The sequence below is a fragment of the Orbicella franksi genome, chromosome 10 (genome assembly GCF_964199315.1).
Source record: "Orbicella franksi chromosome 10, jaOrbFran1.1, whole genome shotgun sequence".
In the NCBI taxonomy this organism is placed as follows: Eukaryota; Metazoa; Cnidaria; class Anthozoa; order Scleractinia; family Merulinidae; genus Orbicella; species Orbicella franksi.
The window spans coordinates 26,543,850-26,653,876 of NC_138154.1; the positions used below are offsets into that span (position 1 = coordinate 26,543,850).

At 39.1% G+C, this 110,027-nt stretch overlaps 8 protein-coding genes and 2 pseudogenes across 11 annotated transcripts; 7 read left to right on the forward strand and 3 right to left on the reverse strand.

Moving 5' to 3' along the window:
- The first annotated feature begins 1,995 nt into the window (after nt 1–1,995).
- Nucleotides 1,996–5,337, forward strand: LOC145499495 (contactin-associated protein-like 2; annotated as a pseudogene).
- Nucleotides 5,338–5,795: 458 nt separating this feature from the next.
- LOC145499494 (neurexin-4-like) lies at nt 5,796–6,301 on the forward strand (annotated as a pseudogene).
- A 1,582-nt stretch (nt 6,302–7,883) lies between these two features.
- Nucleotides 7,884–10,621, forward strand: LOC145501905 (contactin-associated protein 1-like). The gene is made up of 3 exons (XM_081481296.1): nt 7,884–8,228; nt 8,420–8,537; nt 8,919–10,621. Exons 1-3 carry the CDS (start codon nt 7,884–7,886, stop codon nt 9,539–9,541), a joined length of 1,086 nt encoding a protein of 361 aa, XP_081337422.1. The 3' UTR covers nt 9,542–10,621.
- Nucleotide 10,622: 1 nt separating this feature from the next.
- On the reverse strand, nt 10,623–28,342 carry LOC145501904 (uncharacterized). The gene is made up of 15 exons (XM_081481295.1): nt 28,182–28,342; nt 23,838–23,939; nt 23,014–23,152; nt 21,811–22,098; nt 20,941–21,248; nt 19,733–19,896; nt 18,789–19,108; nt 17,348–17,488; nt 15,879–16,102; nt 14,884–15,010; nt 14,336–14,449; nt 13,540–13,697; nt 12,797–12,949; nt 12,082–12,190; nt 10,623–11,707 (listed from the first exon to the last, which is right to left on the reverse strand). The coding sequence occupies exons 1-15, from the start codon at nt 28,190–28,192 to the stop codon at nt 11,513–11,515; spliced, it is 2,553 nt and encodes an 850-aa protein (XP_081337421.1). The 5' UTR covers nt 28,193–28,342; the 3' UTR covers nt 10,623–11,512.
- A 14-nt stretch (nt 28,343–28,356) lies between these two features.
- On the forward strand, nt 28,357–32,386 carry LOC145501906 (microtubule-associated protein 1 light chain 3 alpha-like). Of its 2 annotated transcripts, XM_081481298.1 has the most exons (5): nt 28,357–28,554; nt 28,723–28,792; nt 28,968–29,023; nt 29,226–29,332; nt 30,521–32,386. In XM_081481298.1, exons 2-5 carry the CDS (start codon nt 28,747–28,749, stop codon nt 30,690–30,692), a joined length of 381 nt encoding a protein of 126 aa, XP_081337424.1. In that variant the 5' UTR covers nt 28,357–28,554; nt 28,723–28,746; the 3' UTR covers nt 30,693–32,386. The 2 variants fall into 2 exon arrangements, with proteins under 2 accessions (XP_081337424.1, XP_081337423.1); XM_081481297.1 differs by lacking the exon at nt 28,357–28,554 and having other exon boundaries at nt 28,591–28,792.
- Nucleotides 32,387–40,471: 8,085 nt separating this feature from the next.
- Nucleotides 40,472–42,323, forward strand: LOC145501884 (adenosine receptor A3-like). Its single transcript, XM_081481274.1, has one exon. It carries the CDS (start codon nt 40,969–40,971, stop codon nt 41,884–41,886), a length of 918 nt encoding a protein of 305 aa, XP_081337400.1. The 5' UTR covers nt 40,472–40,968; the 3' UTR covers nt 41,887–42,323.
- A 785-nt stretch (nt 42,324–43,108) lies between these two features.
- Nucleotides 43,109–61,796, reverse strand: LOC145501784 (uncharacterized). Its single transcript, XM_081481177.1, has 12 exons — nt 61,108–61,796; nt 59,823–60,049; nt 59,282–59,489; nt 58,613–58,776; nt 58,118–58,319; nt 57,204–57,310; nt 52,862–53,426; nt 49,829–50,055; nt 47,810–48,017; nt 46,651–46,808; nt 46,334–46,553; nt 43,109–45,103 (listed from the first exon to the last, which is right to left on the reverse strand). The coding sequence occupies exons 1-12, from the start codon at nt 61,352–61,354 to the stop codon at nt 44,931–44,933; spliced, it is 2,706 nt and encodes a 901-aa protein (XP_081337303.1). The 5' UTR covers nt 61,355–61,796; the 3' UTR covers nt 43,109–44,930.
- Nucleotides 61,797–61,806: 10 nt separating this feature from the next.
- LOC145501872 (arrestin domain-containing protein 4-like) lies at nt 61,807–75,442 on the reverse strand. The gene is made up of 6 exons (XM_081481259.1): nt 74,970–75,442; nt 69,155–69,387; nt 68,177–68,381; nt 67,830–67,990; nt 65,934–66,105; nt 61,807–65,485 (listed from the first exon to the last, which is right to left on the reverse strand). Exons 1-6 carry the CDS (start codon nt 75,205–75,207, stop codon nt 65,304–65,306), a joined length of 1,191 nt encoding a protein of 396 aa, XP_081337385.1. The 5' UTR covers nt 75,208–75,442; the 3' UTR covers nt 61,807–65,303.
- A 2,779-nt stretch (nt 75,443–78,221) lies between these two features.
- On the forward strand, nt 78,222–92,581 carry LOC145499842 (creatinase-like). 3 transcript variants are annotated; one of them, XM_081479369.1, is made up of 7 exons: nt 78,222–80,878; nt 87,600–87,731; nt 88,512–88,710; nt 89,059–89,156; nt 89,294–89,603; nt 90,683–90,797; nt 91,111–92,581. In XM_081479369.1, the coding sequence occupies exons 2-7, from the start codon at nt 87,600–87,602 to the stop codon at nt 91,556–91,558; spliced, it is 1,302 nt and encodes a 433-aa protein (XP_081335495.1). In that variant the 5' UTR covers nt 78,222–80,878; the 3' UTR covers nt 91,559–92,581. The 3 variants fall into 3 exon arrangements, with proteins under 3 accessions (XP_081335495.1, XP_081335494.1, XP_081335496.1); XM_081479368.1 differs by having other exon boundaries at nt 78,222–78,823; XM_081479370.1 differs by lacking the exon at nt 78,222–80,878 and adding an exon at nt 86,930–86,949.
- Nucleotides 92,582–98,631: 6,050 nt separating this feature from the next.
- Nucleotides 98,632–105,747, forward strand: LOC145499747 (creatinase-like). The gene is made up of 6 exons (XM_081479272.1): nt 98,632–100,013; nt 101,283–101,481; nt 102,519–102,616; nt 102,993–103,302; nt 104,286–104,400; nt 105,133–105,747. The coding sequence occupies exons 1-6, from the start codon at nt 99,882–99,884 to the stop codon at nt 105,614–105,616; spliced, it is 1,338 nt and encodes a 445-aa protein (XP_081335398.1). The 5' UTR covers nt 98,632–99,881; the 3' UTR covers nt 105,617–105,747.
- The last annotated feature ends 4,280 nt before the right edge of the window (nt 105,748–110,027 follow it).

Below are 110,027 nucleotides of genomic sequence, written 5' to 3' on the forward strand. Positions count from 1 at the left end.
CTGCACTGCATGAGTTTACTGACTTTATAAATTCCCTATATCCTACCATTAGATTTGAATTAGTTTTTTCTGAACGCGAGCTTCACGTGCTAGATTTAACTTTACATCTCATCGGGGGTTTCATCCAGACAGACGTTTATTCAAAGCCAACTGATAGCCACTTGTATCTTCCACCATCAAGTGCTCACCCCAAACACGTTTTCAAGGCTATCCCTTATGGCATAGCAACTAGGTTACAGAGAAACTGCTCTGAACAAGTATTTCTTGCCGAGAGAACAACTGAATACAAGGGTTATCTAGTCAATCAGGGTTATCCCACAAAACTAGTGGAAGATCAATTTTCTAAAGCCTTAACTACATCTAGAACTGACTTACTTAGAACTCGTGCCAAAGCTGAGAAGAAATTGTTTCCATTTGTAACAACATTTAATCCAAATTTACCTGATGTTGGTCGCATCATCAGAAAACACCTAGGTATTTTGGAATCCAACCCCAAATTAAAAGAATTTTTTCCGCCAAATTCCATCATAGCCTCTTTTCGAAGATCTAAAAACCTTAAGGAGTTGTTAGCGCCATCTCGTCATGGCTCTAACACTAAGGTTGAAGAGGTTGTTGAGGTTAAGGGTTGCTTTAAATGCAAAAGAACAAGATGTGATCTCTGTCGCAACTATTTTGTTGAATCAAATTCTTTCCAAAGTTTTCAAACAGGCAAGAGCTATAAGATACGATTGAAACTTTCCTGTGATTCAAAAAATGTCATTTATTTGGCTTCGTGTAAGAAATGTAACTTACAATACATTGGCTCTACAACAACAGATTTTAGAGTTAGATTTCGCAACCACAAGTCTGCTATGCTGACCAAGAAAAAGACTTGTGAGGTAGCGGTGCATTTCAACAGAACACCGCACGACTTAAACGACTTTTCTTTCCAGTGTATTGATCAAGTGCAGATAAATGCAAACAATACAAGTAACATCGAAAAGCTTTTAATCACTAAAGAGGCATATTGGAGTGCACAGTTGTTCTCTCTGGCACCTTTTGGCTTGAATAAACGTCAGGAATTCCACTCGAAAAAAAGAATAAACTACAATTAGCGCAAAAATAACTTGCAAATTTGGCGGTTATCTTAGTTCAGGTGTTCAAAGGCCCTGACCTTGGATCTTGTTAGCTTTGTTAGCGCTAGGTTTTCTCAGGGGCCCCCATCGGGGAATTTATTACATTATTGTTGTTTAAGGGCCCTGTTTAGGGCGCCTGTTGTGCCTTGCCGCGGCATAGTTTCAAGGGCTTTGTTTGGGGATTTTGGGACCGCCTTTTTTGAACATTGAATATTTTACACGCGGGTCCCTTCACACTTTCGGCTGACTCGACGAATCGCGTTACTTTTTTGATATTAATCTTATTTGTATTATATTCGATTATTTATTCTTATTTGGTTTGTGTCTTTTGAGTTTTGTACCGCATTGTCATAGTATCTCGCTTAGTAATCACCGATTGTTTATCATTGGTTAATTTTTTCGTTTTCATGTGTTACCACGCCCTGTTATGTAATCATCTTTGTAATATTATGTCATTTTTTATACTGTAAACTTATTTAAGGTTATTGTAATTTATTATTCACTTGCACTGCAACTGATGAAGGTCTTTGACCGAAACGTTTATTTTTATTAAAGTTTTAAACTTTTTTTTAGATTTCTTAGACTTTTTACTGTATATATATATTTTTTTCGCTCGAAGTTGTCCGTCCTCGTTTTCCACAATTGCCTACAAATTTCATTACTCGAGGTTTGGACTACGAATCCTTTTGGATCCTTCTGTCGCGTGGCATCCCTGTTGGCTCGAAGCATCTTAACTTTATATATATATATATATATATATATATATATATATATATATATATATATATATAACTGAAGATTGTATTTACAATTTTAGGGAAAAAGTCGCAGTTTCCCAAACAGCGTGAGTACGAAACTAAAAGTTTTTGAAGTTGTTGTAAGTAAAGCAAGTAACTTTATTTCACCTCGGGTTGATGAGGCTGATTAGGCTCCTAGCAATACAGTCATGCTAATATGCCGGGAAAAATATAAAAAATATATAAAAAAAAAAACATACTTGATCAATTAATGACTAACATTCTAACTATATCAATAAATAAACAATAAACAGTCCTAAATCTTAAAATTATTACAGTGAATCATAGAAAACTGTACACTACAAATTTAGCTCTCTTATATACAGCATTCATCAATTGTCATCGAACGTAAATCATCCGGTAAAGAATTCCACACTTTGGCACCAATAAAAGTTGTCCATCGACTGTATTGAACAAGTACAGTTTGTAAGCCCGAGAGTGCTATTCACTTTGCAGGAATTTTTGTTCTCCACTTCTCCTTTGCACCATTTTTTTTTTTTTTCAGTCACCTTTCCTGGCACGAATTTTTTGTTTCTTCCCTTCCACCCCCATCACTTTTCAAGTGGTCTGCATGTCCCTAAAGTAAACTTACTCTGCTCTTAATATTTCACAATTCCTCTTGAAACTTATTAATTTTTTAAGAGATAGTATTAGCACAGTAGCACGTTTAATTACCAGTGACCGTATAATTAGCTATCATTAACGTTGGCTGTTCTGGCTGAAGACACAAACTCAAGTAGATTACTCGTCTTTACATAAACGTCATACCAACAGTAAAGATGAGAATAATTTGCAAAATTATTAATTATTAATTATTAATTATTTTCGTAATTCCGCATGGACATATCAATTTACCTTGAGTTCTACACATCATCGCCAAATAACAGACATCACTAGAACAGGAGAGATTCCATTTGTTTTGTTTTTTCTAGTTTATTACGGCAAAAGTGATGAACTTCTATTAAAAAAGAGGAGGAATTCATAAATTGTTAACGCTTTAATCAAGTATAAAGGAAATATGGGATGCATAAATCAATTGTTTTCGTTATTATAAGAACACTATTGAGCTCACAAACCATTATTGAGACCAAAAAAAAAGAAAAGAAAAGGAAAAAAAAAACAGAAGAAGAGAAAGGTCCAAAATTCACACGGACAAGATAAAATCGAAATGTGTCCAAAACACCCCAGGCAATAGTAAGCTATATTCCTCTTGTTTTTGTTATCGACTTCGTTAATTTCTTATTTCCGGCCTTTCTCAGTAATGTGGTTGTTTGAAGGTTAGGTATGTAAGCTGCTTAGGGTGCAACAATATCCTTAATAAAAAAAAGGTGTTCTTTTCTACGTTGAATATAAAGCGACATAATTCAGTTCTCAGGAATTTACATCGTACGAATAAGTAAAAAAACCATAAGTTTTACTAAGGAAAATTAGCCCGGCACTGAACCAGCCCCCTAATTAGACCGTGCAATCAATTATTCATTCATTCATCACAGCTGCCATATTCATATATATTTTAAATTAAAGGAGAGCTGTCTCACTTTTCAAAAAACACATTGTTGTCAGCAGCCCCGCACCATGATACTCTTGCCATTACCGTTGTTTCTGTCCTCCCAGTTAATGATGATGTACACTATGTAAAACAGTGCCCTTTATCGAAATCCAGCAGGCGACTTTTCCGCTGGCGATTTTAAGCCTAATCCTTTCCATTACCTATGGGCAGAGAAAATAACATCGTCCATGGTGGAAGATCAGTTTGATTGCACTTTTCTTTGTGTTGCTGAACCAAAGTGTTATTCGTTCAACGTGGCGGCGTATCCTGACTCGAAAGGTCTTTATCTGTGTGAGTTGTTGGCCACTGACAAGTACAGAGAAACTAAAACGTTTCACTCTAATGCTACCTTTCATCATTGCAGCCCATGGGTAGGTGACAAACGTATTTATTTTATACTCTCTTCAGTTACACTAAAACGTTTTACCCTAATGTTACCTTCCATCATAACAGCCCATGGGTACGATTTTTACATCAGGCCTACAATTTGTCTGCTTTCTTATCAATACAGGCCCTGAAAAGTTGTATATTATGACTAATGTTCTCTTTGTTTAGTATTTTCTGTCTCCATGTGAAAGCAGTCCTTGCAAGAACGGTGCTGAGTGTGTTCCTGAATATGAGTTGAACTCCTATCGCTGTCACTGTAAGCCAGGATTCTGTGGAACAAACTGTGAACATGGAGGTATAAGTTTACATATATTTGTTTTTACTATTTTATTTTATTATTTTAGTTTTCTTATATATAGCAACAATAAAAGACTGAATTTATAAAGCCCCAGGAAGGCTAATTGCAGTTTCAAGCTAATTGCAGTGTCTTGGGTGTGTGTGTGTTGAATGAAGGGGGTGATTGTAAGATAAAAAAAAAAACATGGAAGCTTAAAAATAGATGTAAGAGAGCCTACCCGCATAAAAAAGAAACTTTTTGTGGGGAGGGAGGCGGGGGGTGGGGGGAAGCTTTCGGGTTACAGCTCAAAGGATGTAGCAACCTCAAACTATGTGTTTTTTTATAATCTTATAAGAGGTGAAAATGGCGCTTGTTAGAGAGAAGTCCTAAAAGTCAGGGAACTTAGTAGAGTAGAACGGTATAAGAGGAGGTAGAGGGAGGTTCCAGAACTAATGTGGAAAATGGCGCAAAACGGTTCAAAACGCATTAACAAACAATAATTTTGCCCAAAGTCGACACAGGAAGCGGGAATTCTGAGCCAGCCGGTAAACACCAAACCTAACTTGGACATTTCAACATTTCTTTACAGAAAATAAAAGTTGTAGCGAGATTAAGTTGCGCGATCCCAACACTCCAAGTGGATCTTACGTCATCGATCCTGATGGAGAAGGAGGCGTGATAGCTTTCACTGTTGACTGTGACATGACAGACAAGAACAACGTTGGCGTGACAGTCATCAGTCACGACAGCGAAGACAGAACGCTGGTGCAAGGATGTGAGCCTCCAGGCTGCTACAAACGTGACATTCACTACACTGGAATAAATCTTCTTCAGCTGGGAAAACTAACGGTCATACCCACCCACTGTGAGCAGTTTATCAAGTACGAATGTCAAAGCGCATTGGTCTTAAACAACGGTAACATGTTTGGCCGGTGGGTGTCACGTGATGGAGACAAGATGGCTTATTGGGGAGGAGCGAACTCCATTCCTTTATTCAAGTGCGCATGTGGGGTAACTGGCACTTGTGCAAATTCTGCATATGGATGCAACTGTGACAAGAATGACAGAGTGTGGCGCTAAGACAGCAGTTTGTTGACAAACAAATCCCATCTTCCCGTCATGCAGCTGAGGTTTGGAGATATCAGCCCCCCTAACGAGCTTGGGTATCACACCCTGGGAAAACTGAGGTGCTATGGAATATCCACCAAATAAACACCTGCTTGACTTGTCAATGTATCAAGTATCTTAATGATAACGACCTTAATGTAGCCAAATAGCAGATATAGATAACAGTTACGTTTAACTTAAGATTCTCTTACGAAAGCTACAATAGATAGCTATTGCATTAATCAAAGGGTCCTAAAGTAGTTTGACTCTTATCTAAGTGCTCTTCAAGAGAATGTCTCCTAAATGTTGAGCGGCTTAACTTCTCTAGATAAATTGTGTGCCAGAATCTCGGGAAGTGGGAGGAAAGAATACTAAAACAGGATTTTGAAATTCAGGCGGATCCTGTCTGTAAATATCATCATAACTCGAGCATTCCAATATTTTGTTGTAGTGAATGAAAGCCGTAGTGATGTTAAGTTGAGCGATCGCAACGCTCTAAATGATTCTTACGTCATCAATCCTGATAGAAAGAAGGCGTCACCCCTCTCACTGTTGACTGTGACATGACTGACAAGAACAACATTAGCGTGACGGTCATCAGTCACGAAGGCGAAGACAGAACTCTGGTGCAAGGATGGTTGCCTGCAGGATGTTACAAGCGCGATATCCACCACACTGGGGCAAATCATCTCCAGCTAAGAAACCTAACGACCATGTCCGCCCACTGTAAGCAGTTTAACAAGTACGAATGATTTGGCTCAACGATCTTCCGTTTCAAGTATAGCTGGTGGGTTTCACGTGATGGAGATCAGATGACGTACTGGAGAGAAGTAACTCCACTTATCCTTACAAGTGCGCATGCGGAGTAACTGGCACGTGCGCAAACATCACATATAAATGTAACGGCGATGCGAATGATTATGTGTGGCGCGAGGACAGCGGTTTGTTGACAAACAAATCCCACCTTCCCATCATGCAGCTGAGGTTTAGAGACAACAGTGGTTCGAGCGGGGAGAAAGGCTATCACACTTTGGGAAAACTGAGGTGTTATGGAAGCACAAGCAAATAAATTACTTTGACTTGACTTTATTAACTTATTTTATCATTGGATTTGATTGTCATCTCACCAGGCACTCTGCAACGGTACGATCATTGATTTACATTAACCAATTATAAAGAGTTGTAAGTAGTTTAATAGTTGTGATAACAAACAGTAGCAAAACCAGTCAAGAAAGCTCGGTGACTATTCGCGTAGGAAAACCGGAGATAATTTACCGAATTAATCCGTTTGGTTTCCTTGACGTTTTTGTTTAATACATCGTCCTAATCCTCGCTGGATTAATTTGCTTATAAACTGTTGTGTTATTACAAATGTCTACCCCCAGCCCATGTCAACTTATTTTTATAACTTACTATGTTCAGTTTCGTTCTCTAATTTGCGCTAACATAGCCGTCATTCCCATTCTACGCATAAATATGACCTTAATTCATTTCAAGAATTTGTTGTTCTGAAGTTTGGTAAACTTGAAAAATAATAATCATCATCATCATCATCATGAAGATTTCAAGTAAAACCGGCAGCTAGCAGCCACGAATCTGATTAATATTTACAGTTGAACTATTTCTAGTACTTCTGCTTAAATTCTCCTGCTATATACAGCCATTAAAATGTTTTATCGCGTCCCAGCTTGCTGTAGCTAGTTCAGTTAGCCCACATGGAATTGATACCTTCTATTAGCGAGGAGTTTGGCTCTAAATTATTAAGCTTAAACATGATAACGCTTTCACCAGAAATATTCAGCTAATCGAGTGGAAATAATTCAATAATTTTCAAACGGTTTTCCCAGTAATAAACTCACTTATATGCAGCCATCAAAATGTTTTATTATTTTTATCGTTTCCCAGCTTGCTGTAGTTCAGTTAGCCTTAATGGAATTGATATTTTCGATACCCTCTATTAGTGAGGAGTTCGGTTCTAAATTATTAAGCTTTAATATGATAACACTTCACCAGAAATAATTCAGATAATTGAGTCAGAAATAATTCATGAATTTTCAAATGCTTTTCCTAGTAATAAACTCACTTAGGGAAAAAGAGAGCTTCTGCTTGAATTCTTCTGCTATATTCAGCCATTTTATGCAGCCATCAAAATGTTTTATCCTTTTTATCGCTTCCCAGCTTGCTGTAGTTCAGTTAGCCCACATGGAATTAATACCTTCTCTATTAGCGAAGAGTTCGGTTCTAAATTATTAAGCTTAAACATGATAACGCTTCACCAGGAATAATTCAGCTAATTAAGTTGAGTGGAAATAATTCATGAATTTTCAAATGCTTTTTCTGGTAATAAACTCATTTAGCTAAGGAAAAGAGCTCTTAAAAACAGAAATCTATTAATTGAATATTCCATAAATAAGAAAAAAGCAAAGGTATTCAAACCTAAAGGGAATCATGAAATTGTTCTCAGTTTTTTTTCCTTAAAACTTCTACTTTTCTCCTTTATTATTTTTGCAGGTGTGAAAATATAGGTTTCACCAAATGATTTATTCATTGCCTAGCTTATATCGAAACATAAAAGGCAATTTACAGGTTCTTACGAAGCCGAAGAGCTATCTCACTTCAATCGACACATTGCTCTCGTTGGAGGCGTCACCATGATACTCTTGCCATTACTGTTGTTTCTGTCCTCCCAGTTAATGATGATGTACACTATGGAAAACAGTGCTCGTTATCGAAATCCAGCAGGCGACTTTTCCGCTGGCGATTTTAAGCCTAATCCTTTCCATTACCTCTGGGCAGAGAAAATAACATCGTCCATGGTAGAAGATCAGTTTGATTGCACTTTCCTTTGTGTTGCTGAACCAAAGTGTTATTCGTTCAACATGGCGGCGTATCCTGACTCGAAAGGTCTTTATCTGTGTGAGTTGTTGGCCACTGACAAGTACAGAGAAACTAAAAAGTTTCACTCTAATGCTACCTTCCATCATTACAGCCCATGGGTAAGTGACAAACGTATTTATTTTACACTCTCTTCAGTTCGACTAAGACGTTTTACGCTAATGTTACCTTCCATTATAACAGCCCATGGGTACGATGTTTGTATCAGGCCTAAAATTTGTCTACTTTCTTATCAATACAGGCCCTGAAAAGTTGTATCATGACTAATGTTCTCTTTGTTTAATATTTTCAGTCTCCATGTGAAAGCGATCCTTGCAAGAACGGTGCCGAGTGTGTTCCTGAATATGAGTTGAATTCCTATCGCTGTCATTGTAAGCCAGGATTCTGTGGAACAAACTGTGAACATGGAGGTATAAGTTTACAAACATTTGTTTTTACTATTTTATTTTTATTATTTTAGTTTTCTTTGGGGGGTGGGGGAGGGGGGAAGCTTTCGGGTTACAGCTTAAAGGATGTAGCAACCTCAAACTATGTGTTTTTTTATAATCTTATAAGAGGTGAAAATGGCGCTTGTTAGAGAGAAGTCTTAAAAGAGAGGGAACTTAGTTGAGGAGAAGGGTATACAAGGAGTTAGGGGTAGGTTGCAGTGACCTGAAATGGGAAAAGGCGCAAAACGGTTAAAAATGCATTAACAAAAAATTAGTTTGCCCAAAGTCGACACAGTAAGCGGAACTTCTGAGCCAGCCGGTGAACACCGAACATAAATCGGACGTTTCAACATTTCTTTGCAGAAAATAAAAGCTGTAGCGAGATTAAGTTGGGCGATCCCAACACTCCAAGTGGATCTTACGTCATCGATCCTGATGGAGAGGGTGGCGTGATAGCTTTCACTGTTGACTGTGACATGACAGACAAGAACAATGTTGGCGTGACAGTCATCAGTCACGACAGCGAAGACAGAACGCTGGTGCAAGGATGCGGGCCTGCAGGATGTTACAAGCGTGATATCCACTACATTGGGGCAAATCATCTCCAGCTGGGAAACCTAACGACCATATCCGCCCACTGCGAGCAGTTTATCAAGTACGAATGTCATGACTCAGTGCTCCTGCGGAACGGTAACATGTATGGCTGGTGGGTTTCACGTGATGGAGATCAGATGACGTACTGGGGAGGAAGTAACTCCACTTATCCTTACAAGTGCGCATGCGGAGTAACTGGCACGTGCGCAAACATCGCATATGGATGCAACTGCGATGTGAATGATTATGTGTGGCGCGAGGACAGCGGTTTGTTGACAGACAAATCCCACCTTCCCGTCATGCAGCTGAGGTTTGGAGACAATGGTTCGGGCGGCCAGAGAGGCTATCACACTCTGGGAAAATTGAGATGTTATGGAAGCACTAGCAAATAAATCACAAGCTTTGACTGTTAAATTTATTAACCTATTATAGCATTGCATTTGATTGTCAGCTCACTGAGCAATCTGTAACTGTACGATCATTGATTTTCATGAAAGAGTTATTAAGAGTTGTAAGTAGTTTTCAATAGTTGTGATATTATATCATACGTAAAAACCAGTCAGTTTGTAGATTAAGTGGCCAACGTGACGGAGTTTAGTTTTTGGTCTTGTTTTAAAGGGACAATTTCATGGTTAAGCGTGTGAAGAAGCTATGGCGAGATGAGCACAAAGTTCCATTTCACTTCCTTGCTAACCACGCGCGAGAGGGCCAGCCATAAAAAGACCTTGTATTTTGAGCAAGTGTAATTACCGATGTCCAACATTCACTGAAGATGCCGACGGATTTACACAGGAGATGTCGAATTAAATCTTGAGCTTTAAATTTAACCCAGGCCGAATGATCTATTCTGTATATTCTGGACACACGAACAAGATATCTACTCGCATCTGATTGGTTCATAAATAATGAAATTGTGTAGCGCACGGGAGTCGAAATATAATTCTTATGAGAAATATCAGAAATGTTGCCGAGAAATTTAAAACAAGACTTCAAATTTCCGCAAGGGTCTTTAGCACGCTTTTTAATCGTTTCGTAACAGTCAGAATCGAAGAGGCTAACTTTATAGCTTGCGTATAGTTTGAATTCACAACTGCGATCTTATTTGCATGATACCCTTTTTCGCTTCGTTAGCTACAGCTTGTTACTTTTTATCTCGCTTAAATAAACGCTATTTATATCGTTATGATTTTGCCTGTGACATCTTATAGACAAATTTTATAATTACCGCAAGGGAATATTAATCGCAGGTAAACTTAGATATTGCGTCTGTATCAATACTTTCAAACAGCTTTATTACACATTTTTATTATCTACCAAACAAGTTGAAAGACCTGAATAGTCAGCGAAGGAGCTGTCCCTACTAACACTGAAGCTTCATTTCATGTTCTCTACTGACACTAGGTAGTTATAACCTCTGAGTAGAGATTACCATTGGCGGATCCAGACCTTGAGCTAAAGGAGGGGGGTGGGAGGGGGGGAGTTTTTTTTGCTTGCCCTGCCCGCTTCCTTCTGCGATTTTTCTCTTTTTTTTTTACCCAAAACAGGGGGGGGGGGGGGGGGGGCTGTTCCCCTAGATTCGCCACTGATTACGCAGGCCCATTTCAGTCCTCTCGCCATGTGAGCGTACGGTTTACCGTCATCGCACTAACTTGTCAGTATAGATGGCTTAAAGCTCGGTTGACATGAAGAGTTCGAGTTAATGACCTGGCCCGCAGTAGTTGACCAGTACAAATGCAAAGAGAACTATAACATTTAGCTTGGCAGTGTTTTTTTTTTGTGCAAATACAGTTTTTATTATTTTTAGCCGAGAACCGAAATGATTTTTTTTTTTTTTTTTTGCAATTGCCTACTAAGTTGGTCAATTAAGTCCATGAACTAAGCTTAGATTTTTGTCAGAATTTCGAAAAAAAAACACACTCCTTTCCCGTTCGCCGGAAAAAAGAACGTCTAATCGCAGGCTAAATTAGTTCGCGCATACTGAGCAAAGACACCCTGTAAACTCCCTTATCAACCAGCCACCACAATTTCTACAACATCTGGAGCTTTATTCATATGTACAATGTTTCGTTCACCTTTTATCGCAGGCATTTCTGCTATTGCCCCAGCCCTTTCCCGAACAACAACAGGAACCTCACAAACGTCACGATAAAACCGTCTCGACGCACCGAAAGGAATGCAAAGTTGGTGTCAATAATGTTCCGTAATTACTTGCATTCGATCCGGCAGAAGCAAGTAACTTCGCTTAACCAGCCTGAAAATAGAGGTTACTCCTCTCTCACTGAATTGAAATCGTTCTTTTCAGAATTACGGTTCGTTCTTATCGTTACTGTTGTTGTTGAAGTGGTCGCTAACACGTTTGTTTGTCAGCGAACGCCTTCCATAAACGATGTATCCAGGCTTCGTAACAGAGTTCTCATAAAAGTCATTTCTCTCCGCGTGTTCTCAAAGATTTCCTTAGGATCATCTGAGGGACAGCGAAGGCAATTGGGCGCCCACACCATCGACAAGTTATTCACATCCATTTTTGTCACAGCGCACATGTCGGGAAGGGAAAATATCTGCAAACAACAAAAACGATAAACGTTGAACGATAAACGTTACAAAAAAAGCTGAACTAAAATTATGCAAGATGGCGCTATCTTGCCCTTAACGTTCATATAATCACGTGAAACAGAGTTCTGTCTGGGCGCGCGAAAATCTTTCCGCGCTGAAGACACGCCCGAGAACCTCCGAAAAATCCCATACTGATGACGTAGCTCTACAGTGCCCTCTGATTGGTCGATAAAAGCGTGCGAAAATTCAAAACCGAAAAACAGCCAATCACAGACACTGCTCGGAACCCTGCAGGGGTGACGTCAACAGCACAGAATTTTTGGTGTCTAGTCTCAGACGTGAGCTGAGCGCGTGAAGTTCACACAAGCGATTTCCATACCTGTAAAAACCTAATAAGATACGAAAGTACAAGTCTGTTGACTTCAGGAAGAGCCATCGCAAGTGCCACGGCAACTGTAGGATCGTCACAGTTGTTGACACATTTTTCAGTAGGAAAGAGTCAAGGAAACAAGGCTTTGTACAGGTACTAAATTAAAAGAATACATTTCTACCGTTGCGCAGCAATAGTATCCTAACACATGTAAATGGACTTTACTCCAGAGTTTGAAAATAATACGGGCCGTAAACAGTCCCTATATTTTGTGTGTTCTCTTGATCTTCCATGGTGGAGTAGTTGAATGATAATTAACAATTAGACCCGTAGTCCGCAAGGGCTACGGGTCAATACCCCATGAGGCGAAGCCGAATGGGCTATTGACCCGTGGCCCTTCAGGGCGAAGGGTCTAATTGTTTTAGTATCACCCAACTAGTCGGACAGAAAAGGTAATAATAAAGTCAGCAAATGCAAGTTGAAGAAATATTTATTTGGGAATAAAACGAAAGAAAGCGTCACGCTCGATGGCGCCAATTTCGCTACTCGATGACTATTACTAATAGTCCCCTAGTAACGTAGCCAATCAAAATGCAGGATTTGCATTAGTCCACTAGTTGGGTGATACTAATAACAATTATACTGTGGGCCCGAAGAACGCCTCCTTCTTGATCTAGCCATCTATAATCTCCCGGAGTCTTTTTTTTTTCTTTCAAAAGGATATTAGTATTGTTCCGGTATGAGAGGTTCGTGAAGTTCCCTGAACCAAAGCTTGAGTAGTGATGCTGGTACATGGGGGTCCGTGATACCCGTGGGAACTTCCCATCTGTCCAGTTTGACCTTTTGAGAGTTCACTTCGTCGATATCCCCGGGGACCCTGGAATAAACAGAAAAAAGTGACAAAAAGGAAAATGAATTCTTGTGTTGGTTTATTCAAACTAAATACACGAAGCGCATCTGCTTAATGGACAAAAATTAACGCAAATTCGAGATCCACTGCGAGATTAACCCACTTATTAAACGACTGATCAGTACGATCTGGCTTCCAATTCAGTGCCTTTCACCGCTAGCTAGGAAGTACGTTGTCAGGAACGATCACTGAAGGAAGGATAGTATGGACTTGCGCACGGTGATGATAAATGCCGTATTACCCGTTACGTTCATTTGGACATCAACAAGAAAACTATTGAAGCAAGGCCAAGAAATGTACAGAGAAGAATGATGGAAAAAACATTGGAAGAAAAATACTCACGAAGCAAATTTGGAATGGAGTGGAATGGCGTTTACTTGTGAACGCCCCACGTTCCTTGAGGTAAGTCACGCAACGTTCCTTGGGGAAGTCACGCAACGCTCCTTGCGTGACAACAGCTTTGAAGGATTGATAAGCTCTCTTTCAAGGATCACAGTCTTTTGCTGCAGGTTTCATAAAATACCGACCATGATCTGGCTGTGTTTTTATTTTCTTACCTGAAGATACCTTCTGTTGAGGCGCCTTGGTGTTGCAGCACGGACTCGGCAAGAGTGGGTAAAATCCACGGCAGCTTAAGTGAAGGGAATCGCTTGGCTTGTGCCTCCATGATGTCATCCAGAGTAGCACCAAACATGGACGGGTGAAAAACAGACGACTGGGGTAGAAACGCACAGGGTTATTAAATTCTTACCTCTTATCAATCGAACTGATAGCCCATAATGTAGATGCGGAAGTATTCAACTGTAAACACGAAGCGCGCAGGGCATCAGTAGTCGGGGAAAACGAGGAGACTCGCAATCTTACATTAAAGGAGCTACGTCACTGCTTGCATATCTTGAAAAGCTTACCCTATATTTTTCAAGTTCGTCGTTTATAATCCGTGTTAATCTCGTCCATCCTTAACCATCTTTGTTCCTTTATGGTTTATAATCATCTCTTTGGTGTTTTTCTATTTAAGTAAACTACTATTTTCAGGTTTCCTATTATTAAAAGATAATTTCGTAAGTGGCCAAAAGAATTTAAAATGCCGTGACTGAGCTCTTTAAGGGACCAAGAAATTGAGTTTAATTGGTTGTTTGATATTTCTCGACCAGGAGAAAGGAAAACATCTCAATCTAAGCTCTTGGGAAACGAACCTTGCTCTAGAATACTTAAATTGACCAATTACAACGTGCGTAAGGTCAAGGAAAAGTAGACCTGGGTAATGTGACTAAGAACATTTTCATCCTTGTTTGGAACAGATCAAAAACCCAGAAAATATCTACGCTTCTTCATATCTGCCAAGCTACTTACTTTAGCCTGTTGAATTTCCTCAATACTGGGTTTTCTCAGACCTCTCTTAGCACCAGTTCTAGAGATTCTCTTGAGTCTCACAGAACAATGTCGGGCATATTGAGTCACGGGAATCTAGAATTAATTGCAATTTAAAATAAATAAAATACTTAAATGCCCATTCCACATCCAGAAACTCTCACTTATTAGATATTTCAACATTTTTTTTCACTAAAAATACTCTTAATATAATAATCATAGTTTTAAATGGACCTGTTGCGGAACGGAAATTTTCGAAATTTTGGGTATTCCTCGCGAGGTTGCCCTCTTTTCCGGAAATTCAAGGAAAATGCTGTTCCATTCGCCACAGGAAATTTCGGGAAATTCAAATCAGTTCAGAAGTTTTGGTCAAATGGAAAGCGCCGCACGTTAACCGAATTTAGCTTGTCGACGGCATCTTTAGGCTTGAAAGTTCAAGCAGAGAACAGTATAAAAAAAAACTACAGGCAAACAGCACTGGCTGTCCGTACAGTTAATAAGGTAACAATTTCTGTGAGAAGGTGACTTACCTCCTTCCAATCAGCATCTTGGAAGTGTTTGTTGATATAACCATCCAAGTACGAGTAGAACTTAGTCGAGGGAGGAAACAGAGCGAGGCAGATAGCCATGAGCTCCCAACCACATCGTAAACTCTCTCTGAAAGTGATCAAATGTTTCAAGTCAAACGTTTCTGTTCACTGAAATCAGTCTAAGGTAAGGTTAAGTCTGCATACGAGCCAAGTGGCCCATCAGGTCAGGGCCGTAGCATGAAGCCACTAGGAGTATTTATAAGGGATGCTAGTCCATCGCAGGGTTACCCCCAGCATTAAATTCGCCGGTACCCATTTATACACCTGGGAAGAGAGAGGCACTGTGAGAGTAAAGTGTCTTATTCAAGTACACAACACAATGCCCCCGGCCAGGACTCGAACCCGGACCGGTAGGTCCGGAGTCTAGCGCACTAACCGTGAGGTTACCACCCCTCCACAAACTACTGAAAAGAGTATGCCGGTACAGGGTTCCTACTCTTTGAAACTTTTAAAATTCCACGACTTTCCATGACCTTTACCATGACCTTTCTGAGTTTCAGTGACCAAAGTTAAGCAGTTGTTCTCACAACAGTATCAAAACAATCATTTATTTAACATATTTTCCAGCATTATGATGCATAAAATGTCTGCTTGTGTATATTTCTACTGAAATTAAAGCCTGTTTCTGACTCGCCTGTTATTTTTTTCAATTTTTAAAATATCTTTTTGCCAAGCATATCGCTTTTCTATGACTTTCCATGACCTTCACTTAAATTCCAGGACTTTCCAGGCCTGGAGATTGAAATAACAAATTCCACGATTTTCCAGGTTTTCCATGACCTGTACGAACCCTACCGTATGATATGTACAGAAAAGCTTTCATGTAATCCTTGAGCTCGCTCACTAACATCGTCACCTTAAATTTATATTATCTAACCTTATGGCGAAAGAGGAGCGACACATCCCTTTTCTCGTACTTTTAATACATTACTTACGGTCGAAAATTATCCGTGGTCTGTTTGCACAGCTGTAGATAAATCTCGTCTCTCAGAACTGGCGTGTTCCAGCCCTTGGTAGTAAGTTCCAAAGCCAACTTTTCAGGAGACCTGCCTTTGATAGTTCGGTCGCCCATGTAACCAAGAATGAGTTTAAAAATATCGATGGCATCCTTCTTCAATTGCCTGTCCTGTATCAGGATTAGGGGCTTCTTGATTGGCACCTGTCAATCAAAAGAATAGCACATTTTCATTGGTGATTACAATGTCCACTTTGGTTCATTTTTTGTTTTTGATTTTCAATCGAATTCTTGTAGATCACAGAGGCCCCTTGAAATTGATATTTTTAGGCCGTTTCCCGCGCCGTTGTCAGGTAATCACGTGATGACGATTTTGCTCCCTTCGAATTCTTCGTTGTAGAAGCAAACATGAATTGAAGGGAGATAACTACAAAAAAACGCAAAAAAAAAAAAAAAAGAAAAAAAAACATCCTGCGACTTTTAGGAAGAATTTTCCCAGACAAGAATTGCTGGAAATCGTGGGGTACCGAATTCCTTGAGCTTTCATCGAACATATAGCATCAAATTCATCACCACCTCAGATCAGTTTTTTTTTTTCTTTTTCTTTTTTTTCGTTTTTCTGTAACCGCGACCAGATCATTCCGAAAAAAGTGTGGGATCAATAGCCACGACTCGTCCCCAGATCCCTTCATACCTCACAAGCTTCCAATTTCATCTCAAGCTTCACATCTTTGTACGCCGCATAAGCATCGGGAATTTAATAATCGTTTCAGTTCAACCTAGTTTCTCGACTCGTACTTTGATTAACCATTTCCCATTATATAACGTTCTCACAAAAGCTTGGCACATTTCTTCTCTAAACAATGCAACTTCGAGGTCATAAAATGCAGAAGTGGATTGTTTTGCGTTCGTCATCGTTATGAACCTCAAAAGCATGTTGTCAACCGAGTACTGAGGCCTCGTCCACTCTACGCCGGAGAAATTTGAAAACGCAGCTTTATTTCTACGGTTGTCTACCGTCCACACTAATCCGTCACAAAACGGAGCTTTTCGAAAACGCTCTTCAAACCGAAGGAATTTGAAAACGCTGTTAGTGTGGACGGAAAACATTTTGAAAACAGAGCTTTAAAAGCAGCTTTTTGAAAACGATGAGTTGACGATAATCATGAGATTTCGCTGGGTACCCGAGTTTTCCTCAAACACAAATCCAAAATGACCAGTGAAACTGATCGTTGCGTTTTTAAATTTCTCGGGTGTAGGGTGGACGGAAAACATTAGATGCGTTTTTAGAGTGAAAACGCCGTTTTCAAATTTTTCCGGCATATTGTGGACGGCGACTGGGACTACGAAATAACTCAAAATGTCGTGTGTCAGTAGCAGAATGACAACTTTTACACAAATACCACTGACACACTAGTTGTTGTATTGCTTTTATGAAGATCGACATACCTTTGACCAGGACAGCATGCTTGCTAAAGAAATTCTTTTCCGTCTAAAGACACCTTTCTTGTGATGACTAAAATACTCTTCATATGCACCAAGAGCTCGTATCAACGGAGGCTTGGAACCAGGGATGGAATGTGAACGTTCCTGCAAATAGAGCACGACTATTGGTTATTAATTTGGAGAAGTAATTCTACTAACAAGTTAACGCAGGGAGTCTCGGAGCAGTTTTCACCTGCCTGTCGAGAGTAATTCGCATTTACTTTCAATTGGTTTTACATTTGCACGCTACACGACTGACAGAGAACCCGTCCTCACTGCGCCAGAGAAATTTAAAAAGGCAGCTTTGTTTCTACGGTTAGTCCTACCGTCCACACTAATCCGTCATGAAAACAGAGCTTTTCGAAAACACTCTTCCAACCGGAGGAATCTGAAAACACCGGCCTCGGCGTTTTACTGTGGACGGAAATTTCAAAACATTTTACATGGAGCATTTCGAAAACGATGGCGTGACAATAATCACGTGATTTCCCTCACCGAGTTTTCTCAAAAACAAATCCAAAATGACCGGTGTTTGTTGCTTTTTCTAATTCTTCCGGCGCAGTGCGAAGGGAAAACATTTGATGCGTTTTCCGAGTGAAATCTCCGTTTTCAAATTCCTCCGGCATAGTGTGGAGTAGACGAGGCCTTAAAACTCGCGCCTCTTTGTCAACCAATCAAAACTACATTGTAAACCGATCGCACACGTTTTCCCGCGCTTTGCATCGGCCTGTATATGCATGGATACTAAAGAGACTGTCTTCTACTATCCATGGTATATGTGTTTGCTTTAAGTTTTGGTTGGTTCACTGGATTTTCTGTGTCCTTTGTGACTGGCTAGAGTGATTATTTTGGTTTTGGTTTTGGTTTTGGTTTTGGTTTTGCGTCACTGAGTTGAAAACTGCTCTATGAAAATATAAACCTGGTTAACCTATCTGGAAACAAATCATAGACATGAAACCAATTTTTTTGTCAAATGTAGTTATAAAGCTGTTGTATTACCCAACATAGAGAATCTTTGGGTTTGTTATGCAATTATATTCCTCTTCACGTAATAAATTGGCTTGTCATGTAATTTTTTGAGTTGAAACAACGTCTTGTTCACAGTCTTTGATTAATAGTCATGCATGGCAAACTAAAGAAATATGTTGGGTGAGAGCAAAAGTCGTTTACACGATTGGAAATCCTGTTATTTTACCTCAATCATTTTAATCAATATTTGAATGGTTGCATGAAAAAAGACCCTAAGTGACATCTGATAGACTGCGAGATTCTCTTAGCAAACTGCTTTCCGCTTCCTTCTACGAAAACAGGAGAATTTAATATTACATCAAGAGTCATTAAGGCCTTTTTCCTATTCACCCCTTCATTTTGAAAGGGGAATTCAAATGGATACCGATAAGCTTACCAAGGTACTGTGTTTAGATGGTCCTGTAGCTGGTGAAGCAGTAGAAGATGGTCGACTAAGCCGTGGCAAAGTACTTGGTGTTCCCACTGACTTTGTCTCCTGCGCTTCGTCATCGTCATCATCATCTTCGTCGTCGTCACGTCTCAGGTCCTTGAGTACACTGTCGCTCACTTGTCGATGATGCCTGAGTGATCGAATACTCAGTTGGCTCTCATTAAGGGAGGGTGGAGCACATGCCTCCACTAGCCTTGCTGTAGTGGCTGGCATGCCTCCTGCTCTCAGTTTTATACTCAGAGAGTCGTCCAGACTATCTTGGAGTCCTGTGGACGTCAGAGAAATTGCAAAGTGTTCAAAACCTGGTAATTTTTCTTTCGTAAAGGTATGAAGAATTTAAAAAGATAAGCCTGTGACTGAAAAGGGTTAAAGTTTGTCCACGAAAAATGTCAAAAGCTTAACAATTATAGTTACTCCGCCAACACTTAACCCCGTAGCATTGTGGGCTTGTCTATTGCTTGTGTGTGAAATTCAAATTTGAAAACACACCCAGTGTTAGACACCACACTGACATCTCTCTCCCTTTTATCCCCCTCTTTTTCCTACAACAATGACTTTATTTTCGAAATTTAGATCATAGTCCTTAATAGCCCGCAATTAGCAAAGCTATCCCAAACGAGCTACATCTAAACAAGAGACCTAAACTGTTTTATTAATTGAAGGGGTGCATAGAGTGAGTCTTGATCTCATGTCAAATTCTCCTGTTTTCGGAGAAGGAAGCAGAAAGCAATTTGCTAGGAGAATCTCGCAGTCTGTCAGAAGTCACTTAGGGTCTTTTTCCATGCAACCCCTCAATTAGCTATGAGTAGACTGTTAGTAACGTTTCAGATCAAATGCATCATAAGACATTTCTCAAACATAGCAACACCTTACTCCGGTTATACATGTACCTTGTTTGTTAGTGGCAATCGATTTTCCACTCTCAACGAAAACAGAGTCATCTTCTCTCTTCTGCGCTGCAGCTCTGTTGGCTAAAATGCACCTGGATGCACTTTCCACTGCTTGTCTTGCTCTCTCGATGGTCCCTGATGGACTGAGGTGGTCCTCACAGGTGCTAAGTGCATTTAAAAATCGAGGTCAATATATATGCGTTATTGACCAAGCATGACGTCAAGATGGCTGGATATTGGTCTAGTTCTTTTTTTGCGTGTTTATGGACCGAGACAGAGTCTTGATCCATAAACAAGCAGATCGAAGAAGAACGAGGCCAATATTGAGCCATCTTGACTGAACAAGCTTGGTCATAAAAGATTTACTATATGGAAAAAGAACACTTTGTCTATTTTCTTGCAGGACACAGCCAGTAATCCTGGGCAGACATGAAAGTGCCATCTTGCCTGTTTTGGTACCCAATCACATTGCGGGATTTGGTTCAACTTACCCGCTCATGGAGCTAACCATGTTATAATTTATTATCAACTAACAACTTGTCTAACAAATTATGATTTCATGAAAGAAAAAAAAATTGTAATTACAATTTATAATTTATCACTACCAAGAATAATTATTGCAATTTAATATTATTCACTTGGTTGAGATCTGTTGCCAACATCAGACTCAAGTAACCTGGCAGGGCAGCTGTACACAGACTACACTGAAGGTGTGTGATTTCAAATGCAATTGGGTTGAAGTTAAGGGCAGGATTGGGCCTAAAATTTCATAGTAGGGTACAGTATACAGGTACTTACATGTAACAACCATAAATAATTTATTATTAAGGAAGGCATTAAGGTGATCTCAAGTAGCGGGACACAGCAATCTACAGAAGTTTTAAAAATTAAAATTATTAACACCATTGCAGGATGGTAACACTCCTTGAGAATAAGAGGGTAGATCATTCTTGCTTGCAATATGTGCAGCAGACTAAAATATCAATTAATGTCAAGATGAAGTTCATTTCTTATCCATATTGTTATAGTTTACCAAGCAAGGAGCTGACATTTTAATACATCAACGTCATCATTCTTCCCCACTGACACACTCAAACACCCGACTGCAAGTTGAGATGTCAAAACAAAATTGATGTTTCAACCCTATTATAGCCTTCTTCTCCATTTAAATCACAGTTAACTGAAGATGTTTTCCCTACGCCACTTACTCATCTGGATTGCCATGTCGTGATAAAGTCCCTGATGGTGTGGACTGTCCCTCGTCATCTGTTCCAATCTCTTTTTTGTCTTCATCATCAGGTAAGGGTATGTCCTGCATGTCTGGAAGCTCTGGTATTGGAAGTTCAGGTGACTTACGCTTATCTAAGTCATTCTCAGCAGCACATGCTGCATCTTCGCCGGCTTCCTGAGAAACTCTGTCAACAGCCTCAGTTGTATTGTCGTCAGCAGGCTTACTCTCTGTTCCATTTTCTACTGGCGCAGCATCCTCCAGGGTAGTTTCATTAGCACGGCTTGGCTAATGGTAATCAAAATAAATGTTACTAAACATAATTCAGCAAATTAAATCATAAACTATCAAAGACCTTTAGTTATAACTAAGTCTTTATCCAGTCCTCTTAGAACAGTGGCTGGCTGGATCTTATGTAAATTTTGCAGCTGAAGCAACTAAAAACATTTCCTGGATGAAACATATTTGGCTCATTGCATATCAACCAGCCCCCCACCCTAAGTAATAACCCAAGGACTGAAGGAATGCATTAGACAAAAGAAAACAAGAAAACTGAGAAACAATTGCTTATTCTAATAACAGCAATAATTGGGGACCTTGTAAGAGAATCACCATGCATAATGTAATTTCATACAATATTGAAGAAAAAAGTAGTATTTATTAATTAAGAATTACTCTTCTGTGCGTAATAAATTTGATATGTCTCCAATAGCCATGACAATTATTTCTGGGCTCCATTTCACCCTACATTACAGCAAACTATAACATTATGTTCACACCACGTAACATTATAGAACTTTAATACATTATTTTGCAATCAATCTGTACTCTAAATTTTAGCACAACACACCTGTGCAGTAGCCTCAGCACCATGTCTCCTATGTTCTCTTGAGCTTGTTCTTTCTCTCTTTTCTCTGCTCCCGTGCCGCCGTGACGATGAACCTTCTCTTGTCACTCCATCCTTTCTCCCACTGCTTTCTCTTCTCAGTAATGAACCATCACCATGGTTACTTGCACCATCTTTTCTAAGACTTCCATCCCTTTTCCTTCTGTCAGAACCTTCACGTCTAGATGAACCTTCCCTCCTCTCCAATTCTTTGGCTTTGGCAGCTCTGCGCTTTTCCCTTGCTTTCAGTGTCTTCATTGAACAAGATGGAAATCAGTAAATTGCTACGCTGCTGCCCTTAACCCTCCAATCTGCCTTAGTGAGATTCTTATTGCGCCATAACATCAATGCGTAAGTCAGCATTAGCCAGGTACTCAAATTACAAATTGAACCAGTGGCCATCAGATTAATGAATTTTGGACTGATAACAGTGATATCAAATTCTCTAATCAGTACTTGTAGGAAATATCTGGAATATAGTCTGAAGAATTTGCAAGTCAATTCCCTGGTGAAAGAGTATTTGGTTCAATTCACAACACAAGATCATATTAAATTAAAATTTTTGTACCTATTTTAAAAGAGTTTTGATGGACGATAGTTAAATTTATTAATTCAAATTACAATTAATTTCCCCAATGTATGTTAAATAATTATCTGTCCCTTGTTTCTTTTTGTTGAGTTAAATTTTTGTTGCTGTTGTTGATGCTGTTTGTGCAGTGTTTTTTTCTCACAATGAACCTTTCCCAACAGTTAGTCAAGAACTTTCCAATGTTTGCCCCAAGCCTTCAAATGTATAAGCAATCATCTTAAATTGGATTCTGTTAGCTAAATAGAAAACTTACAAATAGGTTAATAACTGGTAACCGAATGAAGTCCGTTGTCAAAAAGAGTAAACCTGGCTCAAAGAAATGCCAAGTAAACCTAAAAAAAGTCGAAATCTGGGAGATCACCAATTTTACCTTTTTGACCCCCAAAAACTGTTGTTGATTCAGCCAAAAAAAGCATCAAATGTTCATGAATAACATATTAAAACAGTCCCAAAAAAACAGCCAAAATAAGTGCTTTCCTTCCAATCTGGGAGATATGGTGACCCATACTGGAGACTGCGAGACTCCCTCTGTATCCGGGAGACTCCCTGACAATCTGGGATGGTTGGGTTCAGCCTACCTGTAGTCTGGCAAGAGGGATGATCTCTGAATCTTTTGGTTTACGCCAAACTGTAGTCTGCGTCCCAGCACAGTAGTAATAGTAACGGCGTGTTTTCTGGTCGTACAATTCCCACCACTGGCTGTCATTAGCCTTCTTACTGCAATTTTTACAAATAAAGTTGTTACAACTTTTAAAATAACTTGAGAAAAATGTGATTCAAAACATTTATCCGGTATATAAATAATTAAAATACATTTGTAACAAAGATTGTATCAAGTTTCTGGCCACAAGTACGTAACAGCTGTGTGTTTAACAACAAAGTAAACTATGGCGACAGCAGAAGGTGGGTGTTAATTAACAAGGTGGTCTTAAGACACGAGGGTTAGGTCTGTTTACAGTACGACTACTTAAATGAAGGCCACCCAACAAAATTTTCTACAAATTTAATGAATAAAAATTGTGGAGGTAAACAATTTATAGTTTTCCAACAAATTATCCAAAATGACTACAAATCTGTTGCCTTTGAAATGTACAGCTTGATTACAAGGATAATTTGTTGGAAAACAGTCACTAATTGTTAAATTCCACGATTTTACTGCATTAAATTTGTGGAAAATTTTGTCAGGTGACCTTGGTTGGAGTACTCGAACTGTAAAACTTAAAATTAGTCTCAACTCTCACCAATACCAAAAAGTCTGCTTAAGACCTCAAGGAGTAGAGTGTGATCTGTATATCCCTGGTCAATAATTTCATTGTACAGTATTAATTTCCACAGGATTAATGGTGAATCCTAATACATTATTTTATCAATACATTGCAAGTTCAAAGCAAAATTCACTCACACTCGGACACCAACTGGAGGTTCCCATAAACACTGGCCACTTTTGAGATTAGCATACATGGGTTCCCCGGTCCGGGGCTCAATTATCTCAACCCAGTCTACCCTAAAAAGGAAAATTTAAAATGATTTGTAGATCAAATTAATTTAATTAAAAAATTAAATTATAAAATTTCATAACTAATGCTTACAAGTCTCTTAGAACTGCACTTACTTAGCAATACATAAATTTATATTTTCTTTTTGTTTTTGCAATACAAACCAGTTTTTTAATACTTGCCTTTGTTGAAAATTGATTAAATAATATTTGTCTTAGAAGTTGCACAAAAGCATATGTACACGTGCAAGCTTTAAAATGCTCCTTTTGAATGTATATTGGTACAGCTTTATGCTGAAGGTGAATTAATCAACATGACACGAGCGTGGGACAAAGAAAAATTCTGAGTCCCCGACAGGAATCGAACCCATGACCTCCCGAACACCGGGCGGGCGTTCTATCCACATTTCACATTTCATTTCATCACATTTCATTACCGAGCTTAAAATTCACCATCTTTATTAACTTATCAGCTTTTATGCTATATGACACTTCTAGCATTTGACATAATTATTAACTAAAGACGAGTTAGAAAAAGTACACAAAGCCAAAGGAGAAGAACAAACTATTCATTTTTTTTGAAACCAAAAGCCCAGGCAACTTTGAACTTTTAAATTACAATATTTATTATTAATAGCTATATTAGGTGATGTAGTTTTCTCTTTTGGAAAGAGCAATCTCACAAATTATGCTGGTGGCTTAAGGTTACCGTATACCTTCAGGGGTGTCTCACGTCCAAGCGATGTAGTGCGTCCGGTTTAAGCTGTAGATACCTAAACCCTTATATCAAATTAAAGCTTATAGAGCTGGCCATCAAACCATACCAAAAATTTTGAAATAAAATGAATTGCCGATTTTTTCACGGCGACTAAATGAAAGCGTCCTAATTACCTTTTGGAAGCTACAAGTCAAAGCGAATTTTGTTTTTCGCCAATTTATTTTTTTCTTCGGTTTCAGGACAAAAAGCGCTAAAAAAGCGTGTCTGCATTTTGCCATATTCAATTGCAGTAAAAAGTTACAGAACATTTTCGAAATAGGATTTGAAAAATGAGAAGTGATCGTACAAAAATCGCTCTCGGAGAAAAAATATTTCGAAATAAACAATTCGCAGACACGTTTTTGTTTTTTATATGTTAATCTAGCTACTGTACAAATCTGAGGGCAATCAAAGAAATTCCCTTTGGGTTGTAACTCTTTAAAATGTCTGCTTCAAGCAAAAAAATTTATTCGAGAAAACAGCGCTAAGAAAAATCTCTTGCTTTGCAAACAAACTCCGCCCACAAACGCCTTCAACTGGGTTCTCAGATCACTGAGCCAATCAGCGCTTGGAAAATTTACTACAATTAACTCGCGGTGAAATTTACGCGTGAATCTCCAAAAAATCCTTGTGTTTCGCAATGCCCTCAAGGCGGAGAGATAATTTTTCTGCAGCTGGGTTTTTCTTGAGGTTGGTCTGGCAAAATGGGGAAGATGAAAAAGGATACGAAAGCCAGAGCAGCTGGGCGACGAGAACAAACAAAAGAAAGCGCGGCGGAGTAAATGTGCATGGATAATATTCCAATGGATCTCAATGAGTTGGACGATTCATCGGTATCGGACTCAACAAAAGAGTCACTGTAAACATCGCTGTTATCGCTGTCGAGTTCTCAAATTTTAACGGAACCTTTCTCCTCTCTTGACTCGATCTTTTTGCCCGCTTGATATGATGGCTATAGTTTCATCCACGAGGTCAACTTTCTCTTCTTCACTCACTGATGTATTTTCATTCGTTCTTCGCTTTTCGAACTGGTAAACGGAGTTTTCCGTGGTTCATGTTTACTTATAACTTAATAGAATTACCCCTAATACGAAAAAGCTTGGATTAACAATGCTGATTAACTGAGTAGCCAGCCAATTCGTGGTATCCATGTAGGTAATATTCCCGCGAAAGTAGTCTCGGTTGATTACCTACACGTTATAGGGCTGTCAATCAAGAGGGAACTTTTACTTCCGGCCATAACGTAAAACCTCCATTTCTCCGCCAATATTGGGTTTTTTTCAATTTTGTTTTCAGAAATTAGAGATTACTCTTTGACCATTACTTTGAACCAAAAATCCAAATTTGAAGAAAATTGCCGATCTGAAGGTATACTGTAACCTTAATAACCCTGAAGATGCCAATAAATCATAAAATCTGCTTGGCTTTGAGAGAAAAAAGTCTTAAAGACCAATTTTGATCTTTTTATGCCACATTTAGATTATGTTACAGATTTAAGTTCTCCAAGCCTCACTCCAGTTAGTCCATCAGACTATCAGCTAAACATAAAGCAGAAGTTTTCTGTTTTATTTTAACCTTTTTTTATCCTTTTACAAAATTGGAATATCAGTTGTCATAACTGAAATTCCCTCCCATAGAAATCTAGGATAAATATAAGTGTGAAACATAAGTTTAAGGGTTAAGTTAAAGAACATTACATTTGATCTTGAACTTTGATGTGCTTCCTACGAAAGAAATCTTTCAAGTTTTATTTATTGATGATCATCTTCTCAGAAGTCTGTTCCAATAAAAGCCCTCTCAAGAAAAGTGAATTTGGGAGGAATTTATTAATAAACTCACTTTTATGTTCCAAATCAATATCATTGTCTGAACGTGTTAAATATATTCATCAATGATGGTAGCAGATAACAAACTAAGGATAATAACATCACACCAGTCTCATGTGCCAAAAAAATGCATCAAAAAGTCTTAAAAAAAAAACATGCTTTTTTACCGGTAGCTGAAGAGAGGGTATAATCTACAGATAAATGGAGAATTAAGGATTAAATATAATTGAGCATACAATATCCTGAACATACAGGTAGAACTCTGAACAACAGATAGATGAAAGTTCATCCATTACATTAAGTTAGCACTAAAACATTAACAAGAACAATTCATATTAAAATAAAATGGAGCAATTAAAATTGCATGCAATTACGTTGAAAAACACTAAAACAATTCAATTAACACAATATCAGTGGGAATCAAGTTTGAACTAGCTTAAGGCTCAGGGTTTATTCAAAGTTCTCACACAGTTACAATTATCCAGTTCAACCAAACTAGCAATTAAAAACAGGAATCGTTTTCCTGTCTTCAAAAGCAGATGACCACCGCAGCTTCCTTTGTTGTGTTATGAACTTGAGAATAAGATTTGAACATTTTATTACCTGTTTTTCATTGAAAATTAAAAACCTGACGTCCCACTGATGGATAATTTATAAGATAGACAAACTATAAACACAACAACATAACTTAAATTAGCGGTACATTCGATTCATACAAGTTGAAAAGTCTTCACCTGAACCGCAATTGAGTTAGTAGTTACATATCGTGACAGGTCGTTAGGAGGTAAAATACAAAATGTAAGCTTAATTAATTGTCCCTGAACAAATAAACTCACAGGTACTTCCGAAACAACAATTTGTGCAGAGACCTAGATAACTTTACGAGTCAAAAGCCGGATTAGTGTGCTAAAAGAAGCCGAATTTGATCTCGCTGACGTTATGAACAAAACCGATTAAAAAAACTTAATATTTTCGCGTACCTAGTAAACTATAGAACGAGTGGACTAAACGTCTAATTAGTTGAGCATCATTTATTTTTATTTACGCCATCATATATATAGTAAAATAAGCCTAATTTCAGCAATAAAAGGATTTGATTCGATCGACACTCGCTAGAAGTAATGGAAAGTTCTTGTAAAATGTTCCAAAACAGTGCTAATTGCGTTTTTTGTCTTCAATTGAGTACGTTAACAACAATTCACACTCCAGTGGACAAGATTGGAAGAATCGATCTATCAGAGGAATAAAACCGAATTCGATTTCTTTAAAAAAAGAGGGTAAAGTTCTAAGAAATGCTCCGTAAAAGATGGATTCCAAAATAAACAATATATTATAAACAATGCTCCTTCATACATTACAGTTTTATAATTTCGTCGGTCGATTGTTCACCTCCCCCATCGAGACGTGTATGACTAAAAACACTTCATTGACTTCGATCCAGATTGATCAGACAGTCATATCCGTTGTGATCCTAATAAAAGCAACCAGCCAAGGGAAAATATACCTTGATAGCATCGTAAGTTCTCGGATAGGCGTATTTATTATAGTACACGAAAATGCCCTCGCTAGGCTATCACCCCCTAGCGATACGAACTTCACCACGGACAAACAACCCACTAAAACTTGAAATGTAAAACGAAAACGGACGACTGATTATGTTAAACTTACTTCTCAGCCATCGGAGGTTTCACTGGTGGCGAAAGTCCTACAGAAATCTCAGCTGTGTTGCCATAAATTTGGTGTAAAATCCTGAAATTTATCGCCCATACTCCCTGTGATTACCTTACTGCGGTCTTCAGTTTACAAGGCGCGCCTTCAACAGAGAAGACTGGAATCGACTGCTGCCCAGTCTTGCTGAGAGACACGTCAAAATCTGTATGGGATCGGAGGGCAACTAGAACAATATCGGAATTATTTGTTATGGTTCTATTCCCATCTATTTTGGTCTGCATTTTCTTTTAAAGGATACTTAATATTTATTTAATCAAAGTGGTTCTGTTCAAAATACGATTATAGCAATTCTGTACAAGTCAAAAATGAGGTACAAGTTTGATCTCCACCAGTCCCTCGTTAAAATGATTAATGTTCTCGCCGCCATGTTTTTTCATGACGCAATCAGATTGAACAAGCAAAGCAAAACAAAACAAAGCCAGTCTGGAAATTTCGGTTTGGGTTGTTTTCACTGTTTTGCTTTGTTAATTACTTTCAGAGCTCTTTTAAACGCCATTTGGACATGAATGGACAAACAAGCAAGCCGTTCAAACAACGAAAAAGCTTTTGTAAGTATCGTGGCTCGCATAATTCTGTCGAAAACGGGCGAAACAGTGAGTGACTCGTCATCGCTGAGAAAATCGTCGCTCTGTATCTAGATCTGTTCCATTTAGCGCTGTTTTATATAAGCTCATTGCTATCGCTTTAGTTTACTGATCCTTTCTCTTTTCTGGCAAACCTCAGCTGCAAGGAAAAGAGATTCGGAGTCGATCATTCGGCAGTATCCCGACAAAGTTCCGGTAAGGCAGAAATCATATCTAATAGCACTTATTTATAATTCCACGAAATTGCCAAACTTTATGCCGGTTATGTTAATTTAGGCTGACCAGTGTGGTTGTCGAAAATAACCGAAATGTATTCATAATAAGCGAGTTGTAACTACGGTAGCAATAGTTTCATTTCTTGGTGGCTAAGCTTTTGCTCTTTTCTTTGCCGGTACAGGTAATTGTAGAAAGATTGAAAACGGAGAAACACTTACCCATTCTAGACAAAATCAAGTATTTAGTTCCGTCAGATCTCACCATGAGTAGCCTGTCAAGCATCATACGGTAAGCTTAGCATAACTTGAGTTACTACAGTTTAAAACGGTTGCTTAGAAAAGAGGCAAATACCCCATCACCTTGCAGGACAAATATAGAATTTATACTTATATTATGAAACTTACTGTCAAACTTAAGGGGCCTTGCAAGGGCTCTTTACTTGGGCTCTGAAAAACGCAATATTGTGCTTCCTAGGCTTAAAACTTGAGTTGTTTACCATTTTTAACAGATAATCTTAAACATTTCGTTTTGAAAACAAGTGGAATGTTCGGTACTTTATATAAGAAATAGTAAACATGTGCCATGTTTCTATCGAGTTTTGGTATAAATCTACTAGCTTTCTATCACAAATGTTGTTCTGTGTTTGGCTACGCTACTCACTATCTGTTCTGTTATAACGTGTGTTGTAGACAGTGAGGAGCATAGCGTGCACTTGTTAACAAACTGGAGGCCGCTTCTTGGGGTTTTCGAGGCATCTGTGAAGAGGATTTAGACAAAGTTTTGAATGACTAGTGGATTTATACCAGAACAAATTTTAGATTATTCACTCTCAATTTCTACGCATGATAGTGGACTCGGTCTGTGCCCTCATCAACTATCACAAGATAAAAATCGCGAGTTCGTAATCTAATTCTTTGATAGAAACACAAGTCAAAGTTTGGGAGAATGGGAAATGTTGTTGGAACACAAGCCAACATGCAAGTTTTTCCACAGCTTTTGTGAGTTCTCCCAAACTTCCAAAACTTCGTCTTCTTTACCACTTCCCCTTTGAATTGGATGCTAGTCCATGACAGGGTTATCCCCAGCATTAAATTCCTTAGTTCTGATTTTATACTGCTGTGTGGAGAGAGGCAGTATGAGATTTAAATGTCTTAAGATTTACATGATTTAAATGGCTTTTTCTATTGCAAGAACAAGAATTCAAAGTGTTTAGAATGCAAGTGCAAGACGTTCAGACTCAAAGAAGTTTAGCAGTCATTTATAAAAAGGAAACAAACAGTTGAGACTTGCGAGACAAAAATTTTGCAAGACCCATGTTTTTTTAAGGACCATTCATCGCGCACCTCTTTTTTTCTTTGTTTATTTGTTTATGTGAGCATCTACTAACTTAGTATTTTTTTTGGTTTAAATGGATATTTTATCAATTTAAACATTCATTTATTTCATTCATTTTTTACAATTTATTTGCACATGTAGGAAAAGACTTCAGTTAACTCCAACCCAAGCATTCTTCCTTATTGTGAATGAAAAAAACCTGGTCAGCATATCCATAACTGTTGGAGAAGTTTACAAAGACGAGAAAGATGAGGATGGATTCATCTACATGGTGTATGCCTCGCAAGAAACCTTTGGTTTTTCAGACGTATAGTTTTCCTTTACTTATTTTATGTTGTGGTACAAACACTTTGTAAATGTACAGTCATGTAAATTAGTTAACTTTAAGAGTGGGTTAATAAATTTATCTACTATAGAAGTTATATCTAGACAGTTCTAAACTGGACTTGTGAATGTGTATCATAGACTTTTCAGAGGCTCAATACTACACGTACATGTACATCTGTAGCTTTGTTTAATGACGGCATAATGTACTTTGAATTATGTATAAAAGTTCTGTGATCAGATAGATAGGGATTTTGAACAGGATATAGAACATGCATATATGGTACTCTTTAGACTTTTGGGAAGTATATATACGCTACAATTTGCTATTTTCACTTAAAAAATAACCAAAACAAGTATTGTCTTTTAACCTTTTTTTTTCTTCACAATTCTCCAAAGAAGATTTAATTCTGATCTGGGATAGGATGGGTAGAGACTGGGAATTATTTGCAAGAAGTAAGTGGGTTAAGAGTTTTTAAACTTGTGGATCTTCAAAGCTGTTATTACTTTTAATTAACATGCATGCATAAATTTACAACATGACTTATTAATATTGCAAATCTGATTCAAAGACCATGCTTCTTTTGAAGTCAGCGGTATGTAATTGCTAATTAAATTAGTGAAAGTAATTAGATGAAACAGTACACTGGCTTCCTGGGAAAATTATTTGACAACTGATGGACCGAATGACACAATAATTTCTGTAATTGGCCCTTTTCCAATCTATAATAAATAACTATAATAAATGACAACATTAAATCAGAGTACCTAAATTAATGATATTAAATTCCCAGTGAAAGGTGTAATTTGCAGACATTAAAGGAAACACTTAAATTGAACAAAAGCCTGTTATATTGGGTAAGCTTTCAATGCAGGGACACAAGGTTTGGAATGAAAATGCTTTCAGAGACAAGACTTGCCTCTCAGAATTCGCTGTGAACTAGAAATTTTGTTCCTGACCTTCAAAGAAAATGGGTGACAATTTACTAAAGGAGGTTACCACTGCAATTGGCTCTCTTTGGTGGAAACTTACAATATATTTCAGTAAAATGGCAGTTTAGTGAATCTGAGAAACCTTTCATAGTAAATTCTCGATTTCATTCGCCAAGAACATGCATTTTGAACAAAATTGATGTTTTCAAAGTACTGTTGTGTTGGGTAAGCCTTCATTGCTGGGTCTTCAAGTTTATGGAAGGAAAAAGGTTTCCTTGGGTGCTGTACTTCCACTCAACCAGAAATTCCAGAACTCTTGAAACGGAGGCAAATGGTACAGAAATTTCTTTGGAAAGTTTCCAGAAAATCCGATACTTGTTACATTTCCGAAATGCAAACCATTCAAACAGAAAATTCTGGGAGGAAAATTCCCGGGGGTGAAGGGAACTCCCCTATAAAAAGAACGGGGGCGCTCGTCATAGCTTTTAAGGGTTAAAAAGGCAGTTTTGGTATATCTTAGGGTGTTCAGCCTAAAAAGGCCCACACTGGCCATGGGAGCTTTCGCGGTACCGTTCAGGGTATTGAGCCGAAAAAAGTCAGTGTCGGTGACAGTCAGTGTTTTAAATATTTTGTCTTAGAATTGGTACCTCTTAGGGGTGAAAAAAATTTCAAGCCACGCCCACAAAACAGGATCTTGGTACCTATTAGGGGCTCTTTTCAAAATTTCCGATGAGCACCTCCGTACTTTTTACATGGGAGTACTTTCTCCCCCGGAGGGGGGGGGGGCGGGGATCAAATGAAACGGATAATCTCGGTAAGAAGAGGGTGGCAAAGGGTTTTTGCGTGACGTGTGATCGTCCCAAAATTAGCAGCGTGATGCGCGATCGAGACCAAATTAGCCGTCTCATGGTACTATAGGTCCAAACAATTGTGGTACAAATTATGGGAATAAGTCAGTTGAAAATAGTTAAACTTTGCAGAAGGACTATGAGCTTCAGTGTTATTTTTGTCCATTTTGTCGACCGATCATTTTTGGCGGTGCATCAGACCAAGAGAATATGACATACCATATCCGAATCCGGCTATCGTATAAAAGGTCTGAACGAATTTCGTCCAAAAGAGCTGAAACGATATCACACGTTAGAGTTTGGTGTCATTTCATGCGACTCGAGAAGACAGTTGTGTAAGCAAAGAGAGACTACACAAGGGAAACAACGTTTGTGTGCCACTTAATGAGGGTCGTCGTAAAGACCTAACTGAATTCAAAGGGCACGTTATATCCGTTAGACATAAAAACATTGCCGCACAGAAAAGGATTTGCAGGTGTAAAGCTTTGACACAAATATTGCCTGTATATTAGAGCCTGGCAAAGGTGGAGTTGACGTATTCTCAATTCGTAAACAAGATCTCTGCCAACTTAGCCTGTGAACAAGCTCCCGATTGTGTTATAGGAGAATAATAAAAATGTTTCCTGAACAAAACGAGTGGCTTGTCGTTACACAAATTAGATCTGGATGTCACGAACTTCCTTTTAGGTATGCGAATCACAGACCCTGGTATTTCCAAGATCTGGAAGTCATGAATTTCCGTTTGGGTATGTGAATCTCACACAGATGGTCTCTTACTATACTAATGAATAACTAGAGTTCTTTTTAAATGTGTTCCAGGTTTCTTCTGATAGATCCGACAGTAAAAGTAAGTAAAGTTGTGACTGCTGCCAGTCCAGTCCGCGCCCAGTTATGTTTCGCGCCATTTAGGGTCACGTGACCAGTGTGTTTTTGACTAGCGTGGTCGTAAGGATTTGACCCAAGTCTTAGTGGATTTACGCTCGTTTAACGTGCCTTTTTTGTGCCTTTCGCGGTCCTGAGGCTGGACAAGATAACAAAGTGTATATTTTTGTCCTAAGTTTATTAAGTCTCTGTTTTTTGAACTTTCTTTCCAGTTTTATTTTCATGTATGTCATGTGGCGTTGTTCGACAAACATTCGCATCGAGTCATAAGTGTAATTTTTGCATTTATTTTAGTTTCACGGCTTCCGTTTGAGGTCAGTTAAGTCTACCAACCATAACTACAGTGGTTCGTTTAATCTATGTAGTTACAAAAGTAAAACTTTATTTAGCCACCTGGTCATGATCATCCTTCGTGATAACGGCTAGTAACATATAACGAATATTAAACTGATTAAACTTGATCGAGGTCCTTAAAAAATTCCACTCTTAATTAAATATTTATCTTGTTTGCGGTGTGTATTTATGGTGCATTTCTCCTTTGCGCAGGACCTCCTGCGATTTTTTTCTCTTTGTACTCACTGAAGAACGCCGCCTGATTATTGACTTCAATAGGAGTCTAGGCCCGGTCGTGCACACTACACCGGAGGAATTCAAAAACGCAACAATCACCGGTCGTTTTCTATTTCTGTTTCAGGAAATCTTGGCCAGGGAAATCACGTGGTTCTCCTGATCCTATCGTGTTCGAAAAGGTCCGTTTTAAACATAATGTTTTCCTTCCTCACGGAAACTCAAAGCGGGCGTTTTCAAATTCCTCCGGTTTGAAGAGGGTTTTCGAAAAGTTCCGTTTTCGTGACGGATTACTCTGGACCGTAGGCCTAACCGTAGAAATAAAGCTGGATGCGTTTTTAAATCCCTCCGGCGTAGTGTGGGCGGAGTCTGGAGTAAACCACGACGTCAATGAGCGCCACCAACCAAAAGGAGCAAAACAAGGGTGTACAAGTGTGTTCAGTAAACCTTTGTACATTTCATAGCCGTCCTCTGCAAAATAACAGGGAGTTTAAGTAACCACGACGGTGACGCTTAGGACAACGTCGATGGAAAAATAACTTTATATTTTACCTATGAATCTCGCGATACTCTGAAGTCATTTAATTTGTTTATCACTGTCAAAACTATCGCAAAACTAAATTTAAACCACAGTGATAAATTTGAAACAAAAATTTAAAAAAATTAGCCGTCGTGGTTCACGTTCTCCAGACAACGCAGAATTTGGTCATTTCACGTTGCTGTTTTGCAGAGGACGGCAAAGAAATGTACCAAGAATTATAACACACGTACACAGCCATTGTTCTGCTCATTAAATCTTTTGTTTAACGACGTTCCCGTTGCCTTTGCCGTCGTGGTTTTCTTAAACTCCCTGGAACGCAAAATGACCGCGAACGCGAACGATGAGTCGAACTGCTGATTGTTCGTATTTCCATTTAGAATTGAACGCTGTCATTACATATTAAGCCTGAAAGAGGTTTTAGAGCCATTGGCATCCTGGACAAATTCAATTTTACAAGGCGTTGTTCTCGGCGTCGCCGTCGTCATTGTTAAGATCCCTATATTTGCATCTCGGATGCTGGAAGGTCGATACACTTGTTTAACGACTGCGGTCTGTCATCCTAAGTGGCTGCTTTGTGCTTTGCTCGTGTTTTATCCGTTTGTTTGTTTGCCAAATTAGCATATTATAGTCTTAAATCTGAAGGTATGTCCGCCATTTTGAATAATCAAATCCAGCCTGTGTCAGAAACTCATTTGTCCGGTTTGGCTATGACGTCAGTGCTTTCTCATTGGCTCACAGCGAAGCCTTTTGTTCTTTCGCTTTATAAGTGCGACACCACCCGGATGGTTGGGCGGCTAGTTAATTCCACCGCAATATACACATCTCTCTTATATACACATCTCTCAACCACCCCCCCCCCCCAAAATATCCCCCCAATATCCCCTCACAGCCTGCATTTCATTAATCCCCTACATATAACTACACAGCCTACATCTCACCTATCCCCCACGTATACCTACACAGCTTTCGGCTTTCATCGTATTAATTCTAAAAATATATATACCTACACAGCCCACGTCTCATGAATCCCTCACATTTACCTTCACAGTTTGCATTTCATTAAATCGTTATATTCAAACTTTATATCACATACGTTATATTAAACTCATTATATTCTATGGTTATCAACTCATGTAGAGCCAAGAAGTCTTAAGATATCTTGGAATCTTGCCGTGCGTTCAGCCTTCTGAACGGATACCGTAAGGAACGTTTTCCCGTGAGGTCACATATTTGCCGATGCATTTTTGTGGTTGAATCGTGAAAGTTCGACGCTTTTCGGGTCGAGAAAGTAAAATTTGCGATGTACTTACTTCCTTTTACATGACGAGTGATTGGTGAAAAAAAATTCTCTGTAATGCGTGATTTAATAGAAAAGTTCAGCGTGCATGATGCGTGATTGGTACCCCACCTTTGCCACCCTCAATTTAGTGCGGACTAGCCAAGTGTGGTCTAGGACGAGCGGGCAGAGCCGAGAGCGGAATGGTGACGAGGGGGAGCGGAATTCGCGGAATTTTTTTTTCGCGCTTAACGGCTCGCTTCGCTCGCCGGAATGTTTTTTTCCACCCCCGCCGGATTTTTTTCCGCCGTCGCTGTGAGCTAGGGAGTCGAGAAAGTAAAATTGGTGATGTACTTACTTCTTTTTACGTGACGCATGATCACGCATGCATGATCCGTGATGCGTGATTTAGTAGCAAAATTCAGCGTGATGCGCGCGTGATTGGTACCCCACTTTTGCCACCCTCTAAGAAATTTTTTAAAATAAGGAAATACCTGCCGAGGTTATCCCAATTTTCCCAAATACCGGAAAGAGCTGTTCCAGTTCCATCCGCCACTGATAATTTCTGGAAATGCAAAAGGGAATTTTTGGTTGAATGAAAAGTAACATGGACACGAATCGCTGCTATTTGGAATTCACTGTTAACCACGACCCTGCTGTAACTACCCGGGAACATTATAGAGTCTTTGTTTCTCTGTCATCTCACCGAAAGTAATTATTGACCAATGCACTTGCGTGCAAGAATAGCAATAGCCAATTCAAATTTGTTTAACGAGTAAGATGTTCCAGCCTTGGTTGAAAGTCACTATAAAGAAGAGCTTCAAACGACACAGCCGTAAGGACCATAAGCCAGGTATAAGTTGCCATGCCAACTGCTTCAGTCCATGGCTGCAATGAACGACTCGACCAGCTGTGATAGCTGTGACGCGTATCCGGATGCGATTCTGTGTACGTAACTAGTTCTATGTGCCATGAAATGCGTAAATTAGTAAATGACCGTCAAACGTAGTGTAGCTAATGTTATATAGCAACATGATTTTATGGCTTATGGGAAAAATCAAGAGTACGTTTTCCTTTTATAGGCGATGCGCGTGCGTGCGATCGTGTTCTGTCAGCTATCAAAGAACACTTGAGTATTGAATCAATCAAGGTTGAAGGTTATCATGTATTTAAACTTCCATTTGTACCTTTTATTTGAGCTGAAAGCTCGTTCAAAATATACGTAGATGTTAACTGGCTATGAAATATCAGTAACCGCAACATCGTGCCCGACAAAAAAATAAAAATAAAAAAAATAAAATAAAAAAAACAAGCATGGTCGACAATAATCGATCTCCGTTCCTTTTTGTACAAAATAAAATGAGTAAGTTTCCTTTGAAGTTTATTTTATGATTATTTTGAACCCAAAAAAATCAATGCGCTTGTGTCTCCCGGATCAGTGAGATGGTAAGCCATCGCGGCGCACAGAGCTAAAAAGTGAATACATTCCGTCTTTTCGTCGATTGTGGTTGCAGAAATGCTGTATTTCAACCCTTCAGATCAAAGGACCATTTCAGTTGCTGAGAGAAAAATGGTAAGGAACTCAGTATCGTCATTCAGAAACTGTAATTAATTAAATTGGTCAATTGTTTTAAAAAAGAAACGTTTTGGCAATAAAAGTTGCAAAATTTGTCTTTCATTTTCATGCAATCTTATTGGTCTCTTTAAGCTACCCTTGAAATCTGATTGATTGTTTTGTTTTTCTGTCCCATTCTCATTGGCTGGTCGAGGAAAAGATGCGATAATAATTCGATTCGTGAATAAATTGCACGCTGAGAGCCAATCAGATTGAAAGGACAACCAGTGATTTCAAAGTGAATATATTAAGTTTTAGTCGACTTTGGCTGGGGAAAAGCTCAATTTGCACACTTCAGACCAAAGCAGTGTTTCAACCGAGCATAAAATAGGAAAAGTTGATCAGAAACAGTCGAATTCAGCGTTTTCTCTTTTATGAATAGCACAGCAGTGGGGCGAATCAAGACTGATGTTATATTTAGGGCTTCCACAGACTAGACACTTAGCGACAACTATTTGTTATCAACAACTTATTGTGTTCGATGCGAGCGTTACACACATTGGAGTGTTAGTTGTTGACAAGAGATTATCAAGGTGAGCACCTTGATAATCTCTTGTTGTTGATAACTAAGTCAGGCCAGCGAGAGCTTGGGAACTAACGTTCATTGCGCATGCTCAAAACACAATACGCATGCTCAAATGTGTGTCATGTTTCGATCATTTTTTTCACAATGACTGTCTAATTTCTCACGCGCTGATTGGCTCATTTTTATCATCAATAAGAGTACAGACGCATAAAATTTTAATTTATGCAAGCTTTCAAGTTCAAATTTCAGCTGTCAACTGTCAATATTTTAACCAATGAGATTTTATGGACTTTTTTAAGTAGCCAATCAAAAAGCGAGAAAAGCTATTGACAATGTTCGCGTGTTTTGAATAAAATTCACTTATCCGTTGTTTACGGCAAGTTTCCGCGTCTTTTCCCCTCATTTATTCCCGGCATTTGACCAGTTTGGGATCTTGTTATTGTAAAAAACAAATTGACATCAGTTTTTTATGCGTCTGTCCTCTTATTGATGATAAATTGCGGTATAACATTGTCAAAGTGGCTGTGCAACCACGAGCCGCTGAAAGGAAGTCGTAACTAAATTAGCATTTTTCAACAGACTGATGGAGCAAAAATGTCAGAAAGCAGCAAATATTAGGCACGAAATTCGTGGTGACTATAGTTAATTCCTAAGACCGATTATAAAATCGGTTATCTTTATAATTCTTCGAAATGTTGTACCTGGAAGTGATTTTCCAATCAGTTAAAAAGGTCTTACACTACTTGGGCAAAATTTGTGCTTACTGAAATGCAAATCACTTGCTTTTTTAATGTTCTCGAAGTACTGAAGCAAAGTCGAGTATGAATGCAAAATGAGAACTATTTTAAACGTTATTAACAATAATAGTTATAATAATCTTCACTTATAAAGGATAATTGTTTAAAGCATAGAGAAAAGAACGCAGGTTAAAGAGTGTCCAGAATATCTCCTAATAGTTGTTACCACAGATCATACATCGGCTTCTTGGATAGCCGAAACGCACACTACGCGGAACTGCAGACAGCTGAAAATCGCAGCGGAAAATGTTCAACTAGTTATTTCTTAACATTTTGACATATACTGACATATTGGTTACATTAAATGCAAATTTTTCTACTTAAGCAACAGGAAATTTATCTTTGCAGTCAGCTGCATATTGTTCATTAGCGCTGAGACCTTTCTTCTACTGACAAGGTAGGTGAAGTGACTTTCTGATCTAAACTTCTTTACTGATTCTTTTTAATTCATTACTGTAAGCTTGTCCTCTCCTTAGAAAAGAACATTGTTTTACCGGTTAGTCAAACCTTCCTTTTGCCCAGTGCTGGGAGGGGTGCCGTTCGAGAGCATCGTATTTAAATTCAAAGCCATGCAGTTAAACATTTAAAATTGAAATGAAAGTTTTGCTCTCAATGCTGAGTCAAACCCGTTTCCACGTTACGTGTCACATATTAAAGGAGATAAAGTACTTCAGTATTACGTAGACATGCAGTAGTAATATATGAGTAGAACTGAACAAGGAAGAACGAATCAGTTCTTTTAGTAAGCTGTTAACGATGGTTCTAGATCGAGGAGCCGAATTAAAGAATGTGATCAAACTGCTGTTGAATAATTAAACGCATTATGCTACATTTTTTTTGGAATATTTAGACAAAGAACTATAGATATCCTTAAGCGTTCTTTTGGTCTACAAAAAGAGGTACAAAAGAACAAGTAATTTCATAATATATTTTACTGCAAGCATCAGCTATCATGAAACGAATAAAGGCTCACTTTCAGGTCAGAATAATGCTGCTGTGAAACCGATGATAAAATGTATCTGCCCTTTAACCTTTGATCAATTATGAATATTTTAGCACGAAGAGAATCAGACTGCACATTCAGTGCTGGTTTAAGATCTTGAATACACATCGTTTCATTATATTTCTATCTTGAATACACAGCATTTCATTTTTTTCATTAGATTTTTATCAATGATATTTCTTGTCTCATGTATTTCCAAATCGTTTCTTCTAAAATATTCATTACTTCAGTTAAATACTATTAATTATCATTCGATGCTTAACAAATCTTTTGTGCGACCAAACTTGGAATATGCGGTTCCTGTGTGGTCTTGAGAATGTGCAGCGAAGAGCATCAAGACTAGCATTAATCAACGCAAAGGTGAGATGTCATACGAATACCGATGCTAACTGCAAAAGAAATGGCCTACTCTGTCCGACGTTGCACTTACTTATCTTTAGTTGAGTGTTATAAGATACGTTTTGGTTTTGACCATTTGAAATTTGAAGACGTTTTATATTTCGCCATAACTTGGTCTACGAGAGTTAAACTTTATACCAAACCCGCAGGATATTAGGATTATTAAATTATGGAATAAATTACCAAGAGATGTAGTGGAAGCTAAATATTTAATTGCAATCAAGGATCTTAATTTCAATTTTGATTTTATTGTATTTTTTTTAAGGGAGTTTTCACATAAGGATAACCTCTAAACTAATTCCTTTTCTAGATGTATCTCTCTTTTCTCTTAATTCCAGATTCTTTTTCTTAGTTTTTATTTGTATATCTTGATTGAATCTGGAATAAGATAGAAGCTGACTAGCTTTTCAGAAATGATCGAGCAATACAACAAAAATCTCAAGACGTAAACCATAAAGTAGCTCTTTTTCGAATATTTCAATTTACTGAGAACGTTTTAGTTGTTACACAATCCCGGGAGAAATGTATACAAAGTGCCATTTCCCAGTCTTTGAAAACGTCCCAGCCAGCAAGCAGCAACATGTAGTTGAGCATTTGTTTACTTTCTAAGCCCTTCCCACAATTGAGACCTTGAGTAGAGGGGTGGGGGATAAGGAGCGAGGGGAGTTAAAGAGGATCGAGGACGTGCGTTTACAGTCTAGGTATCAAGCTCCCAATTAATGAGGTACTGAGGTAGAGATGTACTGCCTGATTATTTTTGCATGTTGTATGCACCTTTCCTGTAATCAATTTAGCAGTACTAGCTAAATTACATTCGATTTTTTTTCTTCACAGAGGGTGCAAACTAGAAGAATCACCAGGAACCATTGCCTTCAGTGATGGATTTTAATTCATGGAACATCGTGTGGAGTTTGTGTTTTGGATTATTAGCAACATTGATCGTTGTTGGAAATCTCTTTACCATCTGTATATTTCTCAAGCAGAGACTTCGTAAACGGGCTCATTTTCCTTTGATTAGTTTGGCTGTTGCTGATTTACTGGTTGGGCTGCTAAGTGTTCCTATGTACATAGCTATTAATACAATACCATACTGGGGTATGCCGCTTCCCCGGCTGTGGATCGACTTGTACCAATTCTCCGACAGTTTTACTGGCATTTCCTCCATGTTCACGCTTACCGCTATTTCCTTGGAGAGAATGTACGCCATAGGTTGGCCTTTTCGTCATAGAACTCTAACCTGTCGTGTTTACATATTTACTATTGCCATACCATGGATCACCACAGCAATATTCACTTCTATAAGGTTACTGCTTTACCTCTCTATCATAACATTAGAAAGCTTCGTGTACTCTCTTATCGTGTTCTTGAGTACGCCTCTGCTAGTGATGTGCATAGCGTATCTTGTTGTATGGAAGAAACAAACAACAATGATGGGTAACCAGAATTATGTGGTGAGAGAGACAAGATTAGCGAGAACGCTGTTTATTGTTACAGGAGCTTCTCTTTTGACCTGGCTGCCATTTCAGATTCAGACTCTGTTGCTATACTTTGCTGTAATTAGAGATTTCCTTTACATTAACGTAACTGCTCATACGATAAAGTTTTTACAAAACAGCAACTCCCTTGTAAACGTAATAATATATCCATTCAGAATATCAGAATTTAAGAACGCCCTTCTTCAGATGTTACATTGTTGTGTGGGTCCTCGTGATGGAACTAATGAAACTGAATCCATCCGTCAATTAAGAGCGGGCCAGTTCCATCAAAGCCAAGAATTACAGGTTGCTAATCATTAGCATACGGCCTCAAGGCTGGAAAAAGACAGTTTTCGAATTCTTCCACCACCTGCAGCAGCCGCGACTACAGTGCTGGGAAGAAGGGACTGTGCCCCAGGAGATGTGCGACGCCAACGCCAATCTATACAAGAACGAGGGGGATCGTGATGACTGCAACATCTCACTCCTCTGTATTGTTGGGAAAGCCTACGCGCGCGTAGTCCTGAACAGACTACTGTCACTTGCTGAACGTGTATGCTCTGAAGCAAAGCACGGATTAGGAGCTGGAAGATCCACAATTGCCATGGTCTTCACCTCGCGGCAGCTGCAGGAAAAATGCCGGGAGCAGAGACCGCCGTTATATATACGTCGTATTCATTGACCTGACCAAGGCCTTTGACCTAATCAGCAGGAAAGGCCTCTTCACTTTGCTACAAAGTGCCCCAAGCTCCTGAGGATGATCGCGTCCTTTCATGAAGACGTGCAGGGCACCGTCCAGTCCATCTTCATCGGGCCCTTTCCCAATCAAGAGCGGGGAGTAGCGAGGCTTCGTGGTTCTAGACTTGAATAGCACCCTAAGCATTTCCATCGGTGACTTCATACTCGAAGTCGTCGAGGACTTCACGTACCTCGACTCTACTATCTCCAGCAACCTCTACCTGGATGTCGAACCCAACAAGCGGATCAGCAAAGCAGAGACGGCCCTGGCCCGCCCGGCAATGAGGGTCTGGCACAACCGCATGCCGACCATCAACACCACGATGCTGGTGTACCAAGCCCGTGTGCTCAGTGCTCTGCTCTATGGCAGCGAGTCATGGACTCTATAATCCCGCCAAGAACGCAGGCTCAACACCTTTCCCTTGCGCAACCTCAGGCGAATTATGGGTATCACGTGGCAAGATCGTGTACCAAACAAGAATGTTCTCGACCAAGCAAGGCATCCCAAGCATTTTTGCACTCCTGACCCAGCGCCGCCTGCGGTGGCTTGGCCACAGGCAAACGAGACTGCGAACAAGACATAAGGGCAAGGAACGTTTTTGATTTTACTGCGATTTGAGCGCGTTTGAACAATACTCACCCTTTCGGGCATTGTGTATTTTTTTCGGGTAATAAGGTCGCCATCCAGTCCTCCAAGTCCGAACGTGCCCGTACGCTTATGATGGCGATACTAGCTTATACACTTGGGACACGTGACGAACGAACTTATGAATAAAAACCTTTCAAAGGCATTGTACCTTACTGATAACATTAATTTAACGGTCTAGATTGTTATCTCAGGCGTAAAGGAATATTGCCCGCCTCGCGTTTGCTAGTGGAAGAGTCTACTGCAGTCTCAGTCAACTCGTATCCTCGGTTCTAGCTTGCAATCGAGGCTCATGCGGGGGACTATCAAGACTCCCCGCATTAGCCTCAGTTGCAAGCTAGTTCCAGTCTAATACCGGGAGTACGAATATGGTCTATTTAGGACCGCTAGCCGAACCGTGCAAATAAGTTTCATTGATAGCACAGTATAAATTAAAAACCTGGATTTTAGCTCTACAGATCCATAGGTTTGGCTCGTTAAGACTATACGCTTGTGCGCAAACAGACCGCGAGCGAACAGTGAGCGTATAACTCCCAGCCTGAATTTTCGTATCAGTAGAACTCATGCTTCGCGTTCGAATTCGTCCTATAATGAGTTAAAATCATCGATCTAAGGCAAGTCTATTAAGACCCTCAGTCCACAAATTGCCCATAGCCCGTGTACATCCGTCCCCTCCCCTCAACAAAAACGGGGAGAGTGGTTCATTCAATAAGCTTTCATTTTTGATTACAAATACAGTAATTAATATTCGCTCTGACTGACTGCTGAAGAGTCACTCCGTAAATAATTAGAGATAATTTGATGTTTCACAGATAGTGCGCGACGATATCTCAAAACTGACTTGCTTACAAAATGTCCGTGACCATTATCTACCGCGAACCCGTGCAATAAGGGATTTATTATTTTACTGTTGTCTTTGTTATTTAGCCACGCAAAACAGCAGGCTACGGTCACAGTTAATAGAGGGGAATGGTTAAAAAATAATATGACAAGACTTAAATTTGCAAGGCCCATGACCGTGTAAAATCTTTTGTTTTGCGTTCATATGTTATGCCTTAATAACTTAAATAGAAACGGTACGATTGCTTAGTCATCAATCAGAATGAAACAATTGTGTTTTGTGCACAATAAAGGCCAAAAAAAGCGAATGTTCAAAAACATATCACAATGAACTCTGTTGGCTTTATGTAACCATTCCCCTCTATTAACTATGCCGTGGTGTAACAATGGGCAATTATGCAACAACATAACAGTAAAACAGCAATTAATTCGTAGCATTTACAAGCATGAATAAAAACTAATATCCTACAGAACGCCGTGGCGTCTTCTGTTTGGGATTCGCTAAAGTCCCAAGGATTCGTGTTTTTTTAACGGCAGTTTTTCTATCTTTTTCTTTTTTTTTTGCGCACCTGCAGACTTTAAGTACTATGAAACAAACTTTCTCAATAATTACAGAACGGCAAGAATGAAATGAAGTTAAGGATATTTTATGTTTTTAGTTATGTTTTGGATTATAATACAATCATAAGTTAAGTAACTTAGCTAAAATATTTTACAGTTTGTAAACTTGTTCGAAAGCAGTCACACTATACAAATGAGGTAACCTGTTCATGTCTCAAAATGTTTATATAAGTTTCTATTAAGAACTATGTTTCTTGTCAGCGGTTTCTATAATTACATTGGCCTTTCGGTCAAATTATTTGCAATTTATTATTGGTTCTTCAAGACCATATAATCACTGCTGAAGGCACGGCTGAAAAACGTAGGAAACACCGCACTTTTTTGAAAATTAAGACATCTCCTGGAAAATGTACGAAATGGCATTTACGAGCTCCTAAATTTCAACAATTCCCGAGAAAATTCCTCTACACAACTATTAATCTATCTGCTCGCGCCTTTAGCGCTTCCGTAAAAATTCTAAATGAGCGTGGTGCTTCACCAAAAATGCTCGCCACGCTCCACGCATATACATCTAAAACATTCATTGACGTTTGGAATCCTGTGGAAATGGCGCCGGTGGAGCAGAAGGGAACTGGTAATTATTAACGAACGGGTACATTGGTGTAAATGTACTGTCGCCCAGGGCTTTGCCAGAGTCACCTTCATTAGTAATTGACGCTCCCCCTCTTACACATTCCGCATAGGATGGTGGTGCTACAGATGAAAAAAGACCAGCAAACAGTGTTAAACAAGACATTTATAACATCTCTACGACTTTCTTAGACGGACACGACACAATAAAATACAATAAAATTAAATTACGTTAAATTAAATTAATATCTTATTGACCACTCCCAGAATGAGGCTTTTCAGGGCCAATGATGAAACGAGTAATGCAAATGAACTTAAAAATCCCAATTGGCGGGAAGACGGTTGGTCGAGGCAAAATTGTCTTACCATTTATCAAATTGACACATTCACACCATTTTAACCTTAGTTAGTAGTATTTTAATTCTTGTTTTAGTTTTTAATCTTAGTTAGCTTACCGCATAGGTTTTTGTCCTTTTTATTGTATTTTAGATTTTAATGTATTTTAAAGGTTGAACATTTATTTTCTCAGAGGACCCTCCTGAAAACCACCTTATGGTGATTGGAGGCCTCCCCTTAAAATATTATGTATTATTATTTTATTATTATGACGTCAGTTTTTCATGCGTCTGTCCTGTTATTGATGATGAATTTCGTCATAACATTGTCAAAGTAGCTGTGGATCCACGAGGCAATAGCCGAGTGCATCCGCAGACTACTTTGACAATGTTATGACGAAATTCATTGTCAATAACAGGAGACGTATAAAAATTTGACGTCAATTTGTTTTTTACGATAACAGATTGTCAAATTGTCCGCTCTCGCTCGTTGACGCATTGCATAAATTATAAATTTATGTCTCTCCGCATATTGACAATTAAAATTAGCCAATGAGCGCGCGAGAATTTCTGTAGTTATCGTAAAATTACAATCTGACCGAAATTTCCGTAGGTTTGGGGAAAAATGGTAAATAAATGCCAGTTCTTATGAAAAAGAGTGTATTAAATTTGTAGTTAATTCACCGTCATTGTTCACATTACACATAACTCATTGAATGTGAACAACGCACATCATGCAGAGCCATTGTTCAGGTTACAATTAAACTTTTGTCACTTTTTGTTGCGGAACGTTTTTTGCCATCGTCACTGTGGTTTGTGTAAACTCACTATTCCTACAACTCACTTTAACTTTCTGTAGACTAAGAGTTTTACCGTTGAGGCAAGTGCCCCCTTTGCCTCTTACAGGGCTAAGGCCCTGGGCATCACTAACAAAGGCCTATTTATTTTATTATATCTTTTAAAGAGATACAATGTATTAATGTATAGTCCGTGACAAAATAGCATATTGATCACTTACCATAGTTGGGGTATGGCTGTGTACCATCCCCAATCTGTGGGGAAGCTGCAGAATAGCCTGATGGTTCACTGAATCCTGCCAGGGGTGGAGATGGGCCAGCAAAATTACCTGCAGCTGGCTGGGGGTACTGTGGCTGCATGGGTGGCCTGTATGGTACTGAGCCAATAGTGATGGGAATGTTTAGATTTGAATTGAATGCGCCTTTCACTCGCACTTTCAGCTAACAAAAAAGATAAATAAATGGTTAGAGTTGATGCTGACGCTTAATTACATAAAAACAATGGTTTATATATATAGAACAAGAAACAACAACTTACCCTCAACACATATGACATCCTCATACACCTACAGCTTAACATGGATGGGGGTAGAGAGGGTATTGGAAATGCCACCATTGGCATGTGAGTCTCTTCATGGGGCTTCACTCCTCCCTGAAGCATGGCTGCAACTTTGTCCTCACAATGCTTTTGCTTTCCTGACGGGAAAAACCAACATTTCAGATAACAGCTGGCATTTAAAAACTTTTGATCCAATGTACATGCATAATTGTTAGATGGACTGCAGTCATTAACCACTCTTACACAGACACTGAAGCATGAGTAGACCATTGTGTATATATGCAGTGGAGTTTCAAAGGGCTGTAAATAGTGTTCTGAATTAGGTCATTTTATGCTGCATCTTAGTACTCAAACTGAAATTTATTTATTTCAGTTTAAAAAAGATGACAAAATTTGCCAAACGCTTGCAAGATGTGGAGTCTGTGAAGTTAAAGAAATATACATGCATTGGCTATTTTGACTGAACATGCAATCAAGATGGCTGTATAATGTCTATTGGCCAAGTTTTCATATTAATGGGTCAAGATGCAGTCAATTACACGGTCCTGCACAATCATGAGATTTCAGTGCATTATGTATTGTGTCATATGGAACAACATTTTTCTTACAGAATACAGCTGGGCAATTAATCCTGATTGGGTAAAATAGCCCTCTCCCACTTGAAGGTGACAAACATTACAAGAGGGCAAGATCCAAGACTGTCAGACTTGGCTTATACGATTTTGACTCTGAGATGAATATAACACAGGTCTTAACAATGAGACTTCATGACTCATCAAAATTTTCCAAGGCCTAAGATATTCTAAGTATTCATATGGCCCCCATTTGTCTGCTTGGCTGGTAGACAATCAAAGTTGAGGAATTTGTTCATCTTCCTTGCAGTCAACCAGTTGGAGATTATGTTATTTAAGTATGGTGCAGAGCATGGCTGTGCTCTAGAAGCTAGCTAGATAAATTCAATTAATTAATACTGTGTATGAATTTTGCTATCTACAGCTGGGTTATTGTTTTCAGTGTCTGCAAAACAAAGGGATCACAAGTGTCCATATCAGGACTTAAGACTTTACAGTTTGCTACATTCAGAGCAAAAATTGTTGTTAGTAATTATAGTACCATTACATGGAAGTTAATTGCTTACCACCAGAGGCAATATAAACGGTGACTTGAATGAGATGAATCTCCAAACCAAGAATTTCATTGTTGGAATGATTGTTGATGACTGCCGAGACACCAATTGACTCACCAGGACAGTAGCCACCTCTGTCAGTATATACAGTGACACTGAGTGGGCCAGATTTACAGCAAAGACATCCAACATTCCGATCCTCTGACATCTGACAAGGTTGCTGCTCAGGAATCAAATCAACACACAGTTTGACGTCTAATACCGCTTAATTACTGATCACAAATAAAAGTTATACTTTTGCTAAGTTGACCCTTGCACATAAGTCGATCATCACACTCATCAGCCAACATGAGTTTAAAGTATTTGTCTGAACCTCAAACTCGTTATAAAGAATCTTTCCCACTTATTAAATTTCCCTAGATAACTAAGATATGATGAATACAAAACTGAGATAGTATTAATACAATTTAATTAAATAAATGTACAGTTCGACGACTTAACTGCTTACAATAAGTTCTTAAAGAAAGACCGCAGCAGCAACTGAATATATGCCTGTTTTGTCGACAGTTTATAATCCTAGGTCCGTAATAGGAAGATATTTTTTAATTATACCTGACTCTAAGATATTTACATGTACTCATAATTAAAACATCCTTACAGTAAAGGTATAGGGTTTTTTAACCCCAGTGTAGTCTGATAGAGCCTTAAAAGCAACTGCAAGTAAAATAAATATTGTATTATCTACTTAAATAAATTTTAAGCATTGTGGGTGATTAAGTGATCAATTATTTTGACTGCTTCTTTAAAAAACAAACTGACCGGCCACAGAATCTATATTGCATGTACATGATTGTATAATTTGCGCTAGTACAGCGTGGAATTATTAATTAAAATAAATTAATTTAAACAGTAATTAACCTGGTTTTACAACATTTCATGTATAATATATTCTAACAATCCATCAAATATTTTCGCTTGCAGGGGATCGCTCTAAAAACATCATGTGCCTAAATATGCCCCAGCTAATTCTGGGAAATATCCAGGTGATTATATTGCTCAATTTTGAAAAGATCCCACATGTTGCAAAAAATATTTGAGCAGGTAATTAAACACAATAGCCTCCATTTGGCATGAAAATATGCTCCCAAGATCTTTTCCTTGAATATTACCTGTTCCTTTAAGTAGGGGTGGATCTAGGGGAAGGGTGCAGGGGGTGTGCACCCCCTTCCCAAGGTCGTTCTTTCTTCCTGGTATTCGCTTTTAAAATTTGTTTACTTCACCAGTCAGTTACGCCATTCCTTAGTGGTGCACCCCCACCTATGAAAAATCCTGGATCCGCCCCTGCAAAGCTCACAGTTTTCCGCACGCTTCTCTCTCTAGTCAGAAAGTTTGCTTCGCAAATATAGACAAGCTTTGGCAAAACTCCAATCTGGTAATCATAATCTTAGAATTGAATCTGGGCGACACTGTACTCCTAAATTACCTGAAACTCTTAGAATTTGTCAGTACTGCTGTTCTAACCAAATTGAGAATGAAATGCATTTCTTATTTCATTGTGACCGATACAATAATATTAGACAACAAGTCACAAATGACATCATCAAGAAATATCCAAAATTTGATTCCTTTAATAACACAGAGAAAACAATATTTCTATTTAACAATGCTGGCACACTTTTATTTGTAAAAAACTAGGTTACTTTACTTATGAAGCACTACAAATAAGAGAACTTTGTAACCCTAGAACTTAAAATGAAGAATCTTGTAACTAACTATGTTTACTTTTCTTTCTGGTTGCTGTTGTAATTCTTTTCGTTTTTGAATTTTTATTTAACGATTATGTATTTAGGTAACACCATTTATATGGGAATACCAATAAATTGTTGTTGTTGTTGCTTCTCAGAACAGATACATGCAATGCCTGCAGACAAATATCACAGCATATTTTCACAACAAATGGAGGCTATTGTTTATATTATAACATTCATCATCACAATCCCTACATTCAGCATTTAACAGCAGCTGACTTACCAAAAGCGGGAACATATTGATGTCAACATACTCCAACATAGTAAATACTGCTGTCGTTGTGATGTCAAACCTCCATGGCCTATCAATGATGCCTTTCAACCAATAGCGAACATAGCCATGACTTCCTTCAACTGATGTTGGCATGTTTTGATTTGGAATAAGAAACTGAAATGGATAGGAATAATCCCCTGGCTGCAGTACAGGATCATCGCCACTCTGGCCTGGTGCTATCATCAGAGACAACATTCCTTCATTATTTGTGTTAATAATACAGAAAATATCCATTGATGCCCACCTCATGGAAAGTCACTGGAAATTTTGAGCGGGTGGGGTGGGTGATCTCAACAGCAAATTAAAGTAATTAATTTTTAGCTCGTCACCAGTGCCTCCCTTTATTTTTAAATTTATAATGTTTTGTTATAGTTATAACCATCACTTCTGAAGATGTATGTTGTAACATACGAAACATCATGTTAATACAGTTAAGTTTCTTAGACCATGCATTGTCTATCTGTAATGCTTGCAACCACAGACTGTTTTCTTTTCATTCTGAAATTGAAACAGTTGAAGAACAAAAACATTTATGAAATTAAAGTTTCTTATCAGAAACATGTGAAGCTAAAACGTTACTGGAATTTCCAGAAGGGAGGGGGTGGGGGAGAACCCAAAAAACATCCATTGGAAAGGGTATACTATAGATATTTTCAACAATACTAATGACAAATGTGCACGACTGTTCATCTAGAGACCTAGAACTGCTGGTCAGTGAGTCCTCTTTAATTCTAATAACAATTTCTCTTACTAATGTTGCCCTGGTACCCATTTTATTTCCTTAAATCTTGGATAGGTGTGTGCTGCAAAGGGTCTTAAACCCTGACCCTATTAAGGATGAAGCAAAGGAAAATCGTTTAACCCTATTTAAGGCCCACACCCAAAATATGACACCCTATCCGAGGGAAAAACAAAAACTAAGAATAGCCTGAATGGTTCAACTTTATTTCATTTCTGTAACAATGGAAGGTTATGAATAGTTCAGTTTTAACAGATCATATGTTTTCCATTTAGCTGGTCATTCAAGCACTGCAATTTTAGCTGATATAATTTAGGTAGCCTATCACATCAGGAACACAATACAAACAGGGGCAAATATTAAGGATTGAGAACCTCAAAAACCCTACCCTATCCTACTGCACATATCTACATAGCCCATGAAAGGGAGTACTGCCCACCCCCCAGGTTCAGCAGTATCGTAATCCCAAGAAAGCAGCTTGAGATATGACCTGTAAAAAATTGTGCCTGGACTGCCCAATCCAGAGTTCAACACACAATACCACATATTATGTATATTAATACAATTTGTACATTTTGTGAACTCTGAAATGGTCAGTTCCAGCCTCTATGCGACATGCCTGCAGGGAATCATGTTAGCTGTATTCACCATTTGGACTGGATATTTGTTTTGATGAATACAACTTCCATGATTCCCTGTACACTGTAGGTGCATCTCACAGAGGGAATAGCAAAGCACGCGAGTGATGCCATAACTCAGACAAACAAAACGGAATGGTGGAAAATTTGACGCTTTTTCAAGTGCGTAAGCAAGTGTTCCTAGAACAATTTTTCACAGGAAAATTTGACCTTCATGTACCTCCTATTTCTCTCAGAACACTCTTATGTTGTCTAACTGTCGCTGGGTTTCAATAATTTGCCCGCTATTTTTAGACTTCGGGCGCTTCGTTATTCTAGCCATTCAATTCTCAACCAACAGTTTCTTTTTCCACTGTTGTCAATGTTGATACATGAATGTACCTCCCAAGAAACAAGTTGAGTTCACTTCAATGTATTCAATGCATGGTCACATCTGTGAGGTGGGATCGATATCTAGATCACATGTATTCAATTTTTCTTTCTTAAGGTCATTCCTCGCATTTGCATTGCGCATCCTTACTGTGCATAATTTATGGCGTCATTAGCGCGCGCTCATGCACGCGCACATTGAAAACATGACGGATTTGCCTTGATATTGAGCTAGCTGTCAGTTGAAAAATGGCTCTAGCTCACCAACGAGCACGGGCACCCCAATTTTTTTTCCAGTCATTGTAATCAACTAATCATAAGCTTTGCGTGAGAAAAGACTGATTTAATTTCTATTGCTGAAAATTGAATAAATAAGAAAAATAGCAGATACACTGTGGCCTTTTCTATTTTGCAGTCAGTAACCACGTCAAGAAATTTGGTTCAAATTTTTAATCAAGGATTTAACTTTCTGTCTGAATCAAACTTAAAACGTTTATTTGTGTCCGACACATTGTATTGACTGTAGTTTAATGCGTGTTCTTATGAGTTCGGGCTCACAAAGATGTTAGAATTACTGGGAATGCGTTCTTATGATAAGCATTAAATAATGCCAAAATGGGACATTTTCAATGCCTCTCTGCTCCTTAATGAGCATGGGCACCCACCTTTTTTATTTCAAAATTGAAGTTATCATATGACAAATATTCAGTGGACAAAGTTTGAACAAAAATCTATTGTAACTTTTATTTCAGAGGAATTACTTTAAGGTTGGTACGGTAACCGAAAAAAAAAAATCATTTTTTAGGTTCTCTCTCCTCTCTCCTCACCTCTCGCCCCCCACCCCCTTTAATTCCTTCTGTCTGCCAGGTCCCTTAATTCCTTCTGTCTGCCAGGTTCTGAATGTCTCATAACTAGATTGATCAAAACATTTTAGCTGATGAGAAGATGAAAACGTGCCGAGTGCTATTAATTAACGCCACTTAACAAACAGGTGCTGATATCTTTAACCTGAAAAAAGCTTATGATGACCTACAATGCATTATTAATTATGAAAAGGAGATGGAAGAGTCAATTTCAGCTAAACAACTTCTTAAATATCATGTGTCGGAACTTATGAGAGTCAATTTTAGCTTTACAAACGTGGCGTTTTGAGCTCCGATCAATTATTATGTTCAATTATAAAACAGCATGAAAACTTACATGTAACCTTAGTATATTTTGAAAATAACAGCTTACCTTTGCCAAACAATGTCGCCAAAGTATCGATATAAGTTTCGCTGTTACTGTAATGCCTTGTTCTCCTGTTTTTACCTGATCCTGTCGATTCAGACCAATGTATTGAAGCTTTACCGTGAAACTCCAATCGAATGCCTCGCAACTTCAGCTCCTTGTTCACCTTCAAACGAAGAGTGCCATTTATTGCTTCGCCGGGATAAAAAGTTCTCTTGCCTCCGTAGAATTCGACGACAAAGAAATCAACTTTACCCATTCTTACAAATTTTAAAAGCTTCAATGTTTGACCACACAGCTCTTCAACCTTCGCACAAACCCAAATTTCACTTGTGCGTGTCAACAAGCATGTTGACACGATTACACACCAACAGGGGTAGGATGGGAAGGGTAAAAATGCTGTTTGCATTTTAATGGGCACGTAATACGTGCAGACGACTGGATAAACAGTAAATAACTCCTCCCCCACTGGTTTATTTTCGTGAACCAATCGGTAGCCATGTAAAGTGTTCACCGGAAATACCCGAGGGTACTCCCTTATATGTGCTATATAGGTATGTGCAGCCCCAAAGGGTAGAGTTTTTCAGCCGTTTTGGTCATAAAATAGGGTATCGATTTTGGCCATTTTTTTGGTTTTAGCACTGTAGTCTTAAAGTGCACCTAACCCCAAAAATTTTTTTTCGCTAGAACGAATCTACTTATTATTTGAAATAGTTCTGCGAAAAAATTTTTGAATTCCGTTAAATCCTCGATTTTCTGTGCCCCGACGAAATCTCGAAAATAGCTCCAAAACACCGCTATTTTGTTTCACGACCGAGTTTGAGGAGAATGGGTCCAGCGGCTCTTGTGACGTCTACCCAGGAAGGTTGGATATCTCATTTCCTCTCATTTCCTTCAGGATGGTGCAATACACATTCGAAAAGTGCGCAGAAACGCCTTCCAGAGGTGCTATCGGCTGTTGCAGCAATATTCCAGATTTAAAGAAAGATATACTGTACAATTTACTGACGATGATCGGCTAATGGTGCAATAAAGACGTAAACGATGGTTGATTTTGTCGAACCGAAACAAGCGAACTGAATCTGTGAGAACCATTGAAGAACTCTCACTGGAATTTGTTCCGCAGACTTTCGAACGCTATTTTCATAAATTTTCTGCTTAAAGCTAACCAGAAATTTGTAGGAATACTACCTACAACCTATATCTTCCAATCCCGCAGTATTTATAACATAACCGGCAAAGTTGTGTGATCCGGTCATGATCAAGAAGCGTTATACTGATATGTAAATAGATCGCAACTGTACGCCGCTAACCAACACTTATTTCTCTTTCGATTTAGATGAAAGTCGAAGATTAATCCTCTAGAATTACATGATAACAAAATTATTAGACTCACAGAGTTTTTCGAAGGTTTGGAAATCAGCAGTGCGACAAAGATTCTGTGCAATAGCGTCGAAAATATGACCGCGTAACATTATCTGCGGACCGCTTAGGGAACACATCCTTTTCGCTCATCCGACGAATTCCACTGCAAACTTTGAGAACAATTTACATTGGTTATTTGGAGTAACGACTTAAAACGTGTGACAATGTAAAATCGGTAATTGTATGAAATGTTTCCTTCCGCCTTGCTTCCCGCAGCTTCAAAAATACAGGTCCAAACAATACGATTTTCAATCGATCGAAGCCAATGTTTTGGAGGTCATCAAGTCTCGAAAACTGCAACACGTACGTCGCTCTTATAAACATGAAGCATTCAACTGAAAGTAAAACACAAACTGGATTTAACAGAACCTTGACAAAATACATTCTCGGTAAGGACAAATGTAAACGGGCTATAAACATGCGTGGGAATCTTATGTTTAGTTGACGAAATTACCATCCAAAGCAGTCCTTGAGTTTTCTTTCCTGCTTTTCGTTTGCCTGCTCCTCCACTTCGTATCTAGCTTTCCATTCCTAATATACAGGCAGCTCGTCCGCAAAGACGTCTTCCCCGTCGTCACTTGAAATATTGTAAATTGCTCTCAAAGCTCTAAGCAGTGAGTTCACAGTTGTCGAACGTGCTCGATCGAAGTTTATTTCGGAGCCCTCCGAATCGAAACTTAACTCTGGGTTTTCGTTCTGTTAAGGCAGAGCGAAATAAATTTGCATTGATTAGATATCCCGGAACCTGCTCTACAAGATGATACTATTTTTGACCCATCATCTTGGATCCGCCATCTTTCTTAAAAAGTCAAGAAATAACGGAAATTAACACAAAATCAAGCCAGAATGCTTATGAACTGTACAAATTCATGAATTTCTGCGATTTGATGAAGAAAACTGGAAAAACTACAGGATAGGCCCTTTGCAGCTGGGTCACGTGACCAAATTTTTCCGCAAAAATTTTTGTATTATGGGCTATAACTTAAAGACTGCCAGAAATGGAAAGAGCGCATCGAAAAATTAATACCAAAATGGCCAAGTTTGAGGCCCCTGGAATTAAAGAATACGTTTATACGACTGTTTGAATTATTATTTTCGGAAAATTTAGAGGATTTGTATGTAAAATGTTGCTGGAGAGCAAGGTCTTGCTCTCCAGGTTTCCACACAAATCTTCTTATTCTTTTAAAAATTCGGACCGTCATAAAATCTCCTTCTTTAATGATTGGGGCCTCAGACTTGGCCATTGGATATTTTAGACATGCTTTTTCCATTTCTGGCATTCGTTAAGTTATAGCCCATAATTTTATGAAAAATAGGTCACGTGACGGCTTAGCTGCAAAGGGCCTGTTATCTCAAAAAGCTGATTTTTGGCCAGACCTACATGAAATTTGATGGTTGCCATGGCAACATAAAAATGATTGGGACACAATTGACGAATCAAAATTTATGCAGAGAATGAAGGTACAGCTACTGAAAGTTTCAGCCCCATGGAGTAAATTGTCTTTTCAAAACTTTCAAAAAACCTCATGGGGGGTTGGAATCTCCTCCCCCCCCACCTCTTGTACGTCCGAGGGTTAAGACTGTACTCTCTTCACTGATCTTTGCTTTACAAATCAAGCTTCAAGTTGAAGTTTTCTTTAAATCCAGCAGTCTAAATGTGATTTTTAAACTAAGCCGCAGTTTTCGGCGTAGTTACCTGGTGACTACAATTTGCAGCTGCTTGCTTGAAATAATTTCACAGCTTTGACTCCGTATTACCTTCAATTCTCCCACTATTTCAGATGTAACCGAGTTACTAGTCAGTCAATCATGATCAGTCAGTCAATCGGTCGGAGGGTCGGTCGGTCAGTCAGTTCCGATTCATTCATTTATCCGTTCGTCCGTCCGTCCGTCCATCCATCCATTCATTTATGCATTCATTTATTCACGTTTTTCAAGACGCTTACAAAAGCATCCACTTCCCGCAAACAGCATTAGCTAATCGGGATGTAGTGGCCGGATGACTAAATCGGTATGACAATATAATTAAGCTCTATCAACATTACATTAAAATTCTTGTTATAGAATAAATGAGAATAAATGAAAAAGAAAAAAGAAAACTAAGTTAAACTTTTAGAGTTACAAAATCATTAGACATACAGAATAATTACATATTAACTTGGATTAATTATTTATCTTATATATTTTTTTTCCATTTGATGCTTCGTGTAATCTCGTCTAATTTGAAACTCAGTTAGTTCGGATAAACCCACAGAGAATGAATCTTGGACCGTACTTGAATAACTTGCATACGTGTAACCTTACTAACTAAGTAACTTGAAACGCTCGCTAATTTTACCAAGGGAAGATTTTACTAAACAAAATATTAAATAATAAATAACCTTTATTTACCCTCGGCAGTGCTTACAACAAAAAAGCTAGAGGGGCCGAGCAAACAACTGAAGCAAATAATTCAAATAGAATATTACATTGTCAAGAATCCCATCCGAATCCCAACTGGCCGGAGGCAAACCTGTTGACTACTGATTTACACATGTTGCCGAGGATCTGAATTCGGGGCCACTGTCATCCAGGTAGTCGGGTCCCTGTAGCCGGGTCAGAGCGGAACTCGAACCCAGGACCGCTGGATTGCAAACGCGACGCGCTGACCACTCGGCCACGCTCAGGCCAACAATTTCCTCCTACGGAAATCATCTTTTTCTAAGGTGGTGTAACCACGGCTAATTTGAGTTAGACAATACCAGCCAGCATGTAAGCACATACAAATTCGCTTGATTTCAAACCGGCTACATTCCGTCAGGTATCGAGGCATGTTAAATTTTGTACTCATACCCGTATGGAAACTATGATGCTAACTTGTGCCATCTTTTGAAGCCTTTTGTTAATTGAAAGCTTTCAAAGCAGAACCGGGAAGTTAAGATGATTTTTTAACATTGTCTCTTAACTGCGGCATATTCAGTCCTTTGTTGAAGTACACCGTATCGTATCTTCGTGTTTGGCCTCTGACGCTCTCGGCATACGAAGGTGGAGCTGAAAGAAGAAATGACATCTTTAGTTCCACAATTTACACGCGCGTGGTTTAAAATGGCTGCGCCTCGTGAGTCCACAACAAATTTCGATTCACGTTCGATTTGTTTTCTTACCACAATATCAACATCGAAGAAAATGTTTTTTTTTTTTTCAGAGCGTGACACATTGACGCGAGCAGCGTTGTCTGGACTCTCATCGACAACGGCAAATTAACCAATCAGATTGCGAGATTAGTGGCAAAATTGTGGTAAAAATTGCGTTACACAATATGTCGAATTATTCTCGCATTTTGATTGGTTCTTAGTTATGACCAACTGGAGGACAGACGCAAAGATGGCGTCATTAAAATTTCATTTTGTTTCTTTATCTGTGAAACAAGAACATTTCATGCCAGTATCTAGTAATTACAGGAACAATAACCACTGAAGAAACAGATAACCCAGTGTTCGAACATGTAAAACTGCAAGAGAAAAATGCGAAATCTCTTTCGACACTTGAAAATGACTTTATAGTCTCTTTAAGTTTCGATATTTATAGTTTCCTAATTGCTTATATTTTAGTTGGCTTAGAAAGAACGTTGAAAGGTGAAATCAGGGCAGGGTAATGATGCGCGTGACTGTCAGCCCTGAGTTGAACTAACTCATTCTTTGACGAGTTTCACGCTTCTCCCTACAAAGACTTTCTTTTGTCTCGTTACGCATTCCGCTCCAACTGGAAAGATTGCGTGACGAGCCCAAATAACTTCACCGTTAGAAGGTAAGCTTCTCGAGGCCTAGCTGTGACTGTTGCCTGTATATGACTACTGACCTTCATTAGGATATGATGCCATACCGTCCGTGTAATCCAGAGATGTTGAAGGAAAGCCAATGAACGATACGCTTGGCGATGCTGTGGATCCTGAACTCTTTGCAGACGAACGGCGTGACTGAGACAGTTGGCCAGGCAACGAGCCTATTGTGATTGGCAGGTGTAAGCGGAAGTTCACAGATCCTCTCAATAGGAGGGCAAACTAGAAAGAGAGAAACAAACCTGGTGAAAAGTCTGAAAATAATGAACGTTGCCGTTGCTGAAAGTTTTCTGTTCTTTAGTTACCGGCTGAAGTTCCATGACAATCAACTAAAACCCCATCAACACATCAACACCACACCGGAAAAATTTGAAAACGGAGCTTTATTTCTACGGTTAGACATTCCACCCACTGTAATCCGTTCTTCAAACCGAAGGAATTTGAAAACGCCGGCTAATTAAGACACATTGATTCTGTAATTTTTCACATGATGTTTTACTGCAATGTCGGATTACCTTGATTTGATATGAAATCTTTATACACCTACTACTCTTCATTGTTGGTGTTAAGGATGGGATCAACACAGGAACCATTTCGAAGAAGTCGTTACCCTCTGCGTTCGGAGTCTTGCCCGCTTTTGTGACAGTTGCAAGAATTTCTGTCGTGAAAGTTCTTTTACCTGGGATGAAAGCCAAAAAAAAAAAAAAAAAAAGACACGTCTAGAATTCGTTTCAGCACAGGCGAATAATATGTTACACTGAGCTTGTGGTAGAAAATACCTGAATGCATGACCTGGTCACTTGCAAAATCAGCTATGCTGAAACATAACAAAGTCAAGCTGGACTTTTGTGAGTTTCTCTCGCAGTAGTGACAGGGTCGTGCAAAGGGTATATTCTCTCTTAGACAGGGACCGCGGAGGGGGAGGGGATGGTAGGGCTAGGACCCTATCACTTTTATTGCTGGGATTTATTTTCTAGGGCTACAGATGGCGCGCAAATGAAAGATAAATGGCAAAACACTGACCTTATCGTTTGTTTGTATTGGCCAGAGTTTTTAGCCCTACCACTTTAGAATGGTCTCTGCGGTCTCTGTTAGAGTCTACACACGGGTTTATCCAATCTCAGGATTTATGTATGCCAGCAATTCTTATATTAAAGAACTGAAATCTATCAAAGGCATCCTACCTCCAGAGGCGATAAATATAGTGTCTTGAATGAGCTCTAATTCTACGCCAAGAATTCTGTGTGACGTTTGGTTGTTCGCATACACTGTGACTGTCATCAGCTCTCCTGAGCAGTACGCACCTCTGTCTGTCCGGACTGTGACACTGAGTGGACCAGATACACAGCACAGGCAGCCCATGTTCCGATCCTCTTGGATTTGAGAAGGGCGCTTGATAAGAAACAAAGTGTGTTATATTGTCAACATCACAATTTCCTTCTCTGGCCAAATTTACCAACTTGATTCGAAAAAAGAGAGAAGAGTATTTTTCCCGACTGAACACCAACACCACGAACCAGCTCGGTTCCAGACTTAAGTCTGGAGTCCAAAAAGATCAGTGACTAGATTTTCCTCAATTCACCACTAATTTCGCATTTTATTTTCACATTTCACATTTCCAAGTTGCCTCTTGGCATCTGTTGCCAAACTCGGAATCTTTCTTCCCACTCAACTATTGTGCCGGATTCCCTTGAGGTGCCCTATACAAATCAATTATTGCCTTACCAGAAATTCCGGCTGATTGACGTCCACTCTCTCTGTCACCGTAAATGGTTCTACGATCGTCAAGTCATCTTTCCACGGTCGATCAAGGATGGCCTTCAGCCAGTATTTGACATAGCCGTGTTTTCCTTCAAACGTGCTTGGCAGGTTTTCCTCTGGGAGTCGAAATTCGAATGGAAAGGAATGTTCTCCAGGCGAGAGGACAGGGTTGGCGCCGATTTGACCAGGAGCTGTCAAGAGACGCAATAAAGTTTCATATGGTTCATACATATCTTCTTAAGGACTATTTTAAAGACTTTTTGAGGGCAATTAAGCGGTATTCAAGTACCCGTTTTCCTCAGGAGCAGATACAGAATTTGTTTAGGCGAGCCGGAAAATATGAATGCAACGGCAACTAAGGTTTTTACACTACGTGTTATATTTGAAAATTCTCTCAAAATTGCACTAGCCTTTAGGCGAGTTCAATTTGAAAGAATTTTCAAATATCACTAGCAGTGTAAATCCTTAATTGCTTGAGCTTTCATACAATTACTCATTTATCAGAAAGTTGCGAACGTGCGCGCGTTAATTTGCACTGCAGTACTCCCAGCCAATTACAATGAAGAAATTTTCTCAGTCATAAAATAAGACAAATTAAAAACTCCGACGAATTCGAAAGGCAGATTAATAAGGTACAATTTACCTCACGCATACTCAAACAAAATTTGAGCACTGTTGGCCGGTATATAAACATCACAAAATTTTAGCCGAGAAACCCCGATAGCTATTAAAAGGACAGTTCAAGGCTTTCGATTAGGAAACATATCAAAGATATTTTTCTCCCATGATAAGTGATGGAGAAGGGAGGGGAGGGCCAAGCAGAGGCTATCAGCTTCCCATCTACCTCCTGGGAAAACATTGTAAGTGAACAATCAATAAAGTTTACAAACTTTGGCAAAAAGACATTATCAAATAAATCTTGGTTTTTACCAAGTGCAATTTTAAGCACGTAACGTGGAAAGACAGGTTTCGGCTCAGTAGAGAGCAAAATTGTTACCCATATTACTTGCATGTATAATTGTCTCTTATTAGCTGTAATAGATATGATATTGGTCGTGATGCTGTTAAAAGCAGTTATTTATAAAGTACAATTTAGCTTTTGGTCGTTTAGAATGTCAGTGGTACAGATTCTATTGATAAACTTTAACTATGGTAAGTTTGGTGTTTGTTTCTTAGAAGTACTATGACTTGCAATCGTTCAATAACAATGTACAATTCCGAGCAAACTCGGAATGCTTGAAATACTCACCCTTGCCGTAAACTGTTGCTGCAATATTTAAATACTGTTCATAGTTGGTATAGTTTCGCATTCCAAGCCTCTTCTTTCTTGGGGCCTCTGTCCAGAAAACCTTTGCTTCCCCATAGAACTCAATGCGAATTTCTCTGAGTGTTAACTCTTCGTTTGTCTTCAGATAAACGTCGCCGTAGATAATTTCGCCAGGAGAGAAACTTCCATCTCCATATATTTCAACAGCAAACAAATCGACTGTTTCCATGATTTTGATGCGCTCTACATTTCTTGTTTCGTTTTAAGGCTGTTGACAAGCGAAAGTTGTATTCAACTGCAGAAGTTATTCGTAATTGCACACATTTGGGATCATGTGATAATTACAAAGGTAAAACACAGACGAACACATACACACAAAATTTACATATTCAAATTTTTCACAAGTACCGGACACATACTTGTGAGTTCATAGAATAGCCTTAGAGACCTTGAGGGAAGAGAAATAAAACTAAGATTCCTGGAACCAGAAAAATGAGAAATAACGTGAGAAATGAAATATGGAACAGATTTTTCCATTGAGCCCAGTAAACAAGTCTTTTGACAAAATCTTCAGCAGTGAGCAACTGAAATTCATCGGCTACATAAAGTTCAATTAACGTCATTATAGTCCGATGGAAAAAACAAAAAAAAAAAAAATGAAAACATTATATATAAGGGAGGCGCTCACGTCAAAGAGAACAACAAAAAGCAAACTTAAGGCTATAGTGATGATTTATTACCATTTCGGTGGCCTTAGGTCCCTTTTTTTCAGTCAGTTGTGGGAATTTATTATTACAGCAAATCTTTCAGTCTAGAGATGATCACATTTACCTGTCACGTGATCCGTGACGAAGAATGCCGAGATGCTGTGTTATCCACACTCTTCACGAAGATCGACGTCCAATTCTGTTTGTCACTCAAAAACAATACTTTGCTTTACTGATTAACGCACTGCACTCCGATTTCAAGCGCTAGAAATTTTACTCTCACAGTCCTCTTTACGCATGGAAAACTGTTTGCTAAACGTGACAAACTGCTGAGGGAGGTGTGGTGTGGGGCAGGGACTCGTGGTGAAGTAATTTGCGATCGACTAATTCCTCCTAGTCGTTTCACGAGGAGACCGAGTTAAGCTCTCTCAATTGTGAGCCGTTAGGCTCTTGAGAACCCTTAGCCATGATTAAAGAAGGTATTGGATATTACTCAGTATTCTTCTTTTGTTTCAGAAATTAGTCGAATCGTCTAGATCTACACCGTGCCACTCACCCTGTCTCTTAGAAGAACAAGGAACAAGTACATGTACATTGTAACTCGCGAACATCTTTCATCAAGAGTTCGTTTTTTGGACTAAAAATTCAAGGACTTTTTAACGACATTATAGAACACAATTCCAATTTTTCAAGAACCCCATCCACGAAAACAATACCATTAGAATGTGAAACTAGACGCTCGGGTTTCAGGGATACTTGTTTTAGTTCTTCCATTACGGACGTAAGCGAGGAACTAAGATCGCTTCCTTTTTGCATGAACTGAATACGGGCACGTGGTTTGCCTTATTGGCCAAACAGTCTGTTCAAAGTTTTTCAAGGACCCAAAGTACTTTTCACGAACTTTCAAGTCCTTGCATTTTGATTTTCAATTCAAGGATTTTCAAAGTGCGTGCAAACCCTGACTGGTTCCTAACACATTCAGCTCGTTTATGAATAAAACAAGAAAATCACTGATGGTAGTATCGTCAATTTTAATACCTTGTTCTCTCAATGATTAATGTACGCTATCAGCATATAACTTTAATTTTAATTTATTCCTATTTTCTATTCTGGACAGACGAGAGAGTCGCTGGTCGAAAGCTATTAGTGCCCAATGGAATTTTTCCAGATACACCATAGAAGCTGAAGGTACCAAAAGCTAAATTTCCAAGCCAGAACTTGGTAACTAACGTTCGCTGCGTTCGCTAGAGTACAGTCTTAATTTGAACTCTAGTTTTGTTTCTGTTACCGGTATATTTTAATTATCAACCACTAACTCTTGAGCCAGTAGAGAAGACAAATCAGACATTCCTGTATTTATAACAGTGTAGTAATAATTTTTAACCAAATTGAAGAAAAAGAAAACGAACATAACATTAAGCCTCAATCACCAGTAATAAACTGTCACAATTGCTTAATTCTGCGAAACTGAACTATTCTTGAACTTCGTTCAAACTGAATATTTTACTGTTGGCTCTCCTAGGCGTCAGATTAGTTGGGAAAACACGCCGAACGTCTTTACTTTTCATTCACGTGCCGTTCTGCGTGCTGCGCCGGTCCCAGCTCACCACACATCTGGAACAGGCCAATTTTCTTGCCACTTTTGGACTAACCAATACTTAATTCAGAAACAGCTCTTATACATTGTAATATTCTAGTAACTAAGCTATTTAGCATTTCTTTTTTTCTAATAAAATCATACTATAATACAGAAGCAATTTCATAAATACATGTACACTTTTCAGGCCAATGCCTAATATATTTTCTTGAATAGGAGATTTGCATGATGGCGTCATTTGATTACAACTACCAGAATCCTTCACTTTTCCTGTTTTTTATGTTAATTAAGGCAATTGTTATTTAAATCCAACTGGGAATTCAAAATTTAAATAACAAGGAACAAACGACAGGAATTCTGGTAGTTGTGGTCAACAACAACAACAACAACAACAACAAAATGTGATGAAACTTTTCAATTGTGTGCCAGCACAATTACTACCCCTTCTCAGATGAATATACTTTTGCCTTTTCATGCTACAGTCAAAACCAAATAGAAGATGGTGTTGCTATGTTTTCTTAAGAAAATAATGCGCTTTTGAGGTCTAGAAAAACTGCTGAACGCAGTCCCGTCCATTAGCAGTTTTTTCTAGACGTCATACGCGCATTATTTTCTTAGAGAACATAGAGCTTCATCTTCTATTTGGTAATCAATTCCGTGTGCCAATCGATGATTATGCCAATATATTTACGTATTGCGGGTATACTAGTCTTGGATGGTCAGAGTCCCGCAAACGCACGATCCGCTCCATTGAGACCCGAAGCCTCGAAATCATTTCCCCAAAATGCAGTTCGCAGAACTGTGATCTTCGATTTTTAACTGTTGGGAACTTTTTTTTAAAAAAAGAACGTGCTGCTTTGTATTTGATTGCCTTAATGGAACTACATGCTTTCCATTTAAAGACTATTTTCACCGATTACATCATAACGCTTTAAACACTAGAAACAATGGGAAAACTGCAAAACTACCAAAAGTCAGACTAGATTTTGCGCGCCGTAGCTTTTACTTTTTAGGTGCCTCGATTTTTAATTTATTGCCTTTAAGTTTAAGAAACATTAATTGTAGAGTTTTATTTAGGAAAGCCTTAGACGATTATTACTTGTAATTTCCATTGTATTTTTAACGGTTTTTACTATGTATCTTATTTTATATATCTTAATAATTCTTGTTTATTAGTTTTTAATTCTTAGCAGGACCCCGTTGATAACAGTACTTTGTACTGAAGGGTTATCCTGAGGAAATATTCGATTATTATTATTATTATTATTCTTATTATTTATTATTATTAAGTATTGCATACCGAGCGAATCCTTAAGGCAAAACGCAGCATCTAAAGCTGACAATATTTCTTTCATTCCCATCACCTGTCTACTTGATTATTTATTGGTATTGTTGGGAGAAATTAACGTTTGATCTCTCCACGAATGTAAGGTTAAAGGACACATGCAACGAGGTTTGAAAGATTAATGTGGTTGTAAAATAATTTGCTTTGATTCACAAAAAATGTACATCAACTACAAACAATGGTCCTCTTCCTACTAAATTTCACAATCTGACCCAACTAATGTCAAATGATTTGTCAATCACTGCTAATAATATGAAGTTTTCTCCGCTTGTTTTCTTTTAGGTAAAAATCAACATACAAGATGTATGTGCAGCGTTCATTTTCTTTGAACAAAAGCCTGGAACAATTTTGAATTTGATAACTAGTCCCTTGAAAAGTGACTACATGAAGCTCAGCTCGATATCAGAAAAACAGAAGCATCAAATTTCTAATCAGCCTAAGAGCTCTCTAAAAAGGCAGCTATGTACACAATTACTAACTCTACAAGCATATAAACCTTAGCAATAAAATAAATCACACCAGAGCTGACTTAAGGCAGAGCCACTTTACTGGTCGAGGCCTGCGGTTCTTGGCTTGTGGCAGAGGGGATCTGGTAATGATTGACAAACGGGTACATTGGAGTGAAGGTGGAGTCACCCATCATGTCACCTGAATCATTCTCGTCATGTATGGCAGCTCCTCCATAAACACACTCTGCGTATGATGGAAGAACTAAAACAACACAAATGAAAAGAGTTACCAACCACACTTCGTTAACCCAGAGCAGACCCAAAGGCTTAAAGTGAAATAAGTCAAAATAATTTTTAACATGGACTGCAAGTCCTTTTCAAGACAGCATGTGCCTGATCGTGTTCTACTAGCAAATAATTGTTAACAATAAATGATTGAGACCCTATAAGAGTTGTTGATTAAGAATACACGATGGAAGTCAGAAAACAATGACTTGCAAAGTATAGCAAATACTTTTGTCTTACATCTCAATGGCTGAAAATACACAATCTCTACTCTGACCGGCCAATTTTACACCAGATGTCCTCTAAGTTTCCTAAACCAATTACCACGAGCACAACACTAAAGCAAGCACATAATTAATTTGTGTCATAAACAACAGCTGTTAAGTTTGAAACAGAAAATTTTCACCAACAACTTTATAACTTACCCACACCAGGATGTGGCTGAATGTCGTCACTATAGGGTGGAGGGCAGAGAGGCGGGGCTGACGGCTCCACTGGTGAAGGTAGCAACAGGGGCTGATACGGTACCGAGCCAATTGTTATTGGGATTGTAAGGGTGAGGTCCTTGGAGTTCCAACCACCAATGTGAACAACAAACTGCGGTGATAAAAAATATGCTTAGTTACTTGCCCCCCTTAAGGCATCGTATTCTTTAAAAGAAATCCTGTAACAGGCTTCTCAACAATGTACTAAAAAGATCAAAGTATCCCTGTTAGTACATCTGTAAAACACAAAGAGGTCCAGAGACAACATCATTTTTCAAAGCTTTCTTCAACCTAAAAAGGGCATACATGTATTTTAACAAGTAAATGGCAAACCACTCCCAGTGAACAACTCAGTCCTAGCAGGTTATAGGGTGAAAAAAGTAAGTAAGGAAGTGGAGGGGAAAAAACCAGAAATAACAGAAAGCCAAGCAAGTTGGGTAAGTCATCTGTGAGTTCTTCCTGCCTAGATCATGCTCGCCTCTTCCACTTGCGTTCTTTTCCACCCAACATCCCACTAGGGAGTCTGTTCACAGGAAGGCAAATGATTGTTCAAAATTTAAAACGGACATGGCGAGTTCACCTAGTAAATGTTTTTGAGTTATAAAAATTAATACAGATCTATATGTCTAACATAAATAAGGGTGTTTTAACAGGTCATACTGTTGCATCATGAAGATAATCAAGTTTAATAACATTGTGTAATGAATGGGCATTCGTTTGATAAAAGCATTTCAGTATAACTAACTTACTCCGATTGCTTTAAAACGATTTGTGAGTTTACATCTCCAACATAATAAAATAATAATTAATGTATAAAAGACCCTTTTATGATTTTTGTTTAGACTCCAGTCGTTCAACTGAACAATTTCTGCATAATTACACTGCATCTGACTATAGATACAGTCGAACCTCTATTAAGTGGCCAACATTTATTTGGCGGCCAGTGGTCAAAGTCCTGGAAAAATTGTGAGCTATACATTGTAATAAAAACCTCTATTCAATGGCCACATCTATTAAGCGGCCGTGGCCAGCTTCTTGCCGTCCCAAGGGTGATTTTTTTGTTTTATACCTCTACTGAACTGCCAGGAAGATTTGAAGTTGGACGTTTTTAGCCAGATGAAGGTTAAGGAATGACAATGTGTAATACTGTAAAAACACATTTTCAGCAGTATTTATTAAAACAATCACAAAACAAAGTCAGAAGCATTTTAGTTTGTTTGTACAGCATTGACGAGCTAGTGTTGGGTTGACGGCAGACATGTTATGTCTGTACAGTCATGTAATTGTTAAGTCATGGACTGCATTATAATCATCGTTCTACTTTTTCTCCACGTGCATTTGTTTGTACATGTACTTATATAAATTTTGATAAACTGAAAACTGGACCACACCCAACATTTTTGGGTGAACCCCTATTAAACAGCCACCTCTATTGAGTGGCCAGTTGTCTCGTCCCTGAGGGAGGCTGCTTTATATAGGTTCAACTGTATAAGTCCAACAAACATGCTGCAGATGAATTCAATGCAATCACTGCCTAGACTTGTTTCTTCACTGTAGGATACAAGAACATTCACTGGATATATAATTCTTGGCAACATACACTTATTTTTGTACTGTGAAGTACAGGTATAAATGCACATATACTGACACATATACAATTTGTGCAATGTACATTTACATCACACTAGTAGTAAGCCTTACAGTACATGTATCATCCTCGCTGTTTATTGTGGTCTAAATACTGGGCGTGATTTTGTCCATGATCTGACCATTGCATGGACAAATATTGAAAACAAATAAGAATGAATCAAAGTTGTAACTATACAAGTGTAATACCTTCAATTCGTAGGATATCTTTATACAGCTACAACTTGTCATTGTTGGCGGTAGCGAGGGGATTGGAAGTGGTACCATCTCCATGTGGTGATCTCCTATTCCTTGAATCTCATCTCTTTTCACTGAAGCTACTTTTTCTACCCTACGTTTATTTCGTTTACCTGAAAAAAAAAAAAGAAAGTTTTTTTTCATGTACTTTAATTTATACTTTCAGTATACACACGTTCACTTGACTTTATGTAGATTCCGAGGTAAACTACTTTTTTCTAAAAATTTGCATGTACATATTTATTATTTCTCAAGAGCCACTGAGTATCACTTGACAGTCTTAAAAATCTTGCACTTACCACTTTTAATTGTATAGACTGAGATTTGAAAAAAAATGATCTCCACACCGCAAATCCTGCTACTTGATTGGTTATTGATAAATGCTGAGACTGCGATGTCTTCTCCTGGACAGTAACCACCCCTGTCTGTTTGAACGGTCACACTGAGTGGACCAGAGAAGCAAGCCCATCCATATTGTTCTTCTTGTTCAACTTGGCAGGGATGCTGATTGAGAATGAAAAATTGAGAAATTTTGACAATTAAATTATGTCAATATCAAACATCTAGTCTCTTAGAGGAACTCATATATTTTTTCATTGTGTAAAATAAGTTAACCTGTTTCCACTTCTTATGGTCTTCACTATTTTAAGTATTTTGCATGCAAACCTTGGAGTTCAAAAGTTAATTCAATATTTATTCCCAATTGTACAGTCATTTTTACATTCAATTGTTATTTTGTTTTCTTGGCACACCTGTAAACTATGTAGCTGGTATGTCCTGTAGACTCTGCTCATCAAGTCTATGGGACGCACCATTACCATACACGTGGCTAAATGTGTGACCAAGTAAAATAAAGAATTGGTTCATGCTTTGCGTGTGTGTATTGAGTTATGGATGTACTCTGTAAATCTGAGATAAAATAAAGTAAGTTGTGTATGTAGGTCAGTGCTTATCTCTGGTTTCTGTTGAATGAAGTGACTAGGACTATTTCTGCTCCCACCTGGATGGGATGCTAGTCCATTGCAGTGTAATAACCCTAGCATTAAATTTGCCAGGACCCATTTATACACCTGGGTGGAGAGGCACTATGACAGTAAATGTGTCGTGTCTAGAACGCGTCAAAATATCTCCAGCCACTCGGACTCGAGTCCAGACTGCTCAATGCAGAGTCAAGCGCACTAGTTAACCATGTGGCCACCGTGCCTCCCACAATAGTTAAAAACTATATTACATGAAAGTACATGTATATTTAAATAAATGCAAGCTCTTATACTCACCAATAGTCCTGGTGCTACATTTATATCCACATGTTCAATAACTGTGAAAAAAGCCTTTGTAGAAATGTCAAACCTCCAGGGACGGTCAATAAATGCCCTAAGCCAATATCGCACATGACCAAAGTTCCCTTCCACTGATGAGGGCAAATTTTCACTTGGAATGTGAAACTGAAATGGGAGAGTGTATTCATCTCCAGGTGCTAGCACTGGATTTTCACCAGCTTCATCAGGGGCTGAAAGGTGAAAGGAACATTGTAAAAATACTCTAGCCATACATTAATATTAGAAGACAGTGACTAACTTCTTATTAACTGAGTGAGAGTGAGGTCTTCATGGGAAAATCTCGAACCAAGACCTTGCCGTATTGACCAAGCAATAGTGAGGTCAATACAGCAAGGCTGAGGTTTGAGATTTTCCTGTAAAAACCAAATGTTCAAGGTTAATAAGTTGTTCATTATATGGCTTTTTGCTTTGGTTTTGCAGGCCCATAATCAGCCTGTGGGCATTACGGAAGAATAATTACGGAAGAATAATGCCCTAAATCAGCCAATCAAAGCATGCATTATATTGGCTACAAACCCAGGCAACATAATACCTACATTTATTATATGGCTGTGTCTCACAAGGACTGGGAACTACCGAATTCACAAATTTGATTGGCTGAAATCGATATTGACCGCGGTCTAGATTTTCCCATCTAGACTGGCATCTAGACCAGTTTCATTTTGTGTTGAAAAAGTAGCAAACTCAAATACAAAAATGTTCACCGTTTTCTTTTATTTTCTTCTCAATCATTTATGGAAGTGCCAAAAAGCCTGATGACAAAAAAAAATGTAAAGGGGACGAGCAAATTTCGGCAGGTTTAAGTTAAGCTCATCTCCGTTTGCAAGCAAAATGTCAGCAAACCAGTTACATTAAACGAATTAAAGTTTTCTTCTTTGCCATATAATAAACATCTTATTAACCGAGCTAAGTCGGTCTGTATGGGAGAATCTTGACCTTGGTCGTGTGTACAGACCTCACTGCGTTCGGTCTGTACTCACGACCTCCGTCAAGATTCTCCCATACAGACCTCCTGCTCGGTTAATAAGAGCTAAATGATAATAACAATAACAATAACGATAACAATTATTATAATAATATTAATAATAATAATATTATCTCAAAGCCAGATAAAGAGGCAAGCGTGAAAGAAGTGTTCAAGGACACGGCTGTCAATGTGACGGTAGAGGGACAAAAACATCTGGGTGCGGTGATAGGTTCACGGGAATATCTAGAGGAATACGTTAGCGAGAAGGTGACCAACTGGGTCAGCGAGATTACCAAGCTGGCAGAGTTTGCTCTTTCTCAGCCTCAAGCGTGTTATGCTGCTTACACCTTTGGCCTCAAGCACCGATGGACCTATTTTTTGAGAACTTTGCCTGATATTCAAGAATTATTGGAGCCTTTGGAGAATGCCATATCTAAGGTGCTCATCCCTGCAATTACGGAGCATAGGTGCACTCGGCTGGACAGGGACATTCTAGCACTGCCAGTCCGTCTAGGGGGGCTTGGCATGACAAATCCGTGTCTTGACGCAAATCTTGAGCAATCCTCCTCTGTCAAAGTTACCATCCCGCTGGTCCAACAGATCGTGGCTCAATCCCATCAGATGCCGGATGATTCTTTGGTCAAGCCACTACAACAGGCAATGAGGAGTGAGAGAGCAACGGTGCTCCAAGACAGGGCAGAGCATATCAGAGGGGTAGCCCCACAGAAAGTCCAACGGGCACTTGACCTTACTGCGGAAAAAGGGTCATCTGTTTGGCTGACGGTACTCCCCCTTCGCGAAATGGGTTTCAATCTAAATAAGAGAGAGTTCCGCGATGCAATCAAACTGCGCTACGATTGGCCAGTCAATGATATCCCCTCCACCTGTGTATGCGGTGATGCTTTTACAGTGGACCACGCAATGATATGCAAGAGAGGTGGGTTCGTTACCCAACGTCACAATGAGCTGAGGGACTTAGAAGCCGAACTCCTGAATATGGTTTGTACCGATGTTGAGATTGAGCCTGTCCTGCAAGACATCTCGGGTGAACAGCTGGGAAGAGGTTCTAATCGAGCTCCAGATGCGAGATTAGATATTCATGTGCGCGGGTTCTGGGAGAACCAACGATCAGCATTCTTTGACGTGAGGGTTTGTCACCCTAATGCTGATTCGTATAGGGACCTAGAGCTCCAACAGATATACCGCAATCATGAGAACGAGAAGAAGCGTCTTTACGTGAGGAGGGTTTTGGATATCGAACAAGGAACTTTTACACCCCTTATTTTCACGTCAACAGGCGGCATGGGAAACGAGTGCCTGCAATACCATTCCAGACTGGTGCAGCTGATCTCCATCAAGAAAGGAGAACATTATGCTAAAACAATCTCCTGGATAAGAGCAAGGACATCCTTCGCTTTACTAAGATCCGCACTAATCTGCCTAAGAGGTTCAAGAGCTAGAAGGAAAGCCTTTTGTGACTTTAAGAACATTGATATTGACGTTGAAACCCAGGAGGGAACCATAATGTAAACACTGTTGAAATAGGTTTTAATAGTTTATTTCTTTTATTTACTTTTACCTTGTAATATACCGATATTGACGTTCAAACCCAGGAGGGAGCCATTATGTAAACACTGTTGAAATAGGTTTTAATAGTTTATTTCTTTTATTTACTTTTACCTTGTATATACCTTATTTATAAGAAAAAAAAAAAGTAGTAGTAGTAGTAGTAGTAGTAGTAGTAGCATTAGTTGTAGTAACCATGATATCATGACATATATGATATGACGATGATGATAATAAATTATTATTATTATTATTATTTTGCTTTTATTATTACTATTATAATTACCGAAAACTTAAGGAACAACAGAATTTCTGAATTTTTTACCAGATACATGTAAGATTCAAGTTTGTATGGAAAAGTGCTCAATAAAGTTTGCTTTTTAAAAAAAAAAAAAATATTAATAATAATAATAATAATTAACATTAAGATTTATTTATGATTACAAGATAACTACAGTATTTTACGAAGAATTCTAGAATAATTCTAATGCTACTTTCCTCCAAATAATTTGATGATGAATAATGCCTAGTGATTCCCTTTCTCAACAAACAGTACATGTAGTTTGACATTAAGTAGTATAACGTCACACCTTGTGCACAGAATGAACTATCATAATTTTGAAACTTGCAACTTTGTATATGTGCTTGATAGCTGATTTAACAATTCTGAGGTTTTAGATTGTGTTATACTGACAATGTCCTCTGAATGCAATCCACTCAATGTTCTCTGAAATTGAATTATCCAGCAACATTTTTGTAAAACGTTCCTTGGAAACTCCTCAGCCAATCAGATACAAGTATTTGCACTACTAAACAAGTAGAATTAAACACTAGCAAACCGACAAAATTATTCTATTACATATGGTCATGTACGCACATAAGAGAAGGGATGCAGAGCTCTCAAGTCTCATGCATTGAGCGAGACTCACGCAAACCAATTCAATCCTACACTCTCACCATGAAACTATTATTTCTCACGCATTAAAGGTTCCTTGCTGCTTTAGTCAAGTACCTAAATATTAATATTAACTATCTTTTTGGACATGAATTGTTCTGGGGGGGGGGGGGGCATGCCCCCAGACCCCCTAGGAAGGTAACCCCAGCTATGTCACAACCCACGGGCCTTTACATTGTCTCATTCTTTGGCAACAAATCAACTTGAGAGGTCTGGGGATGTCACTAGGATTTGAAACAGGCAGATATTTAATATTTATTTGCTGTAGGTGGGTACTAGTCAAGAAGAGGGTTTCAGAATCAATACAATTTCAACATTTCGCAGACATCAACAATTTCCCAGTGTTCAGGAAGCATGGAATTTGAACCACAGGAGGCCCAGACGTTGAATACGATTAATACATGACATTATGCTGTTGGCGATTGCGTTACAATTGTAGCTCTCTATAAGACAATGTATGAGAATGCTTCGAAAATTACTCTAAATGCTACGTGTAGAAAATAATTTAAATAAAATGGCTTACCTTATGTTTGCATTGTGTTATTTTGATGTCTTTGGGTTCCTGGAGGTGGTTTAGAGTCATTTAGGCAAGTTTTACTTTCTAGCTGTTTGCTTCCCCTAAAAAGAAATGAAAGGTGGGCGACCCACTGGCCCAACGGCCCGCTCTCAAAGCTCCGTAAATTCCACAAAAATGGTCTAATCTCGTCAAAATTGCCTCATGGCAGCCGGCAATAACTCTTCTTCCCATTCACTTTCTCCCAAGGTTCCAAAGTTTATCTTAACTGCCCAAGAATGGCTGGTTTTCCAGCTCTTGCTTTCCATTTCTGCTCCCTTTCGATCCATAACTGATTATCTTGGGAACAGGATTTGAATTTCTAGCTTAACGACCTCGCCATCATGACAAACTCGCCTCCAACCGTTGAGAGGCACAGGGTATTGGTCAGTTACTCGTTGCCATCTGCCGCTGCAGTTAACAGTACTTTTAGGCACTAAATTCAGCCGAACATTGTTTGCTCCTTGTATTATTGCAGTTAACAGTGCTTTTAGGCGCTAATGTCAGTTATACACTGCGGCACGGTACAATTTGCATGATCAAAAAATGCCCCGTCCCTCTCAATGGTTGGAGGCGAGTTTGTCATGATGGTGAGGTCGTTAAGCTAGAAATTCAAATCCTGCAGCCAAGATATATGAGTTATTGACCAAGTGTGAGGTCAAGATGGCTGGACATTGGCCAAGTTCTTTTTTTGCGAATTTATGGACCAAGACGGAGTCGAGGTCCATAAACTTGCAAGAAAAGAATGAGGCCAATATCCAGCCATCTTGACCGAACAAGCTTGGTCAATAAAGGATTTATTATATGGCTTTCGGGGAAATTTTTCTTGCGGGACACGGCGGGTAGACCCGTGCAGGCAAGATAGCTCCATCTTGCTCGCTCGGGTAGCCAATCACAGCGCAGGATTTGATTCATCTTGCCTGATCGCGGAGCTTGCCATATAAAAAAATCGGTTATGGATCAAAAGTGATCAGAAATGGAAAGCAAGAGCTGAAAAACCAGCCATTCTCGGGTGGTTAAGATAAACTTTGGAACCTTGGGAGAAAGCGAATGGGAAGAAGAGTTATCGACGGCTGCCATGAGGCAATTTTGACGAGATTAGACCATTTTTGTGGAATTTACAGAGCTTTGAGTGCAGGCCGTCGAGCCAGTGGGTCGCCTGCCTTTCATTTCTCTTTAGGAGAAGCAAAACGCCAGAAAGTAAAACTCACCTAAGTGGCTCTAAACCACCTCCAGGAACCCAGAGACATCAAAATAACGCAATGCAAACATAAGGTAAGCCATTTTATTCAAATTATTTTCTACACCTAGCATTTAGAGTAATTTTCGAAGCATTCTCATACATTGTCTTATAGACGGCTAAAATTGTAACGCAATCGCCAACAGCATAATGGTACGTATTAATCGTATTCAACGTCTGGGCCGACTGTGTTTGAACATGCACATTTTTTGTAAATTCCACCAAATCTTCAGATTTTCGATAGGAAAAAGGTAGCTTTGGGTGAAATTGCCTTCTGCCCACGAGTCCTGCTGATCAAAGTTATTAGCACCCTTTTATTTCGCTATCAGTCATTGCTGATTCATGTAGTCAATTTTAATATTTACATAATAAGCTCCATGGTTTAATGGACATTCACCTTCAAAAAGCAATATTGCCGAAACTTTCATCATAGCCAATATCATAATTTCATAGTATCATAATTTCACTAACCTTTTCCAAATAACGTTGCTACGAGATCAATGTACACTTCACTGTTTGCAGGTCGCTTTCTCCGCTGGTCTCCTCCTGACAAGAAGACATTGGCTTCTCCATGAAACTCCACTCGAATGCCACGAAGTTTTAACTCCTTATTAACCATGACTCTAACAATACCCTTGATAATTTCACCGGGGAAGAACGTTGTCTTGTCATCCTGAAATTCCACTCGGAAATATACCACTTTTCCCATTAGAAAATGCGCTGTTACCTACTCGCCATGTTCTCACGACAATTTCATAACAGCAAATGCCGGAAGAAGGAAGAAGATTCCAGATCGTGCCCAGACTGCCCCGAGTCCTAACGTCTGGTCACATCTGTCTCCCCAAGCAAGAAGCAAGCCCTCGCTGTTTGGCTATGTCTTTTTAAAGTTTATAAAAACATGTTTCGACAGTACCTTCTCTTATCGTCAGTTACGTCAAATTTGAATAATGTTTTGAATAAAACAGTGCCAACGTCAATCAAATTTATGCCTAGAGCTTTGTATGGCCATTTTTGTGGTCCTCGGAGCTGAGGGGCACCATTATGGCCACCGTAAGATGAAACGTTATTTCTCTAGGGCTCCGATATCTTGAATTTTTTTTAATGCTTTTAATAGCTTACAAACATCACTTACAATACATGATAAAACTTACGTTATAATACACGATTCAAGGTTACCTTTGCTCATTTGCATTACATTAAAATCTAACATGTATGCGAGGCAATTTCGGGCTTAGCCCGAAATTGCCTCGCATCCACGTTGGATACATTGTAATGCAAATGAGAAGAATTAACCGTGAAAAGGGTTATAACTTACTTACAGAAAAAGAAACAACAACAACAACTCGCAACAAATTACTAAGAGACACGCCTTAATTGGTGAGAAAGAATTTCAACCTCTGTTGTACGGTGACCCACAACTGTCACATCAAAAACAAATTGCTCACATCAAAAACAAATTGCTCACATCAAATTCAAATTGCTCACATCAAAAACAAATTGCTCACATCAAAAACAAATTGCTCACATCAAATTCAAATTGCTCACATCAAAAACAAATTGCTCACATCAAATTCAAATTCCTCACATCAAAAGCAAATTGCTAATCGCTCACATCAAAATCAAAAACAAAAACAAAATCATTACTCACTGGTCAGCGGCTACGTTAAAAAGACTATCCCCAGTTTTCACTCGATTTTTCACTTCACCGCCATTTTTTCGTTCGAGTCCCGTTGTTTTGAGTTTTGTAGCTATTTGACAGCTATTTACCAGGCAAAATTTAATTGAAAGGGTTTTTTGTTTTCTTTCTTTTGTAATATAAATATTGCTATAATGTTATCAAGGAGGATCCCCCTTTTCCCATCAGAGTATGACAACCAGGCCATTTGATACTTTGTCACTGATATATTTTTAGCCTTGTGAATTGTCAACAGACTCTTTATCTGTTCATCTGAAGCAAATGTACCAGGTTTTTTCATACTCTCTTAGTTATTCATCATTAAATTGTCTTTCAGTTTGAATATACTTGTCCTTATTCACTTTCAGTATCTGGTATCTAGCGGTTTATTCTGTTTGATATAAAGGTAGTTTAATACAAATGAAATGGCCAAACGCCTATATAACTAGATAAACAACCAGGGCCATCAAGCTCCAGCTGTATTCTCGTTCTAACTTCTGTTTCATAAAAATCGGTACCCCTGCGTTGCACACCGAGTGATTTGTATCACTCACCATGAAACTTAGACAGGAACACAATGATAACATCGTATTCGTATCCTTGACTGAAATAGTATCTTAGCACAAGCTCCTCCTTTGCCGCAAAAGGAGCAGTAATTGTAATCAAGTAACAGTTTCTTTACAAATTCCACAGGTATAAAGAGCCCGCTAGCGTGAAGTTCTTGCTCACTTTCGTTACCCGCCATATTGAATTGCACTTGCACACAATCAAGCATGCTCAACCGCTGACCTATCTGTAGTGGAATTTAGTGTTCGGTTGGAATTTGATGTGAGCAATTTGAATTTGATGTGAGCAATTTGCTTTTGATGTGAGCAATTTGAATTTGATGTGAGGAATTTGCTTTTGATGTGAGCGATTTGAATTTGATGTGAGCAATTTGTTTTTGATGTGAGCAATTTGTTTTTGATGTGAGCAATTTGTTTTTGATGTGAACAATTTGTTTTTGATGTGAGCAATTTGTTTTTGATGTCAGCAATTTATTTTTGATGTGACAGTTGTGGGCCACCGTACTGTTGAAATTCCCTTTCGCCATTCAACGCGGCAGCAATATATTTTTATATCTCGATTTTATCCTATCAGCCCGGATAGATGATATTCAATTCTGTTTCTCCTAAGCTTGATACTATCGCCCGGCCGGGATTTCGAGCATGTTAACAAAGAAATCAATCCAGTCACTCCACTCTCCAGTCATTCTTCGCAGATAAGTGTCCCATGCTCCAAGATTGATAAATTCGAGGCTGAAAATTGGTCCTTTACGGGATGGCTGGAATACTTCGGAGATAATTTACAAGGTCAGAGCGCAATTTTGTGGCAGCTGGTGATATCCAATGCAAGTCCTGCATTTTCCACTTTTATTATCAAGAGAAAATGAGGTCCCCTCATTTTCTCTTGTTATTATCCATGCCAACTTTGGTTAGGGCTTTCGGCAACTTTTTGGCAACTTCTTGTATTTCGAGCAACTTTTTTCGTTTCGAGCAACTTTTTGCATTCTGAACAATCTCTAGTTTTCTATCATTTCTGAGAAATCAGAGCAGCTTTTAGCGCTTAGACTGGCCTTGCTTCCATATTTCACAATGTTTTAGTAGACAATTTATTAATTTCCTGTGAAAAGGAAGCGAAATTCGCCCGCCCCCTGGAGCAGATCATCAGTGCAAAGGCCGGGCCGTTAGGTCACCGGTTTTTTTTTTTTTTTTTTTTTTTTAAATTCAAAATGGCGACGAAGATTCACACTAGACTGACTCGAGTGCTTCAGGTGAAGAAATTTTTACAAGATTAATATAAATATTGGTGCGCAGTCTTTACTCATACATTTGTTTTGGATTTAACTGAGGACAAATTAAAGTTATTTAGCAACGCTGGTTACGCCACAAAATTGCACAAAATGCTGGGAAATCTTACTTTTGTTGTACTTTTGCATCAGACCAAATGAAAGAGAGCAACAAAATTTTCTTTTTGTTTTTTTGAGCAACTTTTGTTATAAAAAGTAACTTCTGACTTTTTTTGAGCAACTTTTGAGCAACTTTTAGAGAAATTGCGGGCAACTTTATGGGAAATCTTGAGCAACTTGTGGAAAGCCCTAACTTTGGTGATTCGCTGTTGTCGGAAGTTTTTTTGGTTGTTAAATTTATGTGTGTCTACATCAACGTGCAACACCCTGCGAAGAACAAAAAAAACAACTCTGGAGTATTTCTTGCAAAATGATAAAACATGTTTTTGAGTGTGTTCAGTTTTATGTGTTTCCACCTTCCTCTGATATGAATCCATGCCATTCCATAATTTTTGGTCGGGATCACTTGCGGTCCAATATGGGGATCATTTCCGGTCCGAGACCATTTTCCGGGATCTTTTGTGGCCCGTACATCTAATCCATATCACTCAACCTCTTCGAACAAAACAATAGAGACTATTTTTAGTTCCCTGTTAAGCTCGCATATCACGTGTTATTGTGTAACTCACGCGGCGTCGTGAAAATGTAAACACTGTAAACGCGGCATTATTCGACAGCACCTCGGTGCGTGCGTGCATTTGTTTCGTGTAGAAACCGGCCTTTGCTGTGTGCAACTGGGTTTTGTGAACTTCTCTAGTGATGGTAAGTGTCTTTAGTTAGCTTGCTAATGATCGCTAATAGGGTCTCTTGGAAATTTCTAAGTCTCGCGGCGGGGGTGGTGCCAGAATGGAACACCCTTCAAAAAGTAATGCGTCTCGCAGAATTTTAGCAAAATTCACAACTTTCGCCATCTCAAATTTATTTTATTTCGCGACGGCTTGTGAGAGTCTCAATTTAATTTTCGTTTTAAAACGTTCCTGTGACAGGAGGTAATGGGCTCCTGCCTGTGATTATTATAGCCGTCGTCAAGGGTTTTTTTAAAAAAACCCAATGCTCAGTTTTGGACGCAGTTCCTTTTCTGATCCTCGAATGTAAATCCCTAGCTAGGACACTTTTACTGTGGGATAAACTTTCTCCTCTCGTCAATATTGTATGCAATCTTCTATTGGACTCGGAGACCCAGGAAAAAGAGGATCTTAGTAAACAGTTCAGTGTGACGTCAAAGGTCAGTTTCACAAAGGCTAGTATTCTATCTACAACGTTAGGTTTATGTTACGTGGCATAAAACCGTTCTCGCAGATACGTAATTTTAAGAAAGCGCTCAAACCTTTATATCAATGTAAAGCTTATATAACCAAGAATAATTTTGACATGTTTTGAAGTAATGAGCTGCGATTGGTGAAGTCTAAATGTAGCTGCAAGCGGAATGATGTTTATTCATAACGGAGGCAAACCCGATCCGGATTTTTGCCCGCACAAAGTAATTACTGTCTACCGGACATTCAGCAGATGTGCAAGAGAATCTGCTCAGAGATCAGCTTTCTTAAAAAGTTATCATAATTCAAAGTTCGGCGATGTACTTAGACTTTAACTCCGACACACTTTTGGAGCGGAGGCTGTTATGCAAAATTTCATAATTCTTTCATAAATTCTTTTACGCAATTTATCCGCACGAAACTGAAGGAGTGTTTTTCCGGATTATCGCCTAAAGACAACAGTCAGACTCTATTTCCAGACTGTGCCAAAACTCGTAGGATACAGGCTTACGACGGATGCCAGAGATTATACACGTGCGGTTTCCGGTTTCTGTGTGTACTCGGCCCAAAAACATCCGGTTGTGCGAGTGACAGGCGGCTCGAGCTCGACGAGGTCAATCGTCATGTAAATGGGAATATTTACGATCGGTTTTAAAATGTAGAAATACTAGAAAACTCTTGGCAAAAATGCTTTATTGTAATTCCAATTCCACAGTGTATTGCTTGTTGTCCATTCGCTTTTCTTGCTGGTTTTAAACGATTTTAGCGAGTTACGTTCCGGAAACCCTTGATACATAGCGATAACTCGCTGAAATCGCCTTGAGCAGGCAAGCGAATAAAAAACAAGCAATATACTGCGGAAGTAAGATAAAGCATTTTTATTAAGAGCTTTCCAGCAGTTCTATACCATAACCACTTTTACGCAAGATGATCATCGCTCACACTTGAGCTTGAGCAGCCTCTGCGTGAGCGAAAAAATTATCGACCTCTCACAGGCCGTTTTCAATCTCTTTACACGTCGCTTTTCTTTTCATTATCGCAAATAGAAGGTCACGGGAATATTCCATATGTCATAAAAGGAGTATTTGCGGAAGAAAGACTTATTACAGAAGGAAGTAAAGCCCGCAGGGCAAGCGAAACCGAAACCGCCCCCCTCCCCCCTCTCCCCTTAGCTCAAGGTTTGGATCCGCCACTGGTCACATACTGAACCTACTGTGGTTCAATGTTTTACTGTACCAAGATAGATAGCTCTAGGGCAGCTCTCTGGCAAAGTTAGAAGAAAATCGATTTTTCGACCCTTAAAGCAGTGTAACTCAATACTGAGACGATACTGAATTACTTGGGCTTGATGCCATCACAATACCTTGCTCCGCCCCTCGCCGAAACTTTTGCTTTGTGAATATTTGAGCAAAACAAGAAAAACAAGTTATTCCTACATGACATTAAAATATGTCTCTCAAACTCGATTGTCATATCTGAAGCATTATAGTGGTGGCGTTATTTCGGTCGCATTGTTGTTTCATTGAGCCCGTCTGCGAGGAAGTCGGCTTTCCGAATCAAGGTAAGTTTGTCACGAGCTTGCTTTATTTCCAATTCTCGAAACATGAGTCTCAGTGTTGACAAATTATTTAATGTTATATACAAAACGAAACGAAAGCCGAAAACGTCGGCTGAGCCCTTGGGGTTCAGTTACTGGTTATTTTTATTCTTCAATGTTCCACGCATCTGAAAACGATGAAGCGAATATATAGTTGTATGGAGGGGTCTTAACTAATTTGTAAGGAATTCTACAACGAGCACTGTACGGGTTAAGGTTAACGGTTAGTCACCCTTTAAATGCGTTTCGAGGCTATCTGTTCGAGGTTTCGTGGTAACACAATACACATGGGCGGCTGGCTTGGGTCGCATTTGCCATCAGGGTGGCAATAATAACAAAACCGAAAGAAAGAGTGCGATGGAAATGGAGGAAAAATATATTTCGTAACCTATTTTGGTTTTATTTCTGTCTTCATCTCCTCTTCCTGGCGTAAGGATCAGCTTTTCGATTTTGATTCTCAAGGGATTCGATTTTGATTCGGTAGGACCCTTTTGATTTTGAACTGGGTGAGCTAAGAACGGTTTCTCTCAACGTTATGTTTCCATGTTTTCTCTGCGTGGCTCGCTAAGCGCGATTTAAATTTTCCTTATATAGGAATTTTTGTTTGCCAATTTCAGGCTCGCTTCCCACCCGTCAAAAATATACCATCAAAACCACTTAAATGATGGGGCTGCGTCGATTCTAAATCTTTTGTCACATTTATACTATTTAATACTAGTGTGCAAAACACAGCTTCTAAGCTTTCCTGAGCTTTCAAAATTGAGGAAACGCTGCCTTTCCTTCAGGCTGAAAACATCTAAGTTTCTTGACTCTGTTGGATGCACAGCGCACGGCGTTCTGTGAGAACGATGTTTAGCTATGTGTAACCGGTGGCTGTGGACAGCTGTGAGTTAAAGCTACCCCCAGGAGCGATAGCTACCGTTCACTGAAGCAGCGAACACACTACGCCGGAGAAATCTGAAAACGCATGCAGCTTTATTTTTAGGGTTAGGCGTACCGTCTACACTAATCCGTCGTGAAAACAGAGCTTTCCGAAAACGCCTTAAAAAACTGGAGGAATTTGAAAACGCCGGCTTTTCCTTTTCGTGCGGATGTACACCGTTAGAACTGCCTGATGCATGGCATAAATAAAATATTTCAGCCAGATAAACGTGCAATATTATCAGGAGAATAAATCGTCAATGAGAAGACGTCTATATCATCAAAAACGCTAGAGCAGTAGAGATTCTGTCTCTTTAGCGATGCTGTGTCAGACCCCGTTCACACTACGCCAAAGGAATTTGAAAGTGGTGGTTTTTCACTCTGAAAATGCATTAAATGTTTTGCGTCCACACTACGCAAGAGAAATTTGAAAATGCAAAAGTCACCGGTCCTTTTTTTTAAATCTGTGTTTGAGGAAAACCATTATCGTGACGCCAACGTTTTCAAAGGCTCCATTGTATGAGCCTTACAATAGTCTTTGACTTCTCATCGTTTTACTTCTCAAGTTTGGCTGATTCGATCTGCTGTGAGATCCAACAGTTTGCAGTTGGATCCAACAGTTTGCACTTTTGCAGTTTACTGATTTAGTTTGTTACACTTCTTTGGTAGTCTAGATTCATCAGGGGAGAATTTTCATTTTTATATTATAAAAGGTAGAAATATCAGAAAACTCTTAGCAAAAATGCCTCATGTTACTTTATTGCTTGTTGTCTTTTGGCTTTTTCTGCTAATTTGAAATGATTTTAGCCAGTTACACTCTGGAAACCTAGATATATAGCGGCGAATAACTCGCTGAAATCGCCTTGAATCAGCAGACAGTGCAACAAGCAATATCCTGTGCAAGTAAGCTGGCGCATTTTCACTAAGAGCTTTCCAGTATTTCTACCTCCTAAAACCGAAGAACTTATATGTTTGCCATGACCGCTGTTCCCAAGATGATCAGCGCTCACAGCTTGAGCTTAAGCGGCCTGTGCATGAGCGAGAAAAATAGCTCAGGGGCCGCTTGCAATCATTTCACATCGCTTTTCCTTTTTTTAGCGCGCGGAAATGAATTGATCATATTCAATTAAACGTCAAGAAAATATTCCATATGTCATGCGTTACTTGCGGAACAAGGACTCGTTACATTAAGCAAGACATGTACAAAAGCTTTTCGATCAGCTTTTCGAGTTTGATTCGCAAGGGATTCGATTTCAGTTGATTAGGTAAGACTCTTTTGATTTTGAACAGGGTAAGCTAAAAAATTTCTCTCAACGTTAAGTTTTCCGACTTAATTTGTTCCGTTTCAACGCGCGATTTAAATTTTCCTTGTACAGGAATTTTGTTTACCAGTTTCAACCCCGCTTCCCACCCGCCAAAAACATGCCATTAAAACCACTAAAATGCTAAAATGGTAAATTTTGCCAGGGGCTGCGTCGACTCTAAATCAGTTTTGTCGCGCTGACATTATTTAATATGCAAACACAGCTTCTAAACTTTCCTGAGCTTTGAAAGTTAATAAAACCCTGCCTCTCCTTTACTGAGGCCGAATACCTAAGTTTTCCGACTCTGTTGGCTGAAAAGCGCCGTTTTCATTTATAGAAGTTCTGTGAGAACGGCGTTTAGCTATGTTTAGGTGGCTGTGGATTAAAGCTACCCCCAGGAGCGATGCGACATGGGTAATTTGCAGAACGCTGAAAGCCGAACGCCGAATCTCGTATGCACTGTTTGCTCAGTTGCGGTTAGTTTCACTTATATATATTTGCTTGCGGTTACCTTTTATTTGTTGGACAGGGCCATATGCAATATAATTCTGTCCTTAACAAACTAAAGCCAACCGCAAACAAACATGGGTGAAACTACTACACCGCAAGCAAACAGTACATTTGGCGTTCGGCGTTCGGCGTTCTACAAAATGCCCCTGCCGGGAGCGATGGCTACCATTCACTGAGGCAGCGTCCGCACTAACTGGAGAAAGTTGAAAACGCAGCTAATCCGTCATGAAAACGGGGCTTTTCGGAAACGCTCTTTAAAACTGGAGGAATTTGAAAACGCCGGCTTTCATCTCCTTGCGGACGAAAACATTTTGAAAACGCCAGATGGCGTCATGTTAATCAAGTGATTTCCCTGACCGACATCTCCTAAAACACAAATCCAAAATTTCTCCGGCGTAGTGTGGACCCAGAACATTTGATGCGTTTTCAGAGTGAAAACTCCCTTTTCAAATTTCTTTGGCGTAGCGCAGACGGGGTCTGACACAGCATCGCCGAAGAGACAATTTTTCTTAGACCACGTTTATCTGGCTGAAATATGTTATTTGTGCATGCATCAGGCAGTTTCACCAGTGCCCATCACTTTCCACCTACATACTATGGTCCGGCCGTGTCAGCCTCGCAGTAGTCTTTGACTTCTCATCGTTTTACTTGACAAGTTTGGCTGATTAGATCTCCTGTGAGATCCAACGTTCAATCAAGCAGGATCTTAGTTCACGGCTTTGCAGTTTATTTAGTTAGTTATACTTCGTTTATATATTAACGAAGTTCGCTACAACGAGGTTTCGTTATATCGGGGTTCTTTTCCATATAGTTTACTATTACCCGGGCGAAAATATCGTTTGTTATACTGAGGACTTCGTTACACAGAAGTTCGTTAAAATCGAGGTTCCACTGTCATATATTCCATGGCTGCCTTTTGTTTATATAGCGGTTGACGAATTAGGCAATAGTTAAAAAGTACTTTGATACAGGGATTGTAGGTGTTTTGGGTAGTAGATATGTTTTTCATACATTGGGTGACCAATAAATGAAATTCTGAAATTAGTAACCGGTAACCAGATTGATAAACAAATGAAAGATACAAAAGAGAGAACTCGGCTGCTATTTTATTTCCTTATATTTTATCCCTTTACTTTTCAAAATCCGAGCGAAGAGTACGAAGAGAATTGCTAACTCGACCTGGCTGAACTGCGGAATACAGTACTCGCGCAAAATCCTGCCAGCGACATAGACGTACGGCGGCTGTTCCGAAAACGCGGAGTGCGGAGTGTGAAAAAACAAACAAACAAACAAACAAACAAACACACACACACAAAACAAAACAAAAATTGAAAAACAAAAATTAAAACAAAAAAAAAAAAGAAAAAAAATTAAAAGAGTAATTAAATACCTAAATTAACTAGAAATAGAAGGTTAAGAACTAAAAATAATGGTTATTAAAAAATTCACACCGCCTGAAGTGGACTGTTCAGATCGCGTATATTTCATTCAGTCCAAATGGTATATTCAACTCACGTTCACTTTTAGGAATATTAAATTAGCCTCTTCCAGGCGTTCAGTTAGTTGGGGCACAGCGAAAAAAACGGCGAGCGAAAACATAGGGGAAAAGCGCTTTCTCTCGCCGCGCTTGTCCCCTATTTTTTCCCTCGCTGTTCTTCGCGCTGCGCCCCAACTAACTGAAGGCCTGGAAGAGGCTTAACTTATTCTAAGTTCCCCATGTTTCAATTATTTTCAGACCCAAATCATTTTCAGGGCGTGAATAGCATCTTTTAGGATATTTTTCCTTTGTTTTGAGTTAAAAGTCTTCAAGAAGTGTGTACCAACCTCACTTTATTTCCAAATTAAAATCAGTCATTTTCTACCGGAGAAGATATTAAATTCCAACCGAAAAAAAAACAAGGCCGCAGTTGCCCGTGGAATTGGCGAGACAAGCGGCGCTGTGCAGTTACTACGATTATTAGTTGAGTAAGGCAGGAGGGAAGTATGGTTACGAAGTTTTGGTCTTAAAATTATGGTGTTGTCACGGGCAACTCACCTCGTTTCCGTTGGTAACAATATCAACAGCCATGCGTCGTCTGTCGCGTCGCCTACAATTTCGCGCGCTTTGCTGCCAATGACTTCAAAGGCCGACAAGTTGTCAATGGATACGGAGCCAGTTGCTCGTGACAGCAACACGATTTTTACGTTAAAAGTTGGTGACCAAACTTTCGTCCCTCCTTACTCAACAGATAATCGTAGTAAATGGCTTTTTCGGGAAAATATGTTATTTTGATAATTTGTTTTCTCAAAGTGAGACTTTACCTGTGTATTTATTTGTTTCTTTATTTGTCAATCTACATGTTTTTATCTTATTATTTTTCAACGCTGAAAATTTTGCAAGGTTCTAGTTTGAACTTCATCAATCAAATTGCGAGAACTAGCCTTTAGGACGCGCAGTTGACGAGTTTTTGAATGGTTGAAGGGTTAATTCACACGGGCAGTTCATTTTTGGAAAGCAAAGCTTGAGTTTGTTTCGAGGCAACACGGCTTTCCAAGGGAACCGAAGGTGTAATTTCTCACATTTTTCTAGACATTGTCAAAACTGGAGTGTTCTTTAATTTTTCTTTCCTAAAAGTGAACTGCAAACTACGAAAATCGTAAGTTGAACATACCATTTGGACTGAATGAAATATACGCGATATGAACAGTCCGCTTCAGGCGGTGAGAATTTTTTAATAATTACTATTTTGATTTCTTAAATTTCTATTTCTAGTTTATTTATGTATTTAATTATTCTTTTTATTCTCTTTTTAATTTTTTTAATTTTTTTTTTTTTTTAATTTTTGTTTTTTGATTGACTGATTGATTGATTGATTTTTTTTTTTTTCACACTTCACACCCCGCACTCCGCACTCCGCGTTTTCGGAACAGCCACCTACGGCAGTTTTAGACAGTTTTTTTTTTTCAAAACGTTTGCTGCTTCGTTCCATTCAACGTGCTTTCATCATTCACGTGGGCGCTAGGAACTGAAACCTGGAATGAAAATTCTTACACTGTAAACGAATGCCCTATTATATATTCTTACGAAACAAAGATCAATAGTTGGTAATTAGGAACTGTAAGAAATTCTTGTACAAGGAATACAAAGAAAATAGCAAACATGCAAAAATTCCGCCCTCAAACGAAGGAAAATTAATTTGTTCATGATATGTCTCTCAAACTCTATTGTCATGTCCGAAGCAATAAAATGGACTGCGTTATTTCGGTCGCATTGTTGTTTCATTGAGCCCATCTGCGAGGAAGTCGGCTTTCCGAATTAAGGTAAGTTTGTCACAAGTTTGCTTTACCTCTAATTCTCCAATCATGAGTCTCAATGTTGACAAGTTATTTGGTGTTATCTACGTACAAAACGAAACGACAGTCGTAGATGTCGGCGAAGCCCTCGGGGTTCAGTTACTGGTTATTTTTATTTTTGAATATTCCGCGCATCTGAAAACGATGAAGCGAACTTATTGTTGTATAGAGGGGTCTTGACTAATTTGCAAAGAATGCTAAAACAAGCAAGTACGGGTAAAGTTTAAGCACTTAAAATTTCGCTAATCACTCTTAAATGTGCTTCGAGGCTGTCTATTCGAATTTAAAGTTTCGCGATAACATAATGGGCGGCTGGCTTGAGTCTAATTTGCAATGACGCAACGTGGCCAAGGTGGGAATAATAACAAAACCGAATTGACAAAGTACGATGAAAATAGACAAAAAAAAAAAAAAAAAATTATTATTAGCTATAACTGCGAAGGACTTTGAGAACGCCCAGGGAGTCGATAACGAGTAACTGAAATTCTAAAACTGGTAACCAGTAGCAAAATTTCAACTGTTATCCAAGTAAAGGATGCCAAGGAGAAGACTCGTTCGGTTTTTCTTTCTTTTTCTTTTTCAATCGTTTTCTTATTTTGTATCCTTTTACTTTTTAGATGCTTCATTTAGCCAAGAACGTGCGCAGCTCTCGACATAGCTGGGTAGCAGTCCTCCAGCGATGTTTCTCGGCAGTGGCACTTAGTGATCACAAACAAATACGTACAATGGAATGTCAGAATGGCGAAAAGGTAGCTAAGGAACTACCATAAAGCACTGAAAGTAACGATTCTTATTACTTTCGGCCTTATCAGCCTTGAATCGTGTACCGAGCAAATATGGAACGATGCATGCCGAATATATACTGTACACACCTGGTTGCAAAAACATTGCCCGAAAAAAGTATAAACAATAATTGACACGACTTCATGGAGTTATGGGGAGAATGAAAAAGCGTGTATGAATATTCAAGATATATTGTTTCCTCTTGGCGTTTAATGATCCAGGTCAGCTGCGCGGAGTTGTGATTTAGAAAAACTCGGAAACTGCTTAGCCTTCCAGTAGTTTAATAGTGCCACAATATCCGTTTTAATGCACGTACACAGTCCATAAGGAGGCACAATAGTATATATATTACTTCGCAAGTTTCCAAGAAAACCACCGTGTCGTATCGTTTATGGTTTATACCTTTTTCATGATAATGTTTCTTCAATTAGGTGTGTCAAAATGAACTTGAGACAGTGACATTATTCAGGACAGAATAGTTACAACGACCCACTTTATACTGTCATAGCGTCTTAGTTACAATCGTCTACATTTGTCGCCTTTTTCACTACCCCTCAACCTGTTCCAGCTAGCAGCAGGTAAAAAGACTAAAACTGTTTGTACAGCGGATTGAATTTTATCTTTCACGTCTGTTTTCTTTTTGTTCGCTTTCAACGTCTCTCTTACACTTGTCTCAAATTCTGCGCGCCTGGGACAAGCTGGCAATCTCGACGAAACAATTGATCACCGTTGTTGTCCAATTACAGGTGAAACCGACTTTCTCGTCCCAAGAAATGCAGCGCCGTCTGCACATGATACGACACCACATGGAGGCAAATGAAATTGACGCATGCGTATTCACGTCCTATCACAACGTTCACTATTTCAGTGACTTCTTGTATTGTTATTTTGGACGCCCCTATGCGTTTATTGTCACTGCGAATAAGGCAATGAGCGTCTCTGCTGGTAAGGATGTTTTGCACACCTTTCGAAAATGGTTCGGAATCTCGTGCACTGAAAAACTGTAACATCCACGCTTCCGCGGTTGTGAGTACGCGGAAAAAATTTCATAAAAATGAAGTGTGCATGCTATGATACAGGCGGTGGAACTCTGCCGTTTCCAGTTGCATAAATTATCGCCAACGACATTATATAGATATATATATTGTCCAGGATATGCGATAGAAAGGTGATTAAGCCTCGATGATTTATAGGACATATTGAAAAGTACGCAGATGTTTTGGCTTTAGATACTTGTAATGGCTAGTGGAAGTTCATACGGGCTTTTGACACGCATGTTCTTTGTCTCTGTAGGTATTGATTACGGTCAGCCGTGGCGCCGGACATTCGGCGATAACATCGTCTATACGGACTGGCAAAGAGACAATTATTACTATGCTGTGCAACAACAGGTTTGTATCAGAGATTATATGCACTGTGTTATGGGCTATCAAAGACAACCACTGACGTTGTCAGTCATGTAATCACTTCTTGTATTTTTTACAGTTCTATTTATTCGTATTGAACCAATATCACATTTTTCTTCCAGATTGGAGATGCCAAGACGGTCGGAGTGGAGTTTGACTTCGTCCATCTCGACAGCTATCGAAAGTTTTCCGATGCTTTGCCGAAGGCAAAATTTGTAGATGTCAGTCAGCCGACCATGAAAATGCGCATGCTGAAGTCGCCTGAGGAGATAGAACTTATTAAACAAGGTGCACGCATTGCCGATCTTGGTGGAGAAGCGGCTGTCAAGGCAATCAAGGAAGGTGTGGGCGAGCATGAGATTGCTTTGGCATCAACCGAAGCCATGGTGCGAGAAATTGCCGACACATATCCTCACAGCGAAATACGGGACAGTAAGTTACGATTTTTAGTTATCGAAATCAAAATAATGCGCAAATGCTGGCAATCTTAGATAAGAATCATCTATTCAATGTATTGCTGTAACCCAATTCGCAGTGACCAGTCTGTTATGAATTCCTGTGATGTCGAATCATCATCATCATCATCATCATTATCATTATCATCTGTCCTTTGACGTGTAAAAGGCTTACACAGTAATTCTCCAAATGGACTGGTCCTGTTCCGCCTTTCGGGTTCCACCGCATATCAGATACTGCAGAAGGCAGTTCTTTTGCTACGGTTCTTCTCCAGTTTTTTGGGGGTCTCCACCACTTCCTCATCCAATCTGGCGTCCTGAACAAGGCTTTTTTCGTAGTATTACCCAAATCTATTTTTCTACGGGCCCGACCCAGTACCATTTCTTTCTTGTCATTCTTGCGATAATGTCATCTTGTTTACGAATTTTCGTGATTTCGGTATTTGAGATGTTCTATTCTGTGGCTATCGCATGCAACGTACAAGTTGGAGACATTCATGAGTGAATAGCCCGATCAGTCTTCTCAGCTATTTACCGGTAGAGTTATGTTCGTATAGCACTATTGCATTAACCTTTAAACAACGCCAATCCAGGAGACCTGTCTAGAGTTCCAAACGGGTATAGGGTTAGAGGGAGACACTTGCTTGTTTTGCTTATTTTATGACTGCTTTCTCCTTATACTGATCTGCTCTATGCCACGGGCGTTAACAAAGCAATGTACATTTAAGTTGTTTTTCTTTCTCGTGCACTCTGAAGGGGTGGGGGGGGGGGTGCACTCTGGAATAGGGTCACCCTACGACGAGGGTCTCTCGCTCTTTAAAGATGGGGTGACCCGGCTCTTTTCTTAAGTGAACACTACGCCTAATTTCCACTCGTCTGCAAGGTACAGGCCTGATCACATGAAGCGTACATATAACCTGAAGGGCTCATGCTTTGGCTTGGTCAGCGACAGTCTCATCATTCATATATCCGCTCAGAAAAAGATACCTTTGAATGGAAGCTCAAATTATTTTTGTTGTTAATGTGAATGTTGATGTTGTCGTTGTTTTGAATTAGCGTGGACTTGGTTCCAGTCAGGAATCAACACAGACGGAGCTCATAACCCAGTCACCACCCGTCGGTTGCAGAAAGGAGACATTCTCAGTTTGAACTGCTTTCCCATGATCGCCGGGTAAGTCTGGAGAAAACATGCATGTCAAAATAGGGTTGTCGTGGAAACATCAATGAACAATAGAACAATGAACAATAGAACAATAAAATGTTTCGAGTTAAAACAACATGAAGTCAGGATTCTGTCGTGATTCTAGGATAGAAACAAGCGATTTGAAGGCCTCGCGAGCACTTCTCGTGGCCTGAGTAGGGTTCACTGAAAACAAGAAACATTTCATGTGACAGGTACTCGAACAGAACCTTGACGTTCTTCACAAGTGGCTCGCATTCTCTTCAATTACGTTATTTGATTCTTGCGTTTTTCTTTCTTTTAGACACTACACGGCACTGGAGCGCACGATGTTTTGTGATCACGTGCCAACGGACCGACACATGGAACTATGGGAAATCAACTGTAAGGTTCACCGCATGGGTCTGGATCTAATCAGACCGGGTGCTCGGTGTAGCGACATAGCACACGAGCTTAACGAAATGTATCTTGAGCACGACTTACTACAGTATCGCACGTTTGGTTACGGACATTCTTTCGGTGTTCTTTGTCATTATTATGGCCGCGAAGCGGGCTTAGAAATCCGCGAAGATATAGAAACAGTCTTACAGCCTAATATGGTGGTATCTATGGAGCCCATGATCACAGTCCCCGAGGGGCAGCCTGGGGCGGGTGGATACAGAGAGCATGATATATTGGTTGTCAGGGACACAGACAGTGAGGATATTACAAAGTTCCCGTATGGACCAGAGTTCAATGTTATCAAAAACTAAACGGTATTGAATCAAAGCTTCTTGACACCTTAAAGGAGCTAAATCACGGTATTTTGTCACGGTTACTTTGGCCAGGACACGAAATGACCTTTAAGTTGACGGAAACCTGAAAATAGTAGTTTACTTAGATTGAGAAACACCAAAGAGATAACAATAAACCATAAAGGGGCAAGGATGGTTAACGATGAAGAAGATTAACACGGATTACAAATGAAGAACTTGAAAAATTTAGGCTAAACCTTTTCAGATCCACAATTCGTGACGTAGCTCCTTTAAAAAAAAAAATGTTTTCCTCCTACGGTCAAACCCGTATTAAACGGACACCCTATAAGGGAATTACTAGTCCAGTGTTCAGCTATATATCTCAAGTTTCAGAAGAACGCTGCGGTTTATGTGATCCGTTAAATAGCATAATAAATATTGCATACTCCCAAAATTACGTCCGCAAATTGAACCAATGTGTCTGTGTTTATTTGTTGTATTTAAAAAAGAAAATCGACGAAGGTAATTTATTCTATATTTACACTCAGTATAACCTTAAATTTATATAATTAACCTAGAGAAAAAATTCCAATGCACACGAAAACTTAGGCATGAAAGTTTAACTAAGAATGAATAAATGTTTTTAATTATTTATTCATTTAGGTATACGTATAAAAATGCACAAAGTAATTAATTAATTGACAATTCCTCATGGGGCCAATATATATATAAAAAAACATTGAAATAAATGATATTGTAAATGAAATAGCTGTGGCTATAATGAAAATATTAACAGTGCAAATAGAGAACAAAGCGTAGAAAAATTAGTTACGTTTAACGAAAACAACTTATGTTATCCAGAAATCGTTGATTTGCAATGGACTACTAATGGTTCAGGAGAGTCCCTTCTTTCATGATGGCTCGTATGCAGCAGCCATTTGTCGACCACCCTTGAAATATTGTCAGTGTTATGTTTTGGCAACATTAGGAATATCATTATAATTACAAGTTTTCGTAATAAAGATTTTAAACAACGGGAAATGAACATTTTAGTTATTCTTTTATGACGTCTTTGCCTGCTTAGTGGAGATATAATTTACATCAAATAAGGGGAATTCGAAAATTCGGAAGTCTTGGAACCGTCCTCTCAGAATGATAATTTTTCTTGTGGTCAGATCTCACTTCCTGTTAAATCTTCTAAACAAGAAGCTATCAAGCTAGTGAATACAACACAAGCTGGGTCTAACCCTTGATTCCCGGGGACTAGCTCCGTGCCTGGTGGGATTTTGCCCGCGAGTGCTTGTTTTCGGCGGCCTGGGACTGAGGCCGTGATGCTTGACTACGCACCAATTCTCCTCGCGGCCTCGCCATTTTGTTTATCGGCTCTGAACTACGGGAGTAAGTACTCGCGCGAAATCCTGCCAGCGACGCAGGGTTCTCTAAACCTACGGTAGTTTTAGACAGTTTTCTTTCTAAACTTTTGCCGCTTCTTTCCACTCCGCGAGTTTTCATCATTCATTTAGTCAAAATCTTCAAACGTACCTTTTCAAACAAACCTAATTGTAATAAATTGTTTAAGCAAGCAACCGGAACGATGATCCTGCTGGTATACGTTGGATCAATAGTGATCTAATCGGCTTTACATATAAAATGAAGAATACAAAAGCAAAAACCGACACAACGTAGAATGATTTTTTGAAGGTGTATTATATTTCGGCTGGCCAGACCAGCCTTCTTCAGGTACAATGGAAGATTTTACATTGGTGCGTGTAATTGTAAGCCCGTTGTTTGAGACAGCGTGGCCGAGTGGTCAGCGTGTCGGACTCGCAATCCAGCGGGCCCGGGTTTGAGTCCCGCTCTGGCCAGCTAGATTTGTTTCTCGGTAGCCCCGAGTTCAAATCCTCGGCCACGCTTGTAAATTGCCTCCGGCCAGTTGAGCTTCTTAACTAACAATGTTATGTTTAATCAGGAGCCACTCCTGGTTTAATTTGAATTATTTGTTCCAGTTGTTTACTCGATCCCACTAACACTTGTGCAATAAACATTGCCGAGGGTAAATAAAGGTTATATTTATTATTTTGTTGTTGTTGTTGTGTTAAGATAAGACCTAGATTAGCAACGTCCTCCTCAGTGCGGCGTTTATTTTCCACATAAGGTCAAACTCGGGTATGCTGGTAAACTGTAATCAACGCCCAGTGATTACAGTAGTATTTTAACTTCATCAGTACGTATCCCGGTTTCATCAAAGCAACGTAACATCATGAATTAAGTTTATCTTCTAGATTCTATCAAAACGAACACTTACTCTTACTTGCCAGGAGTGCAAGAGAAGGACTGTAACAAGCTACTGGCTCGGGTGATTCCACATGAAACACTTAATTTTTAGAATCCTCGCTTCTATTTGTGACAACCCTTACTATCGTCAAACGTAACACCTTTTACTTAGGTTTTTCCACAAATATCCGGATATTTTGGGGGATATTTAGAAAATTTAGGGATAGTTCGAAACAATAATAGCTTTTTTGGCAGAGTCCTGTGTGTTCTTTTGGCTATTTTCTTGAAACAATACTCAGTTCTGTGCCAGAAGCACTAAGTCAGCAATTTTCCAAAATGGCGGATGATAGTATTTTACAAGGTATTTACAAAGTTTTTTTTTTGTGATATCAACAGTTTTTTTGAGAATTTCGAGGAAGATATTTAGGCGATTTTACCCTGATTTGTGGAAAGGCCTACTCTTAATTACAGTACTTTTACGATTACAAAGCTCCCTAATCAGAGTATCTCTCGTATTTAGTTATTGATACCTCAAATTCTATTTCATAACACTTTTTCTGTGCTTACATGCCTCATCTACGACACGAGGGGCTGAGTTCGGAGAATTCGAGACGGTTATGCAAACCCGAGAACCGGTCGAGGATTTTCGTAACTTTCGAGAATTCTCTCAAACCTCCCCCCCCCCCCCCCCCAAGTGTTTAGATGAGGCTGTATAAACACAGAAAAAGTACTTTGCTCTTTTATAAAATATTTCTCAAAAATACGCGTGAATCTAAAATGTTTGTAGCTGTGTATACATAATCTCATCGAAACACACCTATCGACCAGTGAGCGCGAGCTTAGCATCTGACAGTGTTTTATAAAACACATTGACCTCATGTGTATTTATATTTGAGTGTCCCTGCTTTGACCAAGTAACTCTTTATCAGATGCAGAATTCAGGTTTTCTTTAGAGAGACGTGTTGATGCATGCTCACTTTTGTAAAACGAACTGATGAATCATGTCCGAGTCTCTACGAGTATATTATTAGTTTATCTGCTTTATCTCGCGTCTTAATTTGGGTAGCCTGTTCCAGTTTTTCGGTCAGTGGGGACGATCGCAAAAGCAGGCGTGGCTGGGAGAGAAAAGGAGAGGTCTCTCGTTTTCTCTCCCGGCCGGATCCCGCTCGTCACTGATCCCGCTCGTCGCCCTCCCCCCTTTTCGATCGTCCCCACTGACTGAGAGCCTGGAACAGGCTATAATAATTTGGGTGGCGCGGTTATTGAGTCCAATTGCGTCCATTCACAGTACCATTGTCTAGCTTAGCTTGGTCTTGCGTCAAGTGCCCTGACTCACTACAGTGTCAGATAATCTTATACTACGAAGATATCGGTGACGTAAGCTATTGTTATCAATGTGCTAACCAGAGAGCTATTGCTACAATAAAGAGTTCTTTTGTTCAGTTACCTCAAAAGTCGAATAACAAAATCTGTGTTTGTAAACAAATATCTTCCCAACTGTTAAAAACCTCATTTTCCTTTTGAACCCCTTAACCGGCAGCCGTTTAACTTTTAAAACTCCTCTATTTAATAGTTTTACCACGCATCTTGTTCTGACTCGTTGTACAGATTGATTATATTCAAATCATCGTCTCTATAGACCTCTATAGTAAAGCTTTTGTAACAAAGGTTTTCTCAGGTGGACAGATGCATATTTTAACAAGTTCTCAGTATTGTTAAAGATACCTCTGAAAGAACAATAGCGGGTTGACACGTAAAAGAAAAGGCTACTTCTGTCACCTTTGTGGTCTGTTTCAAAACGATCGTCCTTGTGCAAAACTTTTCAAATGAAAATGAGTTTGATCTGCACGAAAATGAACGAACAGGTGAAACATATTTTCATATGAATGGTTTCGACTCGTTTTGACACAGAGGCAAAAACCAAATTTTCTGGCAACCTGCTCAAGAGAATAATTAACTTCTAAGAATTTTACCAAGTTTCATAATATTTTCTTCACAATATTGAATCCCAGTGCTACTATCACTCTTCCTTCATCAATTGCTTGAATTCTCAGTTACGGCTACAGCCATGGTTGCCGGGCGAAACTAATGACCATTGACCCTTCCAGAAATTTTCATGGTTTAGTTTCTGACTTCGTTTAATAGTTTCATTCAGTGCTTTTTCCACACTTTTTGACTTCTTAGCCGTATATTCACTGAGATATTCGCGCCATTTCCAGCATTCGTGAACAGATTCAGTCTGGCTGATGAAATTTCAAACTATTTTTACAAATTTTAAACGCAGAGCATTTTCAACTTTTTCTTTCAACTAGTTCTACTTATACAAAATTTACAAAGCCATTTGAAGGCCAAAGAACTAGCATATAACACTGAATTACATCAGAGCAGAATAATCGACGGATTGTTCTTAGTATCTACACGTTATTTTTCCAAATTGACGGTCGAATTAATTCAGAGGTCGTTGTTTCTTTGAAGGTCGTTTGTCGGACAACTTTTTAGCTTCAGGGCTCGTTACTTTCGGACCCTTCGCGCATAATAATTCACTCATAAGTTATGTTCCGAAAAGTATTCAAATACCGCGTGGCCGGAAATGGAACAACAAAGCAGTCTTGTAATGTCCATTTGAATACCGATCAAAACACTTTTTTAGCTCCGCCCTCTTAAAAGTTTTTGAAACGTGGACAATCACGGGACCCTTTGCTGTGACTGGTCAATAGAGGTACCCCTCAACAATACAGGTTACTTTTAGAGAAAGTGCGAGAAGAAACGTTTGGAAGTTTTGAGGCCATTTCATGCTGTCCACTTAAATGGCTTAATAAAGAGTCAGCACGGAACAGATTTCACTGTATTCGAACAAAACAAAACAAAAAATAATTTATTCTTCACACCAGATTGTCATATGCGAAGCAATATAACCGGATTGCGTTACCTTTGTGGTATTATTGTTGAAGTCTCGCTTGCTGCGACGGAGCAAGTTTTGTGATCTTCTTCTACTGATGGTAAGTTTGTCATAACTTGTAAGTAGGCTCCTTGTGTTAGGAATCTCACATTCTTAGTGCTATTTAACAAACCATGTATTGTTAGCTACAACATAAAACCACAAAGAAGTCCGCTGAACTCTCGAGGCAACCAGCAAATATATTCAAATTTACTGAAGCGTGCTTTCCTGGGTCTCAGTTATGATTGTGTCGAGTTGTGCGAGGGAATTATTTGTTGATTTTAAGGCACGCTAGTGAACAATTGATGAACATTTCGCTAGTTAAATTTTATTTCTAGATTTCAAGGCTATCTATCTCTACAGAGTTAATTTAAGTAACAGTACCCATATAGAGTGTTTTCACATGACATCACGACCAAAACAATGAAACGGCGGCCAGTAAGTTGTTGTCCAAAACCAATCCTATGGGGGTCGAACTCTTTTCTTGTTTAATAACCACGAGAATGAAAACGCTTTATTAACTATGATTAAATTTCAAAGGCTCGTTTGTAATGTGTTTTGAGGACTGGTCGATGAGGCTGCGTGCTACACAAGAACCGAATCAAAACACGACAAAATATAAATGTTAATTATCATACATTTCGAAGATTACTGAATTTAATTAAAATATAATAGGAAATTTTCAAAGCGCAGTTTAAAAAAACTGTCATACGGTCCAACAAAGCAATTTGTTTTTAATCCCAGTCACGTAGTTTTGGCAATAACTTTCTCTTCTTTGTGTGGCCATTCTACGCATACTGCTGCGTTGGTTGACAGTGTAACATCCGGTCACAAATCACAAATCACAAATCACAAATCACAAATCACAAATCACAAACCTCACAAATCTGGTCGAATTTTAAAATAAACTTTTCCTTCATCATTAGTGGAGTCGCGGTGGCCTTATGTTAGTGCGCTCGTCTCCAGATTGAAGGTATAATCGAAGGCTGCAAACAGTCCATTATATCAAATTGCGTGAATGCTATTTGCTCACTTGCCATGGAACTTACTAAAGTATTGTAGACGTATACGTCAGTTTCAGGAATACTTGAAGCTCGACCACTTACTGTTTCAGCTTATAACTAAGATGATTTACCAAACTTGAAAGAATTTTCTTCATCATCACTCCGGATGACCGCAGGGAAACCATGCAAGCGGCGTGTCTGTTTGCATGTTCGAAATATAAAGAAATGCATGGGAATATTAAAGAGTCTTAATATCGTAAACTGATATCGAGTAGTGTCTATCTTAAAGCTCAAAATAAACGTAAATTTACCCCAGGTGTTGTGTATTGTCGTTTCTGCGACTCAAAATGGCGAATTTGAGCGGTTTGGTAGGTTTTGCGTTGACTGTTCACACGTTATGCGGCTCAAAATGGCGAATTTGAGCGATTTGGTGGGTTTTGCGTTAACTGTTTTCTCGGCATAACGTGTAATAACAGTCAACGCAAAACCCACCAAATCGCTCAAATTCGCCATTTTGAGCCGCAGAAACGACAATACACGACCACTGAGGTAGATTTACGTTCATTTTGAGCTTTAACATAGACATTACTCGATATCAGTTTACGATGTTAAGACTCTTTAACATTCCATACATTTCTTTATATTTCGAACATACAAACAGACACGCCGCTTGTATGGGTCCCCTGTGAGGTGATCGGCGACCACACAACAAAACAGTGCTGAAATTACGTACAATTTAAGAGCACGTGTCCACAAAAATCAAATATTAAGTGGCAAACTTGAAAATTTCAAAATCGTTCAGACTTTGGCTCTGAGTAGTCCATATTGAACTATTGAGTGTTCTATTAGCATTATATTTTAAGTAAGTGGGGTAAAAGACTGTATTGTAAGTACCGATAGAAATCAACTTGTCCTTAAGTTAGTAGTAGTTTAAAAGTGGGTGTCAGCAAGAATCAAACAAAACGGGAAAAAAGCGGCAAAAATGTGAAAATCCACATTTGCTCAAACTCCGGCTATTAGTAGCCAATATTGAACTATTCATCGCTATGTGGTTCATTTGTCAAAAGGATTTTATTTTTTTGGCAGAAAAATGGCATATTCAATTAGACTTCAAGGCCAATATGTGCAATTTTAAGCGCTTGTTAAATGGATTTAATTTTTTTTTGGCAGAAAATGGCATATTTCATTTCAGGGTCAAATGTGAGAAATTTAGGCTTTTTTGATCTCGCGAATATGCGCAACTTTAAGCGCGCTCTCAAAGACCGCAGCCTAATTTCCCCGGAACAAAAATCATATCAGTTAAAAGCCCATCCCTAAAGGGAGTTGATCTCTAAATTTAGTTTGATTTGTGATAAAGATAGTAGGGTATTTTTTTTCTTCAAGTTAGGTTGTGATCAGTTTCATCATGATAGAGAAACGGGGGGAAGGGGGAGGGGCTCTTTCAGATCTATCACAATGCCAATTTTTTTTCAAATGTCATAGAAATTACAATATAAAACCTGGAAAAGTTGTAGAATAAGCTGATTGCAAGTGGATATCTTGGCTGATTGTAAGTGGATATCTTCTGGCTTTATACTTAAGGCATGCGGTTTTCTTCAAAATGCCTAATTTCTAGGCCTAAATTTCTCTCACCTGGCCCTGAAATCTAGTATCGCCATTTTCTGCCAAAACAAAAATTCCATTTGAAAAATTAACAACATAGCGATATATAGTACACTGCTTACCATGCGTTTTTCCACTGACCAAATGCTGCATCATATGATCAGCTGAGGGCTTCAATGTGGGATAGTAAACATTTGCACAAGTTGCCAGCTGCGCAAGCCGAGCTTGAAGCGAGAGAGAAATGTGTGGGAGGGCAAAATCCGAGTGAGAGGAATACAGTGAAGAGAAGTGCAAACTCGACCTTAGAGCTGGGATAACATGCTACAGCCGTAACAACCTCGCTCCCATAAGGGGCGAAGGGCCTTCAGAAAGATTAGAAAGCCCGTAACCACTGAATAACTGAAATTCTTAAAGTAGTTGCCGGTAACCAAGTTACAATTGGTGCCCAAATAAAGGATGCTAAGGAGAAAACTCGACCGTTTTTTTTTTTTTTTTCATATTGTCTTTTTTTTTTATTTTTCAGATGTTTCAGTTTGTCATAAATGTGCGTAGCTCTCGACATACCTGGGCACCAGTCCTCCAGCGATGTTTCTCGGCAGTAGCACTTAGTGATCACAAACAAGTACGCACAATGGAATGTCAAAATGGAGAAAAGGTAAGGAGCTTCTGTAAAATACTAAAAGTAACAACCCTGATTTCGAGTGGTTCCTTTTTGATTTCTCAGCCCAGTCTTCAGTCGCTACTTTGCCGGGGACTGGTCGGAACTTACTTTCGGAGGTGGCCAGTTTCGGTTAGCTAATATATAAAACGTGTGCCACACGTGATCCTTGAGACAATCCATAGTTATGAATTAAAATGTTAATACCATGGTTGGCAAATTACTCCTTAATAAAATTGCGGAATTAATTTGTAATTTCATATGTTAAATTACAACATTGCCATGGCAACGTTTGACGCGAAATTTCTCGATACAATGAACAAGTCAAAAACCCGGGATTCTAAGTGTAATTTGTCATCCATGATATTATTAAAACTAAAAGGTTATCAAATGGTATACTCATGAAATTAAGAAATTATTTCACTCGCGTTTTGTCAAAATTCTAATAATATTCCGAACCTTAACTTGTCAGAATTTTGACAAAACGCGCTCGAAATTATTTCCCATTTTTATTCGTGGCCACTGATTTGATTACCCATACTTATAACATAGCGGGGTAATCTCCGCGATCTGAATCAGTGACGCTAGGGTTCACCTACAACTCGATGAAGCCCCTTGCTCCCCTCCCCCTGTGTGCTCTATGAAATGGCATGTGGTTCGCCAATAAGCAGAATTCTTTTCGTTCCTTCCATGCGTTGACTTGTTTTAAACCTTGTTTACAGATAATTTTTAAAAAATAACACAAATTCTTTCATATGGCGTCTGCGCCCGCAGACATTGCTGAAGAAGTTTTGGCATCTTATACTTAACTCAAGAATTCTGGGCGTAATCTAAAGGGAAACAGCTCTTTGTACTCGAGAAGGCTCGCCGCGTTTTTAAAATCTACTAGGGATCGTTTTCATCCCAAGAACATCTCGTTCATCTTGTTTTTGCAGTGGCGTTACAAAAAGCGAAACGAGGGATCTGGAGCAGAAAATGATTAGAGACTCAATTAAATGCAACGAATTTTGTGAATTAACAGACGTTCCTAAAAGACTTTTTCGATTCCTGCTGGTTTGTTATCAAAGAATTGGCGGATTCGCCACCCGTGCCGCAATTGTCCCTTAATCCGTGGGCGCCTAGAACAGGCTACATAACGCAACTCAACAATCTATCACCCGGCATTGTCCAATTTATACTGGATGCTGCCCAAATCTGCAGCTAAGCGCCTAGAACAGGCTACATAATGTGACTCAACAGTTTATCACCGTTTTTGTCTAATTACAGGTGAAACCGACCTTCTCGCCCCAGGAAATGCAGCGTCGTCTGCACATGATACGACACCACATGGAGGCAAATGAAATTGACGCATGCTTATTCACGTCCTATCACAACGTTCACTATTTCAGTGACTTCCTGTATTGTTATTTTGGACGCCCCTATGCGTTTATTGTCACTGCGAATAAGGCGATGAGTGTCTCTGCTGGTAAGGATGCTTCAAATTTGTTGTAGTGTTACGATATTTGTTAAGCTATATTCAAAATCATATTATTAGCCCAAAATCCCATACAAGCGCGCGCACGATTATTTGTTAGTTTTGCAAACTGTCTAAATTGATTCTTAATTTGGCTAGTGTCTCGAGAACAGCATCCGAACTTGCTTATATCAGTGATAATCACATGGCAAGTCACAACTGCAAATGCCACAAGTAAATTTTTTCATAGTTTTCCCTGCTTTTTAATCTAACGTTTTCTGTTTTTAAAAATGGTCCTGTAACCAGGTGGTTGATTCATGCAAGTAAACTGAAAGGGCCTTCTCAACAAACACCTGCAACTGCACCGGGTGACAAAAAAGGTTTCTGCATTTTACCGTATGTCGAGGGCACTACGGAACCGATTAAGCGAATCCTAAGCAATTACAATATCAAAGTTGCTTTAAAACCACATCATACCATCGGCAATTTATTTCCCAAACCAAAAGACCCAATCCCGAAAGATCAGACTCGTGGCGCAATTTATTCAATTCCCTGTCAAGGTTGTGACAAGAGCTACATCGGGGAAACGAAACGAAAATTTTCCACCCGGCTCAGAGAACATCAAAAAGCGGTTGTAAACAAACACTCGCACAAGTCAGCTTTAGCGGAACATTGTTTACACTCTGGCCACACCATCTCCTGGGAATCTTCAAAGATTTTACGTACGAGCACAAATTGGCGCAACAGACGTATTTTAGAAGCATGGGAAATTAACAATTGTAGGAATCCGCTGAACCGTGGTGATGGCATGCATTTGCCGCACGAAATTTTAAATTTAGCCCTAAGGGACAGGACACAATTAGCTCCGATTTGCTGATTTGCAGAGTATAAGAACGTGCCTTTTTACAAATTACTTGTCACTTTCCCCTGATGAAGGCTGAAGTTTTAGCCGAAACGTTGGGACTTTTACAAAAAATTTTTACTAACATTTTTGCATTTTTTAAACCAGAGTAACGTTTTTCAATCATATTTTCTGTTTTATTTTTCAGCTATTGATTATGGTCAACCATGGCGCCGGACATACGGCGATAACGTCGTCTATACGGACTGGCAAAGAGACAATTATTACTATGCTGTACAACAACAGGTTTGTATCAGAGATTATATTTGCTGTACAATGATTGGCTGTTAAAAATATAATCATAGGAAGATTTTAAGGAAAACGACCAATTTTTTAAGTTTAAAAGAAACATGTCTTTTAATCTTTTAAACTTAAAAAATTGGTCGTTTTCCTTAAAATCTTTACATGTCTGCTGCTATCCAGACCTTTTGATAATCATAGAAATATGATTACCTCGTTGACCAACTTGGTCACATGGTATACCTCTATGATACAATTCTCACAAGACAGAGACTAGTTCGTATAATTAATAGCAATGTTTACTTTTTCCTGTTTATCAACTGTTTTTGGTTGATTCCAATTCATAGTATCAGATCAAATATTACATGTTTTTTTTTTCCAGATTGGAGATGTTAAGACGGTCGGAGTGGAGTTTGACTTCGTCCATCTCGATAGCTATCGGAAATTTTCCGATGCTTTGCCCAACGCAAACTTCGTAGACGTTAGCCAGCCGACCATGAAAATGCGCATGCTGAAGTCGCCTGAGGAGATAGAACTTATTAAACGAGGTGCACGCATTGCTGATCTTGGTGGAGAAGCGGCTGTCAAGGCAATCAAGGAAGGTGTGGGCGAACACGAGATTGCTTTGGCATCAACCGACGCGATGGTGCGAGAAATTGCCGACACATATCCTCAGAGCGAAATACGAGATAGTAAGTTACATTTTGTTTCACTATTGAAAAAAAAAACGTAATTACGACGAAAGGTAGAAATTCAATTCTCCAAACAGCATCAACGACAATTCCGTTTGAAATCTAGCTTCTAAGTTGGGGGAGGGGTAGGGGGGGGGCAGGGGGGGGTGAGATTCCCGTACCCTGCTCTCCTGCTTCCCGTACCTTCATCTCCCGACTATCCTGCTCCCGTCCCTGTATATAAAGAGACTCAAAACACATGCTAGTCATTTAGCTGCCCAATCCTTAGGCCTTTGCTTTTCCTTTTTTTTTCTTTTGTTTTTAGACTTGTTCCTCTAATCGCGTCTTTTGAAAGCTTAAGCGACAACATTTTATGACCTATGAGGCTATGACGTAAGCACCGAAAAAGGGTGTTTCCAATTTTACCAGAATCAAGCCTCAGTCTTTTAGCTCAGGGGCGAATTTTCGCTTGCTCGTTGGCCTAGAGTTCTCAAAAAACGCTAAATGCAAGTTAAATAACATTTTGGGTTCGGGTTTTTGAAAGTATTTTAACGTTTAATACATGAGAAAAATTAACATTGTGCATTTTCCTCTCGATTTCCTCCCTCTCAAACCTCCCGCTTCCCACCTGTTCCTCTACTGCTTCCGGTCCCCTTTTCTCCCGGGTTCCCCCTGTCCCCACCCCCTCACTTTTAAAACACGTACCCGTGGTATTGCCTCGCCTACCGCAGGGACGACTTCGTCCGGCATATTAGAACTCAGAAAAAGATACCTTGACGCAGAAGGTGACCCTCTCACCAGAATCAGCTTTTCTCCTTTTAGGCGATAGCTACGTAATGGTTCTTCCCTGAGGAGAAGCAGCCAACTGCAAGGAAGGGCGTTCAACCTTGTTACCGTAATACCACTGTTATGATCAAAAGAACTGCTCTTACAAAACATGGCAGTATGTGCATATCTTTTTCGTTGCTAACGTTTTGGCTAACGTTGTCGTTGTTTTTAATTAGCGTGGACCTGGTTCCAGTCAGGAATCAACACAGACGGAGCTCACAACCCAGTCACCACCCGTCGGTTGCAGAAAGGAGACATTCTCAGTTTAAACTGCTTTCCCATGATAGCTGGGTAAGTCTTGAGTAGACTTGCATGTCAAATTAGGGTTGCTATGGAAACATCAAGATCCGCTTTCATTTGTTGGGTTCTCACATAATTGACTCTGCTAAATTTTGTTTACAAGCAATACGAGATACTGTTTTTTTAGTTGGTGCCTTTTCTTTCTCTCAGACGTTATGCGAATCGGGAGATTCCCATATAAAAGGAACGGGAATACTCGTCGGAAATTTTGAAAAGAACCCCTAAGGGCTACCAAGATGCTGTTTTCTGGGTGTGGCTTGAATTTTTTTCACCCTTAAAAGGTACCAGTTCTAAAACAACACATTATCCCCTGTCATATGTTTTATTTCGGCTCAATACCCTAACAGTTACCGCAAAGCTGCCGCTGTGACCACCCCAAAAGGTACCAAAACTGCTTTTTTAACCCCTAACAGGTACGACGAGCGTCCCCGTCCTTTTATATGGGAGTTCCCCCGTGACTTGACTTCGCGAAGCTACCGTCGGCCGTCAAGAGCGTTACGCAATAGACCAGTTTCGTATTCTCGGTATTGGACTGGAACTAGCTTGCAACTGAGGCTAATGCAGGTAGTCTTTTCAAATGCAAGTTACATTATTCTCTTTTTAATGATATTGCACCGCAAGAGCCTCCATTGCAAGCTAGTTCCAATCCAATACCGAGAGCACGAAAATTGTACGATTTTTCATGTTTTCTAACGTTTAGTTTGTTTGTCTTGTTTCTATCAGATACTACACGGCACTGGAGCGAACGATGTTTTGTGATCACGTGCCAACAGACCGACACATAGAACTATGGGAAATCAATTGCAAGGTTCACCGCCGGGGCCTGGAGCTAATCAGACCGGGTGCTCGGTGTAGCGATATAGCACAGGAGCTTAACGAAATGTATCTTGAGCACGACTTACTTAAGTACCGCACTTTTGGCTATGGACATTCTTTCGGCGTTCTTTGCCATTATTATGGCCGCGAAGCTGGCTTAGAAATCCGCGAAGATATAGAAACAGTCTTACAGCCTAATATGGTGGTATCTATGGAACCCATGATCACCGTTCCCGAAGGGCAGCCTGGGGCGGGTGGATACAGAGAGCATGACATATTGGTTGTCAGGGACACAGACAGTGAGAATATTACAAAGTTCCCGTATGGACCAGAGTATAATATTATCAAAAACGAACCAATTCTCGGTCAAAACTTCTTGATGTCTAAATAGCCTCTTGCTTTTTCTTAATAGTTGTTTTTGCCTGTAAAAATACCTTTGTGAGGATAACAGTATCAATATGACGACGTTTACGTTTCGGTCCTTTCGTTCTAAACAAGAAGTGCGTTATTATGGCGAAAATAGACCAATAACAAATCGTGTTGGTGCAGAATATATCCATACCCCCAAAGAAGGTATTTAGGTTTCAACACCCCACTCCCCCCTTCTTCACCAGGAAATTCCAGTTTAGTTTTAAACTTTCAAAATTTTGTCTTTTGGCATCCCCTCTCCCTTTTTCAGAAATATTGCTCTTTTATCAGGTTGGTGTTGATATTTTTAGCACCATATTGATAATAATATTGGTCTCTACTTTGATAGATCAGTTTATTAATCCATCCTTCCATTCATTCAACCATCAGTCCGATGGCCGAATTAATATTTAATATAATATTGTTCCGCGAGATTCTTAATTAATCTATTTATGTATTCATTTATTCAATTATTCAATTTTCAAAATCTCAAAACAAATCAAATGTAATAATTAATTATTTTAATCCCAATATCACTTATGTAATTTATATTGATTTATGTATGCATTATAGTCTTAGAATAGGCCCCCTGTAGGGACAGCCATCTAGTAGTTAGACGCATAAACAAAGTTTCTGAATCGAATCGAATCAATCGTTTATTACTACACACATGGTGCTTGGGAGCTAGAGAGCTCGGTCAAAAGCGCGCGTGTGTAAATTAAACAACTGTTTTAAAAAAGCATGCCTACAAATATCAAAAATTTTAATCTCAAATCCGAGGGTTAAATTTAAAATGAGAAAGCTAAGTTCCTGAATCATAATATATATTTACAAATTCAAAAAAAAAAAAATTTTCTCGAGTGAAATGTTTGACCAATGACTCAATGTTTTGCATTTTACGCAGCATAGAGGTATTTTAATAAATTTATTAGCGGAGTCAAACCATTGAGCAGTATACCCGAGCTGATTAGGAAGGGGTGGTAGAAGATAGAGAGCTGAAAAGAGAGAGCCCTGCACGCGCGCTTGCAACCGCTCTAGGGGTGGCTATTTTGTCCTTGTTTTGGACAATGGGATTAAAATGAAAAATGTTTTTGTTAGACAGAAAAAATGGCTGGAAACAATAGATTCCCTCAGTATACTCTACTATATAAAGAATAGATAACGCTCCACCTCTCATGATTATTCCCGCGTTTAATGATTCCTCATTTTAATCATGATCCCCTATTAAAAAGATTTTCCGTTTTAAGGATTCTCCGTGTTTAAGACTCCTACTCTTTTAAATTACGATTTCCCGTTCCCCTTTCTCCGTTTTCCATTCCTCGTTTCTTGTTTCCCGTTTCCCGTTTCCCGTTTCCCGTTTCCCGTTTCCCGTCCCCGTTCTCCATTCCCGATTCCCGTTGCCCGATTCCCGTTGCCCGTTTCCCTTTCCCGTTGCCCGTTGCCCGTTGCCCGTTGCCCGTTCCCCGGTTCCCGTTGCCCGTTGCCCGTTCCACGTTCCCTGTTCCCGTTATTTTCACTCGCAGTCGAGTGATCTGCGCCGAAGCATGGATATAGTTTATAGATTGCAAGATCGTGGCAAGTTCTTGAGAATTGAGAAAGGTTTTAGCGAAGAAAGAGGTATGCTATGATGCTCGTTGTGGATTAATTCATAAACTGTGGTTATAAATTTTTGTCAGTCTCAGAGATTTTCGATTTACACGCTCCATGTCCTCCAATCAGCGTAAATTTACATTATCTATCAAGATCAAAGGTTCTATTGTCGGTCACTGTATTTTCTTTTCTATCTTTGTTTTGTTTTTGGAATTTAAAATAGATCGTTGCGGAGCAAACTGATGCTTCAAATCTAATTCTTTCATGCCCGTCTGTTTGTTCGGTCTAACCCTGGGCTGGATTATTATCACTGATAGATTGATTCAGGCAAACCTTGTTATGCTCTGAAGGAAGATTGCGAGACGAGCGCCATTAGCGTCTGCGTAGGAGTCTGAAACATTGTGAGTGAAACTCGTCCGCGCGTGCAGCAGTCGATTAGATTCCTCACTATTCAATCTTCCACGGTTTGCTTTTGTTAGATCGGTTCTTTATACTCAGGGAGAGAGGAAACAAGGTGGTGTATTTCTTTGTTCTCAAAGCGTTGGCTAATTTTCAAAATACTGCTAGGCAATCAATTTGTTGCTAAGATTGACCTTATATCAATATGAACGCCGAGAAATTGCCTAGAACATTTGTTGTAAACAAGACTAAAAATCTCCCTGTTCTCTTAATTAAGCTCAAAACTTGGTTAAACTTAAAGACGCATTGAAAATGATATGCTCCTCATTAAAACTAATCTGTTTCACGTTGCTTCATGCCATGCATAATGGGCCGTCGATAAAACCAGGAACATGGAACATTCAACATTCAACATTCAACATTCAACATTCCGGAACATCCCGGAACATCGAACAACTATAATAATTATGCGAAAAATATGTAAAATTAAATTTTAAAAATTAAATCAAACAAAGATAAGCTGGTATCAGCTCGGAAAATAACAACAAAACAAAAACATAACAAAAATAAAAAAAGGAAAAAAGAAAGAAAAATGAACGTGACTGCAATGAGTGAAAGGTAGCAACTAACAAGAGTAGTCCATTCCTTGCAGTCGTTCGCCGTCAGTTTAATCACGTGACTTTCCCGTATTCCCAGATTTCGTTCTTCACAGAAAACCAAGGTGGTGGCGTTCGAACTTCTTAATCAGACCTAAAAATATGGGTACCCGAGTGTGATTTTTTTATTCAACTCATTACGTCAATACAAAGATATGCGTATACACGATTCCTCATGAAGAAATAGTTTCTCCGTGAGATAGAAATAGAAACTCTTCGGCATTGAGTTTCTTGTCTAAACTAGTGCAGACTGTTCGAGCTCTGATGACAGTGTAAACAAATATACAAACAAAATTTAAAAACATTTGGCCACGGGCGCGCTGTCTTGCAGGGTCGCTGTTCAAAACTTTATAGATCGTTTTGGCTGTCACGCAATAACAAAATAAGTCGAAAATCATTCAGTAGATAAAGTGAAGAAATAGTTGGAGAAGACACTTCTTCAATTCAAAATACGCTAGGTTTCAAACGAAGCGCACTATTGAGCTCTAACATTGTAAACAGATATAAAGTTACCCCCTCTTATGTCTGATGGGGATAAAAACTTTGGTGGCTCTTTAGTTTTCGATTTTAGAAAATGATGAGTCACCTGAAAACAATTTATTGTCTCAAGAAATATTTGTTAGAAGTGCTGGCGATCTGAAATTGAATTCTAAGTGTCGCCAACAGTTTAAATGCATTTTCTGGAAAATGTTTTGTCCAGTACAAGTTAATACTTACTTAATTAAAAATACTTTTATCGCAGGCTATAATCTATTCATCGCTAGTTCAACTGCACGTGCATATCGTTATCGGACATTCGATCAACCTTAGTGTTCTATCGAGCCATTCGAACACCACCGAAGTAGACCAGACATACGAAGTACGCGCGCTAACGCGCTGCTCTAATCATTGATTGCTACTAGTTAATAATAACTTGCTTGTTACTCGGGCTCCCGGAAAGGCCGAGTCTACACTTGTTGGGTCATAGTGCCAGGCGTTCCTAGCGGAGCAGCGCGAAAACTGGGGATGATAAATAGCAACATGAAGACTGAACAGTAACAAAACTATGGCTACTGACTTAACAAGCAACTGTATGATGCTCAGACGAACACCCCAGTTGTTGAAGAAATCAGGGATCAAAAAAGGAGACGCAATGAATTACCTAGCATTCATCGTCCGAATCGTCCATGTTTGTGTTGAAAAACAGAGTGCTGTAAAGCGACGTAACGCAATTGGCGGGAAAGAAGAGGAGCCTGCACTCATTGTAGTCAGTTGAATGAATACCTAACGCTCCCTACTGTCCCTACCCTTTCGCGCGCTCGTCGCCCCCAGGATTTCGCGCGGCCATTTTTTTCTGGCGGTTTTCTTTCGCGTCACGCACAACAGACTAAGCGAAAGAGGGACTACTTGTAGTCCATATTGATAATGATGACAACAACAACAATTTATTGGTATTCCCATATATATGAAACCTATTACCTTAGATAACAATATATAAAATATATAAAAAGAAAGAAATTAAAGATAACAATACCACTAATCACATTAAATTAACTAGGATTACAAGGTTCTCATATATGCAATGCTTCATATACAAAATATAGTTAACCTAACTTCTTCTAAGAAACATACCCAATTCAAGACTACAGTGCCAAAACCATGCCCAATTTATAACCAAAATGGCCAGAATTAATACCCTATTCATGACCAAAACGGCTGAAAAACCCTACCCCTTGGGACGGCACATACCTATATAGCTCATATAAGAGA

Excerpts from the sequence above, each read along its gene's own strand:
- LOC145501905 (XM_081481296.1), top strand. The coding sequence starts at position 7,884 with ATGATACTCTTGCCATTACTGTTGTTTCTGTCCTCCCAGTTAATGATG. Across the intron at positions 8,229-8,419 it reads TCCATCATTACAGCCCATGG|TCTCCATGTGAAAGCGATCC; the intron begins GTAAGTGACAAA and ends TAATATTTTCAG. Across the intron at positions 8,538-8,918 it reads AACAAACTGTGAACATGGAG|AAAATAAAAGCTGTAGCGAG; the intron begins GTATAAGTTTAC and ends ATTTCTTTGCAG.
- LOC145501904 (XM_081481295.1), bottom strand. Across the intron at positions 19,897-20,940 it reads CGACATGGCAATCCAGATGA|CACCTGTGAGGACCACCTCA; the intron begins GTAAGTGGCGTA and ends AAATGCACTTAG. Across the intron at positions 16,103-17,347 it reads GCATGCTGTCCTGGTCAAAG|GTGCCAATCAAGAAGCCCCT; the intron begins GTATGTCGATCT and ends TTTGATTGACAG.
- LOC145501906 (XM_081481298.1), top strand. The coding sequence starts at position 28,747 with ATGAATGGACAAACAAGCAAGCCGTTCAAACAACGAAAAAGCTTTT. Across the intron at positions 28,793-28,967 it reads CAAACAACGAAAAAGCTTTT|CTGCAAGGAAAAGAGATTCG; the intron begins GTAAGTATCGTG and ends GGCAAACCTCAG. Across the intron at positions 29,024-29,225 it reads AGTATCCCGACAAAGTTCCG|GTAATTGTAGAAAGATTGAA; the intron begins GTAAGGCAGAAA and ends TTGCCGGTACAG.
- LOC145501884 (XM_081481274.1), top strand. The coding sequence starts at position 40,969 with ATGGATTTTAATTCATGGAACATCGTGTGGAGTTTGTGTTTTGGATTA.
- LOC145501784 (XM_081481177.1), bottom strand. The coding sequence starts at position 61,354 with ATGGAAACAGTCGATTTGTTTGCTGTTGAAATATATGGAGATGGAAGT. Across the intron at positions 58,320-58,612 it reads AGATTTCATATCAAATCAAG|TTTGCCCTCCTATTGAGAGG; the intron begins GTAATCCGACAT and ends CTCTCTTTCTAG. Across the intron at positions 45,104-46,333 it reads ACAGCCATACCCCAACTATG|CACCACCATCCTATGCGGAA; the intron begins GTAAGTGATCAA and ends TTTCATCTGTAG.
- LOC145501872 (XM_081481259.1), bottom strand. The coding sequence starts at position 75,207 with ATGGGAAAAGTGGTATATTTCCGAGTGGAATTTCAGGATGACAAGACA. Across the intron at positions 69,388-74,969 it reads AGCAACGTTATTTGGAAAAG|CCCCTGATGAAGCTGGTGAA; the intron begins GTTAGTGAAATT and ends TTCACCTTTCAG. Across the intron at positions 68,382-69,154 it reads ATGTAGCACCAGGACTATTG|CATCCCTGCCAAGTTGAACA; the intron begins GTGAGTATAAGA and ends ATTCTCAATCAG.
- LOC145499842 (XM_081479368.1), top strand. Across the intron at positions 89,157-89,293 it reads ACTATGCTGTGCAACAACAG|ATTGGAGATGCCAAGACGGT; the intron begins GTTTGTATCAGA and ends TTTTTCTTCCAG. Across the intron at positions 89,604-90,682 it reads TCACAGCGAAATACGGGACA|CGTGGACTTGGTTCCAGTCA; the intron begins GTAAGTTACGAT and ends GTTTTGAATTAG.
- LOC145499747 (XM_081479272.1), top strand. The coding sequence starts at position 99,882 with ATGTTTCAGTTTGTCATAAATGTGCGTAGCTCTCGACATACCTGGGCA. Across the intron at positions 100,014-101,282 it reads AATGTCAAAATGGAGAAAAG|GTGAAACCGACCTTCTCGCC; the intron begins GTAAGGAGCTTC and ends GTCTAATTACAG. Across the intron at positions 101,482-102,518 it reads GGCGATGAGTGTCTCTGCTG|CTATTGATTATGGTCAACCA; the intron begins GTAAGGATGCTT and ends TTTATTTTTCAG.